The sequence below is a fragment of the Ammospiza caudacuta genome, chromosome 8 (genome assembly GCF_027887145.1).
Source record: "Ammospiza caudacuta isolate bAmmCau1 chromosome 8, bAmmCau1.pri, whole genome shotgun sequence".
NCBI classification, from domain to species: Eukaryota; Metazoa; Chordata; class Aves; order Passeriformes; family Passerellidae; genus Ammospiza; species Ammospiza caudacuta.
Window position 1 is genome coordinate 29874156 of NC_080600.1, and position 144179 is coordinate 30018334.

Genomic DNA, 144179 nt, shown 5'->3' on the forward strand with positions numbered 1-144179 from the left:
CAAAATCAGCACACCTGGCTCTGCTGCGTGCTTCAGATTCTGTTGTGTATTTCAAACTATTAACTTGTGAGTCCCTGACCTAGAATTTTTTCCCACAAGCCTCTTGTGGTGTTTTTCATGGTGCTTTGTTGGTTTTTTTGCTCTATCTTGTTTTGTGTTTATTTGAGTTGGTTGGTTGGTTTTTTTAAAGCATGAAAATAAGATACTTTTTCACTTCTGTAACAATAAACCTATAGGGTTACCTCCACTAAATATTCAGTACTACCTGGTAACCTTGCTGTGACATTTCTGTCTTTCTTCCCACACAATGCAACAGGAATTTCAGGCACCAGAGCAGATTCTCATTAAATTTAGTAGTGTTCAGCTAAAAGCAATACAAATGACAAGCTAAATTCAGTCCTAAAGAAAAGAAAAAAAAATCCCTTAAAGGTACCATTACTGCCCAAATACTTCAGACAATTTCAATCTTCTGTTCTAGTTTTGAAAGTCAGATGCCATTTATACCAGCTGGAAACGTTTCTGGGATTTCTGTTCTCATTTGAAAAAATAAAGATGGATGTACTGTCTTCTCATTAAGATCTTTTTTTGGGCCCCATCTCACAGAGCCATCTCTTCCAAAACTTTGCTTCTACAGTCACCATATATCACTGGTCACATCATGTCCAGCTGCAAACAGAAGAAACAGATTTGAAAGAAGCAGCACTGAAGTAATTTCCTATATGTGTTTAGTGCTAAGAAAACCAGGCAAATTTGGAAATCCTTATCATGTAACATAAATAGATTGCACAGAATTCAGTACTAATCTTCTATAAAGTCCAAAAACAAACTGAAAAATCTCATCTTCACATAATCATCTGTGCAATTTATAGATTTTTAAAAGTACAGTCCAAATGTAGAGATCTGTCTGTTACCTAAGCTTCTTTAAAACCATCTACACCATCAGCTGAAGCCTTGGAGACAGATTTGTAATGAGACAGCCTGTAAAAGATGGCTAAAATATTTATTAAAAAAACTGATATCCTTGAATTTCAGCAAGCCTATATAGAGAAATTTAATTCAAAAGATCAAAACATCTTTTTAAAAATGTTTGAGTTTTCAACCCACATAAATAGCAGTTCAAGATCTACAAACCTTTTAAAAAGCTATTATAGTAAATTATACCAATCCACTTTTAAATGAGTGCCTCACTGGCTCTTTTGAAGCATATTAGAGGACACATTTCACCCCTGTAAATACCTATGTTACTACATCACACAGTATTTGCCATCATGAAATTACACACCTGCCTAAGTCTTACAATAGCAAGTAAGTAATTTCATGTGGCTCTTCTGGTTCAATTCCTTAGGTGTTTTCTAAGCCATGCACTCTGATATCTACTGCTTTAAGAAGCATTTGGCTCTCTCATTGCACCTTTCACTTACAGCTTAATTCTGAAGCCACACCACATCTTTATAGTACTCACCAGATCATCAACATCACCACCTTCATCTGTAGGAGGCAGAGCTTCATTTTTCTGTTCCTTTGGAGCCAAGAACTAAAAAAAAAAAAAAAAAAAAAAAAAATTATGTGATACTGACAAAACTGAGAGCCTTCAATGTTACGTTAACAGAATGTCTCCTCTGAATATCAAAACAAAGCCAGCTGAAATTAAAAATCAGGAAGGAAGTGTTTCTGGTTTCCACCCTCCAAAACCATATTAAACTACAGAAAACTTTGTAAGACTTGCTTTTAAAGGATTTTATGGTGAAGTGTGTCAAAAACCAGACATAAGGACATGGTTCTTGAGACAACACATATAGAGGGCTGTAGAGAACCCTGTGATAAGGATGCTGCAAATATTATTTCCTAGACTCAGGGGGAGATAAGAAAGATGCATAGAAGAGAAATCATTTGAAGTCTACTAAGTCCACAGAAACAACTTCAGGCACAAGAAGTTTTTGAGACATCAGTGGCTGCAGTCTAGGACTGTACATTTTTTCTCTACCCATCCTTTTTTGTTCACTGTCAGATGGGATTCTGGATTAGATGGAAATTTTATCCATTTCAGTTTGACCAGGTTTATGTTCTTCAAAAATATTGTGTGTAGGTACAAAATGCTTAGGGATAACAAAATCCCTGACTCCCAATGATATGAGTACATACATGAGGGTGACCAATGGCTTCTTTGAGACATTTCCTACACATAGCATTCTAGTTTTGTGTTGAATTTTTAAGTGTCCCCATTTAATTCAATTAACATTTACCAAATGAACAAAGATATGAATAAAATAAAAAACCCTCTAACATGCAAGATGGTTAGAATGCCAGTCTTAAAAATGGAAAACCATTATGTAAAATTACATTGCTGTAGCTGCTGATACAACTCACCATATGCCCTTCACTTAAAGCATGACATTCATAAACAGAAGAGAAAGGTAAGTTGCTCAGATACTATAAAAACTGAAATCAAACATACAGACAATATCTGGAGTACAACCATCTCCAAAATTATTTCACAGATTTTTCTCTTAGCCTAAAAAAACCCAAAACATTAAAATGGTAGGGAAAAATGGCAATACTTAACTCTTACTTAAAAAAAGCATCCAGTTGTCTACAAATCCTAGTTACTACCTTTTTATCAATATCCTTAACATAAAATCTTTTTTTTTCTTATTATTAAAATGCACCAGAACAAGTATACAGAGCTAGAAACAACCCTGTCCCCCAAGAAAACATAGGCATGAAGCTATTGAGGAAAAGCCACATTCCCAGACTTGGAGTCCTGTCATCCTTAAGTCAGAAACAACTTCACTATAACTCCAGATGATGAAAGAGAACAGCTAAGTAGAAAATAGCCACATTAAACAGGCTATAAATACCTGCTTAGATAACTCTTTTGTGCTCCTAAAAGGGAGCTGCTGTTCAGCTGGGGACTTCAACTGTGTCAGCCAGAGAGGTTGTGTAAGAGGCCATGGGATCCCTATCAACATCACCAATCTCTGAGACCACACATTTCTAGTGTGAAAAGTTAAAACATTATTTTAATAAATAAAATATTCTGATCCTTCTCTAGAACCCCAGTGACCAAAGGTCAGAACTTTCCTACATCCTAAGCAGCAACATCCAAGAGAAACATAGAAATCTCACTCCACAGACAACATTCATGTTCTAACCTGCTGAGTTTAACTTATCAGAGATTCTGTAGCTGAAAAAAAAACGAAAGGCAGGGAATGTGACAGAAGGAATTAGAATTTCAGGATGGTGTACGTCTGTTTATCTTTTTTGTTGGAAGAGTTCTTAATCTAGTAGTAATATAAAGCACATACTATGAAACTAAAAGCTAATGACATTTGTCAGCTCTGAAAGGCTTTTTGTGCCAGATCAAATTTCCTTTTTTCACATTTAATTAAGAGTCAATTGGTATTTCTGGAAGTAGCACATTTTTTAAAAATTTTACAATCAGCTTTCTCGTGCTAAATTATGCAAAGGAAGCTAAAAGCCAGAGAAATGTACAATGAAGATTTGCAGTAAATTGAAATCTGAAGTTTCCATCAAATGCTGAACATCCAAAGCAGGGGTTTTTTTCTAAAAACCTGTTTTACATTTATGCAAAAGCAAATTACATATAATAGCTGTGCTGAAATCCATTATCTTCCCCAAAGCAACCAGAAAAAGCACTTGACATTTCTGCTCTTTTAACCTACCATCCTCATGCTCTAAAAAGAGTATCTCCACTATTACAGGAAAAAAAAAATTCTAGTGATAGGAAAATATGCATGCATAACCTACCTCAAGCAAAAGGAAAAAGGAAAGTTTGACCTGTCTAATAAGCAGCCTGGTAAGTCTTCCTTTTTCCTGCAGACAACAACCCTAAAAAACCTGTAATCTTACAGACAAAACAGTCTTGAAACTACTAGCAGCTAGTAAACAGCACACAAGAGAAAGGGCTTTTGTGACACAAAGGACAACACTGAGAGACAACCCCACGACCTACAGGCTTGCACATAACCTCTACAGAGGTGAAGAAAACTTGCATCTTACTCTGCTGGGAGGTATTTGAAAAAATCCAATATAACCCTTAAATGAAGGGTATCGCCTTCAGTACAAAAAATAAATGAACCACTTTTGCAATCTGCTGTAGACCTAGGAAAATGCTGGCTTTGTATCAGACAGGAAAATTGTGGCAGGGTTTAACTGGACCAAAGAGGACTAGATATTATACCAGCTCCACAACACCAAGATAAAATATTCTATCCCTGCAGATCTTACTCCAAGAATACACAGTCCTGCAGTTCCTTAATGAAAAAGTCATATGAGCCCTTAACAGCCAATGGGAATTAGAGTTCTGGGTTTGGATTTGGACAGTGTGTGGGGAGATGGTTATCTAGTGAGTATCTGGAATTGCCAACTGCTTAGCTAGCAAAGAGATGCAATCCAATTACTCTGGTAGTTAAGGTAACTGCCATCTTAGAGAACTCTGCTGCAAAACTGATTTCATGCAATATCTTGTATTCCTCCAATTTAATGGGAAAATACAGCTATTGTATGAGCTTCAATCAATCACAAAATGACCTTCAGTCACAAAATAGTTTCTGTATTGCAATATATGGTGATTGCAGGATGATGGTAAACAGAAATGTAAATTTGCAGTCAGCCTATAAATGCCTTCTCCAGCTTAGCCTGGCAGCTGTGAATCCAGTCCTTGATACTCTCTCATTTGTGCTGCATTCCCATGCAGGCACAGTATTTTTCAGCCACCACAAGCTCACAGGGAAGACAATGGTATGCTGCAAGGTCTTTGTGGTTAATAAAGATTTCCTTAAGGAACGGTGGCTATTTCACACAGCATTAGCACATTTTTTGAGCATCAGTGGTAGTTTCAGACTAGAAAGTACAGTTCTCAAGAACAATATTGTCTTAGGAAGTTTCCAAGTAATTTCATGGCACTTGATGTAGATAAAAAAGGCTGATACTCTTTAAAACCACCACTGGGGGAAAAGTTGCTCTATACCTTTATGTGTAATGATAAATAGCCAGTAGGTCCTTCATGTCTAGAAAAATCACCATACTCTGTCATTTGTATCCTGCACATGTGCTCAGCTTTCTGGACTTCTAGTTTGTTAGCTTTTAATTTTCATGACATTTCTGTGCCTTCTTCTCCTTGAGATAAATTGTTACAGATGAAAAAAGCAGTTTCTAAAATACAACCTTTTTCTACTCACTAACTAAATCATAGAGAACCTACTTCTACCCATTTCTGCCTATTGCTTATGGAAGGCCTGGAAGCTGCAAAAATCAATGTGGCATCTTCTATAAAAGCTACTTCTCTGCAAAACGGTGATTTTGGACACAGTGTCACCTTCAGGGGGGTCTGTGATACAAGGACCTATCTCCTAAACTAGCAGCCTGATACAAAAACATCCATCTTATCCTCTCCACACAAATATCATTTTTGACAGCAGCTCTGAATTTTGCTTCCCTTCAAAGAGAAGGCACCATTCTCCCTGTTACAATTCAGTCCTTTGTAACTGGGACATCCTTCTTTCATCACTGTAGTTACTAAAATGCTACATATCTGTAGAAATTATATCTGTAAATAGTCCAAAACTCCCATTTCCAAAGGATCTAATATGGTCACCAATAATACCCCTAGCATTATGTATAATGCCCACCCATCCACAAAAGCTACACAAAGGGAAAATATTGGTATCACTGCATGTATGGTGAAAATTAGCCACAACAACTTGAATTGCTGGAGTTCACAAAACCTTTTTAAAAAGTATCAGATTTTTGAACTTGTGCTACCAGTGAGAACATATTTCTTTCTGTGAAGTTCAAATAGTGATCTTATATATGTAAATAGCACTCTGCTGTTCCACTACACTGAGTTGCTGAAGTTCCTACTCTTTGTAGAGTATATTTTCAGATCATTTCAATACATGCTACTTTTTAAAGACCAATTACATTAAAACTTGTACATGCTAAAGTAATTTTGCTCTGAAATGCAGAAGTTTCAATTGTGTGGCAAATTAACATTCTTATTTCTTCATATGGATCTTATTTCATTCAGCTGAAGATTTATCCACATGAGAAACTCTTCAGTTCCAGAGCAAGAGCTCTATACAAACAGATGCTTATTAAAAAAATGATACCTTCTCAGCCTCTTCACCTGTCACCAAACTTCCTTCCGCTTCATCTTTAGTGATCAAAGAAATCCTTTCTGAAAAAAAACCAAAACATAAAATATCATTAGAAGGCTTCCCAAAAATTCACCTAATGTTAGAAGTGAAAAAAATGTTCCACATTTCGACTTCTGGATGTGTCATCATCACCAGCAAAAAAAAGAGTATCACTCAAAGGAAAATGTGACTTGCATAAATGAGTCAACTATGATACAAAATATGATATAAAAATAAATTAATGAGCATATTCATAAGCTTGTGGAAGTATCCATTTAGGAAACTGCTAATATTGTGACAATCAAACTAATGAGACACTGAAATCATAGTTCACAGACAAAATGCTGAAAATCTATTAGAAATTGCACTTTTAGTCATTCACAGCATGCTCTTAGGTCCCCAGAAAAAATTAACTCTTGGGATTCAGACACTTGTGCTGTGATTATCTAGTCTGACTACCAAAGTGCTGATCCTGCCCCACTTTGCTCCTTCGTTGTGCCAGCAGCACCACACTGTGCAGTGATGTCCCACCCCTCCAAACAAAAACCTTCCAAAAAAATCTCCATTTATTTTGACCCCAACAGTTTTCCCAGTCTAGTTCATCACTTGACCATACAAATGCTTGTGCCTGAATAAGCAGCTCTGGGTGTGAGAGCAAAGAATAGGAGATTCATAAAAATTTCAGCAGCAGTGTAAGTGTAGAATCACCTTCATGTGCCCACAGAACCACATGGCAGGGTTTCATGAACAAAGGAATTTGTCAAACAGCTCTGCCTTTCTTCTGAGCCACTAACTCATTAACTCACATCCACCTTCTTTTGGTGATGGCAGTCACTCATGACAAGACCCAATGCACACCACACTTGGTAGAAAAGGGGATGGGTCATGTGGCAAGAATAAGAGAAGACAGAACTCCTGCTCTTGTTAGCAGCAAGTAAAAAGCAATTTCAGCTGCCTACTGAGAGCAGCCAGATTATGCATTAAGCATCAAGATTTCATTTCACCATGTCCTCAAAGGAAGATAATCTACGCTGTATGAAAATATCATCTCTCTTTGTATTTGTTTGTTTGGTTGATTTTTTTCCTCAAAAACATACTTCAGTTTGTCAAAAACTCTGATTTATACTAACTAAAAGTTATTCATGGCTTTGAAAGATCCAAGTTTGCTACTTTCAAAGTTTATTGGTTTCTTTTTCCAAATTTATACAGAGAAGGTCCCCTACAGCACTACTGAATATAATGTTCTTGTCAGTGTTGTCCTGTGCTGTTTTTTTCACATTGCTAAGCAAATTCCCATCCTGTAATTCAAAACTGGACAAAGCAGACATTACAGCATGTCTGGAGTTCATCGCTTTGAATGGTACTACACAAAATCACATCACTGCATTTTATAGCATGCACCCTTAAGAGATACAGCTGGGCATTTAACAGATGTCCTTAGCATTGGTTCCAATTAAAAACAAGACTATGAGGTAAAAGATTTTTTTTTAGTCTGCTACATTTTCTATTTGTGAAAATGTTCCTTTATTTATCACTTGTGTAGTCTCTGAATGTCTTTTAGAATGGCACTGCCTTGTATCTCCCAGTTTAATCATAGGTAGATGTCATATTACCACATATTCTGTCCTTCAGGTTACTTAAATACAAAATGATCAGTGACACATTTCAATGCTATCTGTGACTTTTTGGAAGCTTAAACTGCAAGAATCTTTTTATAGCTGTACTGCATGAGTTTTTTCCATTTATTCTGAAATTCAGCTGAAATTGTGTCTTCTTCTCCTTACCCCATAACATTTAATTTGTCTCTTCTTCTACAATTAATTTACCATTTCAACAAGACTTGGCAATGCATTATGAATAATGCTGATATAAAACTATTAGTGCAGAAAAGGAAAGGAAGCTACAAAACATGAAAGTTTTTTTTTTTTTTAATAGCTGCAGGAATTAAGCATATCAAAATGCTGCAGTGGGGTTAGTTTAAGTGCCCCACTGCTAATGAAGTTTTCTTACTTAATGGATAAATGCAATACAGCTAGAAATTGCCTAGTTTTTTTTTTAATGCCATCCTACCTTGTACCATGATCTCCCAGAAATCAGATAAGGCTTTATCTTCCAACTTTGATTTCAGTGCCTGCAGAAAGTCATTAAAGCACTGCACCTTGGACAGCTGAAAAAAAAAATGTAACAGCAACTGTAAGCAAGAACTATTAAAGCAAGCTTAATTCTTCATTAAGTCATTTAACATGGTGAACACAAAAGTCTCTACAGAATTTGGGTTTTATATCTATTAAAACTGTGAGTTCTAAGGAATGGTGAGCCACAAAAAGCACCTCTCAGAAAACTAGAAAGACTTGCTTGTAACTAGCTTTGTTGAAGAAGAAAATTGTAGTACTGTACTTTTAACTAGCACGAGCATCAGGTCATAGGCCTTCAGTTCTATGTTTAAATAAAAACAAACAACAGCAAGTAATACCAGAGAGGCTAGTCCCCATTCCAGTAACAACAAAAAACCTCATAAAATGCAACTCTATTTCTAAAATTTGAAACATATTTAAAGTTAAATTCTCTTTGCTGCAGCAATACATTATCAAGCAAATAGGCCCATCATGCCTCTAATTTGAAAGAGGTAAGAGTATTCACACATTGACATTACCTTCACGGCCTCCTCTCTAAAAGCTCTGATACAGTCGATCCCTTTCATGTAGTACTGGGAACCTTTGTTTTCCAAGAACTGATCAATGCGGTTTTTCAACTGCTGACTCACTGGAAGACAAGGAGAAATAAAGTGATAAATAAACAAAAGAATGCACACTTTCAAGGAAAAAAATCCAACTTTTCTTTTACATCTCTCTTTTTCTACTCCACAGGCACCTAAGTAGTTAATCATACCCACAGTGCCTCAAGCTATGCAAGTTGATAATTGTTATATAAGCTAGTGACAATAATTTCAGCCTCTCTGGAAAAGCCAGATATACTAAGAAGAACCTCAAGCATGTCCAAGACATACTTTTCCCTGAAAGCCAAGAAAAAAAAGCAGAGGCATAACTTGTTTGATAAAAATTTGGAATCTTAAAGCTTAGGGAGGTTGATGTTCTACAATACAAGTGTATCCCCTCAACATCCTTTGCAATCAATGCATATTTCAATGAAAGCATTAAATTTATGAGAAAGGTGTAATAATGTCAAACCAACAGGTGTAGGGTGACTGCAGTTAAAAGACCTTGCTGTTATTGACATCAGGGTATGTCTTGCCTCTTGTACAGGCAGTTTAATAATTTTTCATCAGAGCAAAGAGGTTTATGATTACAGAGATTATAAACTGTGCATGCCTGACAGAAAGAAGCAGAGTTAAATAGTGAGACCTGTACCAACAAGAAGGGGAACACCAGTTTTACCCTTACTGTTGAGCTCCTAAATGTAGGTAGCTGTAAACCACTGCAAACAGACAAGAGAAATGCCACCCAAGAGCTCTGCTAATCCCAACTAATTTCTGCTAGTTTTTAGTCATTTACTTTCTCTTCATGTTTACTTACAGTTAAGGAACTGTCCAGTTTTACCCTCTGACAAAACACCTCAGCCAGGAAAAACACAAGCATGAGGAGAATACAACAGTGATCTATAAACTCAGAAGCATTGTGAAAAGAATGAATAGGGAGTTGATAGTGTCCTACCTCTCTCAAAACAAGAGTCAAGGCTTGAGTTAAGAACAAACAATAAAACAGGATCTTTTGAAACACACACCAGCAGTTAAATCAGCCTTTGGTAAAGGGGTTAAGTTTTAACAACTGAAAAAATGAACAAATTCTCAGAATTCTTAAAAGAGGATGTCTACCAAGGGAGATTACCAGTGTTGTTGCCATTGAGGAAGAAGATTCAGGAAAGCTTTCTGACCAAAGCAGAAAGCTTTCCAGCATCTGCCTGTCCTGTTCTTGTACTGTTAATGACCAGTCAGTGGATTAGCAGAACCTTTCCACTGATTTATAGCCTTTCCCAGCTCCAAATGTTATGGGCATAGACATCACTTCAAGAATCTCAGCTATGGAAGCATCAACAAAGAAAATCACCTGCCAGAGTGGTGGAAGAAACAAGAAGTAAGCACACTAAGAAGGAGACATTGTTTAAGTACTGTGTTCCTCTCTGCTCTTACGAGTATGCACAGCACCAGCTGTTACATAATTTTCTATAAAATGCCTAATTGAACTGAATCTGAAGGACAATATCTCTGCATAGTGTGAAACAAGGCATGTTTGATATTCTCCCACTAGGTTTTGACAGTTTCTAGAAAAGGAGGCAGATAATGGTTGTGCTCAACAGCAGTTACAGCACAAGAAAGTGTGCTGAAGTGCCTACTGTGCCAGAGGTAATCAGCTCACTCTCTATTTATTTCACCAGTAGCTGACAAACTAAATTGAAGTCTAACTACTTAAGCTTCCCAAGTTAAGTCAGTCCATTTTTTTCATGGTTAATGATTTTCTCATTAAATGTTCTAATTTCTTATGAATTGCACTAATAAAAGCAAGTCCTGCTGGTGTTTTCAGTGGTGGTGGTGTTTTTTTTAAACACTGCCTTCTCATTGATGTGTTAAATTAAAACCCCAGGCACTAAAAGGGTGCAATAAAAGTCTTCATTGTCAGAAAGATTCCAGCATACTGTTTGAAACTATCAGACACTCTACTACTTCTTTCGCATTTAATTTTTTTTAAATCCCTTTCCATTTGATTGCCCTGGCAGCCATCAGAAGAAAAGACTTTCTTGCTACTGACTATGAGATGCCTCCTTTTGAAATCTGTTGTAAGGAACCAAAGGAAACCTGCAATGTTTTACCAGGCACTGAGAGTCCATAATATAGGCAGCAAACAGGTTACATGGCAACAGAATTTAAAGTCACATTCCTCTAACATCCTGAAGTAGCTTGGCTAAAAACTTGATTTTGTCCATTGGGTTTCCCTTAAATGATAGGCCAATGAAGGGTGAATCTAAAACAGACAAAAAATCCTATGTTCTGATTAGATTACCAAATTATTTCAGGGGACCAAAAGTAATATTAAAGACAGAAGATAAGGATTATAGCAGGAAATTCTTGAAGTGGTTGCTGTTCCTTTAGACTTCTAATCTGAGAACTTCGTTGATTTCCTGCTGCCTTTTCATTAGTCTGAATCTTTGGGTCTGGATGCAGCAAAAATAGATGTCCCTGTTTTTGGAGCAAAGCGTGTTCTGCATAAAGCTATCTTTTTAACTAAGCCGTGATAAGCATTAACTCTGATGTGTCCCAGACAAATCTCAGGCATTGATGTTTTGTGGAGTAGTCCCTTGAGTTACGAACTGACAGCCCATTCATCCACTCCTGTGTAATTGTAACTTTTTTTTTCCTTCTCAATTTCCCTCACTCCACACACATTTAAGGAAGTGAACAAACAAGAGACTTCTACATTTCGCATTAACTGGAATTTCCAGCACTCCTAATAACCACCACATTCTGCAGAACATCCCAAGAAACTTTAATCTCCTCTTCCCTCTTTCTACTGTACCTCACTGGTTAGATAACAAATATAGTTATTAAGGGTTAGAGAACTGCAGGGGAAAAAAAAAATCCCAGAATAGATCTTTTAGTTCTAGCAGAATTTAATCCCTTCCCCTCTGGCATTCAGATACATTTGCTACTCCAAAATACATTCACTAGTGCTGTCATTTTTTGTGAAATATGCCATGAACAATTATATTCACTTGTTATCTCTGAACAGCTACAGTACAGAAGTGCAGTTAAATTTTCATGTTTGTTCAGTTCAGCTCTTGGTCTTGATTACTATACCAATCAAATTACACAATAATAATACCAAAACTGTCTATTATTACAGTCCAAGCTTGATTCCTTGGGGATTCCCCTCCCCCTGCCCCCCCAAAAAAGAAATCAGGTTAAAAAAAATTTCTTCCTTTAACAACAGGAGTCTTTTTTCTAATCTTCTGATTCATGTGCTGCTGGTGGTAATGATTTGTATTCATGGACAGTGCCTAAACTGACAAATCAGTGAAATCACCTGATAATTCATTTAAAAAATACTCTATAAAATCTTTCTAGAACTGAAAAGAAGAAAGAAATTCTGAACTGAAAACTGTACTAATTTTTAAGGACCCCCTTCATCTTTAAGCCAAGAAATAAGAATTTTAAGACCAAGAGCTGTTGGCTGTTGAATGAATCCAGTACCCTATGAGGTCCTGTTCAGTTTTGAAATGGTGTCTCTGAATGTCCTGTGAGTATGGGTCAGAATGATTGAGGCTGGACATCTGAAGGACATATGACCCAAATCCCTGCTAAAACCAGGGTGCACTGTGGAACAGGTGCCTCAGTGCTCCACAGACTTGAGTTCTGTGTAACTCCAAAGATGGAGAGTCTCCAAGTTCTCATGGGTCCCTCTTTCTATGTGAGCCCCATCATTGTGATCTTTATTATCTTTTTCCCCATAACATCTAATTCATATTCTGTTTGCTGCAGCTCAGAGCTCTGAATCTCACCCAATCGCTATGCCCTTCAAAGACAAACCTGGCTTCATCTTCTCTGTGAAGCAGATATACAGAAAACTTCAAAGTGATTCTATATACTCAAGTATTTGGTTTGCAAAAAGCCTTCTAATGACTGAATCATTTTCATCAAACCACTCATTGCATCTGCCCTGCCTAGCAGTAGAGCATGAATAGTCTCTGAAATATACAAAAACATCCAGTAAGATAAAAATGCAGACAAACTGCAAAAACCTGCCAGCAAATAATTGCATGAAGTATTAGCTTTTTAAAAAACTATCTTAGCTCCAGAAAGGTAATTACCTATACTTATTTCTACAGAAAATCTTGCAATAAAATATCATCCTTGTTCACATTCAGTTACTGATTCCTTCAGCTATATTTTTCTAGAAATGCCTAGGAAAAAAATATTAACTAATTTACTAAAATACAGAAATGAGAGCTTAGTGCAATTTGTCTCTGGACATGCAGATTTCTCTCCCAGCTGAAACTCAGCAAATAAAAAAAAGCTATTTTGACATCACATTCTCAGACAGGAGTACTGTAAGATGCAATGAAATGTGGCCTATAAACTCACACATTTACAAATTTACAAATTTTACAAATTTACAAATCAAAGAAAATACTGTGCATGTGTCAATACCTTTTTCTACTCCCCTGATTCTATCTGATACAGAAGCCTATGAAAATACAACACAACACATCAGACATGATCTGCTTTCCAGAGATGCAGACATGGATGGAAACCTTCAAACAGGAGGATGAACTGGCACTACATGGCTACTCCTTTGGTATTACAAAGATGGCAAGCACTGACATAATTTTCTGAAGCCTTCTCTGAAGCCACAGCAATGAAGAAACTCATTGTACACACTTGGGAGCAACAATTAGATTCTACTCAGGTAAACTAATCTATTTTATGTGCAGTCATTGACAAAAACGTCAGAAGCTGTTATCAGGGGACATCTCTTTGTGATGACTCTACACTTGTGACTTGCTCAAAATAAGACCTGCATAACATGACATTTCTCTGGCCATGAATGCAAATAAGAAAGGATGTCTAGAGGGGAACACAATTCTAGTTACATGAGCATCAGCATTAACCAGTAAGCTGAAACCATCAAACAAATCTCACCATGTAACCCTTAAGCAGCTCCCTACTAATAAGAGACACAGTTTTCAGGTAAATTCAAAGTTGATTATTGTTTCAGGAATTGAGCTGCCAGTCCAGAAAACCTGTCTCTAAGACCCTTACCAATCTGAAAATCTTTGATTTTCTGCAGATATTATTTAGGGATTAGTGGCAAAGATGTCACACAGCATCAGATACGGACTAGCTTCCACTTAAGACTTCTGCTATGAAAGGTACAAACCCTGATTAATGCATCCCAGTGAGGGCACTGCAGGAAATATACTGGTACCTATTTTCAGTGATAAATATACCATCAGGACTTCCTACAAGCTGTTTCAGAAGAAAAATAATCACATTGCCATCCTCTGGTACTGCTACCTTTATAATTTTGGTGTGGGTGCGCCATTAACCTGCAGCTGAATTAAAAAGCAACTGTAGTGTCACTATTTAAAGTACAACTCTTCCTACTGCTACAACTTCTCTATCTACTAAAAAACAACCCACCTCCAATCAAACAGTTGAAAGGTCTTTCTCCTCCCAATGAAAGGATTGCTGTTATTTTAAAAGTTGAATGTAAGCCCTATTCAGTTAGGAAGACTGTAGCAGATGTTTTTTAATACAAGAAAGAAAAGCAGAATGCAACTTAGCAGTTCTCCTGTCTGCATCCTGACACATAAAATGCTACCCTTTTTACAAATAAGTGTTTGAATCCCACAGATTATCCTTTTCTGCAAAGAAATTTTATGTTTCTTACGTTCTAGCAGAGGGAAAAAATTCATCATTAAATGACAAAATTATACCAAAAAATCCCTTAGAACCACTGAATAGTTTTAAGGCACAATTTACTATTTACATAACCAAGTGCAATATAGCAATCCATTAAAAACATGCCTGCAATGTTCAATGTGTTAAGCTACCTAAAAGGCTCTGAAGCACAAAAAGGATTACCTAAAAGAAAAAAGATAATATGCAAAGTATGTTTTTATTTATAGTGGCTTCTCTCTCTCCTTTAAATGGGTGACTGCACTGCATTCTGTTTAACTACACCTTATCATTACAGAGCAGATCACAAAGAATAAAAGCAAATTGCTCAAAATTTCAGAACCTTCCAACCATGTACTGCAGTTATCTCCAGCACAGCTACCAAGTGGATATATTTAAGCAGTCTTTCTAGTTAAACCATCTTCAAGGATAATCACTATAGTTATTTCTGCCTTAAAGCTTTCCTACATGAAATTTATCACCATAACAAAATAGTCAACTGTTCCACAGTTTCTGTATTCTAATGTATTGCACAACGCTTTTTTTTTTACTGCATATTAATATAGCTGAAATTTAAGAACACAACTCCAAATATTTTTTTCAATAAATAATTTCTTCTGGGTCTAATGAAAAAATACATGCAAAAAAGCAAACTAGCTGGCTTACAGGTCTGGAAATTCTGGAGAGAAATAGCTATGCAGGCTTTAACAGGCTGTATCACAACTCAATATACTGATAAACACACTCCTGAAACTACATCCAAAAGGACCAAAGGTCTTGTTGAAAGACCCAGTACCTCACTTAAGCACCTCTGCAAATCTTTCTCTGAAAAATGGAATGTGACATTAATGGCTATTTGGCAGATCAAGTTTACCCTGCCACAACCTTCAAATCACCCTTTATGAGATACAGGGCCCCATCCATCTTGTGCATTCTTCTTAAGACACCTTTGGATTACATATATCTCTGCATAGCTACTCCAGGAGGTAAATATCATACAAACCAATGATAATTTCATGGCATTTCAGACTTAGGCCATGCAAGACAATGTTTGACCTCTGCCTTGTGTTCTTCTTCATCTCTGAGATGAGCCAGTGCACACAGAGCCTTCTCGCAACAAATACTACCTGCTTATTCCACTCTGAATTCACCTGTGCTTTCTTTCACTCACAAGCAGTAAGAAATGACCTTTGCATGTGAAGGTTTAAGTCCCAGGCACAACAGTCTCTTTTTTTCTTCATGCAACATGAGACAGGTTTCTCACTCTGTGCACACCAACAGTTCTCCACTTCAGGCCAGAAAGACCCTGGGAATGAGAAGCTGAGGCTCATTCTGAATGAGGCAGTCAGTGAATACCAAGGGGTCTTCTGTTAGAAACACCTGAGGGGTTGCTCAGGTGCCTCAGTGTAGCTGTCTAGTGCCTTCTTACCCAGACACAGCTACCTGAGACTTTTAATTGGGGAAGGCAAGTATTAACATGGGAATTACAAACAACACCTTCCTTGGCTGAGTGGCACTACTAAGCTAACCTATAAATTCCAGAGGAACTCACATTGTACTAGAAACTTAAGTTTAGACAAATGGACTGCATTTATTGAACTCTGAAGTTGCTACTAATATAATTAATATAGACAAAAGTAATTTACCATCTTTGAAGTCAGCATTTTTCTTCCTCACCAGAATTCGGAAATCTTCTGCTGGGTTAACACTGCCTACCTACAAAAAGTACAAAACCAAATCAATTCTCTTCCAATATCCATCTCTCTCTTCTTGTCAGGCAACAAGAATCTTTACATTTCTTTTTATTTTCATATGAAAACAGAAACTGTGTACTTCTCTGCATTCAGACTCAAAAATGCAAGTCTTATAAAGTGTGTTAATGCATAGTACTCCTGGCAAAGGCTGGCTATGACATGAGCAAGATGAACTCACTCTGCTGCACTGTTACAAGCTGGCCACTTCTCTGCTGCTGGGAGGACAGAAGCACAACAATTCAGGTTATCTGCTAGTTCAGCTTTGAGATCTTGTGTAGCACAGCCCTCTTAGACCTCCCTAATCTCACCAGGTGCTTAGTGAGGAGTGTGAGCTCCCAGGCACGTGGGTACAGAATCAGTGGTGTGCCACTCCAATAGGACCTCAAAATTAAAGCTTGCACTTAAATCATCTAGGCTTTCTGGCAGAGTCTGACATCTTAAAGCCAAAGCTCTAAATGGGCATGTAAATGCAGAAATCTTTCAAAGGAACTAAAACCAGGTCAAATATAAATAAACACTGAAAAATGGATGCATTAACTTGAGGGGAAAAAAACCAACAACCCTACATTGCTTAAAATTTCCTATCAGCAATCATAATTCCCCTACTTTTTTTTATGCTTTGCTGCCAGAATAATTAATGGACTTTGCAATAAGTTTACTTGGCCTCACTGTATTTCTTTAAGATCTAGCAATGCCACTTTTCAGGAAATACCAGAAAATTGTATTAGAAGTGTAGAACACTGAAATCTTTTTAGATATCAAATATTTTTATAAGTATCAATAATGCTTTTTTTCAAAATTAACCTTAAAGAACAGCACATTTAAAAACAAGAGAAGTTAGCTCAATATTAACTATTTTTTTATAATAGGAAAACATCAAATAAAGGAAGGTGCACAGTTATGATATAGGTTTCATCTAAGCCATAATTTCTAAGTTAGATCTAGGGGCAAGATGAAACCAAATTTGTGATTTAGACCCCCAATTAATACAGAGAACAATGTCTAAAATCACAGCAATACTTTTGATTAAATACACAGAGGCAACTTCTATGTTGCAGAAGATATGAAACACAGCAAGAACAAAATTCAACCACTGAGCTCCAATTTTGTTTTCTTCAGATCCTCAGGCTTTTCTTTTAGATTTCTAAACACCAGGAGAGAATTTTGTCCTAAAATATCCACGACTGATGGAAACTTGTGTTAACACATGCCTAAGGGCAGAGAAAGTTGTCTTCACAATCTCTAGCAGAGTCTCAAATGTACAAGTAGACAGTATTTCTGTCATGTTTCAGCTAGAAACTCTCCTTTTATCAGGAATTCTGGATATTCACTACAATAGACTTAGAGAATTAATCTTCTCCTTTGATAATCACATTTGTAAAAACATGCTTACAGAGGTGATATTGCCTTCAGCAAGTTTCATAAGGCTAAAGCCCTCTTCCTCATCTTCAATTTTTGGTTTCTTAAGGCTGGGTTCATCTTCACTGCAAATGAGAAGGACAAAAATGAATATAAACACTTGAAGATGATTGTCCTGCCTTCCAACTAGCGAGTCAATAAATTAATGAAATATACACTGAACTAAACTTCATTACATAACTGTTCCAAAATCAACACTTTACCATGCCTTATTTGTCCCTTGGGCTGCACAAACCAGAGAGTATAAACAGAAATCAAACTTCATCTTCACATACAGCAAAGGCATCACTTGTTGAAGGTATGAGATTATTACTGCTTATTTTAGGGTGAATTTCCTTATACAGACCTTCTTCATCTTTCTAAATACAGAATATCTCCAAACACTATTTGGAATCTCTGTGTTGAGTTAGCCTTGATAATTTACAGTATGTAACATGACATTTGGTATTTTCACTAGATTTTTTTTCTAAACATGAAATGTCAGTGAAAATTTACCATTTTAGTAAGACATAAATTTACTGTTCAATCACTACCTGCTAGAGCTTGTCTTGGAATTTACAGCTAATACAAACCTCTTTACACAGTGGCTTTTGAGTTTAATGACCACTAATCTGTATCAGCACATGAGAGCTCTGTAAACTTCCACCTTGTATTTCTTAAAACCTGCTAGACAAACTCCAGTTAAGCAGATCAGAACTATCTTAGGACATTTTAAGCTACATCTCAAAATGCTTTCAAAAGACTATTTTTATTTTTAAAAGCTAATTGTGATTTTGGGCTACATTCTTGCTTTGTCCTTAGAGGTAACATAGAGGAAGGTATACATTCAAATTAGGAACTTAATTCTCACATGTAACATGCTACACTTTAGAGCATATCTCAGCAACAGAGGAAAATCCAGATAATCACAAAAGTGGAAGAAAATCAGATGCTGTCAGGCTACTGACACAGATGAATTGATTTCCATTTAAGAATGACTGAAAGCTACTGAGCAACCCAAAGAGCAGGATTTGTGTTCAAGGAATCCCAAAACAAACTAACAAGTTTTTCTGAAAAATTCTACTACTTTGAAAAGAGGAAACTGCTTGATGATGTAGGGACAAAGCCAGAGATCCTGGACTAGGAGCCACTTTTCATCGTGCAAGATTGGAACTGATTGTAAAAACTGCATTGCACGTTACAGAAGCAATCAACTATTACACAGAACTTGTGGAGTCTTCCTTTTTGCTTTCTATAGCACACTCCTCCCCTACTTTACAATCATTGTCTATCTCACTTTGTTTCAGCAATCTTCTCTGTCCTTAATTTTGTCACTACCAAAATGAAATCCCTTCTCCTCAGCAACTCCTGTCATTCAGCATAACATTACTTATCACTCTGGGAGAAATGATGACTTTAGCTATGCCTAAGGACAAGGATAGGATACCTTTGCTTCATTCTCAACTCTGCTGACTTTCTGACTAACCTTGAACAAGTTGCTTGATTGTTTTAAACATCCAGTGTGTCTCTCTGTAAAAGGAGAAACTGATGCTTATTTATAACAGAGAGTTTAGAAGCTCCACGGGAACCAAAAAATCTTGTATATTAACATGGTCTGATGAAAGGTGTAAAGAACAACAAAAATTCTCTTCTAGAATATTTTCCTCCAAAAGTTTATGGCAATCAATTTTCTTCTTTTTCTTCCTGCATTATTTTTACTGATTCAAAATGCTTTGGGATTGGAGGAAGGAGAAAAAAAATGATGATGCTGCATTTAACAGCCTTGGACCAAATCTACAGTTGTCATTAATCAGTGCAGCACAGCAGAAACTAATGAATCCATAGCCATTTATACCAGCCAAGGATCTGACATTTAGAATATGCACTGATTAGCAGTATTTTTAAACTGCAAAACGTGCAATTACTATTTGAGAAAAATTAATAAAATACAAGATTAATTTAAAACACCCACTTCTACATTAATATAGAAGCTTTTCACATCCTACAAAGCTGGATGAGACAACAGCCTCTCCACAGCCAACCTAAGAAGGAAAAAGTAAAATGTTTTCTATATTATTGGAATTTTTTTAAACTACACAGATCTAAAGCAAAAGTGATACAAATGAATACTGAAATCTCTATTAAGATATCATGCCTACAATTATGCTGCTTTAGTCCCATTAGACCTTAAAAATTAACAAACAAGAATCTGGTCAATATGATGACAGGAAATACAAATCAGTTTCAGAAAACAAAAATAATGGTCAAGACATCTTATAAACAACTTTTTCCAAATACTCAAGTGCAACCTACATCTTAGTTTTAATAAGTTGAATCTCACAGAGCCATAGCATTCAGAATCACAGAATGGTTTGGGTCAGAAGGAACCTTAAAGATCACCCACTTCCTACACCCCTGCCATGGGCAGGGACACCTCCCAGCAAACCAGGCTGCCCAAAGCCCCACCCAGCCTGGCCTTCACCACTGCCAGCAAGGGGCACCCACAGCCTCTCTGGGCAACCTGTGCAAGTGCCTCTGTTACTGAATATTTTCCTTAATCACTGTTGCAGAGATGTACTTTTCTTTATCCAGTGAATAAATTCTATCATCTCAGCTTTTCCCCAAACACAGAAGAAAAACACAGTTAAGACTGTTGTTGTAGCAATAATAAAATACTACCAGTCCCATTCATTACTGCAGCAATACCATTTTTCTGCAATTTAAAAAAAAATCTTAACTATAATTCATTCTTCTTTGCATAGTTGAGTCTGTATTCTTTCACTTCCTTTACAGCTTTTTAAGAAAAAAAATCATTTTAATGCCCAACATGAATTTCTATCTAAATTACTTTTACAGCTACTTTTATCACTCCTCTAAAGGAAACCAGTTTTTAAACAAAATAGATTTCCTTCTTGCTCATCAGATGCTTTTGGGAAGATATATTTTAAAGAACTAACAGTAATGGGTCACTGCTTTTTGTTTAAATTCTCTCTCTAGCTTGTTTGAGCCCAATTTTTTGCCTTTTATTTCTAAAATGGCTCTACCACTTTTTAAGATATACATATAAATGTACACATGTACATAAACCCAGAGAAACTGGGGCATGGAGTAAGGAAAAGAGAATTGAATCAGTATGAATTTAGAGACACACCAAGGCAACAGGTATATACTGAAATCAGCAATAACAACAAAAAAGCCCTGTGTTTCCCAGTCTGTAGAGAGGAATGTGGTCACTGGTCTCAAGCAGCAAAGTGAGGTGTCCTGGGTCACGTCCTCCCAAAGAGAAGATGCTGAGGAGGCTCCACCCAACCCAGAGGAAAGGACTGAGCTAAGCAAGAGCTCAACACCCCTCCAAGATGCCATTCCTAGTGCTGAAAGGACTAAACCAAAATGACAAAATAAAGAGAGAAGGAGCTAACTGAGAACACTCCAACATCTCAGGGACCCAACTAGTTATATTATAGATTTCAATAAATTAATTTCTCAGAAGCAGCTTTTGTTTATGCAAATTGATTTGGCTGGGGTGACAGTACAACTACAGTATCAATTTAGCATTTATTCTTCCTATCTGCAGCACAAATAAACTAAACACAGTATATTCAATAACAACAAAAATACCCTGTCTTAAAACTGTTCAAACAATAGCTGTTCCAGGAAGACTCTATATCAGCTTGCTTTTTTTTGGAGAAAACCACATTAATTGCACAGCAGATAATAATGAAACTGCTTTTCTTTTGATACTCAAAATGAAAGCTAGATAATTACCTAAATCAAGCATGCTGAGAAGGAAGGCTAAACTTTATGGCTAATTTAAAGACCCATGGCATTTATTCTGAGCTAAATTAGACCCCCTTTTAGTGTTATTTGAACTCTTTTATAACCACCTGTAGGACAAACTCCTGCCTGACCAGGAGACAAGAAGCAATGCAACAGGTTGCTCAGAAAGGATGAACAAACCCTGAAGGTTTTCAGCCAGACTGTATGAATCCCTCCTTAGATCTCACAGGTGGTTTTGAGCAACAGGTTGACCAAGAAGCCTCCAGTGGGGTCCATTCCAATCGGATGGATTTCGTAATTCTGTGACAGCAAATACAGACATGAGTAACTTACATGAGTAGGTACAGGTTCCCCAGACATGAGGAACTTACTGGTTCCTATTGCATCCTGAACTGCAACAGTATGACCACTACTATTCACAAGATACTTCAGACATTCTGTGGCACCACAATATTCTCTATCCATCAGCATTTTTTCCTGTGTGTAACTCATTGATTTTCTGTTCAAAAGATTCTGAGTCTGATTCATCCAGCAAAAACAACCTGAAGTGTAAAAAAAAAAGTTTCAAAAAATCCATAATACATTTCTAACATACTTGTCTTTGAAGATGTCTTGTGCAGTCTTCTCTTCTTTTTTCTTGCCAACTTCCTTCAGGGGGAAAAGTGCTTTTACTCTTTCCAGAGGAGCCTGACACCTTTCTCTTACCACACAAGGCATCTCTAGCATTTCTAAAAGATGCTGTTCTATTGGTGGCAGTGGCTTATCAGAGTGAAAAGCCTTGTGCTGCAAACACTGCAAGAAACAAAACAGTCTGAGCAAAGCAGAACTTTCAATTATATTAAAAACTTACCATATGGTAACTGCAAAATATCTTCCATATTAAACATACTATCTTTGTATTGCTGAAAAATATTCTGTCTCACAATGGACTGAAAGTTTATGATCAACTTTTTAAGGACATTATTAATGATATTAAACAAGAATTCTGATGCACATGAGTGTTCCCACACTCACTGGAATGAGTGCTATGAAAATTATTTTAAAAATTTCAAGAATGAAACAGTCATTTGCAATTGTTCATATTTTTAGCTTCACTCTACCTTTAAAAAGCAGTTCTCTTATAAAACAGTGCCATGGAAGAGATTTCTATACACTTCAACATTAAGTAAAAGAGATCTATCCCAACCACACATTCCAGTTATTGTAACACTTTAATGTCCCTCAAAGAAATAATTTCCTCTTGGTCAATTACACTCAGTATGCACACAGGAGGAATGTTCACAAGCTTAAGACAGAATGCAGATAGAAAGAGAGAATATTAAATATGCACAGGTGAGGCACAGAATATAAGCATGTTTGGAACGTAGCTTTGAAAGGAGTAGGGAATGAAGGGGCCTGACAGATGCACAAAGCTGGAACAGATGGTGAGAGCTACAGAGAAGGATTTTTCACCCAAGTGTAGAGTCAGTGCACACAGCCATGGAGTCAAGCAGACGGGGAGAGATGAGGTTAATGAGGCAGGCTATAGAAATTCCATGGAGGGTTTTGGAAACAAAGTAAATATCTTTACAATTTTGTGAAGTGTGAGATAGCAGTAGAGAGTTATGTACATTTACAAATACACACACAGATACCAGTGCATGCACACAAACACATCAAAATGTGATATACAAAGGAGACCTTTTTCCATGCCCATGGTACTAGGTGCATTAGACACCCATGTGAAGGTACTACTCAGTAAACTAGGAATACAGTAGAGATTTGCTCCCCTGTTGGCTGTCAGACATGACATTAATTTTAAAAACAAAGCAAATAAAAGCTCCTATTCATACTGGAAATCTGCCAATACAGAAAATCAAGACAATGTGACACATCAATACTGATGTGTTTTCAGGCTGCCATTAACATTCCAGTCCATATCAGAACATACTGCCAAAAGGAGGCAGTTGTACAAGGCTACTGATTTGGAAACACTTGTAATGATTTAAGGCACCATTATTTTGAAAGAGAAAAAATGTTGCTAGAAGCTGCAGTAATGGCTCTTGTGATAAAAAAAATAGGTAATTGAATTAAACTCACAAAGCAAAAAAACCTAAGTCCCCTGTTATGCCTGTGTGTTTCAGGCTTTTGTAACTGACATCTTAATGTGTGCAGCTGCAGGAGCTAAGCAGAATGAGAGGCCACAGCATCCACTTGTAACTCTTTTTAAAGTAGATGACTACATCTCAAACCTGAGATGGCAGGTACTGTCAAAACTCAGGTGCTAAATGGAGACTAAGTTAAACAGACAAGCTGGAGTTTCTAAACCAACACTGTCCCTCTTAACCTTGCTTCCCCCCTTCCTTCTGTGCCCAGCAAGAATCACTCTCACCCTCATAGCTAGAGGAAACCCACACTGCCACTGCCTTGCACACTCACTTTTATTCACATGTGCTGTCCCCAAGGCACTAGCTCCTCATTGCTCTTCCGAATTTCTTACATTTCCACTTCTAGAGACACAGCCAGCTTTCAGAACAGGGGTCACACCAAGATACTGGTCAATGGATGTAAAGAACTGGGCTTCACACCATTAATTCTGTGATAAGCCATGACATACATGCACCAACAGACCAACAGGTCCATCTCTCTACAGAACCACCATTGCTGAGCAATTTGCTTATTTGGCTAACAAATAAAATGCACTGCATTCCCTAAACGTCTTAAGTGATTCAAATCCCTGTATTTAAGATGGACAATTTAAACAATAATGTTGGAAGTCTACCATTACAAAAGCTACAGAAGTTCACCTAATTTTTTCTGGAAGCAAGGAATAAAAGTTGAAAGTGTGGATATAGGATAGTCCTCATCTTCCACTCCAGCAAGCATTAACAACTACTTCTCACCCACTCTGTCATTTCCTGATGCCTACCACTACTTCCAGAGATATAATTTGGCTTGATGTTTTTGTTTAAATTCTGGCTCTTGTCACTTATCATTCAAATATCTTCATGAGGTAACAAAGCAAGGAAATGAAGTAGGAGTTCATCCTTTTCTTCAGAGTTATTTTTCAAAACCATTTATAGGTTCTATTCAGCCCAATCCACTTACTGGCTATAGTCAAAAGATGATGCAGAATTTTTCTTCACTGTTCTTAAGGAACCAGCAGTGCCGTTTTGCCTAAGAGCAAAATACTAAGAATCTGGAATATCTTCACAGCAAAGGAGAGAATAATTTACACAGATTAATAGCAATTTTTTAATCATACAAACAAATGGGCCTGAGTGTGGCCAAAAGCACTAAGAGGACTGACAGTTTAGGGCTTTCTGAACAGCAAGGACAGAAATTGCATCCTACCCCATACATTCAGTCAGTAAATGCTTTTTCTACCAGTAGCACTCACCCTTACAAAATCCTATAATCCTCTAAGGAAATTGGCAAGTTACTCAGTTACCCTCTTCCAGCAGCAATTAACTCAAGTGCTGGAACACTACTATCACACTGTTTCAGAACACAAATAGCACACCTAACAAAAAATATCTTTCACCAATAAATGATATCCACTAAACTAAAAGAATGCAAAACTCTGTCTAGCAATATAACAGAGGAAATTCTACCCTACAAGTACTTAATTTACAAGCAATGCCCAAGTTTTGTAATATCCAAGCTCAACAACCCTTCCAAAAATAAGAGTTGTGAAGAGGTCAGCTCATTTTAAGTTCTTGCCCTGCAATAACCTCCAACTGATCATATCTTGCACTCAGTTACACAGTGTCTTGTCAATATGACTGGCAGAACTTGATGAGACCTCTGAGTTCTTCAGGTGTCAATCAGAATAGTGTTGAAGACAGTGGGCTTACATGTATTCCTGAAGCACACACTGACCTTCAGATCCTTTGGTTATTTTAAAAACACTGAGGAAGCAAGGCTTTGGGAAGCTAGGGTAAGTTTTCCTAATTTTAAAAAAATATCTTCTTCCTACTTGTAAACCGAAATAAAACATGTGGAATTGCTGAGATATGAACATGATTGCTATAATACCATTTTGGTCAATTTTCAGAGCAGAATCACACATTCAATATATCTCCATGGTTCTGCATACAGTACAATTCTGCAGTTGCTTAAATTGCAACATAATTTTCTTTATTTTTGAATTTGCTGCGTCATTTTTTAAACACTTGAATTCCAATGTATAATTAAGTCTCCCATCCTCACAGTTGCAATGAAAGTCTTCGTGATATGAAAGGAATGCAAATCAAAATGGAGACAGCTTGATATAATAACTGCAGGAAGAGTGAAGTGTTCTGCTGGCTCGTAAAGTGCATCAGCTTAGACGCCCCAACAGAACATTTAAAATGTCAACAATGTTAATAAACCATTTATTGCTTATCCAGTTCACCTCAGACTGACCTGGTTTGGAACACTGCTAGATGCAACACTGCACAGAAGAGTGATGGGACACAGAATGAGAAGCTGAAGATATCCCCAATTTTCAGCCAATTTTTCTCTTTGTCTAAAAGCCAAAGACTGAATCTATGTCCACAATACAGTATTGAGAGACAAGTTTTAACTTGCCTAGTCTATGTGCCTGTGAATATCACTGATGCTGTTGTGGACAACTCAGCACAGGTATAATTTCCCTTCCTTCCTGGAAACTAGAAATTTTAAAGATAAATCTATGTCAGAGACAACACAGAACTCACCGGTTACCACATACTTTATTGCCAGAGATTTATATCTGCATTTTCACAATGAAGATCTTTCCAACGTGAATCAAAGAAAGACAGAAGGCTGAAAAGTCTTAAGAAAGTAAGTTTTTAAAAAATACCATATAGTTCATCTCACCTGATATAATCTCTGAAAGTGAGGGTTTGGAATTTTGCTGGGCTTAAATAGATCCTCAAAAGTTTCTCCATCTTCATGAACCAAATTCATAGAATCAATCAGTGAGTCAACAGCAGATAACTGATCCACTAAGGCAGCAATTACATACAAAGGAAGATTAAATACACTTGCAGATGGATGCATTTCTTGAAACAATTTATAAATGAAGATTTGCTTCACAGTGTGATATTTTCACCCAGTCATTACATGCCACAGAACACACTGCAGCTATGGATGTGCCAATAAAGAATATGGATAATGGACACAATAATAGAGTCCTACTTTATTTAAAGATTACCATGTGAAGTCATAAAGACTTTTCCTTTTCCCCCAAGACCTCAATTATTGTTGCCTTTCTGCTTTAGCTTTTCTTATTTTTCAAGATGTTTTCATTTGCAACAGAAGGTTTATAGGCCACTTAGAAAATAAGGATAACAGTTGGTTTGCAAAACTAAATGGCATAATATAAATTTTTAAAGTTATGATTGCAAATTAACACAGTTCACAATAGCCAGCTACTGCTTTGGTAAGACAGGTTTTAGATTTGTTATCAAACTGCTAGTTACAGGCAAGAAAACAGAAACAGCTATAGAAACAAACCAGCATGCTAAATATACCCTGACGTGCAGGTGCCCATTCAATGCATCTCATAACAAATGAAAGAAGCAGGAGTGGATTTTAAATTACATCCACTTAAGACTCATTGCTGTGCAAAACTCTCAGAACAGCAAGTCAAGTTTTGTGTAGCTGCATGTTCTCCAAAGATGCCATCCATCTCAAGCTGGACACCAATAAGCACACAGTTTAATAACACTCCACAGAAAATACTGTCTTTGCCTTTGCACATTATATTAACAGGCCATACTGCAAATGGCTACAGGACCAGCTTTGCACCAACAGAGCAGCTGCCTCTGTTCTAATTCTAGCTAGCTAATCACACACTGCAGATCCCACAAGGTTTGGCCATTTACGCCCACAAATGAGTTCAAAGATCAAAGGATACAGAGGACTAATCACAGCTCTCTATCACAGGAGCCTGTGAGACTCACAAAGCTGTCATTTCACAGGACAGTTGAAACACTGCCTGCAAACTTAGGTCTGCTCAGCCTGCACCTGAAGTGCCAAAACTTTAATACACATTTACACTTCAAGATGACATCACCATAATGGATGCCCTAATACCTGGGTGCTTTCCTAAGAAAAATAACAACAGAACTTATGCTTTCATTGATGAGCCAAATATTGTGACTCTTTTAGAGCATCTTAGAAGACAACAAGCAGGTTACTTGACCAGCAAATATCTTACCTGTAGGAATGCATTTTTTACTGTTTTTCAAGGATGAAAATACATACTGTCTTACGTCTTCCATATAGGGTAGCTGCACATAGATGAGACACTGTGCAAGAGGAAAGAAAAAACAACAGAGCCTGAGGAAAAAAAAAATCTGTATCCACAGAGTGCCATATCAGGGCAATCTAAAACCTAAGAAAAATCTGAAGATGTAAAGTCTGTGCACATCAAAACACTTAAAATATGTACTGAGCAACACAATTTGAATCAGAGTAAATCACAGCATCTTATTTTATAACATAGTGATGGCTACACTCAATTTTTCTGCTCGTGGAATAAAGACCTCCCCACCCATCTGATCCCTTTTTCTCGTGCAGAGTTCCAATTATCCATGCTTTAAATATCCACTATATTGGCGCTTTGGGAGGTTTTATCACAGCTTACTGTATTCCAAAGTCAAAAGCTGGATTTGGTTTATTTAACATTTCTCTGCCTCATTTTTTCTTTATTCAATTACCTCCTCCAGTTCATACCACCCTAAATAATTCTTTTCCATCTTTTATGTTTATACCCTTCAAAAGTTTGAAGATTGTTGTGTCCGCCCCCACCTCCATCACTGCTCAACCATGCTACACATATTTAGCTCTTTCAATAGTCTCTCATAAAAAAGATCAGGGGAAACATATGCTGCAAAAGTTCTAACATACTGTGTTGCTTCTGGGTCTCTCTGCAGAAGGGTAAGAGAGAAGAATTACCTCATATGTATCCTTAATATATGGAAAAGCTACTCCAACTTGTGGATAGCATCTTCTATCATAAGCATAGCGCACTACAGCCACCACTTTCAACTCATCCAATGCACGAACAAGTGCAGAAAAAGCAACTGCTGCATTCTGGAGGGAAAAAAGAAGTCTAAAAAGTCATGCAAGTTCTTAATCTTGAAATACATCTTTCACAGGGAATTCAACAGCATTGATTTAGTCAATACTAGTTTCCATTTCAGCTATAACTTTAACAGCATTTTTTCATGTTCATAAATCAAAGAAGCAGAAAGGTCAAATCTCATCACGATAGTGGATCCATTCAAAGCTGAGCCAACTTTAGATTCAGCATATTCCACCTTTTTCACCAGGTGTGAAGAACTCTCAGAGGTTTTGCATGAGATAGCAAAAGGGAGGAAAGTCCCTTAAAGGAACATATTAGAGCTCCACAGTGAGCTTTTTACCTCCAGTTCTTTGAAGGTCTGTTCTAAATAACACAGTGACACAGGGCACACTGTTGCTCTGCCTGAGAATCAACTTCAGCAACAATTTCAGGTTCCTCACAACCTTACTCAAACATAGTATCTACCAGTTTTTCATTATTCATGAGATACTGTATTCATTTGGGGTTTAATCCAACTTCTTTTTATCCTAATGGGCAATGAAATTAGACATTTCTGTAAGCTGCATTAAAATTATTTGTTACACAGAAAGACAGGACAATCTCAAGCATCACTACTATTCTTTTTTGTTCTGCAGTAAAATACGTTCAAATTACACTTCAGTTTACCTTACCGCATCATCCTTTGCTGCAAAGACCTTCAGAGCTTGGTTGCCCATGTAGTAATGCCTCTGGATCTACAGATTCAAATGGTCAAGAGTTAGCCTGACCTAAAGAAAAGGTCACTAATACAAGTGGACCAATTAAATTATAAAACAACTAGCATTACTCAAGTCAGAAGTCGCCAAATTTAATTACAGTGCACAGAGGTTAAAGCCCTGTATTTGTCTCATATCTCCATTTATCGCTGAATATGAATATTCAGTCATATTGGATAGGATATTATCATAGCCTCCTAGTAATGGGAAGGAATGAAAGACAGTGCAACTGGCAGCTGTTACCAGTCTGAATTATACTTCAGTAATTCAAAAGCCATTGTGGAAAACTACAGTAGTTAATACAAGGCCTAAACCTAATGGTTACCATATCTATGCTATTAAATTTTTCTAGCAAAGATACATCAAAAAGAAGCCACAAAAAGTCTCATCCTTAATTAATAAAGCTACTTCAACACCAACCCAGAGTATATACAGCTGTGCTAGTAATAAAGCACTTCTGTTAGCAGAGTTTATTCTATTCATGAACATGGCTGAATCTAAAACAAAAAGGAAAAAGAGTTTCATCAAGGGGCATCACTGGAACAGCTGGAGCTACAGCAGCTCACACACACAGAAAGCCTGCAATCATAGGAGACCTGCCACAAAGATCACACACTACTATGGACACTGATTGAAATAACTTCTCTTTGTTAAAGAAAAAACTCTTTACATTACAGTCTCAGAACTAACATCATTATATCTTTGATTTTTCTTTCATTCATTTCACCTTTTTATTTTATCTTCTTTATTTAGCAAATTACCATAAGGCTGTTGAAGTCCGTGACAACCTGCACCAGAGCAGGTCTGTTCACTGTATTACAGCACAATTCTTCAGCTCAGATTATTCTACCTGCAATCTTTCTTTCCTGTTCTGTCTCTAAATGCTCAGGAAATTTTACATTCAGTATAGTATACATCACTAGATGTGTGTATCACTACACCGTTTTTTGTTTGCAAAAGAAATTGTCCCTTTGTAATAGTTTCAGGTATTTCTTGATTTACATGGCATGGCTTATAAATTAAAAATCAAAGCTTAAATGGCCTCTGATCTTCTTTCCTGAGGGATGGGAACAACTCAGGAAAAGAATATAAGGTGGTTCTATTCCTTATTTAATTATGTATTTGGAGCTGTTCCAGTTTTTCGAGTCAATAACGAATAATCTTTCCATCAAAGTTTCAAAAAACCAATTTAATATAAAACATATTTGAGTAGTGTCAGTTTTATCATTCCAAACAATAAAATTTAGGAGGCAAAACTTAAGATAACATATGGGTCTTGAAAATTCCAGCTGTAGTTAAATCTTCCTGATATCATTACCTATCCACTATAATTTTAATCCTGCAAGCACATCTGAATAATTTTATTCCACTGAGGGGATGTGCAGCTACTACTGTGCATAACTACTCATACTCCTGGCTACAGGACCAGAGTACACTTTAAGATATAATTTCTGTTTCTTATGAAATCCAGAGACAAGAGGAGTATATAATAAAAATTAATTAAAAGCGATCAGTATTTGGTACAATGAAAAATTTTAAAAACAACTTGTTAATTCTTTTATGCATATTTACATGACTCAAAAAGTATTCCTAAAATTAGCTGTAACCCTACAATTATTAACTATGTATTTGAAGGTATTACCACACTATCTGACCAACGGGAAAATAAAAATCCACATGAAATAACAGTTTGCTCAGAGAAACACTATGTTCCTCCTCTGCTTTCCTCTTAGTTTCCATTTTCAAATAAAGTCAGACTAAACTGAAACAGGAGGCCAACCTCCAGCTTAAGAAAACTCTGCACACAGCAAAATACATCTTGCAGAACTAAATGACAATAGTAAGACAGCTGGAGGCTAATAATGTATGAGGAGATCCAAGAAATTGTCTCATTGGAACACAGGATTCAGACACATTTCACTTATTATTAGATCCAGTTTCTGGTACAGGAGATAGCACTCCCTAGCACCTCTCTGGCCCTGGCCAATTTAGGGCACATAAGCTCAAGCATGAATGAGATGCTTCCTTGATCAATCACTTGCAGTGCACAGCTCCCACATCACTCAACAACTAAGTCTGAGAGTCCTCAGGGAGCAACCAGGTTACAGATTCCAGTTGGGCTGGCTTGTCCTTTCAGTAAACCACATAACTTCCTGGCTCCTCAGTGCTTATGTTTTGGAACACTGCACTGCAGTAGTCTAATGACACATCTAGCAACATGCACGAGGTCTCTGTGTCACTGTATTGCAAGGTAAGAAGATGTTTAGTTACATCCATTTGGGAGTAACTTCCCACAGATGCTTCCCAATTCATTAGCATATTTCCTTCACTGTAAAGGTGATGATGCCTTAGCTTTTATCAAGAGTTCTCTGTTCAGGCAGTGAGAGATTTCAAAGAGCAGGAGGGCTGGGAGCTCTCAGAAGTGAAGGTGTAGAACTGCCCTATGATTTCATTTCAGTTTTGACTGGTGAAGAGGACTGGGTGTAGGTAACTCCAAGATGACTAAAGTTTCTATCAGAAACCTTTTCAGAGAAAAAAGATGGGGAGCAGCTTAACATCCACAGCAATTACTTGGCACTCACATCTCTGACCTCTCTCTTCATGTGTCCTTCTACAATAACAGTTTTGTTAAGCCTTTGCCTAAGGCTTTGCTAATGCTTAAGTTCTGGATTTTCTGAAGGAAATCACCTTGTGCTGGGTAACTTTTATTAAAGTACTTGCTCAAAATAAGTTTCTTACAACTGTCAGGGACAACAAACAGCAAAGTCAATACCACAAGTAGAGATAAGTGCATTACAAACACTGAACATCTCACAGAAATATGGAGAGCTTTTGAATTATGCTACCTTTGTCTAAGAAGCCTTCACTACATTGAAGTTTTTTCACAATAGAAAGAAGAGACCAGTCATGGTTCACAAACTAATCCTTATGGAATTGAGAATGAATGGAGTCAGCTTCAGGCTTGCTTTAACACTACTTTAATGTTGAGGGAGAAGCTTCTGTTAAGAAGCAGCCATACCCTTGGCTGGACAAAGCCCAGAAAGGCTGCTGCCTGAGCTGAACAGAAGACAGACTATTAAAGTCTGAGAGATGAAATGAGACCACAATACCTCTGTCTCCTCTTTGCAGAGATCTGAGTTCAGTGGCTCTGACTTCACTTGAGAGACCAATGGCCACACTTATGAGCTTCTCTCCTCCACGAGACCACATATTGCTTACATGTACTAGAATCAGCAAATAAGTCACCCCTGCATACCTGAGTGGAGCTGTCCCGTTCCCAATACTGAAACCCAACACACCACCATGACTTTGCTGAATTCAAACCAAGATCAACTGTCTTGAATAACCCAGGAAGCTGAATAGGAAGACATTTAGTATCACACCTGTGAGGATCTAGTGAATCCCAAAACAGAAAAACACTTTGCTTCTGTTTTGTATTTCATTTGCTCTTCATCTTCCTTGGAAAAAGGAACTATATCACTCCCATACCGAAAACCTGGAGAACGAGAGAGGAGCATCTGGTAAGCATATGGGCCTACAATTTTAACACTGAAATTAGCTCTCTGAATATTTTAACAATGCATTCATGCCCCACAGCTACGTTCCACACATGCTCATCAAATAACTTTCCCTGTTAGCAAAAAAAACCCCAAACACCCATAGACACATTTTGTACTTTGCAAAGCACTCCTTGTACATCATTTTATGTAACACAAGTACTCTCAGAGAGCAGGAAAGAAAATAAGGGAACATCTTGCCTAACAAAGTTATGCTCACAGAATAGATTTAAGCAAATCAGAATAGATTTCAGCAAACAGATTGCAACACTCTCTGCAAACATAATACAAGCCACCTCAAACATACCACAAATCATATCACATGAGGTGACACCAGAAAAGATTCAGAAAATAAAATGTGCTAATAGTAGAAGCAAGGTACACAATGGAAAACCAAAACACTCTTGGTATGCAGAACTGGTCTTTTTATGTATTTCTGTATTTTACTTCCCATGCCATACATTACAGGTATATGTCCATAAAATAGGAAGCTGTAATTTCTCAGAGGTATCATCTGCTCCAACTGCTTCTTCTCCTATCTCAGCTTCCAATATCCTTCCTGTAATGCCATCAATTTATTATATTGCCACAGGCTAAGGATGATATCCTCAGGTGTGCAGAAAGCAGAAGGAACAGAGATAAATCCCTGGATGAAAAACCTATAAGCAGATACATTCTCCTACAAACTGAAAAGCAACACACAGAATGAAAGTAATTTCAGTACGGGTGCTGCAAATACAAAATATTGTCTAATTATGACATTTCTCAAAAGAGTCACTGAAGTCCAGGAAGCATCAGGAGCTCCTTTAGCATTAGAAATACCACACCACTGACAGGGAAATCTTTTATCTCTTTTGTTTACATTGAACTGCTCACCACTTCTTTTTACTAGTATCCCACAACTACTTACTAACTTAAGCAGTCAGAAGATTAGCTGAGAACAGTTGCAAATTCTCCAAAATGCATTCTCCGTAAGAAGTGGATTTTTTTCCACAGTTTTGAAGTTGTAAAATGTAACTAAACCATCTTTTAACCATCATTTTTGATTAAAGAAGGTCACATTGTCGTTGGGACTTTATCTGATACTGCTATGAAACACCTATAAATGCTAAAATTGAACCAGATTAAATTAAAAAATACAGCTTATTCTAATTTTCAATTTATGTTATTCATCTGACAGCACACTCTATACTGTTATCTGAATAGTTCTGCTCTTTATAGTTAATATACTTGCCCTACTTGTGTGGGATTGAAACAGGAAAGGAAAGAAACTAGTAGCAAAATATATCTATACAGTCACAAAAAATGAAACAGATTTGCTTAACTCAATTTTTAAAAGTAAGTACACTATTTCCTGCTGTTTCTGGGGCCTGTAGTCTTCTAAGGAAATTAATCTGCTCAGAAAGAAGCTGCAGGTCATAAAAGGTATGTTGCGTACCACTACTTCAGATTGATCCTGTTATAGTACAGCAAAGCTGCTACTCTTGAACACTAAACCCTCCTTTGATGGCTTCATCTTTCCAAGTGCAGAATAACTAGAGCAGTTGCTCATCTACAAAAAAGCAGCACTATGAAAGCATTCATGTTATCAGTACAAGTGAAGATCCAAAAATGGAATAGTGGCAGCAGAACTACTCACTACAGAACTGAGGTATGGCCTTCCACTGTGTGTAGTTCAGAAAGCTGTAGTGCCTTCTAAGCTCCATCTGTTGTTATTATTATTGTTGTTGTTGTTAGTTCTATGATTATTATTCCCATTGTCATTATTATTCCTATTATTATTAATCCTACTACTGGCAAAGTAAGATTTTTTTAAAATATGTGAAAACAAAGAGTCTCATATAACAGCCTCTGTTCCACCAGCCTACAGGACTCACATTCTAAGACCACAGCAAGGCTTCAACGTATAAAACTAAGAGGCCCTTAGGTGACCTAAGAGTCCAAGCCATTACCTTCCCTTTGTCTTCAGGGTGCACTTAAAGATGTCATACCTTGAATAGTATCATCTTTCTGAACCTCTGTCTCATCATCATCATTCAAGCAGTAAACAGTCTCTTTTTGCACATCCTCTCTTCTGAGGGTTTTAGCATCCACAATTGCCCAAAGTTTTTTCACCCTCTCTTCTGTGACCTTGGTATCAGAATTCAAAGAAAAGGAATGTTTAACACCTCAGTGGGATCCAGAGTACTAACCAGAACACACAAAAAATCCTTAGCCTGAGTGCTGCATTGTTTTGTCAACAAAAAACTAATAAAGACTGTCAAATAATGCATCTCTGACTGCTACCATGTGCTTTCAGTACTGCTTCATCTTTATGAGACCTAACACATGAACTGCACCATATTGACAGCATACTTGTCCTGGTTTTTCATTAAACCTGTAGGTTAAGCCATTTGTGGAAGTCTTTGAGGCACAGGATACCATGTAACTTGCTTGCTATGCAATTTACTACCTCCAAATGTATAAATACTTTTGCCAAAGCATTAAGAAATATGTTAAAGATACAGTAAGACTCAATGTTCACTCAGTTTGCATGGCCAAGTTTTCCATCAGACTTGCGACACCACAGGATGCCTTATATTACTGCAACTTCCCCAAAAGGCAAAAGGATCCCAGTTGCATTATAGGACTTGGGAGGGAAAGAAGGAATAAGTATTTACAATGAGTGAATGTTTCCCAACTACAGGGAAATAAAAGTGTTTTCTTTTCTTCTGCTTAAGTGAAATTGTATAGCTAGTACATGAGAAGAAAAATGTGGAGCTGAGCAGCAAACAGTAAAGGCAGAATAGATTATGTCAGTATGACTGCTGTATGACCTCAGGCCAGTCACTCAGTTCAAGTTGCTTATTCTCCCAAACTTACTTTATTTTGTGTGTAAACATCTCTGGGAGGGGACTCTGTCTATTTGCACCAGTCTGGCACAATAGCCTAATAAAAACATTTTTCGTAACTATAAATAGAAAGTTGATGTCTTTCAAGGCTAGAATACCCAGCTCTCAGACTTCAGATATATTTCATCAATACTGCCACACTACACAGTTACCTATTAACTATTCTACAGCTAGAAATTTGCACACTTGCTGCCTTTAAACACACTAACTTTTTCCTAGCACTGATTAAAGGAACCATATCAACCATAAGAAACAGACTGGGCCCAAGCTCTGCCAAACAGTACAAACAAGCTAAAAAACCAGACCTTTTATTCCAAGTCTGAAATAACAACAGATGTGATTTGAAACAATGGCTGGTAAAACATTTACACCCACCATTTTAGGCACACATGTTCTTCTCATGCCTAGGGCTTAAGAAATATATATAAAGTCTCACATATCACTGATGCTGAATGTAAATCTTCAGTCACAGCATTCTTAGTCAGGATCATCAACTCCAATACTACTAAATGCCAGAGTAGATAGCAATTACTCCTATTTCCGTACCTTATGAATTTTAGTTATTTAATGTGTATGGTGAAGTTAAAGTTGCTGTGGGAACCAGAATTTTAGATGTACTGGCTTCTAACCAAACAAAAATCACTATCATAATTATCTGGATGTTGTTTTATCTTTATTTTCTTAGCTCTAAGGAAAAAAACCCAACATGTAGTGGCACCTAACTTGCTGCCAAATTGCACTAGCACACACTTACTGATTTGTAGGCCACAATCCTTATAGACAAATTAGGACCAATAGTGAGCTGGCAGGGCCAAGGCATTGGCTTCCTTTCCATTTTCTTAAACATTGAAAGGCGTTCCAGGCTCTCTCTAAATGAAGGAATCAGGAAAACAGCAATGAACTCTGGTGAACTGTAATAAAGTATTATAGACAATACACTCTCCTTAAGGAAATGCAGGAATCCAAACTGTTCCAGCTTATATTGCACAAAGCAAATAAACTGGATCAATAATCTTACCATTACCTATTGTCAGAAAATAGAATGACAAAAAGAGGTGGTACAGCATATTATCCCCATCCTGAGCCTTTATGATGTGTGACACTAGGGCTTAAAGGCACTGGGTTAGGTCTAGTGATAAAACCACACAATTGCTCCTTAAGCATTTCCCATTTTTCTGTGCTCATCCAATTAGGGCATGTAGCAAGCTGAACAACACAAATTAGAAAAGGCTCTCTAAGTGGTAAAATGCTTTCTATAGGGAAGCTAAAGAAATAAAGAATCCAGTTTCAATTAACAGGATTTTGTTTGTGTAGAAATTAACTTTTGACACTTTTTTAATACAGTACTAGTCAACTCATTAATTTAAGGGCATTCTGTCATAGTGAAAGAAGTTACTTCAACTATTTCTAGCCTAAACAGCAGATATACAAGTTAAAAAACCACAAAAAAAGGAACTGTAATGAATTCATACTAAAAAGTGTTAACTTAATTGCACAACTTTTAGCAATGGAGTCCAAAATTAACAACTCACAGTAATTTATAATATATCATTGTGAATTCAAATAGGCTTGCCCCCCTAAATAGCTTTCAACTAATACAAATTGCATTGGTAATTTGACTGTAAAACTCCAGCACAAAAAGCTCTCAATTTTTTTTCTTTTATTGCATGATAAAGCAAAGATAAAACAAAGCTGAACTACTCCTTTTCATATTATGATAAAACCTGGAATCCACCACTCTCTTGATTAAAGCACTTGTCTGTCAGAAATCAAGCCTAAAATTATCAGTAGAGAATTCAGCTTGGCATTCTACTTTTCAGGCTTCCTAGTATGAACAGGGTTGGTTTTTTTTAAATTCTAAATGCACAATGAAAGGCAAAAACACACTGAGATTTTTATATGAGATAAACACTGAATTCCCTTTTTAGTTTTGGGGTTTTTTTTCCCTTAGGGAAAGGAAGATTTTTTTTGCTAGCAATAAAGACATCAATACAGGATTTTAAAAAAGAACATGGCACTACATCATTAGGAGTACTGCAACACATACATTCAGGGATGAGTACAAAAATCAAATATATGAGTGCCAAATGCCCAAAAATGTAATTTAAGCTCAATTTATTATCTCTATCTTTTAATTTCTTATATTTCCAGAAGAAAAATGCTACCTGTAACTAAAGATGACCCAGTCAATAAAATCTTGCAAACATACATTTCAGCCAGTATTTTATGAACACAACCTTTCTGCTCTGCTATCTCTTCCCTCAAGACCAGAAGCAGCAGAAGTATCTCCTGTCTAATAAGCCAAGTATCATAACAAAAAATCACAACAAAACCTCCTCACTCACTTCCCTGGCATGGCTAATTTATTTTTACAAGAGCTGAAATATTTTTACCAGCAGGAATAATTAATCTAGGAAAATGGAGAGTGCATCTGCGTTGGCCAATTATCATGACAGATTTGCAAAGCTGACTTCTCAAAGCTTGATAAGCAACTTAATTGCATCTAAAACCTCACATACTCTTAAACAACTTTTCCAACTAAAGCTTTAATCTACTAGCCAAATGCCTATTTATCCAGAGATTTTGGATTTCCCCTGAAAGAATGGCACAAAGACTGCTTGTAAAGTAGCAAGAGTCTGTGATAAAAAAAGTATAAAGAGGCCAAGCCACATGGCAGGTTCATGCATATGGATTACCCTAAAGGAAAAATGGGCCAGGAAAGATTCTGCTTTTCTGTGCAGTCTTTGAAGCAGTGACAAAGCCTGCTTTTTTCTAGAGACTCAGACTGCTCTGTTGACTAGTGCAGAACACAGACACAGTGACACGTGTCTCTTCACTAATGCACAGTAATGCTCAAGGAGCTTCTCTGGCTGCTGAGGTGCAAAGCTGACCAGCTGAGCTGGGGGAGGGAAGGAAATCCCACAAATGAACTGATGAATTACAGCATACAAACCTACAGGGACAGCCCTCATCTAAAAATTACCTTTGATAATGACATTACAGCTGAGGTCTGCTAAGCTTCCTGAAAATCACATTGTCTAAAAGATCACTTTTTATAATTGTAGAACAGAACTACTGAGACAGTAATATCAGACTATGATAAGGCACATAGGAGCATTTTGCCTGTTTCCCAACTAAGACAACACCTATGTAGAAAAGTCTTGGATGTATCATTAGCTACAGTTTTTCAGAGATACACAAACTTTTATTCTTTCCTTGGGAAAACAAGTGAAAAATCATCTTTCAATTCTTGCATTCCTAATGCAAGAAAAATGAAAAAAAAAAAAAGTTTATTGTTTGTCACAGCAGCACAGTAGACTGTGATTAAAGAGCAGGATTCAAAAAACAACATTTACTCAAAGAATTCACGGGAGTTTATCAAACTAGTGAGCTAAAAGTAGTCTGCAACCAAGGAACAAAGGCTACCATTAAATGCAGATATTCAAGCTGAACTATGCCACAAATTCCATTTCTTTCTAAAACATGTTTTTGAAATGACATTTACAGAAATGTTCCCTCCAAAATCCTCCAACACTAAAGATGGAAGTAAACTGATTTTTATATTAAAATACAGATATAGAAAATTCATTTTCCCCTGAAATCTCTAAGCTCTTTTACTTATTCTAAAGCCACTGAAGAAGCTGTATGAAGGGGACTGAGGGTACAGGAAGTCATAAAATTCAGTGACTTCAACTGATTAGTTAACTTCATCTTTTGGAGAAGAAATCAGGAAGCATATCTGTAGGACAATAACCAAATTTACCTGAAAGTATAAATTTCTTCCAGCCCTCCTTCTTCATCCAAAGTATACATGAGCTTCCTCACCACATCAACGCCTTGCTTTTGTTGTTCAGTTAAATCCTTTATTGGAAAAGAGTTTTTGTGCATATGAGCATGTACATTGGCACTTTTATCTCCACTTCCATCATCAACACTCACTGGGAATGGCAGACTAAGAACAAAAGAAGAAGCAGTTAGTTTGACTTTCTTCCTTATGAAAATAACCAAGCAAAACAAAACAAAAAATGTTCTTAGGATCAACGATTTCTATCTAGCTGCAGACAGATGTATAAAGAGCCACAGGACTTGCAAAATAAATAAAACAGTATTTCAAGTCTATTTGGCATTGGTAACATCTTGACCAGAGTGATGCACCAGTTCTGGGTATTGTGCATCAATAAAGACATCCACATACAGGAATAGATTAGACAGTAAAGTCAATGCTGATTAGAGAGCAAGATCCATTAAAAAAGATTGAACAAAATAAAGCCCATAGAGAAGGGAATTAGAGGGCAAGACAGCCTTAAATACAAAAAGCTGTTGCAGAGAAGAAGGAAACAATCAGTTCTTTGTATTCTGCCTGCACATCTATCGCATCATGGAGTCAGGTCAGATTGTCAAAAACCTGATAAAGGCATTTCAAACCATAATCTCTAAAACCAACTGCCTGAGGAGAGAGAAGAGTCTCCATCACTGCAAATCTTTATCAGAAGGTTAGACAAACACTGCTCAGCAATGACAGACATACACCTGACCCAGTCTGAAGCAGAGGATTGCTCCAGATGACTTGTTAAAGGCTGTTCCAGGCCTGTGATTCTGTATTGGCTCAAAATGCCAGCAAGCAGGACATTCTCTGCAGTGGAGCTATTAGGTATTTCTGGAACAAATGTTATTCTTTGAGATTTTAATAGCTTACAACACTGGGTGAATTTCTGACTGAAGATGACACATTTTTCTTGCACTTCATGATTCAGACTTTAAAATTTAGCCAGGGGTTATAGATAAAATGATTTTACTGTTCTTCAAAATATAGAAGAGTGTTAACTAAATACAACAAACACAGTAGCAAAACATGTGTAAGATCCTCAACTCTGTGCCCCAGAAAACACCTGCAGATTTTTCATCTGATCCTATTCTGAATGAACCACATGATGCCTTTTACCACATTTCTACAAAGTTAAATAATTTTAGCATTGTATTATGCTTTTTAAAAAGCAGCCTACACATCTCTACCATACTTCCACCTCATTAGTCCTCACTAAACTTATTCATGAAGCAACAGATAATAAACAGAGTTAACATTATGCACAACAGTGTCACATAGAGCCAAATTAAAGATCAAGCTTCAGCAAAGTGTTTGGTACCTTTTTAGGAAGCAGATTCCACTGACAAAATATAGAAACTGTATTTTTAAGCTGATGTGGCAATATCAAAAAGCTTCAAACCTCTGATAGGTAAAGTTAGGCTACATTCACTATACAATACCCAGAGACTACTGTGATGAGAAGTATGTAACACCCAACACTACACAGTGCTCAGCATGTGCTTGGCACCTGGAAGCAGGGAGGAGAACCAACTCTCTGCTGCAAGTGTCAACCTAGTCAATGATCAGGGCATAAGAGATGGAAGCATAGGTTATAACAAAAGGTTTAGCAAGACTTTTTTTTTAAACAAGCATTTTACATTTGTGCAGGTAAAAATCAAATAATCCTTTGCTCCTGTGGGTGCAAACCTGCAGCCAGTGCTGTAACAGCAATATTTCATTTCTGCTTCATAGACAAGGGAGAAGCACTTGAATACCAGGGCTCCAAAAGATGTACTCTGACTGACAGAGGTACTCAAATTGATGGTGATGCACCTCTACTGCCTCCAATACCAACAACAGCTCAAGTAAGCCAGGAGAGGCATGTCACACTGGAAGCAGAACTGCTTTTCCTGTGTAGACAGAACCTGATATTTTTGCATCCAGCCTCCCCTAATCAAAGTTTTTTTGTGAAGGATCAGATCATGATTTTCAGTCACATTTCCCTACCTAACCCCTCTTATCTTCCAGATGGGTTGGCAAATGGCTTAAATTAATTCATTACTAAGTTCACAACATTGCTCCTTACAGAATGCTAGATCATGGTCAGAAGTAAAACTAGAGCTTTAACTTTCTCCTGTGAAAGTATTTATTATCAACAGCCAGATAAAGTTTTGCTTTTAAATAAACTCCTCTAGAAGGCTAACAGCTTCCAATTGCCATCACATACAGACCTTAACACCACCATTGATGATCTGGATCAATGCCTATATCTACAGCATGACAATCAAGGGATTCCTGTTCTAACACAGAAGACATTGGTTCCATCTTCCAAGCCCATCATTGTGAATACAACCCTTCTCTTCAGACCTGCTCCTCTATTGACACCAGAATCAAGCTATTAATATCTGCAACACTCTCTCGTTATTTCTTCCCAGCCTAAAAGGATCTAGGCTGTTGCTGTGACAAAACTACTGTTTCTGAGGCTATTTTTGGCTTATTGTTTCCTAATTCTAATTCTCTGCTTATATTTTTCTTTTGTCTCCCATTTTACACTTCGGCTCTAAGCTATAAGCTTAAGTGGAGAAGAAGCCATCATCTTAACATTTATTTGCACATTATTTAACCAAGGGGACTTGGCTCATAAGTGGAATTCAAAGTACATATAACTGATAGAAGTACTTGCTATTTCAAGATAATAATTAAGAAAGAATAATTTCCCTTTAAAAGATGGCATAGGACATAGCAGCCATCTTCATACTTACAAAAACTGAATTGAAGTTCCTGTTTTCTTCAAGTTAGCAATGATAATTTCCAGCTGATCCTCACTGACAGGACTACTTAGGTCTGTAAACAATTCAATGTGTCTCTTCTCATATTTCTTTCCTCTTAAAATAGAGAAAAACATTTACATATATTGAAAATATTATAAGGCCATTTAAAAATAATTTCCTTACAAAATAATAACAAAACTAATATATTTGTAATTACTTTTACCAAAGAAATTTACTTGTAAAATGAAATAAAGCAAATAAACCTGTTTGGTAGAAGTTGTTCTATTGTAGCTTATACTGTTCATCCTAAGTGTTTACATGAGTTCCCTTTCTCCCTCCTACCTTAAAATTGAGGATTTTAGCCCTGTGACTGTATAAATCACTAACTACACCTAAATGAATGGAAGTCTGCCAATTTTCATCAATGTGGCTAAAATCCTAATATAATATGTTAGGCTGTTTATGGATTACATTGGTTATTTCCTTTGCAGCTGTAAGTCTGTTCTTGTGAAAATGCATTTTAAATGACTGTTGCTGGTGGGGGTTCCATTTTAGTAATCTAATTCAGTAGATTCATTGGAGAAGATGGACTTTCAAGACTACCTAATATACTAAGAATTAGTAACAGTACAGATCAGGAAGGTTGAATGACAGAACAAAAATCAGTTGAAGTGGATGAATTCAGTTTTGATCTGGATAATCAAACACGAGTGATTTTCTTGAATTTTTACCCTATAGTATTTTCTCAAATGAAGACAAACTCCATATCAAAGGGGTTGGTGCATACAAGCTACAACAAAACCCAGTGGTTCCATAGCTACTCAAGACTACAATGCCATAAATACAGTCATTTCCATTCACAACAGTTTTAATCACTAAATGGATACAGCCTTCCACACTGATTAGACTTTATTCATAAAAATATAAATTGTATCACCAAGTCCAGTCTTCTCCACTCACAATTAGATCATATAACCTTTTTAGAAACATGATCAAACCCTGGTTTGAGAGGAAGTGCAGTTACCTTGCTTCCCCTGCACCACTACTTCACAGAGTGTTAGAAACACCTTGCCAGCCTCAGTGCACTCACTGATAACTTTGTAACACTGATGTCAAGATTTTTTCTCAGCTTAAAGAGTGGTTTTTCCTATTGCACCTTTATTTCCACAGCCTGCATATTTACAAACAGCCACTTCAGCTCCAACAGTCTTTAAATTTCTAGGCTGAACAAATTCACCTTTCTAGTTTTGTTTTCCTTTTTTCTTTCTAAAATGTGCCATCACATTTAAATTCAGTAGCTCTTTCCTAAGCATTTCAACATCCAGATTAACAGTTTCTGAAAGCAGAACACAAGGAATGTGACAGAAAGGGAAGGTTTTGTGCCTTCTATAATGGTAACAATGCTCTCATGGCTCTACTACAGAGTTGCCAGTTGCCTCAGAAAGCTCTCCAATTGTCTGGACAAGTCAGATGTCTCATGAGGATTGTTTAGAGGCAAACTTCTGCAGTGTGCTGTTTATCTTTAATGTTTGCCTTTTTTTTTTTTCAGAAAGCACTTCCCACATTTATACATACAGTAAACATAAGAGTGACAAGAAAACATCAGTGCAAAGTCAGACTTTTGTATAAACCCTCAGGTTACATACTCACATTGTTTCTTTCTGAAGCAAGTCCATACACACAATAATAGCATCCAGAACTAGGCAAAATTAAGAAAAATCCCAGAATTTTAATCAAGTAATGAATAGTGTTTTTCATATAAAACAATTTTACATTTTCACTCTCTCTCAAAGACTGACAAACATGCATTTTAGTTAAGAAATATTCTTTCAAATAACTGATGTGCAAGAGGTTCCTACATAACTTGTGTGTATTGTGATCTTGTCTCTGCCCCACTTACCCAATGGAACACTAAAAACACTACTTCATATCCCAACCTCTCAACTGCCAATGAGAGGCTCAAGTCCATGAAGAGGCAATCTAACTTTTAGAATGTTACTCTGAATCCACCAACAAAATTTCAACATATATCATTTTCTCACAGAAGTTTTTCTTTGAACCACCTGCATCTGACAATCTCTTCCTGATCACAATGTCCACTGGGAATGTGTGAGCCAGCTGAGTGGCTGCACACTTCTGAAACAGCTCTGACTGCCTGGACAGAGCTCACAGCAACCATTTTATGGCCAGAGAGAGACAACACAGGAGACTGAACTGAATGTAAATGAAACACATGAAGGAATGCTATATAAATTACTCTTTAAAACTCTTCACCTTACATGTAACTAAGAGCAGAACACAGTCAAATATGAATGGCATTCAAACCAGGGAGTAACATTTGGCAATGTTTGAAATACTTTATAAATAAATCAATCTGATAAACTTCTATTCTGCTTTCTCTGGGTTAGAGATAGTTTTCTTCACGGGAGCTGACATGGGGCTGGGTCTTGAAACTGTGCTGGAAACAGTGATGATAATATAGGGATGTTGTGGCTGTTGGTGAGCAGTGCTTGCAAAGAGCCAAGGCCTTTTCTGATTCCTGTACCACCCTGCCAGTGAGGAAGCTGGGAGGGACACAAGACATGGAGAGGAGACACAGCAGGGACAGCTGGTCTCACCTGACCAATGGGATATCCCACACCTGGCATCACACTCAACATGTAAAGCTGGCAGGAAGAAAGAGGAGGGGGGGATATTCAGAGTTCTGGTGTTGGTCTTCCCAGGTAACTGTTAAGTCTGATGGAGCCCTGCTCTCCTGGAGATGACTGAACACCTGCCTGCCTGGAGAAGCAGTGAATAATTCCTTGTTTTGCTCTGCTTGTGTGCACAGCTTTTAACTTCCCTATTAACTTGTCTTTATGTCAACCCACGGGTTTTCTCCCTTTTACCCTTTCAGTTCTCTCCCATCCAACTGGTGGAGGAATGAGCAAGTAGCTGTGTGTGGCTGAGTTGCCAGCTGGGCTGAAACCAGGACAGTCTGGTTTCTGGAACTTCTGCTGACTTACTTCATAAACAACATTTTTATTAAAAAGCACAAACCAAGTTCTGTAATGCTATTTTTAAAATACATGCCTTATTTGAAGCCTAAAATTATATTACTATCTTTTTTCTCTTTAATTAACAGAACACTTCATAAAACCAATGATTCCTTTTAAGGCCAAGGCTACATCTGTTAGCCTAAAAGAACGTCAAAAAGCAGCTAAATCTGCTTTTGGACAAACTTACAACCACAAATTAGCTCAACTCTGATAGTAGTTAAAACTTGGGAGGCTGAGCCCAATTTCACAACACTGACTTCCTGTCTCCTACGTAGCTGAATCAGTTCAAGAAGTGCTCTTCAGCAAAAGGATACAGTCTGCTTGTGCAGAGCCTGCTTTAATCACATTTTGAATGTCTTCCAGCAGATCAAAATCTGGCAGCATTAGTGATCTATGTACAGTAATGTTTTGGTATTGATCCTCACTGGCAAGGCCATTTCTAGTGCCATTAGTGCCAAACAGAACTACAGCAACTTCATCTTTACTCTCAGCAAAAACCTGCAGGTACAGAGAACACAAAACAGGTATAAAAACACAGTAGATTCATACATAACTATGTTAGGCACATTACAGCAAACTGAACTAATTTTGAAACATCAATTACAATGAATTTACTGGTTTTTACTTATTCAGTGCTATCCTCTCAAAACATAAACTTACAGTGAGATCACAAAGTTAGATAAAATTGAACTAACAAATTTACAAGAGGCTATCTGGGATAAAACAAGTAAAATTGGTTGATTCAGTCCTCAAAATGGGTCTTCTGTGGGGCAATTAATAAGTATTGAAATATTTTAGAGAAAGAGAAAAGCAATTCTTTTCCCTAAAAGTTTCTACTGCCCTGAAGAAAAAATGGTGACCAATCCAACTATCACATCTCATGCACAAAAAATACAGCTGAAACAAAGAGCCCTGTCACTCCTGCATAAACACGGACTAATTCTCACTCATTCCTCATTTATTTCAATTATTAGTAAATGAGGAAAATGTTTCCCAGATGTTTTTAACATTTATGAAGTCACACACACCTGTCTCTGCACAAACTTTGTCATAATCTTCTTGGCTTGGTCAAGTGAAGACTCTTCACCAGGGGAAGAACTGCTCATTGTAAGGCCTACATCCAGGCACAGCACTACTGCCACCTGGAAAGGAGGAGTGAGAATAAAAAATAAAATACAAGCATAATTACTTACAAGGGTACATACAAAGCCCAAAAATCAAACTACATCACAAGTGGTTTCTTTTACACTAATTGTTAATAAGAGACAATGGTGGAAGACAGAACTGGCATAACTGCACTGAAAAGAAAATAATTTCATCCTGTACCATGTTCCAGACATTTCAGTGGAAAACACAAAAAAAATCCTATGTTACACAATAACCTGTAAAGGGCATGTAATTTCTGTACAATCCCATTAATATATTTGGGATCTAAGGGCTTCTCTGCACCAGGAAATTAAACAGATATTTTAGTTGACAATTGCAAGGATGAATTCCAATTTCAATTTAGGGGTTTAAATACCTCACATTAGTCTATATTTTTGCATTTCTGATCACCTCTTTAGCTGATCTATACAAAACACTGCCCAAGTCTGCCCATGAATTGATTTATACACTAGAAATAAATAAAATTGTTTCTTGCAATTTCTCATTTGACTCCAAGTTCCTCTAAAGTTCTTTCACAGACTCCCCTTATCTTGATTAATCATCCACATTAATGTAGTTGCAAGAGGAATTCAGCAAAATGAGGCCCTGCATGTCCAAGGCCAGCTCAAATTTATTCTCATGGATTAAACCAAAGTTCCCTAAATATGCATCAAAACCTTGATGAGCTGCCAGTAGATTAAATTATCCTGCCTGAAAAAAAATTGTTTGCCTGAACAGGAAAGTCAGGTATTACCTAGGCTGAAGCCAGCTGATTCATTTTAAAACACAAAATATATCCAGTTCCAGAAGAAATGAAGCTGACAAAAGGATGTGAGCAATAATCCTAAATCTGTCAAGTGACACAAGATGTAGAGTCTGCTTCTGCAAAGCCAAATGGATGAACAGCAAGATAAGGCATTGGTGTAAGCCCTGCAAGCCCAGCCTTGCAAGCAACTCCAAGCACCTGCTGAGAGCAGAGCTCCACAAGCTGCCCTGCAGGTTACACTCAGTCTTAGCACTCATCCTGCCTTCACCAGGCTTGCCTGGGAGCTGGGAACAAGCGCCTGAGCCAGCCAGGTCTGCAGAAGCTCAGAGTGGAGCAGAGGCAGCAAAGTGTTCTCACAAGAGCCCTGTCAGTGTCCACCACCAGCCTGGGGAATTACTGAATCTACCCACGGCAGCAGCTGCAGACCCTCCTTGGCTTGGTGCTGTGCTCCCTAAAAACGCTTCAAAGACGGCAGGGTGACAGCAGAGAAGCCACAGAAGCGCAGGAGTGCAGAGCTGCTGTTTGCTTACAAACACACCATCAATGTCAAGTGCAAACATGCTCTTCTGGAAGGCAGCAAACCCAAGCTGGGTGCTCGTTCAGGTATTTGGAATCCTCCTTCAGGAAGAGGGCACCTCCTCAATGTCTCTCTTCAGCTGTTACTAACCTGTTATTACCCTCTGGCCATGAGCACGCAGAGCTGCTGCTGGCAGTGCAGGCTCCTGAGCGACACTGGCCCGGAGCTTCGCACGTGTGACCGCAGGACAGCCCTGTCACACCTGAGCGACACCAACCCGCCCTGCTCAGTGCCGCTAAGGGCGATGTGGAACAAGCCTGCCTTTATCTCTGACCTCTCGGTGCTGAAGCAGCTATAATAAAGCAAAGACAGAGATGGCTACAGCAGCACAGATAAAGCTGCGCTTAACAGACACTAAACTGCTCCGTAACACAGGAGACCTGAACACAGCTTTCATCAATAAGCATCAGATATAGAAACTGCATTTTCAACAGAGCAAAACCAGTTCTAGCATTACTCCAGCAAGAGTAATGCCAGTCACTGCTGCGGGAGCTGCACTGTGCTCTAAAGCAGGAACACTGATTCCCTCTGAGCTAGTCAGCTTTGCACCGGCAGCGGCTCGGCGGCCAGCACGGGGAGGAGTTACAGGGCGCAAAGGATGGGTGCATGTGAGTGCCCGGAGTCAGAGATGGGTGCCCGTGGGTATCCGGTGCCAGGGATGGGTGCCCGTGGGTGCCCGGAGCCGGCGGTACCCCCGCCGGGCCCCCTGCCCTCACCTTGCCGCTGGGCGCCATGGCGCTGGTGCCGGGACGCGGTGCGTCGCGCTCAGCGCTCCGCCCGCCCCACGTCCCCCCGGGAACACGGCGGCGGCGCCTCGCGTTCCGCGGCGGGGACAGCGCCGCCTAGCGGCGGACGGGGACTCGGGCGGGGCCGCTGCCGGCGCTGCCGGTTCGGGACCGGCTGAGGGGAAAGCTCAGGTGGGCACGGCCGGGCTATGGGAGAGGGGAGATCTCCCTTCCCTCATCTTTTTCCTCCGGGCTTCTCGCAGCCCTCCCTCCAAGTGCCACATCTCGCAGGCGTGGCTGTCAGTTTAGCCGCAGTTCGGGCGGAGCGTAGCCCAGGACAAGCCCGAGGTAGGTGAATGGGGTCCCTGAGGAGAGGAGGGTCCAGGGCAGGTGTCAGGGGCCCTTCTGTCCTGCCCTACAGCACCTCCCGATGGGTTACATCCCATCCCTCGCCCATCCCGATGTAACCCCGGCTGGAGGTGGGCAAGCCCAGCCCCACAGGCACTCACTTGTCCCCCACCAGCAGCACTGGGGAGACAATAGGGAGGGTTAAAGCTGGAATACTCGTGGGTTGAAGTAACGACAGTATAATAAGAAAAACAAGAGCCATGCACACCAGCAAAGCAAACCAAGGCATTAATTCACTGCTTCCCCAGGACAGGCAGGGCTTCAGCCATCTCCAGGAGAGCAGGGCCGCAGCACGTGTAATGGTAGCTATGGCCAAATTTCCACACTCCAAACAGCCCCTCTTCTTCCTCCTCCTCCTCTCCCCTTTATATACTGTCATGTTATATGGTCTGGAATACCCCTTTGGTCAGCTGTCCCAGCTGCATCACTCCCAACTCTGTTGGAGCATGGCCATACAAAAAGCAGAACAGGCCTTGGCTCTATAAGCTCTGCTCAGCAATAACAAAAACACCTCTGCATTGTCAACCCTGTGTTGAGCACAAACCCAAAACACATCCCCAGACCCAGTGGTGTGAAGAACATTAGCTCTATCCCAGCCAAACCCAGCACATCACCCCAAAGGGGATGTCTCCAGGGCTCCCCAGCCTCCATGGCACCCCAGAATCCCGCAGGACACAGCCTGCTGGGGAGCAGCCATTCCCCTTCACCACTGGAACAGGGATTTCAGCTGCCCAAAGCATCCCAAAGGTACATTCTGCCTGTGTATCACCAGTGGGTCAGGATTGTTTCATTAAACACTGGCACAACACTAGCTTTGTCCCACCATTCACAACAGAGAGAATTTCTGAACCACATTGCATCCAGGCTGTTTGATCAAACTGGAACCCACTGATTTTAAGAATTCCTAGTAAAATAGATGCTATATCAGGTATATCTTGGTGTCCATTGGCTATGAAATCATTAGAGATATATGAGAATGGCAAGTATTTCATCACATGTATTTAGTACTTCTTGTTCTGCATTACCTTCCCTGTATCCTTTGAGGGTATCATTACCATTACCAGTGAAAGTGTTTTTCACTTCTAGGTATATCTCAAAACCCATATATTACCTATAATTATTCTCAAAACAGAGCTCCAAGTGGGGATACTAGTGTAGCTACAAAAGAGTAAATCTTACATGAACACTTCAAAAATCTTGTACCAGAAGACGACCCTACAAACACAAGTATTTCCTTTTTATACTGAGTGATGTCTGAAGACAAAAATCCCCTTTCCCTCCTTACTACATTGCCATGCTTTGGGAATACTGGTAATTGAGGGATTCTCTCTTCAAAGCACTTTGCATATCAAAGGAACAGAGCAGCTTGGCAATGTGACAAACATTTTAGGGAAAACCGGTAGACAAAAAATCCCAGTCAGCTACTGCCAGAGAAAATCTTGCATTGTCTTCCTAAATGTCTCTAAGGAGATTTCAGATTAATCAGCCAAGGAAATCAGGCTGCTTGCTATCATTATTATTATTCCTGATGTTATCTTAGTCCAAAAGCCCTCCCTTGGGCTCACAAGCAGGCAAACCCCACTCCAGCTGATTTCCAGCAGAGCTTGAATTCCAGGCACAAGACAGGAGATGTGCACACACAGAAGGGAAGAATAGAGAAACAAGAACTCATCAATTTAATCAGCAATAGCTTTTCACACACCAGCAGAAAAGCATTTTGCAAGGCATCGTGATCAATGAACATTTTATTTTTATGCTGGGGTTGGAAAGTAAAACCTCAGCCCTGACTGCTGGAACAGAATATTGACATAAACCCCTTCTCTCTGACTCCTAGATTTGACATGAAAGCTGAATCCCAGGCTTTGGTCCAAGCTCTTGCAGCTAGAGCTGTAATTGCAGACATTACTTAGGGAAACCCACCTTGGGCCAGAACTGGGAACCTCTGATTGCAGAAGGTTTGTATGGCCAGCCCTGGTACCAGTATCACATTTCCTTACAAAGTCTGAGTACAACTAAAGACAACCTGTAACCATGAAACTCAATCTGTGATATTCCTGTCCTTTAGCTCTCAATCTGACATAAATGGGGGCTTTTAGCTCTCTGGCAGAATACACAAACAACAAACCAAAACATTTCTACCTCACACCTTCACGCTGCCAAATTCTTCAGAGCTGTTTCCACCATTCAAAGGAAAACTGGCTAATCATTCCTGAAACAAACCTTAATCCACATTTCCTTTTCCCTTTGCAAGTCTGAACAGAGCTCCATCATTGGTAATCATCAAATCTGACTAATCAACTCCATCTGGGGCACCAGGGCTTTGTTAGCCTGGATGAAGATTTGAGAATCTTTGCTTGTGAAAGCATGAAAAAAAAAAAAAAAGCTGTGATTAATTGTTTATTTCTCTTGTACAGAATGCCAGTCTCTGGGTATAAATAATAAATATATGACATCTCAGAGGACTCAGGATCCAGAGTGATCAGCTGTAATCTCATTCACACCAAAGTGTGTCCCACCTCAGTGTCAGTGAGGTTTTCACTCATTGCTCTGCTCATTCCTTGTTTGGTTAATTCCCCCCCAGACCAAGCCTGGATGAAGTAAGCACACTCCTGGGACAGCAATGAATGGTTGCTTTGTGCTTAACTTCTCAATGCCTTTACAAGGCAGCAATGAAAATGGCTTCCCTGGTTTTTACAAGAGGGAATGTATTACCCAGAGAGTTACAGCTGAGACCCAGCTGCTTATGGCATCTCTGAGCAAATGTAAATGGTTTAAATGTAAAAGTAGCAAGATGACTTGGCCTTTCTCCCTCTTTACCCACAGGGTAAGACTTTGGACAAATGCCTGGTGGAAAGATGAATACCATAGCCATCTGGGATCTAGCCCAATAGCTTTATTGAAATGGATACATAAAGCAGAATTTTCTACAGAAAAATAGAATTAACTTTGCAATCATTACCTATTCTTTGCCTGGGATGATACATAAAAGTGGGTGCTAACTGCAAACTGAGGAATTATGAACTGAATTTTCCACATATAAACAAAGCAGGGCAAACACACTGTGACACCAATCAGCTTTGTATTTCCATCAGTACAAGCTGGGCAGCAGGCTGGAAGACAAAGTAGATGGGAAATTGGCACCCAAAACAAAGCAGAGCTTGGAAGCACATGTGTTAGCAGCCTCCTACACTGGGCTTTGTGAGGTGTGTTGTTGTCTTCTCCCAAGAGGTCTTTCCAAACACCTGCTTGAAAGCACATGCCAAAACTGTGGTGCAGACCAACACTAGTATTTATTGTGTCTGTTGGTGATTTCTGATGGTCCTTCCCAAGGGATGCCAACCTCACTCACAGTGTTTGCTTAGTTGCTTCTGTGGAATACACCTGCAGGGAAAAGATCCACTCTCTAAAGCAAAACTGGTCTTTGGCTTTGAGGTTCAGCTCCAAGTCCACAGGGCTTGTTCTCTGTCTGTGACTCAACAACATTTGGCACATTAAAAACTGTGCCTTTAATAAACTGGAAAATAGCTTCTAAAGAATCCTTTGAGGGATTTAACAGTTTTCATCTCTTGGTCTATCTGCTTTGTCCATTTTCATTTAAGTTCATGCAATGCAAAGAAATGAGCCTCTTAGGAAACAAAGACATTACTGCAGCAGGAAAATTAGCAAAATAGGAAAGATTATACCACACCATCCAACCTTGCATGAAAACACAAAAGAAAAACATAGGAAGGAGAGGCAATGAGTAAAGAGGGTATATTGACTCAGGGTTTGTCCTGCCAGGCACATTTCAGTACAGGGGCTACTGAATAGTGGCAAATGGATCACAGCTGATAAACTACTTCAAAGCAGCACACCCAGACCTCCTAATCCCATAGGACTGCAGAGGAGAAATGGCTCTTCAAATTCCTCAGCATGGAGCTGAGAGACAAAGGCTCCATGTTTGCAGTTCCTCTCCCACTGGGGTGTCACTGTTGCTTTCCCTTGTCACTGCCCCCTGCCCCAGCTGCTGAATTTACAGCTTTGTCTTTCCCTTCTCCAGATTATGCAGTAATTACACATTTCTCAGGCAGAAAAAAACCCCCTTCCACTGGCTGCTGTACACCAGCAGAGGCCTTATCAAGTACCACAGAGAGGGAAGGCATGAAATCACAGGCCAGCAGTTTACAGCCCATTTTCCCCCCATGTGGATTTTTACCTTTTCCTCACTGTCATGGAGTCACACTTGAGAATCACACTCTTCTGTAGCTTGCCTGTTCTGTCCTGCAGAATTGCTGCCCATCCAGTAGTTCTTCCACCTGCTGGTTTTTATTCCCAATGAATTAAATGGCATGGATGTCTCACTAGTTGAATCCTGGATTCTTTCCTCTTCCAATCCATTTATGAAATTGCAACAATAATTTTTTTTTTAGTTCTTATCTTCTTAGCCATGGTGCCCCTCATTCTGATGACACGTCCAGATTTCATAAGAACTGTTTTGTCTTCAGCCAGGTCATAAAAGGACACTGCACAACACAAGATGGCCAGTCCTGGGAATAACCACTGGGCACAGCTTAAAATATATCACTCTACCTGCTTTTGCAACTATTTTTTCAGGCACCAAAATGCACAACACTTCCCAGCCTGCTCAGGAGAATGTAATTTAAAACAGCATCCAAGCCTCACTAAATAAAATAAGGAAGGTGGGAGGATGATTTAACAACATTTGTCCTTAAATCCCCCTGGTTTTCCTTTTATTTATTATGCTCTGAGTATCTACTAAAGGTTTAATTATTTGCTACACTACTTGCCACTCTCTAGAACCCAGAGAGCCTCTAACTCCCTGACACCTTTGCCCTCTCTCATCCCTTTTTAAAGTAGATACTATATTTGTAATCTCATACATGACTTTCAAGGGAAATCATTAAAGCTTGCTTTGGCCAGTTTCATATTTGCCTTGGATGGAATTCACCTGGCTCAGCTGATTTGAAAACATCTCCACTGCAAAAGCTCTGACATTTCCTGTTTTATCTCTAATCACTTTTTGCTGCTGATGTTAATTGTGTTGCTGCCTGATTGCAGATGACCTTTGTAAATGGACAGTCTTCCACAGCTGTCAATTATTTAATTAGCTCAAAAGGCAGAAACATATGCTGTGGGTCCAAAGGTTTCATCCCAGCTGAATCTCATGTAACTGTCAGGAGGAGACTATTTAATGTAATTTCATTTTTTAAATTTATTTGTTTTTCTGTAAGAAGTAAAGAGAATATTAAAGTTGCAAAAGTCCAGCTCCAAAATAACAGGAAGTTCTGACATTAATGTTTCTTTTCCAACCTTAACCAAGTATTTCTCTAGGCTGTGATACAGATTCAACTACAGGACCGGGTACTTTTTGACAATGTCATAATCTATTTCAATATATATTGGGATAAAGTTAGGGCTATGTACTGAAGGAGTCATGAGAACTCTTGCCTCATTTGTTCCAAAAATTTGGAGGCAGAGAGTGAAAGAGGAAATTCTTATGATTATGGTAACTAAATGGCACTATAAGAAGTAAAGTCTGGTTTTGTTCAGCAGATTGGCAGTAATCTGATATAGGTATCACTTGAACCAAGTCCCTCACCAGTAACCACTGGTTGTGTGAATCACATTTTCTTAGTGCTCAGTTTGAGATATGTCAGATCTGCATAAATGTTGAGCACTCACAGGCATTTGTGAATGGAGCTTCACTTTCAAAACAGAAAATGTAGGGGGATAGAATATAAGGCAGTATAGAATATAATCTTATCCCCTAAACAGTTGCAGCTGGGTTAGTTATTAAAGATTAGGAGCAGGCTTAATTTTAACAGGCCACAGCTGTAGCCAACAAGAAGAGTGTTATAAAAGAGTGGATTGGTGGGTTGAGGGAACTGCAGTCAGATGGCTGCTGTGAGGGCAAGGAAGAGTCAGTGCCTAGAGGAGCTGCCTACAAGAAACATCAAGGAGGTATGAAACTCTACCAATATAGAACCCTTGTAATGTAATGATAACAATCTCTTGCACTATAATGAAAACAAGAAAGTGCCTCGTTATGTTAAATGTTCGAAAAAAATTATCTGCAAGGCGCAGCTCAGAGGAGCACTGAGCTTTTTTAGACTTTTGTATATTTTAAAATATTGTGCTTTTTGTTGTCGCATGTTATTGGAAAAACAAAAACCCAAAAGTATTTTTGAGAAGAATGTATACATTACAGTGGTATGTATTATTGAGAGATTGCTTTGTGCAATCTGTGAAAGTGGGGTTTGACCACACTCTCAAGCATAAGGACAAACTAAAATGCTGTATTTGCTTCTCACTAAACATTCTCCTATGGCCCACTGTATAAGCCTGGCATGCCAGAGAAAGAGTAGCATGCCATCCTGAGGATGAAGATGGTTCCAGATTGCAGACCTATGAGGAACAGGAAGGAAGGGTAGGATTTGTTTTGTATTCATATATTAAGAATTAGCATGACATAAGTTCTTAGTATTTCCATTGCAATTTCATCCAGACCTCTCTGGATGCATTTCTAAAGCAGAGAGAAGTACTGCAGTGGCCTTTTATCCCCATTTTTCAGTTCAGCCGCTGGAGGGCAACGTGATCCCAGACACCAGGCAGAGGCAGCTCTGTAGCCCGCCGAAGTAGGGAGCGTCACCCAGCAAGCACTGCCGCACTGGAGATGAATTTCTGCGCATTAATCTGGCAGAAATTAGGTAATAACAGCAGCAAGAAACCACGTGCTCTTGCATTTTACCTTTGGTTTAGGATTACTTCATGAGTTCTAAATCCGTGGATTAGCCAAAGGATTTCTGCAGGCAGTGATGCAAGAGCCACTCAGCCTGGTATCACAAGTGGCTAAGTATTTCCCACTGCTAGGTAACTGAAAAGCCCCAGACATGTGTCTGCAGTGGAAACAACTCTGGCAGACTTTTCTGGATTAGTTGTTAAATCTGTTATAACAAATTATTTGTTTATTATGTTTTGTAGGGCTATCTGCGTATGTAGGGTCTGGTTTTCTTTCAAACAAATAGAAATAGTTGGGCTCAACTGAACTCCAGAGCACCTGGGTTCCTGGAGAAGACCAGAGAGATCATGTCAGGTATATGTGCTTTGGGGAAAGCAACAGCCCAGCAAAAGTGCATCAAATAGTGTTTGGAAAAATGTTAAAGCCAGCGTCTTATTAAGAGGTGGTAAGTACCGAGTGGTTGCTGCTGTTTCAGCTGGGGTTGTGGCAGAAGCAGAATCTCATCCATCTCGTTCTCCCGGCGCCCTTTGTGTGGCAGCCTGTATCACACCGCTGCCTGTGCAGTGCCTTTGTTGGCAGCCATGAGCGCTGCAGCTGTGTTTGCCCGGGCTCTGCAAAGCGCTTTCATGCAGCAGATTGTTCAGGACAAGCGAGCTGGGATAACTCACTGCGTGAAGGATTTGCTTAGCAGATGCACACGGATAAGCCTTTAGTATCCTCCCCTTTAGTTTCATTCTGCCCTCACCAGCATCGTGCGTGTTTGCATGCACACACACACAGGGGCTGGCTAATAATCTAATTTAATCCTTGCAGCACAGGATTTTGTTCCTTATCCATTCAACTGTGGGAAGGGATTAGGAATCTTCAGCTGCCAAACAAGGCTCTTTCTGAGCTGAGAGGATCCCATTTTAAATTTCTATCTGTTTGCCTGCACCTGGAAGCAGATTGAATCAGACTGAAAGGATGAAATTTTGGATCTTTTGAAAAATATTTGCTTTAATTGCACTTTCAAAATGGAGCATTGCAGCATTGAGGAGGGGACGTCATGTTTTAATTCTTATGAGTTCCCTGTGCTTTGAGGGACAAAGCAGCCATGTGAAGGAGGGAGCTTATATTTGAGAGGAAAGAAGGGATTAGGTTTAGTTTCTGTTTGTGTAAATTGATGTTAACCCATTACACTAGCAGATATGTGACAGTGTAGAGGCAGGGGACGAATAATTTCAAGTTTTCCCTGTCAGTTATTTTATTGTTTCATAGAAATTCCTTGGAAGGAAGTCATCAAGATGACAATGAGTTCTGCAGGTTTCTTTTTGTAGTAGACATTCAAGACAGACCTTTAATTTTTTATAATGTTCTATTGAAATAAATGGCAAATTTAGCCAACAAAACAGACTTGGTTTTAGGGTGGAACTGGAGCCTCAGCGCAATCCTGCTGTAATCATGGGGCTGGCTGAAGTCACCACCATGATGTGAGACTTTTGCCTTGGAGCCTGTTTCAACATTAGAGTCCATTGCTCCAGCGGTGTTTAATCGCATTAGAGACAAGCCAGTGCTGTAATCACTGTGAGTCACTGAAGGCAGCTCCACCAACACACATTTAGGGAGAACTGAGCCACCATTGTCAGTGACACTGTGTGCCTTGGGATGATACTGCTCATTATAGTAAATATTTCACTTTTTTTCTTTACTACATGGAGATGCTACGAATTATTTCTGCTCCTTTCTTAGGTCACAGAGGAGCTCATTTGAATAAATTAATGAAGGTTAAAATTGCTTGTGTTTATTAATTCTGCATGCCATTTTTCTGTGGATAAAATGTTAAGGAAAATCGCCATTATCATGGAAGGATATTCTAGTAATTGCCTGTAATTATAAGGGCATCTCACTACAAATACATTTAAGTACATCATTAGAAACTGACACTTTGATACTTCAGGACAAGATTGTATTTTAGAAAGAAAGACTGAATAAAATGCATGCTCTCCTTAGGCTGACTACCCCAGGAGCTGTTGGATTCATGCCCAGCACTGGCACTATAAAAACCATTCCCTTTATTTATGATATTTGGGGTGTTCAGATCACAACTGCAGGTTATTCAGATAATCAGGCTAGAATAAATTAAACTATATTTGTGTTATATCCTAATGAGCTGGTTTGCTGGTGTTTTGTAGTAGAAATAATTGATTCTCTTACCTTATCACTGTAGGAGCAGAAAGAATTTGGCATATATATGAAGATAGTCTAAGGCACCTTCAAATATACTTGTCTTAATGTACATCAGTGCTGGAGGAACTTGTAATAAAACATGCTCTGGGGGAACATGTTGCCTGGGAAGTGGGGATTTATCCTATTTGCAGGCAGAATAGACTATCAAAATCAGTAGTTATTCTTTTTTATCTTGTAAAGCTAAGTGTGTACCTGGAAGAAATGGCTGGGACAAGGAGATCACATCTAAGATTTGTATCTGAAGGGGCCCCAGGTCAAATTTATCCATGGAATATCTAATTTCAGTGGATACAAACCACAATGGATTTTAGCTGCTGTACTCTGGGAATAAGGTTCTATGTTTTAGCATGCTAAAAGCAAGGGCATTTTTATAACATGGGAAAAATGCATTGTTGGGCTGACTCAGGCATTCTCTGTATTTTAATGCATTCTGACAGACTTCAGCTACTGTGTAATGACATGAGATTAGGAGAACTGCAAGTTAATGGAACTGGGTGAGCAGGGGGATACATGACAGACCCTCAAGCCTCATTTCTCTGGGCTGCTTGTTTGTATGCAATCACACTTCACCTGTTATGTGGAAGGATGCTTTGGGGATTTTTCTGCCCCCTGGTAATTTACCTGGACCTAACACACAACCACAAGCCCTCCCTCACCATTAACTGTCTGCCTGTTGTAAGAGAAATCATGCTTTAGTAGTTAAGACAAGCAAACACAATGTCTATTCTAATTCACCAAATAAATTGAGAAGTTGTGTTTCCAAGTGGATTAGCCCTTCCTGAATTTGATTCAAGCTTGCTTTTTTTTTTTTTTTTTTTTTTTTTTTTTGAGTTCCCTTTTCCATTCAGGGAATAAATGTGTGTGGACTAATCTAGGGATGAAAACACATTAACACAACTGCCTCACATTGCCAAATGCTTGGAAAGAAGAAGGGAGGGCACTGATCCCATAGATAATTCACTGCCTGGGACAAAAAGGGGCTGCATAAATGTTGAGCTGAATTGTGTCCATCACAGTGCAGAACTGTGCTCTGTGCATCCTTATTTTCTCACTGCAATGCTAGTGTAATTGCATGCTTCAGTGTTCAAGAGCACATTGGAGTGGCTGGTTTTAGCTAGTGGTTGCAGCTTCTGAAAGGTACCTGTGGGGGAGTGGTTATGAGGATCCATTGTGCAGCCTCTGCTGATAATCTCAATGAGGAATTGCAGGATCCTGACCTTAGGATTCAAAGCACAGGCTGGAGGGACTAGAAGGGTGAATTCGATGGACTTACAGTGGATAAAAGCACATTTATGCTGTTATTGTTTCAGTCCTCAGAGAAACTGAATGGGGTGGGTAAGTCAGCAGGCAGAATTAGCACCTCCTCTCCCCTGGTGAGATACATGGGGCAGTCACACAGGTGTGCTTTGCCCGATGCAAAGATCTTCCATAGGAGTCTCTCACTGATAACCATTATCTTATCAAATTATTACCTTGCACCTCAGAAGTGAGAACTGCAAAGGCTAAAGAGCTAATTCTCTGGGCCCATCTCACAGGAAGCTGAGTGTCCTTTGTTATGTTTTTCACTAGAGGTGGCAAGTCCCCAGCATACATCTGCCACATAAGGAATTCTGTTCCCTTGGCCATGTTTGCAGCAGGCATCAAACCAAAAGCACCTTCCTGCTATTTCAGCTGTTGCACTTCCAGTTTGAGGGAATTTCCTACAGGTAGCTTTTTGGCTCAAAGAGCTGTTTTACTGAAGCTGTGCTAGCCCTCAGCTAGGAATTTTGTTTGGGTTTTTTGAAGATTCATCTCTCCTTCTTAGAAGAAAGAAGATTTTAAATAAGTGTTTTCCCTGCACAAGCAGGAGGGTAGGGCTGTAATAAGACTATATGAGAGATCCAAAGGTGTCATTTAATATTTAGGCACCTTGAAGAACTCTGCTGGTGGATTCTCCTTTGACTTACCAGAGTCATGCCTGAAGTACCCAAGGGTTATAAGAAATCTTCCCAGCACAGCTTTAAGTAGCAGCTCTAAGTCACAGACACACAAACCATGTTTGAAGAGTTAAAAGTACTTCCTGTTTTGGTATGGAAGTGTGTCCCCTGCTATAGATCCTTGTGGCTAAAGCTAAACAGACACCCAATGCGTAAAATTAAATCAAAAGTTTTCATTTGTGAGCTATGAAGTAAAAATAAAGAACCCAGGCCCCAGAGATGTATGACAATTCTGGATAGGCACTGTTTAACAAGGGGTAGAACTTTGACCTGTTTCAGACACACTTTAAAGTGGATTTTCAAACACAAGGAATTCTAATCAATTATCAGCACAGAATGACTGTGTCCATTCCACACCACTGATTTTAACACAAAGTAAAACAGAAGCATGAGAGCAACACTCCTGTAAAGCCACATACATCTTTATTCTCCACCCAGGCCAGCAAGGATGGGAAAGAGGAATGCAATTAAAAATAGCAATCAGCAAACAGTATCTTTAATTAAAAAACATCCAGACTAGAGCAGCCAGAAACACACTCAACAATCAGAATAACTGGAATTCCCTGCACTCTGACAGTGGCACATAAGCAGATATTACTTGATTCTGAAAGCGGGGTTGGACAAGACAAAAACTTGTGCTTTTTTCTATTACAACAATTGATAATTATTATATATTTTGCAACAGGCAAACTGCTACAGAGGACAATGGGCAAGAGAGAAAGCTATCCAGCTGCTTAGAGAAAAGTCTGAATTAAACTTTTACAAATAGCACCAAAACCAACCCCAAGCACCAGAACTAACCCCAAGCTTAAATAGCCCCCACCAAAATCAATGACAGAATGCCTTGAATTTAGCAGAGCCAATGAAAGCTTAGTTAAGTGTAAAGAAGTAGAAAACACATGATGGATTGTCCCAGCATATCCCCCAAAATGTGACCTCCAAACCCAGAAGCACAGCTGCACTGCAGAGGGAGGGTACTATGACTCCTGTGATGCTCCTTTGTGTCTATGTAGCAGTAAGAGGCATAGATTTGGTTTTGTCTCCACTCCAGAGGGCTGTTAACAATCCTGAAAGCAAATCCTGCAGCTCAGCAGACATTTCACGTGGATGTATTCTGTAATGAGCTGGTATTTATCATTCGAGCCCTCTGTAAGCTGAAGGCTCTTTGTGCTACTGACCCCAGCCTTGAACAGCTGCTGTTTGGCAGTGACAGCTGAATTGGGTTTGTCCCTCTGCAGCAATGCACACTTGCCAGCCATCCATTCCCCAAACTTGTCTGCTGCATGTTGGGGCCAAGATACACAATCCACCCCTTTCATGCCAGCAGCGTCCCTTTAGGCAAAGCGTGAGAACACTTGCCAGTGAACCTTCCTTTTCCTTAATGCTTATTAAGCATCACTTATTCCCATGCTCCAGCCATGTGGGAACCTGCAATTTCCATGTGGAGAGTGGCTGCACTGGGTCACTACAGCCTGCCAGCACTGGCATGGCTTATCCTCAGCACCTCCATTAATTCAGAGGCATATCAGCCTGCCTGATTGGAACAGGCCTGTGAAAGGCATTCCACTGCTTGAACCAGTCCCAGGCATATGTCAGCCTCTTTGAATCCCACTAAACTACCTGATGTTGTCTCACAGATTGGGGTCTATTTTATTATTTTTTTTCTGGAAGTTGGTAATTGTTTTGAAAGACTTCACCAGTAAAAAATGATAGTAGGAAGCAAGAAACACAGCCTGGCTCTACCTGTGCCCAGGGAGCACCACTGCTTTCCCAAGTTTGGGGCCAAGACTGCTCTTGATATTTGGCTTGTGCATTATTTACTGTTGAGCCTTCAGCCAATGCTAAGAGGCTCCTTTGACCTCCCAGGGACCAAGGATACAGCAGGAACTACTTATTTCCCAGTGTCAGGACTAGAGGATCAGATGGAATTTGTTTATACATCACCAGTTCCCAGATGCTCTAACCAGGACAGTCAGTGTAGTCTTGAGCTCAACCTTAAAATGCAATACAAAGAATTAGTTTCTGTGAAATCCAGCTTCTGAATGGTTTCTTTTTACCATCCCAAAAGTAGAGCAGCAGTTCCCTCCCCCCGATAGGGAGACTGGGGAAATGAGACACTACAGAGACAGGAGTGACTGTGCAGCTGACAGACTGCATGTCACACTTACCTACCTACATGCAAGCAAATGGTGGGCTCCTCTGGCTTGGGCCTCACAGACTTTCCAGCAGCACCAGCAGTGGAACACTGAGAAAATTAACTATGTTTCAGATATGTTACTCAGTCCCCATTAGAATCTGCTACACTTTTATTTTGCTCATCTCCTTCTTAGGCCAAAACCCCAATAGATGATCGAGAATAAAGAACTTTTCTCGTAGTAATTTTTGTAAAAAACAATTAAAATTTCTCCAGCCTATGGTGGCCACCTCAGCCTGGTCAGGGAGCCTGCTATGATGCCATGAAAAATCCAAAAAGGAGGGAAACCCATTACAAAAATGAGACATGAGGGGAGGAGGACGTACGATGCATTGCTCTTCCACATAATTAAACAGGAAGGGGGATGGGGTGGGGAAGGCAACACAGATTTCCAGAGGCACGGATAGACGTGAACTTCTGGACTCCCCCATTCTGAAAGGGGAGATCCAACAGCTCTTCCATAAGAGCAACTTGAAAACCAGAATAACTTGTTTCAGAGCCCTTTGCATCCTAAGTGCCTTCAACTCCACCTCTAAATCCAGGTGCTGCAAGTCCACACCTGCATTGCAGTGAGATGTAAATGGATTGTCCCCTCCTTAGGAGCAGGCACCTCCTTAGAGCAGGTGTTTCCTCCCTATAATACACCTGTTTGCACTGCACACAGTGCAGTGCACAATGACTCCTGTAGATCATTCCTCCCTAGCAGTACACATAACAAGAGATCCAGTGCAGAGGTGTTCCAAGCACCTATCTGAGCACCTGCAGCCACTTGAGGGTTCTTGGTGACAGCCTCATCAGGTCCCCCCACACCACATTACAAAGCAAGCTCTGCTATTCCATTGTGGGATGGGACTGTTTCAGGTCAGTGCAGAACTCACTTGATTTGTTAGCAGCTATGCTGTCCTCGCCTGCCTAAGTTAGCTGCTCTTGTTGGAAGGACTGGGAAAGGAACCTTTCTAAGAAAACTGCAGGAACATCACACATTTTGCTATTTAGCCGTCACCTCTGAATGGGTTCCTATCTCTTGAAGTTCATCCCCCGAGCAGAGACTTCTTTTCACTGTGTCGTAGGTCACTACTATTTCCTATTGCTGAAAAGTAAAGTCCACCTTGACAGAAGTGGACTTTTCATAATGTCTCTGCTACTCCACAAACAGCCAGAGCCCTGCAGACCTGGATTTTCTTACAACTCCCAGAAGCTGTAAATAGCTACAACACATGACAAATCCTTGGAAAGCCATGCACCTCCCCACCCAGAGCATGTGAAGCTAGCATTCTTGCATTCTGTGACATTTAAAGAGGACTCTCAGCCCAATATTTTATTCATTAAGTTTGTGTTTAAATATGTATGTATATTTTTTAAAAAAATCAGTGTGTTATTTTCTAGGTGAGAACACTGGTTTATGACCAAAATAGTCACCCAGGACAAAGGCTCAGACTGCTGAGGTGTCAACCCCCTGTGCAGAGCTCTTGCCAGAGAGACTACCTGAGATATTGTCAGAATCAAGTAGCTCAACAATGCTGTATGGAGAACAATCTTCCAAGCCCAGCTTGCTGCAGAGCCAGCCACAGAATCCTTTCTCCATATCCCTGACAGCGTGCCACCAGTACCCAAAGGACCATGCTACCTGGGCTACAGCTGAATACAGGCCTAGGGAGAAAGAAATAACCATAATTATAATTGGGTAGGAGATAATCAAAAAGGGACAAAAGGTGATTTTGTGCCAGAAGGTCCTCTCTTCATTATACACCAAGAAGATGTTGTACCATGTAATGGTTCCATAGTAGAATGAAACCACAAAGGACACTACAAAAATGATGGGGAGGCAGATGATGGTCCAGAGGACAATGTGAGGTCCTCTGTCTAGCCCAACATCACATTTCTTCTTCTTGTCAGGTACATCTTCTTTAGGAAGTTCCTTTGACTTAGCCAGTTCCTGCAGCTCTTTATCTGTTAGGGTGACGTGGATGTCCACCATCTGACCCTTCTTCTTTCCCCTGGTGATTGTTCCAGTCAAGGTGACGTAGCGGCTGTCTAAAGGCATGTTCCAGACACCTACAACACAGATAAACTCATCTACATCAGATTTATTTGCTGTACAAAGTATTTTGTGTAAATCTTCAAAGACCCCAAAGACAATTAGATAGTACATATGGAGTTGTATTTAGAATCAGATTTTAAAAGATGGAAGACAAGAAGCAATGCAGTATGAAGAAAATTACCACAAAAGAAAACGGAAGAAGAGCTAATGAGGAAAATGACAGGAATTCCAAATGATAGAAATCACAAGGGAGAAAACTCTAGTATCTCCACTAGGGAAAATACGTGAAGGGAAAGTGCTGCAAGAGTATAGGAGAATGAGAGAGAATGAGACAGAGTAACTCAGTTGAAAATGGTATACATATTTTCTTTGTTCATGGATTTATTCCTGAACAGCATGGACACTTGGGATTAATTAGATAAATATCACTGAGACTCTTGTTTTGGAATAAGCACATCCACACATGGAATTATACCTGAATAGCTAATATTTCACTTTACATTTGCATTGTAGCTCAATCCAAATTAATTTTTGAAGTTTAGAAAAACTTAACAAACTATCATAAAATTATTTTTGCATTTTAAGAGATCAGTAGAGGCACCAAACTGGACAGTGCTGGTGTATGTGTTAAAGCTACAAAGGGTCTGCTTTAGCTTTCAAGTGACATTGGTATAGGATGGGCCATGCAGTAGTACTGGCCATAAACTCCTCTTTGGGGCTACAGCATATTTCCTCCTGGTCTTAATTCTGACTAGCTTGGAAGAAGGTCTTCAGAAACTCTTAAAAAGAGGCTGAGCAGCTTGAAGGGCTGCAAAAAAGTAGGAAGGCAGCAGGCAAGTAATGATAGGTCTGGGATCATGGGGGCACCTGGTGTAGCTGGTGGCCCAGGAGCATTTGAGCCCCTCTCAGCCTGCACTGCTGTCTCACTGGAGTATTTAGCCACAGGACCTGTCTTCCACACTTCTTCCTGCAAGGGCACCCAGGACAGATAGCAGAAGTGAAAGTGACTCGAAGATGCCCCGTGATGACCTTGTCAAATAATCAACCTTCAAGAGGAAGCTGTGCTGAGCGCATGCAAACAGAAGGCAACAGCAAATCCTAGATAATGAGTTAAATTCCCTATCAAAGGTAGAGCCACTAACTCCATCTGCTTCCATCCTTTCACTTTACAGGCAGTTGTTCAGGCATGGACAGCAGCTTGATCACGGCTTAGAAGGACATCATTGGCTTAATGCATGCATAGCACTGCAACCAGCACATCAACCCCAACCAGCACATACATTTAAAACTAAGACTGTAACAATAACCAAAGTTTGCAAAGAACTGCAGGTGACATCCCAAATCAGCCTGGAATGCTTTCTGTTTCAGAGCATTTTAATATATGAACTCAAGCTCTCCTTGCCTGCAGTCTTGGAGAGGGTTGGGCCCACAGTCACTTCCATTTGACCTTAGAGCATGATGGCATCAAAAACCTTATGTGAAGTGAGTGTTCTCAGGACTACATACCATCTGTCATAGACTGACCCAGGAACTTGGAGCCTTCCTCAGAGCTCTTCTCCCCTCCTTCTTCATCTGCCTGTTCTTCCTCCACCTTATTGTCATGCTCGGACCGATACACGATTATTGACTCGGGCCGGGACTCTTTCTTCTTCTTTTTCCTGCGGTCCATAGTGGCTTCCCCATCAAAGGTCACAGTGGTTGCCACAGCCCTTCTCATTGTGCCACAGCGAGGGCTCTGGCCTCCACACTTGCTGTCTTTCTGCACAGTCTCCTCCATCCCGCTGCTGCTCTCAGTCACCTCACCTGGCATCTTGTAGCACCTGTTTCCAATCCAACAGCACCAATCCTGCACTTAGAAGTCACTGATTAACAATGGTCCCATGGATGCTTTGTTCTGGTAAGATGTCCCACTGCTGGTATCCAAACTATGCACTCCATTTCCAGCCTAAAATGAGAGAGAAAGCTGAAAAAGTGTCTTTGTCTTACCAAGTAGAAAAGATTGGCAGAATTATCCTCAAAAGAGTTACTTCCAACTGGTTTAAATGTCATCTGAAGATCTCTATTACTGTCCTGAAAATCAATTCTCTTACATGCCTACATGTTTTGTGGTTTCTAATCTATCTTGATTCTTAGGGTCCAGTTTTCACTAGAACAAACCAAAGCTACTGGAAAGAGTATTAACCTTTATAAGAAGGGATTAAACATAGCCAGCTTACTGGATGAATTTAACATTCCTCTGCAATGCTGGAAACAAACAGAAGACAATAGTTTTGGCCCAAAGGCATCAGAATAAAGGACTGAAAACATAGATGAAAAAGAAGTTGACCGATTTAAGGGACTGGCCTAGAGACAACTGCAACATGAACACTGTGCTTGTCCAGCATTACAACAGCTATATTGGTGCTAGCCTTTCTCATTTTGAGCTTCTAATGATTTACTCCCCTCTGCAAAGACATTACAAAAATTAATCAAATTATGTCAAAATGAGTGATGTTTCAAACTTTAACAATTTAGCAATATGTAGTGTTGCCATACTTTAAAAATACAGAATATACAGTGGATTTAAAGCAAAATTATGATTAAGATGACTTTGGTGGAGAGGGAATTGGGAACCACAGCAAATTCTTCTGCTTGTGCAGAGAAAACAACACAAGTGTTCACAAATCTTTTTAGCAAAAATCAATTTTTGCTCCTCATTCAAGCAAAGTTAACAGTGATATCAAGTGAAACTGTCATCCATGGGAAAGCTGCCTAAGTAAAAACATAATTAAACATGCATTGAAGCAGGCAAATCCTGTTCCATGAATATGGAAAAAGGATTAATGGTTCTCAGATTTCATAACATTTAAGGAAAGTGACTGTGCCAAGTATTCATGAAGCATTTAGGTACAAATCTGAATACAATGAATAACATTTTAACAACTCTGAAGAGCTCTGTTGAACATTTATGTGAACATGTGTATTTAAAAAAATGCAACTGACCAGTAGTTAAGCTTCTACCTAGTAACTGAGTCTTTCCTTTAACAGGAAACTAAGAAACACAAGTATCACAGTTTACAGCCTACATAATGTTGGGAAATAGTTTTACTTGAAAGGATGACAGAAAAAAGTTAAGCATTTTTAAATTTGGCAGTATGGTCCTGGTCTTCCCACAGATCTAAGATTTTGCTGGTCTGTTTTGAAATTTTGTGCAGAACTTTAGATCAACTATTTATGCCTGGTATGCTCACACTTAAACACACCACACCCACACAAAACTTGTAATTGTATCACTTTAACACCTAAGACTGTGCCCATTTGGCTCTATGGAGCTTCAAAGAATTCAACAATTCAGATTATTTTTGTGCATTAGAGAAAATAAATCTTCCCTGGTGATCAGAAGACACATAAAATGGACTTAAAAACCCCCTCAAGATTCAGTGTACCCTAGAAGTCAGACTACTTCTAAATTACTGGGCAGACAGTACTTTTAGCTCTGCAGCATGGCTGGAAGGAGTCTGTTGCCATCACACCTGCCATAAAATATGCATGTCTAAATTAGCAGACACACTGGAAAACTAATTCATGTAAGCTTTTGTTTGTTGACTTTTTTGTTTGCTTGGTTTTTGTTTTGTTTTTGTTTTAATGCCTTTAGGGATAAATGGAATTATTTTATGCAATGGAATAAACTCACTCTTTGTAGTAAATTCATTCAGGAAGTACAATAGACTCTAATATTTTTCTCTGAAAATCAGCTGTAAAACTTCATGTTTTGCATCTATAAACCCTTGAAATTAGGTGATTGAACCTAATGAGCCCCTGTGAGATTCTGCTTCCAAAAGTGAGGAAAACAGGCCTGGAAACAGAGAAACCAAAAGCATCACTTTTGGAATAATCTACTAGAAGTCTGGAGACACAGTAGTTGATTAGATTCCCAGAGTTCCTGGCTGTAGTTCCATGTTCAGTCCCTACTGACTTGAGAAGGGGATCACTTACAAGTAACATTTAAAAATAACACAAAAGCTACAGGCAAATATTTGTAGTTGGGGTTTTTTTTCCTTCCTTAAAGTTGATCCAGCTGTGGCCTTGCTTAAACTCACAGTGGATGATAAGCTAATGTCAGTTCTCAGTGTGATGCCAAAGCCCACAGGACTATGTCAGCCTTGACTGTGAAGGTGATATCCCTCCTGAATCTCTCCTAGACAGGCACTGGCAATCTGTGTCCTGTTCTTGTGCTCACCACACAGGCAGACCCTGATTAATGACCAGAAGATGCCCATGATCCCCAAGTTATCTTGCTGTGTCTGATGTTCCCACCCCACTATGGCAGCCACTGCCTCTGTGAGTTACCACCAGGACAAGAAACACCTCCACAGCAGGGTAATCTGAGAGTGGCAGCTCAATTTCTTCTCCTGCAGAGAAAAGGAGAGGGAATGGGCAATGGGGGACAAGCCCCTAAGAAGCACTGCTGCTGTGGCTGCGGCAAAACCCTTGGGATAAGGAAGTGAAGGAGCTCAGACTATTCTGTTTAAGGCACAAGAAGGTAACATCTGATGTCAGTCTGCCTACATCAAAACCAAAAGTATGTAGGAGATCCTTATGACCCAGCAGAGGAGGATATAGCAAGATAAAAAGCTGAAAGATGCAAAAAGGCAGATGTTAGGTAGGTGTTTTAACAAAGTGGGTAGGTGTCCCTTGGTATATCACTGGGTGATAAACTGTCGGGAAACTTCCAAATCTGGACTGGGTGTCTTGGCAGAATTTTGGTCACCTATACTTGACTAGAAGAGGGAAAGTCCTCTGGTTTGCATTAGGGAGCAGTCAGATTGAAGATCAAAAAGACCCCTCCTGATCTTGAGCCTGTTCTCACAGTACATGTTTATTTTTGTCTCATCGGTTTCCCAATGAAGCAGCTAGAATATCCCCTGCCAGCTGGTCCAGAACTTCTGAACACAGCACTTCAAAATACCACCATCAGCCCTACATCCCACAGCTGAGTTGTGCTAAGTTGAACAGGTTCAAGCCTCAGTCCCATTTTTCCTGGAAATATTTTCTCTGTAGCTGCAAACAAGAAATGGGCTCTTGTAGAAATCACAGTAGTGTACAGAGCTTCATTTTCCTCTCTTCCTTTTCTTTACCACTTCTAAGAATAAGGCCAGCCCTCAGCACTACACAGCTGTCCACAGCACCAGTTCCTTCAGCCACACACCAAAATCTTCACCCTTTAAAAGCTGAAATGGAGCTGAAACATTAACAATTGCTGTGCATCTCATACTAGTGATGCCCCCCACGTGGGTGCACAGGGGCAGGCAGGAATCTAATAACTGTCCATGGGAGGGAAGGAAAAGAAATGGTCACATTTCAGAGATAGCAAGGAGCAGGTTATTAGCCAAACAATTTGTTATTAATCTCCATATGAAAACAGATGGAGAACCCTGGGGAGGCTGCTCTGCAAAAGCACTTTGTAGAGTAATTTTTAGAAGCACAGTCTTCTGTTACTATGCAGGAAAGCTACGGCTGCTTATGCTTCCTGTGACAGTAATAGTCTTTGACACACAAAACAGGAGCCTAAAAGCTTGGCCTTGCACCATTTAGGTCAAAGGAAGCTTCTTCCATTGGTTTTCAGGGTTTGATCCTTCTGCTAACAGAATAGAAATTATCTGGTTTGAATGCAGACAGGGAGGAAGAGCCTTCCTGCAAGCTAATAAAATCTTTGATCTTAAATCCCAGCTAGAGCACAAGTAACCTTTTTATGACTGCTCAGAGCAGACATGAGAGGAAAAAATGTAGACAGTAAGCAGCAAGGAGCATAAATTTTTATTTTTATAGTCACATAAAATGTACAACACATAAGAAGAACTGGCACAGCATCTTCACTCACATCATGCAGGGGTTGTCTGCAGAAACAAAAAAACAACCTGTGCTTTAGAAGCACTGTGATTTATGGAGGATGGGGAAGAGATTAAGGGAAATCTACCCCAGAGACACCTTGAGAGAACTTCCCAGCCACAGATCTTCCTTTGCTTGCTGCTTTTACTCCATAACCTCTGCATCCCCATCCCATCTCCGCTAACCCGCACCTCTGATTTTGTGCATGTGCATGTGTGTGGTTTTGAGCACGCATGTTACCCAGAGGATCTTTTCCAATCCCTAGTATTTTTAAAGGGGTTATCTGCTGTAACTGCAGGGGCAAACTGTGAAAAATAGGTGGTATTAGATGCATCCAGCTGTTCAGGACAGATCTGTCTGCCACCAACCAATCGTGTTATGATGAAATGCATTGGTCTAACGCAGAACATGCAGCCCCGAGGCCCTAGAAAAACACGTGACAAGACATATATAAGAAAGCAAATTTAATTCACACTTTATGTGGGAAAAGGGCCAAATGGTAGGGCATCCTCCACAGCTTTGGATCTGTTTTAAATACCTAAATGACTCCACATTATCTTTCACATATGCATTCTCACCTGCTAAAACAGAGGATGTCTGTTTCCTCTTTATTTCATGTTGAAATAGATCAAACTAGATTGCACAGTTACTTGAAACTAGCAAATACTCAAGGCTGTGATGAATGACATATTAGACAGTGAGGCAAGAACAGCTCCTCTCTATCAGTACCAGGGTCTGTGCAGCTTGTGGTGAGCTTGACAGGGGATTTATCTCACTGAAAACACTAAAATGTTATTTTTAGCCATACAGATTCTTCACCAAGCAGCTCCTTCTACAGGAAGGAATGTCAAAGGAAGGAGGGAAAAAACTACCCCTCCTAGCAGTAGCTGATTTCAGACTGCATTGTGTCTGTATAACAGCAAGAAACACAAAGGAAGTCATCTGCCTCTGCCACCCCAACAAGGTAAAAGAAAGGAAACACCAAAATTCAAAGTTCACACCCTCCCTGCTTAATCCATTAATCCACAGGCTTCCAAGCACTTTCATTTCTTGGAAAGAGAAACAAGAGAAATGACCATGCTCTGGGCGTGCTTCCAAGCAGGAGCAGACTTCAAGCTGGACTGCCACAAGCAGAGGACAGCACTGAGCACCTGGGCAGAGGGAATAACACAGTAGATGATCCAAGTCACCAAAACCTTTACAGTGTTTGCTAGTGGAGCCGCCCATGCTCCGTGCCTTCCCCTCAGGAGCAGAGGGTGCTGAAAGCTCAAGCTAAAGGCAAAGGGAGGCACAGGAAAGCAACATCATTTCTGGGGGCAAGCACTGCCAGACCCAAGTTTGCCCAGTCCCTCCAGTTTACCACAGGCACACAGCTCCTGCCTGTTGGCAGGTGCCATTAGGGGAGCCCTGCACCACACCATGAGCCAAACCTGCTGTGGCCAGCTCAGCTGTTGACCATCACTGGAGCTGCAGCAAGACTGGACTTGCTTGGGTGTGGATTAAGGGCTTCCTGGCTCCTGGGGCCATGCTGGGTGCCTCAGGACCTTTGCTCTCCGTTCCATTCTTCCACAAGACACCAAATGCTCACTGACAGCATTCTACAGATACAGACAAAACACCAAAACAAAAAGTAGTAGAGAGATACATTCCATAGTATCACTATTGTTTCTGAATGACATTTTTAAAAAAGGATATTTTTAAAAGTCAAGGACATTTTGCAGAGTATCTATTTTATGAATCAGTTCTTTTTACTTTCCTTTGCCGTTCCATAACTTTTCCAAATGTGACAGAACAATAACTGCTGTGCAGATCATTTATTACTGAAGACTGGAAGACAGCATACAAGAATAGCTGAGCATTTTTATTTTTTATTAAATGCAATGTCCAATCAATTTTCTTGCATACCTACTTTTAAAAAATCCCCCAACTGTACTAGTCTACCTTTTTTGGAGCAAAAGCCTGAAATGCTATCTTGCCCTCATCTTCCCACTTTTTTGATCAGACTGCTAGAAGAAAGAGAAATTGTGATAAAAGACATAAAGCTTCTCACTACCTCCACATGGATGATATCTGTTTCTTTATGTTTATTATACAATGCTAAAAATGTCAAGGAATGGCATGGGCACATAGCCTTTAAAGAGAGCCAAGGTTTTAAAAAGAGCCTGATTTGGAAATGGAAGGTTTGAAATCTTGAAAGCAAACCAAGCTTTTAGATATGCGTCTTGAATAAACTCAACCAAAGACTCTAAATTTTTAAGAAAAATTAGATTTCAACTGTAGAGGCATGCTTTCTCTGCTGCCCTGCTCTACCCCTCACTTCTGGACTTGCCAAAACAGGCCATCCTGCACCTCAAAACAACATGTGCTCATTGCAATCCCTACCCCATCTCCCAGGTCACTGCTGGATCACACTGTGCCATAGGAACATCTGAACAAAGTCAATCCCACCAACTTTAGTAACACATTCTGCCTCCACAGCAGTGCCTTCAGTCTGGGATCAAGTGCAGCATCTATTTTTATTTGTAGAAGACCCAACTTGTCCTTCACTGGTTTGGAAGATGCACTAGAACTTGCTGCATACACAAACCAGAGTGCAGAGAAAACACCTTCTGCATAGCATATACACACACATGGGGAAGTAAGAAGTACTGGGAGCTGCTCCAAAGCCATGAAACACTGGTGGTGGGTGTGAAGCACCTGTGCTAACACAGAACTTACTAACCAGTGCTAGCACAGGACTTCTGCTACAAACCTGACTGCAGGGAATGCCAGCGAAGAGCTCCGAGACCTCCATCACACCGTGCTCTCAAGAGAAGGTTCCAATGCATGCTGGAATCTTTTCTGACCTTTACAATAACTAGAAGCAAGGACCCTGGTTAACACCTCAGGCTTTTTTTCCTTCCTTCCTACTCAGAAGATCCCTGACAGTCTCAGTCCCCTTTCCCACCCTGCTCTGTGCTGGCAAGATCAAGCACCCCAGTCAGTGCTTTGCTCTGACAAAATGAGGAGAAACCACACATTGAAATACCTGCAATTAGAGAGGAAGCACTTGCAGCCATACAGCCTAATGGAAAATACAGTCAATTGTGAATCCAGTCTGGACAGCATTATCTGAAAATACCAACAACAAGCTGCATACACACATCCTGTGGTTCTTCTTTAGACAAGATATTTGGGGGCTTCAAATCAGAGCTTTCTCTGAGTAACACCTGGCTGCAGCCCAGGAGCTGCTGAAGAGCACAACTGCACAGACAGTAAACTAGAATATTCCCCTGGGAGTGATTCAGGATTGTTTAATGCATTGCACAGTAAATACAATCTAGGATATTTAGACAGTATCTCCAGCAGCAGGAATTACTTGGCTCAGGGGAGTTGTGATTGGATACAAGTGCAGATAGAGACCTGTGATGCCAGGATATTAAAAATGCAGCATTTTGAACTGCAGACAAGTGAATGCTTTAGTATCATTAGTATGGTATTAGCAGGGTGTGTATTTGTTTAGAAAATCTTTCTACAAACCTGTTTCGAACTGTTTGATGCTGATATTCTATATCTTGCACCACTGTGAACTCAGCTTTGAGTGGGATGTCTGTTTGGTATGTCCTTTTTTTTTTTTTAATCACTGGAATGAAATTGCTAGGGATAGTGATAAAATCCTGATAATCTTCTAATTAGACTGAAATCCCCCAAGACATAGCTGAGAGTAAAGTGCCTTTCCTCCCTAAAAAGATTAATTGACCAGAAAGGCTGAACATCAGCTGGGGCTGACCAGGAGGCTGTTCTGATAAGGAAACCAGAAGCCACAAAACAGAAAGGCTCTCCCTTGCTGTTAAGAGATGATGGAAGGAAAAGCAGCCTCAAGAGAGAATGTACAGACAGGAGAAGAAAGTAGCAGGAATTTCCAAAGAAGAATTGCATAATCCCATAGAAAGGTCTAGAGAGATAAGGATACAAACTCACACCAGCTTTCCTTTTGTTTTGGCTCAATCTAAGCATTTCTTGTAATGGGAGAACAGACATTATTGTTGTTATATTTTGTGTGGTTTTTGCTGTCCCAGAAGAAGAAAAATATGAGCCTGGGGCACCAACAAGAGTGGGGTCTGTGACAGCAGATGCTACTGGAGTGCAAGCCTGCATTTTTCTGAAGGCTAACTAGCAGAAATCCTCTATGAGAAGCTGTCTCTAGCCTTAAAATTTTATTTCTGGCACTAAGATGCTTTCCATTAAATCTCCTCTGCCCTCACCTCCTTGTGAGACTGCTGACCCCAGGCATACCTCTCACAGGGTTTGGATCCTGTGGAGGTTTCTCTCCTGTTTGAAGCCACTTCTTCTCTCAGGTTGGTACTTAACTGCTCTTGAGACCTTTCCCCTTGCCAAGGTGGATTCTGAGCTATAGGAGGGCACAGACACCCTGAGGGACAGCATGCCATAAGGAATTCTCAAGGGAGTACATATGAGTGCCAGGATTTTTAAAGCATGGCAGCAGACTGGACTGGCAGGTGTCATCAGCTGAATAGCTGAGCCATAGGCTGGCAAAGCACAATGACAGCTTTGGACAAAAGGAGCCTTTTCTGAAAATGCAGAGTTTCCTATTCATCTCAATAAATTGAACTACTTCATTCAAAGCCAAGACACAATCTGGGAGCTAGGAAATCTGAAAAAACAGGAAATCTACTTTTTTCTCTTCAATATGTAAATAAAAAAGTAAATGTTCAAGAATGACATATGCTAATCCTACAACTCCAAATGAGCTGACAACTGGAAAAAACTACTGAATTCTTTTTTTTTGTCATTTTGACTTTTGAATGGTTGATGTTTCAAGCAATAGTTATACCAAGGCAAAAAAAGTCAGATGGTTAACTTCAAAAAACAAAAATTAAGACTCCAAGGCTTTAAATGCAGATTTATTTTCTTTCAAATTCAAGCTGATATATACTGGGAAAAAAAAGCTATCTAATCAGACATTATTTTCTAACACATAAAGATTCAAAATCTTAACATTAAGTTTATAGAGTAACATCAATATGCAAAAGCCTTATGCTTACTGAATGTACCACTGTCTGTGTGGAGTGATAGACGGACATGTTTTAATGCTCTCTATCAATAAAAGAAAAGTAACATTCCTTTGTGATTTAGAAAATACAAGCATATGAGAACATTAAAATTGATTTTAGTTAATAAGATTTTCTTCCTTTCAGCTTAAATAATTTTTAATTTCAATGACTGGGGTCAAATCCATTCACACAAAGGTACATGTGAATTCTTAGTTGAAAGGCAACACACACAACAGTGAACAGAAGCCACTGCTTTGCTGAAAATGTCTGTGAGCATTGGTTATCCCAGCTCTATTTTTTGTGAATACATTTCGTACCAGAAGGGGCTACCCTCCACTGAATGCCAAGGAATGGATGTTTCTTTTTCCCTCCTCCTTCCTCTACAGTCTTGATGCCTTTCCCCTTTCTCCTCCCATCCATCACTCACAGAACCCTTACTTGTGTTCAGCCCCTTATTTACGGCATTTCCGTGGCTATGGGGAAATTCCAGAAACCAAGCAATATATCCTGATAGGGAAGAAAAATTCCTTGATAGTGCTCTCTAGGAAGAACACTGAAGTCAAGGCGGTCACATGAGTAGAAAAGCCCACTGGATTTTCCTTGGAGCCATGCAGCTCAGTTGGGATGGCAGGCAGGCTGGAATATGAAGATCTAATTCACTAGCACAGATGAGTGCTTCTCCCTGGGATTAATTAATGATTGCTCTGATACGGCCTGCCCAAGATATGTAGGGCAGCCAGAGACAGTTAATGGGAATCTGTGAAGTCTCAGATTGTGAAAGATAATTAAAGGGAAGAAAAAAAATTTTTTGCAGTGTCACTCACAGTGCTTCACGTTTTGCCCCCAGAAAGTGGAATGCTTTCAACACCGATGTACTCTTCAAACACTGACCCACCCAAAAAGGGCAATTTTGTCTAACAGTTGCCTTATTGGCCTAAGTCACCATGCAGAAATGCACCCCTGTCTTGTCACCTTTCATTGCAGGTGAATGAATCTGGACACCCGGTTAACTTCTCCATGCCTCCCCTCCCATACACTTAAAAGGAGGGTCTACTGCTTCCATTAAAACACACTGAACTACAGGATAAACACATTATGCTAACATTGTCCCCGATTTAAAGTATTAAACCTTAAAACATGCTTTTGGAAAGTAAATACATTTGTTTCACAAATGAAAATCCCAAAACAGACTCAATGATTTTCCCACTTTACTTATACGTCTTAAAAAAAACCCCAAAACCTCACTCTCTTCTCACATTAGCCAACTCTCCTAAGGCAAAAATAACAAGACAAAATTGAGACATACTTTCAAACATCTCTTCTATTGAAAAGGACAGAGGAGATGCCTGGAAAGACACTGAACATGCACACACATGCTGCTGGGCACATCAGCGCCGGTTACAATCACCTGACACGGACAAAGATGCTCTGTCACTTCACTGTGGGACAGAAAAGAAAATAAAGCTGCCTGTCCTCTGAGCAGTTAACACCGAGCTCAGTTAGGGCCAGACACCACCACCACAAAGGCAATTGAGCCCAAAATGACTCTAGTGGGGACATGCTGAACGCTGTCACCTCAGCCTTCGCGGCCTCTTCCCTGCACAGTCCATGCCCGGAGAGAGGACTGCCCGCCCGTGGGTCCGTGGCAGGCGCACACCAGCACCTTCTCCTGTCCGTGACAGCCTCCGGGCTTCCCCCCGGCTGCTCCCGGCGCGGCTCCGCTCCCGGGGCTCCTCAGGGTGCCTGCCCGCGTCCAGGGGAAGGTGACCCGAAGCAGAACAGAACACCACGGCGACCCCGTCCCTTGCAAGCGGACGAGCCCGCGGCTGCGGGCAGGTGGGCGCTCACTACAGCGGCGACCCCGCGGCGCCACCGGAGGCACCGACCCCTCCCGGGCGCCGAGCGGTGTCTGTCCGCGGGGCGGGACCCGGCGATACCGACAGCGGACAGCCGCCCCCCTTGCCTTACCTGCCGCCCGCGGCGCCGTGCCGCCCCGCAGGACCCGGGCACCGCCGGACCCGGGCACCGCCACCGCCGCCGGCACCGCTCCGACGTCCCCGGCGCCGAGCCCCGGGCGGGCGGGGCCGCGCGTCAGTCGGCGGGCGCGGCTGAGGCGGGCAGGAGGGGAGGGAAGGAGGGGGAAGATGGCGGCGGCGGGGCGCGGGCTGCTGGCGGCGGGGCTGTTCCGCGGGCGGGTCGCCATTGTCACCGGCGGCGGTACCGGCATCGGCAAGGCCATCGCCGCCGACCTGCTGGCGCTAGGTGGGCGCAGGCCGGGCTCCGCAGGAAGCCCCGGTGGGGCAGTGGGGCCGGGCGGGTGGTGGGAGGGCGGATGGAGTTCGAGGAGCCGTCAGGAAGTGCCCCCGGGCTCTGCTGCCTTTCGGGGGCTGACGGTGCCAGGAGCCCGTGGGTGGGACTTTGGGACAGGGTCAGCAAGGGGCACGAAGTGAGGTTGGTGTGGGGCTGTGCCTTTTGTCCCGCAAAACACTCGCTGTTTAAACACAGAGGTCAGCGAGGTTATGTTAAACCGGGACCCTTTCTCTCCGACTCTCCCTTCAATGAGTTCTTGTCTTGCTTTAACTTACGAGGGCTTACGAGGTTGTTGAACATTGATTCTTACAGAGCAGTATCCTTAAACTGCTGCCCGCACAGTAACTTCTTAGAGACGTGGTGCTTCTCCCAGTGTCTGCGGTTTCAGGAATGTCCTGAAATTGAAGAACATCTTCATGATGCACAGCGTAGCTTTTCTTTCCACTCTGAATACAGAGAAGTGGTAAAACCTAGAGCGAAAGGCAGTCCCTGACTGTCTGATATGAGACCAGGAGAGGTAGGAATGACTCCTACATCCACCTTGCAACACCTTTCCTGCAGATTTCAGCTCTGCTAGGGATCATCGGCGTCAGCCTGGGTTTGGGTATTCATTGTCACGATTAGATTCAGCGCTCAGAATGCCAGCGCTGGTGTTACAGCTCTCGGTGTCACACTCCCGTGGTTTGCATTATTGGAATGTGCACCTCTGCACTGCATAGTAAGGAGCTTTCTTTGTTAAGGCTCTGCTGGGAGACAGCTCTCCCTCTCCTGGCCTTTGTGCCGCAGCTTTCCACTTGCTTTGTACAGCTGAATGGAAGATTAGTTCTGTTACCTTTGTATTACTGGGGAAATTAGTATTTTTTTTCAGGTGTCCTTACATGCTGCTTTAAAGAGGTACTTTTTAAGCATCACCACAATATTGGTTGGTGATGTTACCCAGTTACCTTAAAATTGTGATTAATTTGATTTTTGCTGTTTTTCTCAAGAAAAATACAATAACAAAAGTGTGTCCGTAACAGCCTAAATAGAACACAATAGAAAAGAAATCTATGCAAAGCACGTGAGAAAAAATTAAGAAAGAGCTATACAGAGCTTAAGAGTGACTGAATAACCTTCATTACCTGTAGACCTTCTGGTTACTCCTGACAAGATAATGATTAGGAAATATTTCCATGTATACCCTGCACTTCAGGTAAGGGGGACTGGTTCTTACAGGCATAGGAGCACTGACACATAATGCTAGTTGTTATATACATTGTTTATATAACCAGTCTCCTTTGAGGCCTTCTGGACAAATTTAAACCTTTTATCTGGAAACTTGTGCCCTTTTCCCTGACCCTATCAGGAAATGGTCCAGTCATTCTTTGTGAAGAAAGTTATGTTGTCAGCTTGCACAGCATGTACCAAATGTTCTCCAGTGATTAGAATCTCTCCCTCTCCCAATTAGTACATTTAGCTAAAATATAGTCTCTTACTAAACCTTATTCTATATCAATGTGTGTATTAATAAGCACTTAAGTTGATAGATACAACTGGGCTACTGTGATTCAGTATTTTGTGTTAATTGGTAATTGTGTGTGGCATTTTATGAACTTTGCTTTAGTTAGGTGGTTGTGCAAGGGACTGGAGTTCTTAATTAAAAAAAAAAAATCAGGAGACCTCAGAGACTACTGTCTTTATATAATGTGTTGTTTTAAGATAGCCACTAATTAAAGGTGAAGCTCCTATTCCTAAGGATATGTAGTTGTAAAGCTTCCCCCCTGGAAGAATTAAACTCCTCTATTTTTAATATTTATTTTAATATATAGTTTCACAAGACTGTCTGAGTCAGATGAACAGCTTGCTGCTGTTTCCTCCCCCTAGTTATTTTGATTTGATTCTGGTGTTTGCTTGATCACATGAGAGGCCAAATTCCACTCTGCAGCAGAGGTGGGGGGAAAAAACCCCACGCCTGGCAAGATATTAACTTTTTCCCTTTTTTTTGGTTGGTTGAGTATGGTTTATATTAAAGTATTAAAGCAGATGAGCAGCAGACCTGATATGAAGAAGAGATTACTTCTGCTGAAATGCTAAGATGATGGAAGGAGCAAGCTGGCAGCAAGACCTCCTTGCTTGCTTGGCTAGTAATTTGCTTATCCATTTGCTTATCATTACATGAAACTGCTTGCTGGATTTGCACTAGGAATTAATTTGGTGTCCTTTGGTTTAGTCTGTGTAGTAGCAATTGCTGTAGCCTGAAAGCTGTCCTGAGTCCACTGGTGTCTCAGAAGAAATTAGACTGGTTGTAGTGTGAGTGCTTGACTTAAATTTGGCCCCTGCATTGTTTTTTCTCTGTAGAATGAATCCTTCTGCCTCCAAATGCTGAAAAAAAGGAGCACTTGAGCTCCTGCCTGATTTTTTTTTTTCTCTCCTTTCTGCAGCTAGGATTCTGCAGAGCCACAGGGAGGGCTCTGTTCCCACTGCCTGTAGACTGCAGATAGGGATTAATCTTGTGAGGCTATTATCCTTTCCTTCAGTCTCTGTAGAGTTAAAAACCAGACCATTACATTTACTCACTGCTACTCAAAATTACAACCAGTTGTACAAGAAGATTATTTTTGTGGTTCTAAGAGCAAGCATTTTTTGTAATCAAGACCTGCTGAAACATCTTTAAATCACTTAATTGATAAATGAGGCAGCTGTGTGCAGAAGCAGCAGAAGTGATGTCTGAAAGCTGCTTTGCTGACTCTGCAACTCACAGGTTATCTTCTCTTCTGCAGGAAGGAGAGGAAATCTTGTGGCCTTTTTTTTTTAATTGCTCTTTTTCTGGCACAGAGGGATCTTGTTGCTAAGAAGCATTTGACATCAGTATTTCTCTCTCTTGCAAGAGCTTCAACACTGTATTTTCTAGTCAGTGACTAATAAATGCACATCCTACAAGATATCTCCATGATGTTACTAAAAATATAGCAATATTGTGTTAGCTGAATGATGTTTCATTTTGTCTCCACACACAGGCTGCAGTGTTGTCATTGCCTCTCGTAAATTTGACCGATTAAAAGCTGCAGCAGAAGAGCTGAATAACAGATTTGCCTCTGTGAGTCCTGCCCAAGTGACCCCCATGCAGTGCAATATCCGCAAAGAAGAAGAGGTAAAGATTACTGACCTTGTTCTGGGGCTTAACATATCAAAAGCATTTTGTGTATATAAGTTCTCAGATCTCTAAAGATTTCTGGTCTTTTCAAAAGTGTGCTTCCCCAGGGAAGATATTTGTTAGCCACCTAAGCAAAAAAGCATGTGTAAATATTGGCAAATATATTTCTGACCATGCTTGTATGTTTCAGATATTTCTGGGAGATGCAGGCCTTGGAACTGGCATGTTCTACAGGCAGGCAGAGCCCACTTAGCATGATTCTTTGTCACATTGCTGTGACAGAAGTGAGGGGGTGTAAACTTGTGAAGATGGAGACCTCAGAATAGTTCCTTCAAACAGGAAGGCATAGCATGAATCTGAATGCTTGTGACTTGCCACAAGTGCCCTGCGTTGTCAGTTTGGCTTGTAGTAAGCCAAAAACCCCATAGATATATAATATTTTAGCCATGTCAGAAATTTTAGTTGCAGTTTGAGGTGTGCCTCATTGTAAGCTTTGTTACTATTCAAGCTGATTTTTAAATTTTTTCTTCATATTACAAAAAAATGGAAGATCTGCTACTATTCAAGTTGATTTTTGAATTTTTTCTTCATATTGCAAAAAATGGAAGATCAAGAGCAAAAGTACATAATCCAGGTTATTCAGAAGTCTGCATGCACCTCCTAATTTTTTTTATCTCTGTAATTAAATATTTAAAAGTCCAACTTCAGGTTGGATTTTTAAGTTTTTGAAGACAGCTAGAAAATCCTCCAGTAACCACTGATTGCTACGTTTTTTTAAACCTCTCAAAGTCTCTCTTAACCTAAATATTAATGAACTTCAGTAGCTATAAGGATTCTGGAAATATCCTACAATATAGCCATAAAACAAATAAAAATTGAAATTCTTCCCTTGTGGAACAGTTCGTGCCATAAAATATTTATAGTGCTCTACTCAGATTTTCTCTCCTGAAGGAGATGAACCCTGGGGCTGTGCTGTATGTCACTTCACCTACCAGTGAATTTTAGGTGTGTATTTACTGGCATCAGCAGTGCAACATAATAGGTTATGGCAGATGTCAGAGGGCAACTTGCATGATTAAAGCTATAGGAAAGCAAAGAGGTAAAGAGGAAAAAAGGGAAAAAAGCTTTCTTCAGGTCTCTTTCTTGGAGAGAGCACTCTGGCATGCTTAATAACCTTCTGCAGGTGAATCTTATTTCTACATCAGTCTGAAATTGATCAGTGAGAACTACAGTGTTCTGTGAGATGGTTTGGGGTTTGCTTGGATGGTGAAATGAGGTAAGATGGTTTGGGGTTTGCTTGGATGGTGAAATGAGGTAATCTCCACTAAACTGCCATTCCTTCTTTGTTTCTTAAGTGTGCTAAATGCCTCTTTGACAAAACAGGCTTAAGTGGCTTTGGAAGTTTTTGAAGGTGCTTTTCAAGCCTTCTTTATAATGCTGTGTAAAGAGTTCTGTGTATGGGTAGCCATACTGATACTTGAAGAAACTTCTGTCTTTGCTATTGCCTTGCAGTTTTATCATAAAATTGTCCTGTTTCCAATTTAAACTTTACCCATTTACAGGCACACCAGAACTTTCCTAGAACTTTTCATATGATATTTGTGAAGCTTCTATTGGATGTCTCCTATCAGTGGAAGTTCTCTTCAACCATTGTCATTTCATGTCTGTTTCTATTGAAGACTGGCTTCAGAGGAAAAAGGCAGATTAAACTCATGTCTTGAACTTTTCAGTCATTGATTTAGTCTTATAGTTTGACTCACTTCAGTTCTGCAACTGCTCTTATTTCTGTTGAAGTCCTATTTAGAAAAAAAATACTAAGAAAATTTCATAAGCCTTTTGCTGACGATCTGAACAAGGGATGCAGTTTCTGTTGCATGTTAACATAAGAATTTGTGTACCTGGTAAATATTTCTCCATTCCAGATGTCCATCTACAAGACCAGATATTTTATTGGTTGGAGACATCCTGACATTCTTGTTCTTCAGTTTGTGCCTCTCTGTCTCTGTTCTCTTCTGGTAATGCTGAAATTCTCAAAGACTGCTAAATCCTGACCAGGTGTTACCTAATTTCTAAATTTACTGTTGGACCAGAAATTTATGTTTTCAGCTCTCAAATTTGTAGTGAGGATAGTGCTTCCTTACAGTGAGGTACTTTGGTTTGTAAGTTGTAACTAGATAAACTCCAATTAACAATTGTTAACTTACTCTGCTGAAAACTCAGTCCGAACTGAGGTGTATGGCAGATTTTCCACATCCCACTGCTTACTGTTGCTTATTTATTATGTCTCCTAGAGCAGCAGTGGTGAAAAGTACTTTTTTTTTCTAATTTGCACTTGCTTGCCTTGTGGAAACTAGAGGAAAAGTACCTTTAGGCTTTTACTTTGATTCAAAGAGTGTTGTACATTCATGTTCCAAACCTACTCCATTCTTAACTTAAAATTTAGTGCCTGGGACTTGGAGTCATAGGAATCAGTAGAAGATGTTGTTAAGGATTTTTCTAGCCTAAGAGGCAAATATTGAGTAGAGGTAACACAGTAGTATAACTCACTTCAGTATTTTCACAAATACAGGAAGAGCTTCCTGTTGCAGTGGAAGAGGGGATGGAAGGGCATGTCAGCTTTTGGTTTCCCTCATGAAAGAAGTGGGACTAGTTACAACTGTGTTGGCTCTGTGTGCTACTCATTAGCAACATTACAACTCATTGTTTGCTTTCAGCTTAGTGTGAGTGAAGAGTATTTACTTCAGAAATCCCAGGAGCACATTGTTAGGTAGAGAGGAACAGCCTCCTCAAGAATTCCCTGTGAGTCACAACATCCTCCTTCTTAGCTCTTATACCAGGTACCAAAGAACATGTGCAGGAGAAAAACATTATAAATGTTTCAACAAGAAAAAAAAAAACAACTTTGGAGTTCAAGCTCCCTTAGATGTCAGAAGTGATCTATCACAAGCTTCAAAGCCCAGGAAGTTTCCTGAAGAAGTACATAATTCATTTAATATATCATTATCTCTGACATCTCACTGAAGTCTTTTAAAGAGTAAGTCTTTGTTTCAAAGGAAGCCACCCTCATCACCTATAGGATCAAGCCATTTCTTTTTACTACAAAATGCCATTTTTTTATCCCTTCTTCTTCATCAATTGTTCTGCATTTCTCTAAAGGCCTCTATACATTTTGTCCTGGTTTGAATTTTATAAATTGGAGGGAGGGAATTTGAATAGGGAAAATTTAAGAAAGATAAAGGTGCTTTCAAATTGCCAGAAGATTATTTTTTGCCTGCTTTTGCAAATCTTAAAGTAACTGACCTGCTTTGAAGATGACACGGTTCATGCCTCTGGTTTGGATCTGTGAAATTCAAGCATTAGAAGGTTGATCCCTCATCATGTAGTCCAGGATGGTTGTTAGAGCTCTTTCTGGCCTAGGAAGAGGCAAAGAAGGTGCAGTGAATTAATTATTGCAGAAGCTTGATGGCAAATATCATGGGAATAGCTTAATGAATTCACATTTTTAAGTATCTAAATCTTCATCCTCAGAAGCCCTTTTGCTTTCTAGCAAAGCTTACTTTTTGTTTAATGTGCAAGAAATAATCATGCTTGATGGAGGATTTTGAACCACTGCATAACCTGTCAGGCTTATTTTTGTCATGAGTTTGCTGCTGCTTTAACTAGTTTTCCATTGAGTGTCTGTAAAGAATTTAAAAAACCTGTTTTATTTTTAAAAATGGCAGAGTGGAAGGTTCTGGGATAAGAGGACCAGAGGTTTCTCTATTCTGTCATCAGAATATATTTCTATATTGTGTCATGGGGCTTTATCCTGGAGCAGTGGTTGTGCACCTGTTCTCTTTTCCTGTGGTTTGCAGTGTATATAGTGATAGAAATTGCTTCTTAGTGATTATGAAACTGAAATGATTTTCATTGTTTGCATATTTCCTGGCCTCATAATGTGTTGAGAGCAGATCAGTTTGCTCTTGCTGAGATGCAAACCAGACAGTTCTGTGTGCACATGTATCTTTATTTATCTCTTTTTGTGTCTTGAATTTTGAGCCACAGCAAAATCTGTTGACAGGGACAAGACATGAGGAATGAATGTCTGAATTAAGGGGAGGGAGAGAGACTGAGAGAGACAGAGACTGAGCAGATGATGGTCCCAAGCCATGGATGCAGCAGTGTCCTGTCAGTCTTCTGCGGGTACCACCTTCACACTGGCCAAGCTTCAAGTACCCATGGGGTGGTCACAGGTGCCATTCCCATAACTTGGGGTGATGTGTATGAGCAGTTGCTTCCTTTCCCACAGTTTGCCACAGTGGGCACTTTTGTCCAGATGCATTAACCAAGATGTTCTGACCTGATCTTACCTCTGCTAGGCCTGGAATTAATGCTTTCCTGTTGCAAATTCCTCCCTTCTGTGCTTCTCTCAAGTTCTTGCTTTGGTGGCTTATCATCTTATGGTAAGTTCCTTCTGTGGCCTTGACAGTGTTTTGAGACAGGCAGCAATACTCTTTAAATCCTTACACTTGTGAAGCCTTTTTGCTATACTCTGTGGACAAACATTCCTTTAACTGGCACCTGGATAAGTAGAAGCTTACATGTCTAGCTAAGAGGAAGATAAATCCTTGTACTTCTTGTAGGCCATGGCTGTTCTTGAAATCAGCAATTCAGAATTCTGTTCATGGTGTCACCTTTCCATACTTGAGCTCCAGCAGCAGAACCTGCTGCTGGACCAGACCCTGAGGGTAAAATCTGTCAGTTGGACATCAACAAAACTTCAGACAGCCTCAGTAGTGCTACTTAGCACATACCTTGTGTCTGAGCTCTCTAGTAGCTTTTCTTTTCCAATAAACTTTATAGATTAGCACAGGCTTAGTTGGTTTATAAATACTTAATGCCTGTCTGTGTGAAGCCTGTCGTGAAAGGCTGTGGCTTGGTGGGGAGTTGTGGATAAGAGATTCCTGTTGTTGTACTTTTAAATAACACAGCAGTAACACAGTAAAAATACCTGTTACCACTGTGCCAGAATGCCTTTTAGTTCTAGCCACCAAATCACAAACCTCTAAAACTCTGTAGTGGGTTGTTTGCCTGTGTGTTTTACTGACCCAGGGTGACCTGTAAATGCATGTGGACATTTGTCCCTTTTCTCTGAGTCAGTGACTGCTCTCATCTCAATTGTCTGTAAGTATGGGCTACTGCCTAATATATTTAACTTGCAGTCACACACAAAAGTTCCTTATTGCAGTGTTCCAATCTTCTGGTTATGTCTGAAGTGCCTGATTTTGTTCTTTTCTGTCTTTATCAGAAGAATATCTTAAACTAGTAGCTCTACCTCATGCAGCTTTGCTTTGCTTCCACAGAGAGTTTTTAATAGTTTTTATAAGTTCCTTCCAAGTGGATATTTTAATTACAGCAATAAAAAAGAATCTTCTTTAGTAGTCACTGTGATTTAAATGTGTTGTACCAGACTTTCCTTCTCCCTGTGCTTCTGGCTGCAGTTACACCACAGTGTAACTGGGAGAAGCACTGCAGTGATACTTTCCTGCAGCACAGAAGACTTTGTGAAGATTGCTACAGTTGGAGCCATCTGAGCTGTCACGGGAGAGCCTTCTGGCCTTTCCTGGCTTTCAGAAAGCAGAACTGATGTGTGTTTGTTGTTGTTGGGTTTGTTTTTTTTTCCTGAGAATATGGTGCAACATGTAGGAACAACAGTTCCTTAAATGCACCATATGAATAATTTTGAATTGGTATGCTATAACATATAACATACATTTTGTCCAGCTGTTGAAAAGTTGCTTGAATGTCTCTTCTCAGTGGATTTTTCTTGTTAATTTGTTTTCAGTCTTTTCTTTTTTTCATTCTTAGTATTTTTCCTTCTCTCTCTCTCTCTCTCTCTCTCATCTCTCCACAGTCTGAATAGCCTTAGTCTGTTCAAATCTTCTTTGTACTGAAACCATTTGTGTTCCATAAATGAGCCCATATTTCAGTGACTTACAGAAAATAATATTCAAAGTAAGATTCTCAGACTGACAGGGAGAAGAGTTTGATATTGCTGAGCAAAGCATAACTTTTGCTGCCTAGCCAGACATGACTTTCCTTTGCTCACAACAAGAGAGAAGTAAAGGCCAGAATGTCCTTGTGGCATGGCTGTTCTTGCAAGCTATGAGTTTGGAACTACTGTCACAGATGTTTTGGTTTTCTGCATTTTTTCCTCACATCCCACAACCTGCAGTGACTAATAAGTGAGGAATAAGATGACATTCAGAATTTGAAGAATGGGTTTAGGTATTGAAGGCATTTTTTCTCAGCAGGCACTAGTTTTTCAGTCATTATTTGCTTGCTTAGAGTTTTTTTCTTTCGAGAGATGCATCCTTACAGGATCCGTACTATCCTGTAAAACCATTCTGTGCTGTTAGAAATAAAAGATTAGTAAGTAAATAGTAAGGCAGCCTTTTTGAGACTGGGTTGGTAACACTCATTGTGAGATACAGATAATGCATTGCTTGCACTTTTTTCTGTTTCTGATGTTCTGTTGTAACTCAATACAGAGAATGGGCTGGGGAAGGATATCAACCAGCCTATCTGTTTGAGTGGCAGCATTGCTCCACCTGTCTTTTGGGGATTTTTTTTTCTGTGCTTTTCTCTGACCACAGATGCTAGGTTATCTTTTTATATATGCTTGAGTAGGAATAACTGATGCATGGTCTCTAGTTATGATTGATGATATGAGCAGGAAACAATCATTTTGTCCCATTTCCTGTTTCTTGAGATAAATATTAAGTTGTTGCTATGGAGTTCTTATTACTATCTTGCAATAATAGTTTTGCTAAAGAAAGCAACTTATATTTCCAGCATTTTTTAGACTTCATGTTCTGTAGGGTAATTAACCTTCTTGCTCTGTGTAAGAAGACTGGCTATTGCCAACTCATGTGTCAGAGCTGTAGTGAATATATTAAACTTCTAGATAAGGATGATAAAACTCCAGATGAGTTATGTTTTCTGTTTAAAATGGTTAGGTATATGGTCAGATAAAAATAACAGTAGCTACATTATATGGAACTCTGCAGGTCTCATGTGAACACGCCCACTCTTTTGAAGAACATCAGGAGATTCTTAGTAGGTTGTGTGTAGTGGGCTTTTGTGTCTGTTTGATTTCACAAATCTTTGGCAGCTTAAATCCCCTTCTTTTTTGGGTGCTTTTATTTTATGCAGCACCTGCATTATACCAGCAAAATTTCCTAAGTAAACATGGATACAGCCCAGTCCTTCTTGGCTGGCTGATCCTGTCATACCAATCTCACAGCCTCTCTGAAGGCTAGACCTCCTCTTTTTCTGTGAAAAGGGCATGAGGGAGAAAATACTGTCTGAGAAGAAAACTGGGTGTAGACCTTGATCAGCATACCTCACTAACAAATACTGTTTCAGGTAGAAGCTTTGGTGAAGTCTACACTGAGTCTGCATGGCAAGATTGACTTCCTGGTGAATAATGGAGGGGGCCAGTTTGCAAGTCCTTCTGAAGCCATCCGTGCAAAAGGCTGGAATGCTGTGATAGACACCAATCTGACAGGGACCTTCTATTGTTGCAAAGCAGGTAAGGTCTGAACATTAAGCTTTTTATGTTTATTTGGTTTTGCTTTTTACAGAAATACCAGAAGATAAGAAATGTCAAGTTTCCCTAGCTGCTTCTTTTCATGCACTTACCTGACAGTGGGTAGTTGTTTTCCTGAATCTCATCCAAAGATTTGCATTAAATGGTATATTACATTTGTTCATAAATACAAACATACATTTAAGGCAAGTATGATCTTCTAGTTAAGGCCAGGTTTGGGAAGTCAATTGACTTGGATACTCATTTAAAGGACTATAGGAAAACCACTTAACTTTCATGGCCTGTATTCACTGTGTATAACATAGGAAAATACTTTTTTCAGGGATATAAATTTAGGCTTAAATTTAAGTATGGTGTGTCATTCTCAAACAGCATTTGGAATGTGGAAATTAAAGTAATTTACATGTAAATATGAAATTAATTTCCATCAAGTGCTTCTTTACAATCCTTGAGCCTTACCTGGACTGTGCCTGTTGCCTCATGGCCTCACCTCTGGATTGGCAAGGCTGTGCTACAAACAGCAGATTGTTCTTCTAAAATGTGTAGTGTGATTGCAGTTAAAACTCCAAGTTTGGTTTCCAGTTGGCAAGTTCATTTCTATGCATTTCTTCTGATATTTATAGGTTATCTTCCTCCTTCATACAGTGTACAATGCCTGGATGCAGGAACATGGAGGAGCCATTGTCAACATTACTGCTGCCGTGAGAAATGGCTTCCCTGGAATGTCGTAATATATATTTTCTTTTCATACTTTCCTATATTTTTCCCCCAGAAATACTAACTGTTCCTAAACCCTTCAGAGAGGTGTGTACTGGGTAGCAGCAGAGTAGAGAAATACAGTAGTTAGGTCAAGAGAGAGCAAGAGTATCACTTGGCAGTATGTCTGGGGATCTCTTATTAATCCAGTAGATGGCATCTCTGGTCTCTCTCCACTTGTTTGTAAGAAACTATGAAGCAAGACTTGTCAGTGAAGCTTTAGTTGGTAATAGCTCCCTTTGCTGTCTGTTTTTTTTTTTTTTTTTTTTTTTTTTTTTTTTTTTTTTTTTTTTTTTTTACTTGGAAATTGAGTTTCTGTTGAAATATAAAAATATATTTTGAGCAAGTGTTGCATTATCTATCTTTGTCCTCATTCAGGGTTGAATGCTTTCAAAACCAACATTTTTAAGGAACAGCAGCATATTTTCTTGCTAGCTTGTTCTTCACAGTACAGAATAAATATAGAGATCCACACGGTGGTGCTGAAGCTACAGTTATTTCGGTATCTGTGGTGTCTGGTTCAGCTATCATGGCAAATAGGATGAAGATGTTTCAGTTTGAGTTGAAGTAAGAGGAAAAACAAGCTCATTCTGAATAACGGTGAAAACATTTTCCTAAGCAACCCTTGCATGTAGATGGATAGACAAAACGACTTCCAAATTTAACTGATTGGAACTTCTTGTAGAAGTGTACTGTTGAAAAAGATATGCCTTTACAAGTCCAGCCATAACTCATGCCTAAAGTTATTAATATTAATTTTGAATATAAAAGTTGTCCTGTTTTCTCAGAGTGTGCCTGGAGGTTATCTATTTCTGGCCTAAACATATGAATAAGTTATCTTAGGTTTTTCTTAAGTTTTTCTTATTCTTTCCCTGTATCTGAGAAGCTATTGTATCTGTCTCCTCTTAGTCTATTTTGCTAGGCTAAAGCAGCTAAATTTATTCATTTTCTCTGACTAAAACTCTCTACAATTCATTGCTGCAGTAATTCTGTTTGCACTTGTTCAAGCTTGTAATCATTTCAGACTGGTTACCTACAGCAGCAAGGCGTAGGAGTTCACTCTGACTCTCATGTCTCTATCTCCATCCACCCACAGTAATTTTTGAATAGTGATTTACTTTAATCATGATTGTCAGAAGATTTAAACAATCTTCCAGACCGCTGTTCTTCCAAGTGTTGCTTTACCTGTGCAAGCTACAGGTACTTTTACACAGTTTGAACTTCAGTTGTTTCTCTTTTTATAAGCCTCCTACTGCAGTAGAGTGTAGCTGACCCCATGTTGCATTGGGGAAGAGATTTTAAATATTTCTAGCAATGACAGAAAATCACAGCATGGCTTTTTAAACAGCGAAGCTATGGTCAAACTTGGAAACTAGGGAGTCTCTCTCTTCCAGATGGTTGGTCCAGCCACAGAAAACCACTCTGAATTCCCTAATGAGGCTGCAGTAGAATTACCACTGGAGACTCCTAGCTAAGGGAACAGATGCTTCCTTTGCTTTCTTTTCTCCATAGGCACACAGGAGCTGCAAGAGCTGCAGTGGATAACCTAACCAAGACTTTAGCTTTAGAATGGGCTCACAGTGGAGTGAGAATCAACAGTGTTGCTCCTGTAAGTAATGGCAAATGGTCTGACTAAAATCAGCTATTACACATGTTCATAGTTAGAGCTTTTGGACCAAAGCAGATTTTTAAATTTATTACCAGTAACTGTTTGTGGATTATTTATATATTTGTTTATTTATAATTCCCTTAGTGTGTTCTTTGGACCATTTGACAGTGTTTTGTACTTTTGGATGATGAGTCAGAGGATGTGGGATAAAATTGCTTCTGCTTTCTGCCTTGACTTGGCATGCTAGGTTTTTAGTTTTTTTATAGCTAAATGAAATAATACTGGTAGGAGTTGGTGACCTGTCTTACAAAGCCTTGACATAAAATTACTGAATGCTCTGTGTTTCAGTAATGGATACATTACTTCTGAGTTCAGGAAACCTTTTCTGTTTGAGGTTCAGGTATGCTGACGGTTTCCACCTATGTTCACAAACTTAGTTTGAAAATCTCTGAATGTCTCACATAATGCCTTTTACTTTGTCTCCTACATGTTAAGTTAGTTTAGCTTTAGGCATATAAAGAGTCTGTAGTGGGAGTGTACCATCTCTCAGAGAAATCATATGTAAATATGTATGTTTTGGTTTTTTTTTGTAACAAATTGATGCAGACAGGAAACCACTATACGGGTCAGCTAAAATATGCCTGCCAATTTCTGAGGAAGTAGACAGCAGGTAGAGTTGTTTTAAATAACTGTATAGAAAGAGCAGCTATGTTTTGTAGTGCTGCAAATACAAAAGTTATGTAGAAGCTCTAGCTTTGACATTTGAGAATGTGTGATTGGTTGTCATTTTCTCTTATCCACAATTTATTTTGCACATTTACTCCCTTGAAATTAAAAGAGGAAACATAAACTTTGTCCAGCTACTTCTACAGTCAGAATTTAGCTTATCTCACAGTGAGTGTCATAAGTGAAGTGTCATGTTTGTTTAAGTGATCCTTAGGAAGATCTTGCTACTGTTTTTGTAGAATGTCTGTGTATTCTTTTTGCCTCTTATTGTAAAACATCTGGCTTGCTTTGTTTGGCATAGCATAGAATGCTTAATGGCAGATGTTTGTTAATCATTCAGGTAAAGGCTTTTATGTAACCTTTGTGAGACCAAATTCATCTGGAGACATGTTAAATGTTAAGATGCACTGACTTGTATTTCCTGTTTATCTGCTTTTTCTGATTTATCAAGTCTTGGGGAAGTAAGTAATTAAGACAGCATTATTATGTGAATATACTTTTCAGGCATGCTAATTACCTAATGAATCATGCTGATTAGATATTATAGCACATGTCAGAAGATGTTTTTGACAAGCAAACACTTCAAGGCTTTGGGTCTTTTAGAAGTATTTGCTAGCTTTGTTACAATGCTGGTAACAAAAGTCCCTGTTGTAGTTACAATAATACTTCTGTCACCTTTGTGGACCCATCAGGTCTGTGGTAACAATACAAAATTGTTACTGCTTTATGGGAGGAGAGTAACCTGTAGGGAATGGATACATAGAGAGGGAAATGTGCATTCTGAATACAAGTTTCACATACGTTATACAGGTATCTTCAACATCTTAGTATGTGCTTCATGGGTGAAATCAAATGTTGCTATTTTACCTTAACTTGACTCCCAAAAGTTCTCTCCTAACTGGTGGATGTAACTCTGTGTTCACATTGCTATCTTCCTTCTCAAAACTTCCTTCTCACCAGTCACTCTGGTGACTGTGTGGTCACCAGAGCAAACACAGTCATCTTTTTCTGCTTCTGGAGCAACTAAGTAGGGAGAGTCAGAATTCTGACTGAAATCTGCTTCTGTAATTCACAATAAATCGGTCTAGTGCTCCTACAAATGACAAGAAACTTTTGAGAACTTGTTCTTGTGGCTTTGTAGTTTCCTGCTGTAATTTAACATGAAATGCTTGTAATTTCAAAGCAGCGGCTGAGTTTTTTATGCTCCAATTTTTTGTTATTGAAGTGACAGCAGAGATTTAGAATAATCAGAATTATTGTGCTTGAACGGAGATGTGGCTAGCAGCCAAATTACCTTCTTGTATAAATGATACTGTGCCATTACATTCAAAAACATGTATTCAAGTGCTCTTTAGATAGTTCAGTCCCACAGAAAATCAGTAATGACAACTTCAAATTTTAGAATGATCAGTTTAAATGTATGCAAGAGAACTTAAGTGTCACTGTGCTGTTTTAAATAGGGACTGGTATTTTCAGAAACTGCTGTTGCAAACTATGGAGAACAAGGTGTAATGATGTGGTTAAAGAGCATACCAAAGATTCCTGCCAAGAGGTCAGCTGTTCCTGAGGAGGTAATGTATTTCAGAATGCTTCTGATATGCCTACTTCTCTGTCTCATTTTGAAGCCACTTTATTATATGGAGAACAAAAAAGATTTAATTTTGCGCTGTGATGGAATATTTAAAAAGAAGAAAGCTTGTACCAATGTGTGGTTGTGCCAAGTAAGAGACTTAACCAGTAGTCACTGTTGTACAGAAGATTTAATTCACCTGCCTCTTACAGCTGAAGTGTTTTGATAGCAGACATTATTTCTTGAAAAAGTTAACTTCAGCAGGAAGGGCTGAAAGAATGAATATTAAGGGGGGAAAAGTGTATCTTAAAAGCACTTAGCTCTCTTCCACCAAGAATGTGCATCTTTGATAAACTGATCAACATTTTTGTTGTTTTTTGGTATCTGATTCTGCTGTGTGACAGCATACTAGTTTTCCTCTGTTAAATGCTTGATGTTTGTGGCTGGAAGGATGGCTTTAAGGCTGTTACAGTTTTTGTTACTAAGTAGAAAATGTTACTAGATCTTGCTTGTAAAAGTTTTCACAAGCTTCTTTGACATGAACAATTCCTAGCAGTTTAAGAAAGATTAAAATTTGAGATTTTGAAATTAAGATTTTAAAATGCCATTCTTTTGTTAGATCTCTCCTGCAGTGTGTTTCCTGCTGTCTCCAGCTGCATCATTCATAACTGGGATAACCATGGTTGTGGATGGTGGCCAGAGTTTGTACGGCCATGGCCTGGAAATACCTGGTAAGAGATGGGCTACAAAATAATGCCCTTCAAGTGGTCAAAGTTGTGCAGTGGGAGGACACAAAAGTAAAATGTCTAGTTTCTCAATCAACTAAGTAAATTCTTTTATTTGTTTTCCTCAGATCATGACAGATGGCCCTCCCCACCAGAAGGAAAAAATTCTGAAATGCTGAAAAAGCTTGTTTCTGGCAAGTTCAAACCAAAGCTGTAAAAGAAAGAGATTTTACCCTTGCTGATAATATCACTTTGTGATTTGACCTTATTATTCTCAGTAATAATTTATTTTGCTCATATGTAACTACATTAAGTGCCTTGATTTTTGTTGGTTTATATTTAAAACTTTTGAAAGGCTTTACATTGTACATCTCTTCTCTGAAAACACTCACCCTGAAAACATTCAGTTTTTTAGGAAGGGAAAAGATATAGAAGACAAATTATCCATTTGCACAGGCATTAATTAATGAAGAATCCCAGCCAGAAGTGAATAAAAAGAATACTTATTTTGCAATGAAGATAGCCAAGAGGGAATGTTTAGGAATCCTTCTGTCCTTGATGAATTTACACAGAAGGTAATTTAAATCTTTTACTGTTAGTTGCATCAGTAACCCTTGGGTCAGTGTTAGCTCTACACTGTTTCTGTTCAGCCACATTGTTGAGTGTTCAACTATTGTTAAGTGTTCAACAATAGTTTTAAAGACCAAGTAGAGTAAGTATTTCTCTGAAAATAAATAAAAATGAGATGGAATACTCTTATTAATGTTTCAAACTAATATGGCATATATTTTGAATGTTTTGAATTGTTTGCAGATATAATGACATTAATGGAGTTAAGCTGGCTGCAACTTAAATTTGGTAACAAAATAAGAAGATACTAAGTACAGTGATGGAGAGCAGTATAGATTCAACAATTTAACATGCAAAATCCATGGTGTATGTTGCAGTGCTTTCTGCAGTATGCTACACTAGTAAAGACAAAATTTGGAATTGTTAATTTGTCAGCTAAAACACCTCTCATCCATACTTGTCTTACAATGTTAACAGAATTTTGTTTGTTACTGTCTTCAGGTGTGGTTTTTGTGAACAATGCAGAGATGCCATTTAAAAACCAGAAATCCTGTAATACATGACTTGAAGAGACTATATTTGTAAATTTTTTATTCACTTTAAGACAAATGTTCCCATGTCTGCTCACTCTAGTGAAAATATAAAAAATATGTAATGACTGTGTTTGTTTGCTCTAAAAACTGAAATTCCTGGAATCAAGTTGCTGCTATAGAAGGGAACTTTTAATACTTCATTTTGGACTGAATGTAAGAGTCTGATGGTTGTTTGTTCTCTGCAAAGATATTTGACTTTTGTGTCTTTCAGTAAAATATGTGTTCTTCTATAGGTACATGTAGATTGTTCTTTCATGAAAATGAAATAAATACCAATGTTGGGTGGGGGAGGAGTTTGAGCCATCATGTGTGTTCTTTCTGCTTTATCCTCTTAGTAACTGGACAGTTATTTATGTGACTGTGAGAAACTGGTACAGAGATAAAGCCAGCTTTTTTCAAATCTCTTGTCCAAGGTATAATTTAGTTATTGCAAATCTTAGTTAGATAACTAACTCTAGAAGTCTAGCCCATTGCATTCAAGTGAAATTATTTAGGTTCTTAACACATTGTTTCAACATCCTTAACATCATTCTGGAAAAGAAGGTTAAGTATGAATAAGCTTGAGACTTGTGGAACTTACTTTATGTTTGACTGTGAGTTTCTATGGTACATGTGCACTGTGGCTTTTAAGTGAAATGGAAGTGAATTGATTACTTTTATTATATCCCAGAAAAGTTCACTGAAATATTTGAGTACAAACTTGGAAATCATCAATTTTTAATCTTGCAAATTTCCTCTTTAACTATGCTATAGTGTGAATATTCATAAAGAGGGGAAGTTTATATTTAATGATGGTGAAATTAATCATTCACCTCAGGAAATCATGAAAACATTAGAAAAGTGAGCATTCTCCTGTGTGGGAGACAGGTTCAGTCTGCAGTTAATAAATTCCTTCACAAGTAAAACTATAACAAACCTTTCTGCTTGTGCTGAATACAATTTGACCTTGCCTTCTTCAGCCTTCAGCAAAGCAATGGATGTACTAAGATGATGTATATTAGTTCTTTAGAAGAGGCTGTGTGTGCTTTTTCTTTTTAACTGGCAAGAAGTTGAAATGGCAGCATTTCTGCAGCTATAACGTGCTCAGCTTAGTGCAATAGGAGAATATAGTCAGAATACTCTAAGGGAAAATCTAGTTTAAAAATATAGAAACTACATCCTTGGAAGGAGAAGGGGACTCATCACTGTTGTCTGCTTTTCTTTGCCTTTTTTTTTTCCCCAGTAATAATACTAAGGTTACCTCATGAGCTGAGGCTTACTGTGCATAATAGTAACATTTTTATCACAATTGTTTATGTATTAGGATAGTAACTCCCTTGGTGCAATGGTTTTGCAGTAATCACAACCTTTCCTTTATTGTTTGGGGTTTTTTTGTTTTGTTTTTATTTGTATTTTTTGGGGGGGTTACTTTGTTTTTGTGGTTTTCGTCTTGCACCGTGGATTACATGAATTCTCTAATTCTCAGAACAGAGGTTTTATTTTGTTCTTGCCTCTTTGGCCCATTTTTATGTAGGTTAAAATTATTTGAAAAGTTTTGCAGCACCTTGCAGAAACCCAGTGTTGTGTCAGCTGGCATCAATACTGTTTCAGGTTTCTGCTGTAGTGCTGCAGATAATATCAACTGTAGCAATGCTCTTCCTATGCCAACAGCCCTTGATCAAAGGGCATTGAGAGGTTAAAAGAAATGGGTGTGGTAGCAAAAACATCCTTGACCTTAAGATTGGGGTATCTGGAGTTCAGAGAACAGGACTTTGATTTGATTTATTTTACTAGGGAGGTGAAAGCAACTGTGAGAAAAGGGCTAAGGAACCTCAGGAAGAATCAAGATTTACTGACCAAACACTGAAATGTAGACATTTGCTGCACTGTATAATTGTAATAAGCAAAGAGAAGAACGTTAGAATGACAGGTACATTTACCGTTCTGTTAGAAATCTCTTTTTGGTTGCTTTAGTATTTACCTCTGGCTAAGCCTCTGCCCATTCTGCCTATCCCTTATCAGATATTCAATTGATGGATTAATAGGTGCTTACCAATGGCTACAATACACCACTGTCTGGTGTTATATCTGAATATGTGTCATAGAACTTCACATTTGTGACAGCAGTGTAATTCAGGGAAGGGGAACTTCTGTCAGTTTCTGTCAACTGCACTTGCCTTACCTTTTACAGGTACTCTTTCTCTCTGTACTCTTAAGCAGAATATTGTTCATTCATATTTATTTAGCATAAAGTGAAGTCTGATTATTCTGTGGGTTTACTTAGTGTAAAATGAAGTCTGTGTTGTAAAATCTTCGTTCTTTAAAGATTAACAGTTGTCATGTTTGCTAAAGGGAGATCAGTCTGTGCAGTGTCATTCTGCAGTAAGGTCCCTTGTCTGCTTTAAGGTGTAAATAAACAAATATGAGGCAACCATTGCTTGTTTCAAGCATTTATGGCTGTGTTTAGTCTTCTGAACAGTCACACAGAATATCCCCTAAATCTTTAAGAAAGTGTGCTCTTGCAAGATAGTGTAATTTAATATACTTCTAATCAGCATCTCCCAGTTTCTCCTTGCCATCTCAAATAGCAGCCTTGTGTTAAATGGCTGAGTGCTGCAGATGTTAGGGGAATTGTGCTATTAGTAAAGTCAACAGTGTCTGCATTCTGGGTTACTGAATATGGCTGAGTCCTAAAGGTAAATGGGTTGCTTCATAAACTTCAGTGATGGGGTTGGAGCAGACAGACCTATCAGTACTGCTGCCCAAGATCTCTTTGTGTATATTACATTTTTACAAATCTTCCAGCAGTGGTTTAGGACTGTCCTCCCCAAGATATTTGCTCTTCCTTTCTTTTCTCATCAGCCCTACAGTGATGGTGCATTTGGATTGGGTGCAAGCACTGAGATGCAGGCACTTGTTTCCTTCTGTCATGGGAAGGCAGAGGATCATAGCACACATGACTAGCAAAGGTTTGAAATAATACTGCTGTTTCCTCAATGCATGTGAGCTGGATTTAAGCTTATAAACAGATTGTTGGCCCTCCTGCTGGTGAGGAAAGACTCTGGCTCATGTTATAACATCCTGGCATCTCAAGCTTTACCCTACTGCAGTTCCCAGAAGAAGCCATTTTGACTTCTGTTATCTGCTCTGTCTCCAGCAGCTTGTTCCTTTGTCAGTTAACCCCTCATTTGATTAAATATATATTAAATTAATCACTAAATTATCCTTTTCTAGATGCCATTCAAAATATGGTAACACGGTGCCATCTATAGGAAGGAGTGGTGGGGAGGCCAAGAAACATGGGAGAAAAAGGAGAATGATAGTATACCTCTGAAAAGGGGATGGTTTGTTCCTTTTTAACGTGTTTAGAAGCTGTGGCTTCAGTGTCAACTAATATAGGCACTTGTTAGCCTGAAGCAGTATATGTAGGAGGTGAGAACCTCTCATTGCAATGAGTATTGATTCTGGAATTCAGGGAGAGCCATTCTGCCAGATTTCAGTCAATTGCTTGAGTACACTATCCTGAGATGTGCTTACTCTATGATTTCCACCCCCACACCTCCCAACTTCTGTCACCTGTACAGGGTTTGAACTGAATGGATAAAAATAACTGATATACTTTATTTCAACTCCCGTCAGCTATTTTTTACTGTTATTTTCCATATCAACAACTGTTCCTGTAAGGTTTATTTTGCATGGCACATGATCCCAGAACCATGCCCCTGGGTTTGGGCTGAGTTCAGTGTGAGCCAGTGTCATAAGTGCTGGTCCTTGGTGCTGATAGGTATTTTTTATCTCAGAGTTTTTATTTAGTTGTTTATGCTGTTCCTGGTACTGAAGGTGCTCTGATTTCAGGATTATGGCATGGTCACACTGGTGCCTGTCAGGATGTACATCACCTCTGCCAGGCACTCTCGGGATGCTGCTCTGTGCTGAGCAGGCTTTGTGCAGCAATACAGAGCATCACAGGGCAGAGCAATGTGGGATGATCTTCCACAATCCCTGCTGGCTTCTTCTGTAGTGAAAGAACTTTGACTTCAAAACCTACCATTTGCTAAGCCCTCCTCCATCAGTTAAATCCAGTTACAAGATGCTAAAGGTGACAAATGGCAATGAAATGGAACATTAAAGCAAGGGAAACACTGGATGTGTTTTCAAAGCTGTGTAAGCAGCTGTGGCTCATTGATTTTGCTCGATGGTGCAGGAGCATCACACATCAGCATTTTCTTGGCTGTTTCCCCATCATTTGGCAGAAAAGGTCACCTTTTTAACTTCCTCATTAAAGACTCTTGATCATGACAAGTGTCTTGTGAACACCACTGACAATTTCCCCAAGTCTGAGCAAAGTGTCTTAGCTTTGAGATGACTATGTCTCCTGTATGATGGAATCAGTGAGTCAGTGCCTTGTGCCTTTCTTGGATGTGCTTCATCAGATGCTCTTTAGCACTGTCTTCTTCAGTGCCCTTTAAAAAATATGATGGTATATTATTTTATCATTCTCTGCAGCCTATTTTGGATCTAATCAATCCGATTATGGATCTTAATGGGCAATTACTTAGTTTCATATGTTGTTCCCACTGGAAATTTACATGTAATACTTGAACAGACGTTTAAGATTTATTTCAGAGGTTTGTTAAGGGTGACCCCAAAGTAGCCCCCCAACCCTTGTTTTGGGTAGATTTTGAGAGGTTGTCAGGATTTGCATGTCTTACACATTAAATACCTCTTAGGCCATGCCCAGAAAGCCGCATGTGAGCAGCAGCAGCAGAGTCAGGTGCCCAGCACAGGTCACTGCTGGCTCTGTGTGAACACACCGCGCCTGGCAGTGTCTCAAAGGGCGCCGCTAAACACGCACAGGTCATTTGTGCATCTCACACACAATGGTTCATGCCTCTGAGGTTACTGTTAAATCTGTACAAAACTAATTACAGTGCCCTGCTATTATTTACAGTCATCGGTTACTTAAGACCGCAAGGGTAGCTGTAATAGCTGCCCTGCTACGTATCAGGGACTGCTTCCTCGCTGATTAACTGAGGGTAGCATCCTTCTTCCCTGCATGCACGGACTTCCTGCGGGAAGCAGGTGCCTCCTGCGGAGCGCGGGGAGCAATGGGCGCACGGAAGGCGGCACAGCGCCCTTCTAAGTTGTGCTAAAAGCGCGCACAGCCCCGTGAGAGGCAAGTCACGGCAGCGCGGGCTGCGCTCGGGGCCCAGAGGCGGGGGATTTGTTGCAGCGAGCAATGGCAATGGCTGTACCGCGCTGCACCTTCCCGTCCTGCCCCCGCTCGGCGCCGATCCCGCAGCTGCGGACCGGCACTGGGCCGGGCTTCTCTCAGGCTCGCCCGTCCGGGAGCGGCAGGAGCCGCACGGCGCCGGTGCCCTCAGCCCGCGGAGGGTCCCGGGCGGGATTCGAACCCGGGTCCGTCCCTGCGCGCACGCGCCCCCGCAGCCCCCGGGCGCGCGCCGCCCCCTCGCCGTGACGCCGCCGCGCGGTGACGCCTCGCGCTCCCTGCCCGTCACGGGGCCCGGCGCGCGCGGGGCGGAGCTCGCGGGCGGCAGCAGCGGCAGCCGCGGCGCCTCACGCCCGACGGGACCCCCGGCCCGGCCCGGCCCGGCCCCGCCGCGGCCGCAGCGCCCCGAGGCACCTGCCCCGCTCCTCTCCGCCGCCGAGTCGCGTCGCTCCTTCCGCGCCGGCCTCGGCGCCGCCTGTCACCGTCCCCGCCGTGCTCCGGCGCGGGCAGGCCCCGGGCCCCTTCCCCCCCGCCCCCGGGGGGGTGGGCTCCGCTCCGGAATCCTGGCCGCTCCCTCCGCGCCGCCCGCCCAGCCGGGGCTGCTCCCGCCGCCGCCGGGAAGCGCGGGGGGTCCCCGGCGGCCGCCCGGCCTCCGCCGTGACATAGGTCGGTGCGCGGGGAGGGGGCGGGCGGGGGGCGGCCCCAGTGCGGGGAACCCCGGGGCGGGTTTGCCCGGGCGCCTGGCGGGGCCGCGGGGCGGGCCCGGCGTCCCGGAGGTGCCCGGGCCGGGGGCAGCGCGGAGCCGGCCCGGCGCAGGTGGAGCTGCGCGGCGGTGTGGTTGTTTGCGGTGCCGGGAGACGCACGCTAGTGTCGCTGGCTTACATTACCGCTGCAGTGTCTTAAGTGTTTTATGTGCCTGCCGAGTATTTCTGTGTCACCCTGAACCTTGCTGTGATTGCTCGCTGATGCCGCTGTGGTTTCTCGTCTTTGAATTGCTCTGCAGTGGTAGTGCTGTGAATTGGGTATGTAGGTCAAATTCTGCGAGATGTTTTTGTCAGGGGAAAAAGTGAATGTTGGATTATTTATTCCCGTGTTGCTTTTGAAGTGCATTGCAGCACCCACGAGGTTGGGAGGGTTTTTTGCCCTTTTTTTTTTTCACCCTTGGTTGTTCTTGCTTCATAAATCTCCTTTTAGTTTTTGGCTGTGGCATTACTGAAGATCAAAGCGCGAAAACAGCTGAGAGCTTCTAAGCTGCATTGTATCATGCAGTGTCCTCTAAGAGGGTGGTAAAAGATAATAGAAGCCTGCCTTGAAATAAGGGGGATTTCTAGTCCGCGCAGCAAATGTCTCTCAACTACAGCGTTTCTTTTCTTTAAACAATGCAGCACGTTGCAGAGCGTTGGAGGCCTAAGGAATTGTATTGCTGTGTATATGGCAGAGACGTAGCAGAGTGAATGGCTACAGGCTTGTCATGCACAGCATCTTGGGTTCTCTCCTGGCACAGCACTCACTAACGAAATAGCCTAGAAAGTATTCTTTCCTGTGGAATTCCCTCTGGATATTTTTAAGGGAAGAGACATTGATGAGCTTTTTTTGCTATTTTTCCTGCTTTCACCTATACCTTTCCTTACAGTGACTCTGTAAATAAGTGATTTCCTCAGCAATCTATTTTAAAATCAGAACTTGTTATAATTCCTGTTTCCTTTACACTGTGTGTTCTATCGTGACTGCCACCAATACGTATTGAACCCAGATTTGATTGAGGTAGCAAAGCTGTATATAATTAATTTTTTCCCCCAAGGTTTTAGTGTATATTGATAAAGCAGAACAGGAAGATAACATTTATCAGATTGGCTCATTCCTTGAGAAGAAAAATCTGTGTAGAGTTTGCCTTGATGAGCTCTGTGTTGGTGTTTGAACAGGTGGTTTACCTGGCAGTAATAGACGAGTAAGGTGAAGAAAACAGAAGTTTTTGCATTGCTTGCCTTGGCTTGCTGAGATTTCTGAACTGTCAGAGGAATCTTTTTTTCCCAAGATAGCTTGGTAATCTTAGGAGTTTTGTAGTAAATGTTATTAGGCAGAGAGCTGTGACAGAATTTAGTCGTTGGGTAAAATGAGCATTATGTTTTTGTTCAATATCAGTAGGCAAGCTTTTTTGTGTTGTTTGTGCTTTATGTTGATAAAACTAATTTATGGTAAAAATGAGTAAACATTCAAATTTTTTTTCAGTGGTTCTTTGCTATGTATGTTGGGAAAGCCAGTCAGTGCACAGGCTTGTGGAATTTAAAGCCCAGTGATTCTAAATGCAGGAGAGATTGTTTTATTATAGTTTGCTCTGGAGAAATCAAGCACAAGTTGGTCAAGCTGTAACTTTAATCCACAGTTACAGTTTTTACTTCACATTTTTTCCTGATCATTTCCTAGAAGTTGTTCATATTAGGTACAAATCAGAATGACTGGTTTTAAAAACCTTGTCATTAATAATAAGTATTTGTAGGGAACTATGAAGAAAAAAGCTTTGAAATCTCAGCAATCTAAAGTTGTATATTTTTTTCTTTCATATTAAAGGTAGGCTGACTTTTTACCTCAGCAAACTAAGTGAGAAGTAATGAGTATTCTGGTTTGTGAGAAGTTGTTAGTGGCTCTCTAACTGGGCATCCTCTGAACTTAAAAGTAATGTTTTCTTATAAAATGCAGCCTGAGAATGATAATAGATTGATTTCCTTCATTTGTCCCCCCTCTTCCACAGCACACAGCCAGTGGTGTTCTGATCTGTGGAGAGGTACCCGTTTAGTTTGGAGTAATGAACATACTTTCTACTAATATCTTCTTAGATGTTTTGTTCTGCTAACAATATCCTTTGTTTAGACTTTTGGGACAAAAAGAAATGAGTGATGAAAATTTGACTGATTGATGTATTTAAGTAGATCTTCAATACATTTGCAGAAAATGTCGTGTGTTTTCATGTACATGCAGGCTAATGTAAATATGTATATTGCTTAGTGACTCTAGGTTTATCTAATTAGGCAAACTGTTACATTTGCTGTCCTGAAAGTTCAATATCTAAATGCAAGCTTTTAAAATTCTCAAGTAGAACTGACAGAGTATTAAACTGACAAAAGAAAAAAATCCATAAATTCTGTTAAACACACTGATTTTTCTGTGAGAAGAAAGAAAAATCTCTTTAGGCAGAAATGCTTCTTTTGCTATTTTAATATTTTGTGTTTTGTAGTGCTAAGGTCAAAATAGATCATGCATGCTATAATTGCACACAGCTTGTAGAATAACATTGGAAACATGGGAATGTGTTCAGAATTCAGCATGTTATGTGTGATTCACTCCTCACTTCTGGATCTTGGCATGACATCTTGATTTAATAGTATGACAAATGAAGTTTATGGCTCTATGTGAACCCATTTTCTTAGACTAACCATGCTTATTTGCAGGGTTTTCTGGGATGTTTTAGTATATGCATCTGAAATGTAATCTTTTAAACACAACAGGAAGATTGGTGACAATTAGAAAATGAAAGATGGAGTTCTGTATGTGATATTGCAGGGATTCTCCTGGGAAATGGGAACCCCTGCTCTGGAGATACTTGACCCACAAATACACGTGGCACAGTTTATTTCCCATCTCGATGAGGTTATTTGAAGTTGGACTTACTTGAGCAGGACCAAAGCTGAAGTATCTACATGTTCCTTTAAAAACTGGCATTTGGGAATTGGGGGAGTCCTGTAGAGATGTGTCTTTGTCCCATCTGTGAAGTCTTATGTGTACTTCTCTGTCTCCAATTATTGCATATTTCTTAAGATATACCAGCATACTTTAACTCAGTTTTTCATGTGAGAGGAAAATAGTTTTCTTTAGGCTAAAGTATTTTTTCTTTGCTGAAGTATTTTTTCTTTGCTGTAATTTTGTTTTCAGCCATTTTTTTCTTTGAATCCTTCACAATATCTTTCTCACTTGCTTCTCTTCCTGTATTTCCAGTCATCATTTGTGGATTATCTGCAGCAGTAAAAGATGCTGCTTTTTGTTTTCCTGAGATGATTTGTGCCAAGCACATGAGCAATCTGACAACAGCAATGCAATAAAATTCATGTGCTTCTGATGTTTGTATTGGAAAGACTGTACTTGTGAAGCTCAAGTATGATAACACTGATGAACATTTCTGATTTGGCTGATGGATGTGTAAGAAAGGAAGGGATTTCATGAGGTCAGCCCCCACCAGAGGCAGAAGGAAATATGCTGAAATCATGTGTGACAGACATTTGTCTGATCTTCTCTTGAAGAACTCAGAAGAGGGGAATACCACACCTCTTCGCTGGTCTATTTATAGCTGGTACATATGACTATTACTGTTGTTAGGAGGCTTTTCTTAACACTTAACTCTGTCTTGGTGCTAGTTAAGCCATTTAATTCTCATCCAACTCTTACCGCTCGTGCAGGATAATGGTTTCTGTGCTCTTTTCACCAAGTCTTCATACCTGAAGACTCTTCTTCTATCTCCTTTTATTTTAGACTTCTCTTTTCTAAACTGCCCAAACAGGATGTTTGTTCTTCAGTCTCACTGTGCACTGATTTGTCTGTATCTTTTTCAAAGTTCTACAGACAGTTTTTGAGCAACAGAGTAATTAAGTTACTCTGCAAGTAGCAGAAGTAACCTGGTGGCCTTATTAAAATGTCATTCTAGGGTGTGTGCATGCAGGTATGGCTGGGTTTTGTTTTTGTTTTGTTGTTGGGGCTTTTTTCTTTTCTTGCCAACAGCATCAGGTTCCTGGCTCCTGCATTTGCTAACACAGGAGCTCATACTAGTGTTTGTTGTATCAGCTATCTCTTTCTTCAGTATAACTCCAATATATGAATTGGAGTTGTCTTTTCAAGGAATATAACTGTATTGAATTCAGTCTTTATTTTGGGTTAGTTTTCTTCTGTTTAGCATTTTTAGACTTAGCAGAGTATGCACTTGCTGCTCTTCCATCTCTCTTTCCCAGCACGTGCAATCCCTGTGGCTTTTGAGCATAAGCTGCTCTACAACAGGAAATTTGGATTGAGGACAAGTTCTCCTAGGGTTAGATGCATTTTCCACAAAACAGACCTCACTGGTCTGTTTTGTACATGTGCTGTCTTTTGGAGTAAATGATATTGCTGAGGTAATGTCTGTTAGTGCAACTGTACCTGAACAAGCCTTTTGCCATCTTGAGCTGTCATATGGTCCAGTGATGTAGCAGAAGAAATTTTAATCCTATAGGCATGTTTTATTGGAAGAATTGCAGAGTCAGCTATGGGACAGATGTGTTCAGCATGTTCCCTGGTTTTACTCCATTTTATCAGACTTATGTAAATGCTGTTATCCATAATTTTTGAGGCTAGATCACAGATGGGACAAATTTTGCAATTCTTTCAACAGTGTGTTCTTCACAAAAATTTAAATGGACACCAATAATGATGACTAGAGAAGTCCCTTTTTAGTTTCTTGCAGGAAGAAGTATTCAAGCAGTCAATGTTGATTGCATCTCACCTGTCCTTAAAATTATTTTAAAATAATTTAGATAAGAGGTCTGTAAATGTTAACAGTTTAAATGCCATGTCACTGGAAGTACACGTAGTCTCATCTTTGAACAAACATTTGAAAACTGGAAAAATCTGGATCAAGCTGTTTGAATTTATAATAGTTTTTAAAAAGATAACAGAGAGCTAAAACACTGACACAAGCAGAAGTTAAACTTCTAAAGAAAAACTAAAATAAATACAACATTCTATTGAAGAGCATGAGATTTGTCACCCTGAATATCTTATTAATGCAGCAGCTGAAAACTGGTAAAGTTCAACCTGTATTTAATTGTTGTTTTGTCACACTGACTTGTGTGTTTTTAGCAGTGCCACAATTTTTGTAACTCCAGCGTAAGACTTTGTTTTAAAAGTAAAATTCAATTTGAATAGCAAATCTCCATGGGAATTGTGGAGTTTTTTTCCATAATGGCTTGATGATAACTGTCTTGGTGTAAAGTTGGGTTTAGAAAAGCATTTTTTTTGTCCTGCTGGTAGCTGTAAGCACAGTAACTACAGGCAGGGATGACGTGGATAATGTAATGACTTCTTAATGACTGCCTTAATGAATGCCTTGCTGCAGCAAGTTCCTTCATGGAATATCTATTATGCTTCTGTGTTTGTGATACTGGCACTGTCATGAATACTGAGTGAGATTTTTAAAAATAAATTTATATGTTATTGGTGAACTGTCTGGCGAGTTTTAGGTAAAATCTTAATCTGTCATAGAATCAAACAAAAGAAAATTCAGTATTCATCCCTCAATGAAGAGCATAAATGAATGCTTATGGAAGAGTGAGAACATTGTAAGCATTCTTAGCTTGAATATTCTTTCAATCCCTAATTATTTTTAGTAAAGTTTGATTCTAAATCTGGAGTAGTTTTTGTGTAGCTAGTAATGTTTGGATTTTTTTCTCAGACTTTTTTTGCATGCAGCTAAATAAATGTCTGGCATCCAAATATCCTTTTGTAAGAAATTCTATAGGAATGTTAGTGGTTCTAGTAAAAACTACTCTTTTTAAAAACTTTTAAAACATTTTACTGAATTCCTTTGGTGCCACCTTTCTTTGGGAGAAGAGTGGACATTCTCTGTGTGTTATAACAATACATTTCTCTGTTCATTGTACAATTTTGTAGCCCTTTATCACTTTCTCTCCACACCCAAATGTTATTGAAACCAGAATCCTAATTTGCCTATTTCTTTCCCCCTGTAGAACAAAAGCATTCTATGCTTTTGATTGTACCTTCTCCTACTTTGCTACGTCCTCTTCTGGAGTTGAAGGTCTCAGGAATGCGAATGGTGCTCAAAATGTAAAGTCAGTGATGTGTTTCACACTTTTTGTTCACAATTCTTAACAGTGGCTTTATTCCTGAGTGCTGGCAGTATTCAGTGCAGAGCCCATTGGTTTCTCATGTACAGAGTTGGAACCATTGCTCTCCTTCTTCCTCCCTTCCACTCAACTTGGACCAGCACCAGTGCTGGTAATTACTGCTTATTGCTCAGTCCTCGCTCTGATAAAGACCACCACCTCTACTGTTGTCAGTCCTCTCCTTGCTCTCCCAAATAATAGGAGTTTCAGAAAGCTCCTGTTTCTTGGGTATTCTAGAATATATTGAACAACACACACAGTTGTGGAGGCCCACTGGTATCCTCCTTCCTTGTGAAAACAACTGTCTGTCCTTTGTCTTCTATATTTTAACCATTTATTCATGCAAGGGTAGATCTTCGTTCTCATGCTATGACTGCAAGAGGGCCTTTGGCAAGACTTCTCCAGCACCATAAATCCAAGTAGACCATGATACTGAGTGAGATCAGTTCTTCATACATGTACACAGAGTGCTCAAAGATTTAAAAGTGAAGATCTCTTTTTGGAGAGCCATATCTGCTCCTCCCTGCTCTATCACAATTATGCATATGTCCGTTATTTGTAGTTTGTTATATGTCACACTTAATATTGTGTAACTTCAATCCCTGCATTATGCATGTCATCCTTTTTAAAAGATCCAGATCTGTGCAGTGGAGGGTTGACTCCATCCTGAGTTCTTGCTCTAGTCTTTGTGCTGGCATTGATTCTGTAGAAATGTGAAACCAGTTAGATAGGCCGATTATTAATTAAAATGTAAAATCTTTTCAGCTGGATCATCTGTTGGCTCCAGATCTCCTGCTGTAATTAAGGCTCAGCTGGACAGCAGCAGTTAGTGTAGACAAGCAGCACTACTCTCTTGACACAAATGCAACCTTAGCAGTGGAACAGTTTTCTTAAAGCAGATAGATAGAAGTGGGCACAGGCATAGTAATCCTTTCTTTAGAACTGTAGTTAGTTTTCCTTATTAGCTCTATTTATGAAGGTTTTTACATTTTTATCACTTGAGGGAAAAGTACAATAATGAAGCATCGTAGTCCTCATCATTTGGTACCCACTGCTAAGGGCTGTGCTGGTGCAGGTGCGAGAAGGAAACCTTATGATAATATGTTGTCTTTGTGCTTTGCATTTCATTCTGGAGTGTTTTGGCAAACCTAGGTTTCTATTTTTACATTTTGGTTTAAGTGTTATTATGAGGGTTTGGGTTGAGTTATGTTTTTTGTTTTTTTTTTTTTGATTCACAGGGAGCTAAAGATCAAAGTGTAAAGTGATGAGGAGTTTGTGCACTTGACCACTTAGCACTCTTAGTGTTTTAGCCTCTGTGATTCATCCAGTTTAAAACACAGTGCCTACTGCATGTGGGTAAAAACTTATAAATTTGTCCATTTAGACCTGTGCAGTGACACCTGCTTGCTACAAAAATGCTGCAGAGTCATGTAAAAGAATGCTTGGATTTTGCATACGATGTGTTAGCTGTGCATGTGCACATGGTTTTTACAGTTTCCATTAGTGTATAATCATTGCACACTTACCTGTCTTCTTGGTGGTGTCACTGAGCTCTCTGTACAGTTACAAGTGTGAGGGGTCTGAGTCTGTCTGTACCTGGGGCACCCTGGTTCAATTCATTGCTATTTGTTGTTGCATGTTTTATTCTTGAATTGGGGATGGATTCAGGGGTGGTTTTTTTATGCTGTGTTGAAAATCTGTATGGCTCATCAATGTCTTATCTACTTAAATATTCCATGCTAGCATATTATGAGGGGTTTTTTGCATTTTATAGTTGTTGTGAGGATAGAAAAAAATGAAGGAACAGTCTGATTGAATGTACAAAGCTAATTTGAATTACGATGAGAAGAGCACGTGGGGTACTTAATGAGGAAGAATTGAGTATGAGCCAGGAAATGCATTTTAGGCAGAAGCTCCAGGTGCTGGTGCGTCATTGGAGTGGGAAAACATTTCAGCAAGGCAGCACAAGATGAGAAAAATCATAGTTGTATTACTGTACTCTGGATTTCCTCAATGTTTCACTGCCTTGAGTAGTGAGCAGGAAGAACTGTGCTTTGAGGAACAACTGTGCTTTGAGGAATGAGTAAGTGTATAACAAAGACTGTTCACTGAGGGCAATTTCTCCTTTATGTCTTGAAAAATTTGAAGATGGAGAGTAATTGAGACTGAGCTGTCTTCATGCTGGAGACACAGAAATGTCCTTGGAGACTTAAATTCTGTTCTTCCTGGCGTCACAGCAAAATGCCAGGTGGATCATATTGATCAAAAAGGCTCATATGTATCCTTGTGTTAATTTTTTTTGGTACTTGATTTGAAATGGTGATGTGATTTGCAGCCATGATTTAAACTCTCAACTGCTGCAAATTTGAAATAGTTGAGTTTTGCTCTGAATGGAGGATTCTGTCCTCCATTCTGTCCTCCAAATATGACTGTTAGACTGAAGAAAAACAAAGCTTTGCAGTTTCAGTACTTGAAGGTAGGTATTAAAACTAGGTGTAGAAATGGAGAGTGGGGTTATTTGTCTGGCTTATTTCCCAAAATGTTTGTATTTCAACCCATCACAGTCACAAAAGTGGAAGGTTAAGTGAAAAGGATAGAACTAGTTACTGGAGTTTAAGGAGGTGCTTTTTTCTGTATGTCCTCAAAAGCCATATCTGACTGAAGATTTGTGTGCAATCGCTCTTGTACGTTAAATTGTTTGCAATATTCAGTAACTGCTGGAAGACTGCATTTTTTTCTAATGTACTTTATTTTTGCTCATAGAATATTGCTGATACAAGTGGTGTGTGATAGGTTTACTCTTTTAGTGAGTGATTACTCTTAAAATCCATTTATTTGTTGCTGGTTGTAGCATGGTCTTCCATTCTTAGACTAGTGATGGTTGCAGGAATCATCAGTGCTGGTAGGATTATGTTTGTACTGTGTACATTTAGTTCTTTGGCTGAACTGGTGATCTTGAATGCTGTCACAAGGATGAGAGCTAACCTGTATTCTTTTAGGGTGTGTGCTGTTAATACTCTGGACAAAACCCCCTCCAAACAGTTGTCTTCCTGTAGGACCTTGGATAGAGCAAAAGCAGTTACATTTGTAGTGAGGGATGGTTTTCGTTGTAACACCTGTACCCCTTCTTTACAGGGATTTTGACTTGTTAGTCTAAAGTTTGAAGAAAAACAAATATTGGTGCCCTTCATGACAGCTTCAGCATAAGGGCTCCAAATGGCAGTGATAAGTGCCTGAACCAGGAGCACCACTTGAGATTTTTGGAAGGAGACGCAGAAGCACCTAAATCTACGTAATATTCACTCACTGTAGTGCATGTTTCATGGCATTCTAGAGTCTAAAAATTTCATACACCTATTTTTTTGAGACACCTTCTATGCAGCTACTCAGTTAATGTAAGACAGTAAATTAGGATAAATTTACTAGCATCACAGAAGTGTTTTATTGTGTGTGTGTTTGTCGACACTCCAATGTTATCTTAATATATTGAGTTAGCCTTAATACAGTAATACAGCTATGATTTTATGATGTGAATAGCCCAGCTAATGGTAAGGAATGTTTGTGTTGTGGTGCTGGGGCTCTCCGCCATGGTGATTGTGATAAATTTCCAAGATGTCAGAGTGCTCTGGTGGCAGTGATGCAGTTATGTGTAGCCCAGTGAACTGTGCCTGTTGCTTTTTGACACATCTTTGTGAGAAAGTCTGGTCCTGGATAAGAGAAGAGAATGAGCTGTCAATTTGCAGCCAGTACGTTCTGTTGCAAAATTGGTAGCACTAACATATTTATATTTTGCAAGGTGTCGCTGTGGTGCCTGTCTGCAAGTTTCAGCTGCTGTGACCCTTCCTCAATTTAACATTTTTAAGTTTAAAAATCATGAACAGATCTTAAGAAAGCATCATCACTTTCAAGGAAGATTTGCTTGATGTATCAGCAAAGTAATTGTTCAGTTAGGTTGAGGAATGAGCTGTCAAGTGCTTTGGCTGCTGCCCAGGCAATGACAGATACAGGAAATAGAGAAGTTCTGTAAAACTCGAATTAGGTGAGGAAAGAGATCTTGTTGAGGAAAGTAGATGTTTTCCTGTTTGAGGCCAATTACAGTCTTATCTTTTTCGTGTACTTGAAATGGAATAGGCCTACGAAAGGTTAGCTAATAGAGGCTCTTGATACTACTTGGAAAGAAGAGGTTCATTCAAAGCAGGAAACTTGCATTTGAGTGTCTTGAAACTCTCTAAATATGCTTATCTCTCCCTGTCAACTGTAAAGGAAGTGTAGAGAGATTAGCTTTCGTAGACTCTGGTTATTCTTTGTGAATATTGCTGTAAGTGTTAAGATATTTATCTCAAAAGCCTAATTTCGGTATAAACTCATCTTGAACTGCTGCTTTCCATTTTTTATGAGAACAGTCTTTAAAAACTCTGTCCTTACGTTCTCAAACCTTCCAGCACATTGTAAGTTTTTCAAGTCAACATCATAGTTCATCAAGCTGATAAATGTTACATTACTCTGTCAAATTACAGTTTATTGAACAGCAGGAACTATGAATGAAATTTTGCTGTTGTCACTGGGCACATTGGATCCTTCAGTTAATTCTGAAATCTGATTCCCTAGGTAATTTGAGTGAGAGCTGCATTTAAGGTGCCTGAACTGACAGCACTGATTTTTGAGGTTTTATTCTTCCTGGAACTGGGAGGGCACCATCCATAGATATTGATTTTTGCAAGTCTTCTGGTCTGTTTTATTGGTTTGGAGATTTTTGTTACTTTTTTTTGTTTGTGTATTAAATTGAACTCAAAAAGGAGTACAGCTAGTAACCATTCTTTTCATAAAATAGATACCAAATCGTGTCTGAATCTGTATAGATGAGGTAAGTCTGCATGCTCCTGTGGGCTCAGTGAGCATGAAACTCACTTTTCTTTTGCTTGCCAGGAAGATTTTTAAAATCTTCAGTGTAAGAAATCACAAGTCTGCTGATTGTAGAGACACCTGATAGCTCTGTGCCAGCCACAGAGATTGTGATGCTTCAGCCATCCCACACGCGCAGTGTGCACAGAGCACTGTGCCTGCAGGTTGTGTGCAGAAGCAAGATGGCTCCTGCATTCACTGCATTTTTATACACACAAGGATTTCACTATGCCACTTTAATGTGTATTGCACCTATGTTAGGTAATTACATTGTGATTTAATAATTCTTCTCAATCGTTTCTTGGTAAAACTGTCCAGTCTTGTGGCTGCAACCATTTTTCCAATTGCCTAAATGATTGTCTTTATGCATTCAAATGCAAAAACATTACTGAGTAAATGTAATAAACAACAGTATTTAGACTTGCATGGAATACAGCTTCTAATTGTGGGTGGTGCTCTCCTGGTTGCAGGGAGTATGGAAGTTCAGAAAGCAGTCCTGTGAATTTTAGTATCATAAACACAGTTCATCTCAGTTTTAAAGTGTTTAGTATTATTTTTAATGAATAATAAATGGAGAGTAACCATGGTAAATTATTATATGTATTTAAAACACTTAATGGTATTTAAATACATTTTGCTGGACTGCAACTGTTTTCAGACATGATTTAGGTAATTTCCTTAAACCTTAACTTTTCTATTTCATTGTGCCTGCCTGATCATTGTTGGTCTCCAGGGGCCTGCAGTGGGAATCATGTTCGTTGGAGTTTTCTGCTAAGTAGGAATATGGATTTCTTTTATTTTAGTCCATCAGCTGGGTTTCCTGTTAATTAATTGACGTTTTAAAGCAAATAAGTATGTGATATTTAGCCAAATATGTTGAAAAAACCTAAGTAGGGTGATTGCTGCAGGTAGTTCTGTTAACTAATCTGTAATTATTTTAAGAAGGCATATTTTGCTTGGCAGTAAACCTTGAAATCAAGGCATTTGCTATGTTTTACATAATTTATTATTATGGTTTTGTTTTCCAAATGTTACCTTAATTTAGCATTGTATCATTGGCTTTTGATTTGGATTAGTTTAATCTTTTTCTCCCTTATCTGCTTTCCCTGTGAATGTGTTTTTAATGTATTATTACAATATGTTAAAGATCCAAGTTTTTCTAAAGCTGATCTCACATCTGATGTGTTACTGTTCAGCTTTTTCTCATTACTGTTCTTCATTTTTTCTGTCATTTGTGATTTTGTGCTACTGCTGCTGCTTTCATATTCTTTGAAAAGGCTGGCTTTTTGTCCAGTGTTCATTTGTGTGTATGTCCATATACAATCCTCTTTTTTATGTTCATTTCTGTGGAGTTACCTTTTGATATCTTGTAACAATACTGACTTCTATGCTCACCACCCCATGTAGTGTTGTTATTGTTATTTATGCCAGCAGTTGCTTTGAGTTATGAAAAATGCTACAGAAATTCAGATTTAGGTATTACTCTTTGTCTTGTTCACAGATACTGTGTTTATTTTTTTTAAATAAAAACCTTCACAAGCAGTGCTGCACATTATTTTGGTGAAAGGTTAAGTCGGTGTATTTGACTAGGTGATCACTTGAGGTTTTGTCAGCCTTGCTTGCTGTGATTTATAGAACGTTGGTTGTGTGAGACCAAGCATTTGATTGTTTAAGAATAACATTTTTAGAGTAAAACCATTTTATCTGGCTCATTCTTCTTGCTATAAAATAAAATTTTATAGTCTTACTTGATATTCCGGTTGTCCATTCTACAGTCTGAAAAATCACCTGTGAATGCTCACTCTTCATTTTTACTTGGCTCTTTTTGCTTCATGTGTTATAGGCAGATGTCTCTCTGAATAGCAGTGCAAGCAGATACTGGTTTTCTATTGTCTTGGTTTAACTTGCTTGTGTCTAATACAGTGTAAGTCAGATTTAATCTTTAGCTGTGATTGAAATAATCACAGTGCATCTTTCGTATCTTGAGTTCACATTATGTCATTTGGCTTTGCTGTAAGGGTTGGAAAACATTTATCTTTGCACTCATTTATTTTGGTGGAGGGAATTGATATCCTTGAGATTGTTGCCCCACTATTGCAACAGGTTTGGACTCTGAAAGTGTAAAGCACCTTTCTATGTAGGTAGTCTTGCTGTGTAAGTCTGAATTCCTTACTAAAACAGGCTAAACTAGATTGCTTGCTTCACTGGGTTTTTTTCTTCTTGATTTAGTAACTGAGAGGCACCTTGTCTGGTTATTATAGAAGTGTGTGAGAATGGGCAATTAGCTCAGGGTGTCTGAAACAGCTGCATCATCAGCACGGCTTACTTGTCCTCAGGCTTTGTTTCATTTGCATTGACAAGGCCACCGAGGAAAGAAAATATCCAGGTGATTCTTGGAAATTGTTTTTAGCTTTCTCAGATTTTGAAAGACTTCCAGACTTTGGAAGGTGGCTGGTGGGAAGTGAATCATGAATATGAATCAGCATCTCTCCACCCTTATATACACAATGCTGTTGCTAGGATATTCTTCTTTGATGATGTGATAAGAGTGTAGCAAACACCTTTTTGAAATTCACTCTGTCATCCCTTCTTTAATTGCATTCAAATTCAGGCTGCTTGTGTCTCTCTGCAAGACCTTGACATAATTTTATTCTACCTTTGCATCTGCTCTTTGTGTTTGCAGCCTTTGCTTCTCCCGAGTCTTTCTCTGAGTTTCAATTTTTTGTTTTTGCTTCCTTTTTTTTTTGTCTTGGAATGTAATCTACTCTTGTGTGTGTGCTATGCTTGTGCTGCTTTGCAGCTTGGGATTAGGGTATGCTTTTTACCTTTTTACTGAATTTATATAGACTTGTTTGAAAAATGTTGAATTTTGTTATCTTATTTTTAGTCACTCTCCACAACCACCCTGTTGTTATAATCATTGTGAAAATGATCAGTTAAAAACAGAAGTCTTTTTCCATTTCACAAGGCAAATTCATAGAGGTCTTAATAAAATTGTGTCTGAGTCATGTTTCTAATTGAAATTTTAATGTTGTTAGCTTATTTTTAAAGTAACATTAAATGCTAACACAAAGGTTGTTAAGGTGACTGATTATACTTCATATTTGAACTGAGAATTTTGGTTAAAAGGGGCGATAAAATAAGAAACAAGTTATTCAGAGAAATTTAATTTTCTTAAGTTTTTTTTTTTTCTTTAAGTAATAAAGAAGTGATGGGGAAAATAAATGGATGCTTACTTATTAGCTTATGTTCTAATGAGACATATCACAAATCAAGGCTAAAGAATGAATTGTTGTAGCTGGAGGAACTTGAAGGAAGTGTTTTTTTCTTAGCCCTATGTGAGCCCTTAAGCTCAAATATCTTCAGCTTCCAAGTTTGGTTTTTTTCAGCTAGGTTGAGGAAGAACATCTGGGGTGTTTTTGTTTGGAGATATAAGTTGGCCTTCAGGTGTGGTAGAAGATTTAAAATGCCTCACAGAACTACTGTATTTCTTTGAAACACTTACAAAGAAATATTACAGAAATGGTTCATCTAAAATCATGGAATACATTGTTATGTTTAATGTATTGACAGCTAATTAAAACAGACATTTTAATGAAAATTACATTAGCTCTCATTTTAAGACAGTTTGATCAAATACAGAATTAAAAAGATGTTTAATAAGCACTTAAGTGAATAATTTTTTGGAAGATTCTCCAGGGCAACTGCTGATACAAAAAACACAGCATAGGAAATAATTTAATATATGTTCTGCTTTTTTGGACTCTTGGGGATGCAAAAGCTGTTTTCTCCACATATAATATGTGCCTTATGCAAGCTTATTTGTAGTTTATCTGTGAGTTTGCTATGTAGAATCTTGGAAAAACTGACTATAAACAATGAAAAGTTGACCATTTTATATGGCTTTGACAACTTTAGTAATTGTGGGGTTTTGGTTTTGCTTTTTAGGAAATAAAATAATGCTAATGAAGCAACCATTTCTCTGAAGTTTGAGTTTTCAGACTCACTGCCATAATGGGTAAGTTTTCTGTGTAACTTACACAAAAATTTACTACGATTCCTGGAAAACATGCTTGGGCTGTTTGGATGTTACATAATGTAACATCTATATATGAAAGTCAATGTTCAGCAGCTTCACTAGTGTTGAAAATATTCCTTTTGTGGTTTTTTGTGGTTTTTTTGTTTGTTTGGTTGGTTTTTCCCCTTCCTTATAATGTAGTACTTTTCCCTCATTTTTTTTATTATAAAACCGCAGTGCTGAGGGCAAACAAAACAAAAAGTCATAAACACGACATCAGATTCAGCTCCATATTCACAGTTCTTGTATGTGAAATAAAAGGTGTTTGTCTTCAGCTGTACTTACAGATTCAAATTTAGGAAATTTACATTCATGGTATTAGAGTATTGAGCAATACTTACTGTGCTCTTAGTGGTGATGGGTGTTAGAATCAAACTCAAAACATAAAATCTACATATTAGAGTTTTATCTTAATCCCTTGTGTCATGACACTGCCAAACCACCTCTGTGCAGATGGTTGGACTTGTTCTACTTATGTGGCACATTTGTATTACTTTAAATTGTATGTCAATTTTTCAAGCTGTATGTTTTTAGTGAGTTCACTATGTTGTTATTGTAATAATTTCTTGGTGCTCCCTCTCCAGAAAATCCCAACAAGCCAACCACACCACACGCATTTTCGTATTGCCTTTGTTTATCTACTAATGTCTTGTCAATTTTTCCTAACCTTATGCTTAATAATAAAAGTTGCTCAATCTAGGAATACAGCACTCTTCAGATTTCTGACATTTTGTGTGAGAAATGATTGTTGAGTCATACTGGATATTTAGTAACTTTAGATGCTTTGCCACAGTACTTTGGTTTCCATTGTATAAAATATCCAATCCAGTAACCACTGGAAACTCCAACGAACTGCTAAAGCATTATTTTCTCTTTTGCATTGCTGAGCACTGGAATAGGCCATAACACAATAAAATAGTTCAGCTGTTTTAATTGTGGCAAATTTTGAAGTGTGTTTTAGTGTGAGAAATCAATAGCTGAGCTGCAAGAACACCTTTAGTTTTGCTATTAAATATTGCTGGTAAAACTTGCTGTTGTAGATTTGCATATCTTAATAGAGTTATGAATAATGACAGCATGAGTGATGATCAAAGTTACTCATTTTCAGACCAGCCTTCCATTCTATAAGGAATCTTCTAAATTAGAGCACTTAAATTTTTTATATGATAAATATATTTGGTTATATTTTAATAGAATGAAGGAATTCTCGTTGTTGCTGAATATTTGGGATGCTTGCTTGCTGCTTTTAATGCTGAGCTTTTCTCAGGTCCATATTTGAGAAATCCAATTGTAAATGTATGCTTTGTAAATCATAGCATTTAGCAATGAATTCTTCAACAAGCATATCCATTGTGAAGGAGCATGAAGGCACACAGTCAACAGCTCTGGAGATGAATTTTGTTCAGTGTTCTAGATACATGCTGAATGCACTACTATTGCTGTAGTAAGGAATTAATATAAAATATTAGAAATAAATTACTCTTAGTAATGGATGTACAGACTTCTGAGCTCCGAAGCACTTTCCTGTCTAAAGGAACATCCCAGTTCTGCGGCAGATTTTGTCTGTCATGACATCAGGACATCACAGCTGCAGCAGATTGTCAGGATTTAGGATTTTTTTGTCAACTTGAAGCCTAATTTATGTAGCATTCCTGCCCCTAAATTATAGCCTGGGTTCAAAGCTTCTGATTCTCCATGTGAATTCTTCCTTTAAGCCATAAAGTCCTCTGTATTTTCAGTCCTGGAAAAGTTCTGTGGTGTTTTATTTTTTGTTTGTTTATTGTTTTTTTGTTGTGTAGATGTTTTTGTTTTGGATTTTTATAATGCTCCATGGGCTATCAGCAGATGCTATCAGGCAGTTGAGGTGTTCATGTGGGAGTTTGTGTATGCCTCTCATGGGCATGATCATACCTGTTCAGGACAGAGGAGAAATAGTTGAAAAGAACTTGCTTTTTATTCTTTATTTTATGGAAAGGAGTTGGAAGTGAACGTCTCATCTATGGATATTGTTTGAATTGAAATAGGCGAGGCTTTCTCCTGCATCCCCTTTCTCTTATTAATACAGCCTGCAGCTGTTTAAACTTTAATCTTTGTTATGACTTCAGTTTTTTTAAACTTGTTATTGAATTGAGGTTACTGATTAAGCTATTTCCTTAAGCACTGTTAATGATAAATAAAATAAAAATGTTTACAATGTGGCAACAATTTTTTTAATTGGTATTTATGTATTGAAGTGTAATGCAGACTCTTAGATTTTAGACTAATGCCTGCCTAATTGTGAAATGAGAGCGTAATGCCTTCAAAAGTAACAGCCTTTTACACTTGTCTGGTCTTTTTCTCTGAGCAGATGAGCAGCAAGCTTTGAATTCAATCATGCAGGATTTGGCTGTGCTTCATAAGGCCAGTCGTCCTGTATTGCCCCAGCAAGAAACAGGAAAACCAAAGTCATCTTCCCCTAAAAAGCAGGTAATCTTCAATATCCTCACCAATGTACTGAACATGGAGTGTCCTGCTGGGACTTCTGTAATTATTTTGCTTGCCAGACCAGTGAGCATACCAGAATGAGCTATTAGTCTCCCACGTGTGCTGCCATTTTCTTTGTTCATATTCTTATATTAACAGCAAAATGAAATGGTGGCATTTCAGAACAGATCATGGTGTGTGCTTAAGTAAGTAAATTAAAGATTATAGAGGTATTTACACCATATGTAACGTGATTTTACATTTGTTGTTATTATTATATTGGAACTATACTATTTTAAAATACCATGGGATAATTTTATAGGTTTAGTGGATTACCCAAATGTCACCTATATCATACCAAGAAAGAATGTCAGTTCAGCAGCAGAAATATGCCTAAAGTCTTTCACTGCATCTTTTGCCTCAATTTCTGGTTCATGCAGCTGGAAATAAGAGTTCTTTTCAGCTGCAGTTTTTTCTGTAGATACTGAACACAAATGGACAGGTAGTAAATATTTAATTGATAGGTTTGAACTACTATATGGAGAGATTAGGAGAGGATGTAGACTTCTACCTAAATTGAGTTAACTGTATGTTTATTTGATTTGATCCTTAATTTACAGTTCAATAAACTTCAGTTTGTGTTAATTTAACCTTTTAAAAATGAAAATTTTTGGGTAGATTTGGCTCTTAAACTGTCAAAGCCACATGTCTACATAATTTTAATTCTGTGCTTTAAAAGTTGTTAGAGTTCAGTCTGTAACACAGTGGTGCTTTTCTACTGTCTTGAAACTCACATCTGAGCTGTGACTTTAGATGTTGTGGTAACATGCACATATGATCCAAAATAATTTGAGTATAATCTGTGTTTAGAAAGTTAGAAGAAATGTTTATCACTGTTTCAGTTTGTGGATTTTGAAAGTAATCATTTGAAAATCAGTTCTTTTGGAAGATGAAACACTGTTACTTAGATAAACTTTGTGGTTGAATGCATTATTGTTTTTCCTGCAGTAGTTGCTAATACAATTTGATTCCTAAAATTATGATTTTGCAAAGCAATGTTATTTTTTTTTTAAACTGCAAGTATATACAGAGATGGTTATTGGGAGATGTATTGCATGACTTCTGGCTTAATTGTATGCCTGGGTTTCTATGGTAATGCTTATGCAACAAGATATGTTTCTTAGGCCTGGAACTCTCAGCTGCAAAGTGCACTCACAAACATGTTATTGGTAGATAAATCCATCTGCCTATTCAGGATACAGAATTATTTGGTAACCACATCCACATTAAATTTGAAGTCATAAATATGTTGTAATATTAACATGTATTTATAGAAAATAATGTGTTTATTTACAAAAGCATTCATTGCGCTTCCAAATAAGTTTTTGTACTTTAACACTATAAGTTATTTTTAACATTTTTTGGTTTTGAACTCTTTAAGCCTCTGTCATGTACCTCAGCAGATGTAGCTTATTAAAATACTTGATGTATTGGAAAGGACAGAAAATTAATGTGGAATTTAGTTCTAGTGTAGGACTATTGGAGTTCATTGACTTCATCAAAAGAGGTAATACCAAACTCATAGTGGTTCCTTTATCTCTTTTCTTACAGAATGATGTTAGAGTCAAATTTGAGCATCGAGGTGAAAAAAGGTAAAGAAACAGTCTTGTCTCTTTGTTTATGGTTTTGTTATGCTCCTGTCATAAAGTATCAGATTAACAGTTTGAAGTGTTTCAGATCTATAAGATTTTTTGTTTGAGCTTAAATTTAATTTTTTATGAACACAATTTAGAGAGAATTTACTGTTTAAAATGTTTCAAATATGGCTTCTAATTATGCAAACTCCTAAATATCATACTGTGACTATGTCCAATGTAGTATCCTCCATTTGGTTATACTTCAGATAGATGTTTATAGTCTTGTATAATTACTTAAGTCTTTAAAATAGATCTCAAGTTTGAGTAGACCAGAAAATACATTTTTGTCCTTCATTGTGTGTGTAATAAATGTGTGATAATTTATTGTTACTGTAATACCCAGAGGAGGAGGTTGGATTTTACTTCAGGGGTGCCAGTATGACAACTGTAAGAGGAAAATTTATTAGACTCAAATTGTTTTCATTTAATCAGTTAAAATTTATTTACATTTTGTTTATGAGAGGTGAATGATGCACCTGCTAAAGTATACAAACATCTGTCTCTATATCATCTCTTCTCTGGTGTGTGCTCAAAAGCTTTTACAGAATTGGATGTATAATTCCATCCAGAGCTGGTTTGTTGACAATTCATTTTGCCTGTCTCTGAAAGTATCAAATTTCATTCTACTGATAGACAAATTATGATAGAATAAGATCTTTGAAAATACTTACACAAAAAAGGAAGTAATATCCTGGGCATGCTATTTCTCAAGAGAAATATTAAATTCTTTTTAAATAATTAGCTTCAATAAACCCTATACTAGTTCTGGGCAGCCCTTAGTGTGACTCTCTGGACATCGCATGTAGAGGTGCATCAGTAATGATTGAGTTCTCTATATAATTTGGAGGGAATATGTTTTTTTGAAAGTTTTGAGAATTGAGGTCTCATCTACCTAACAGTTTCTAGTGAAATAAGAGGAAGCATGAATTTAAAAACAGAAAAATGTTTACATGCTGCTGGTCTGCACAGATGGTGCATTTTGCTAATCATCATATTTCAGTTTCACAATGGACTAAGTTAACCAGTTCAATATTAATACAAGCATAAAGTAAGTGCATGGAAAGATCCCTTTCCCAGGTTTTTATGCTCATTAACCCAGGTCTGTGATGAAGTGTCCCAGGTGACTTCAGCCTACTTGCCCAGGGGCTCTGGGCAGCCTAGGCTTATTGCTCAGCATGAGTTACAATACATGAGTTTGCCGAGGCATGTAACTCTAGTGATCAAGGGAAGAAATCATGCAGGGAAAAAAAATTATGCAATGGCTTTCTCACTAGTTTTTAAGAAAGGAAGTGAAAAAGAGAAGTGATTCCAGACTTGCTTTCAGTGGTGAATGTGGCACTTTGTTCAAAAGAGTATGTAGTGTGATGGGTAGAGTTGCAGGCTTGCTGCCCAAAGTGTTAACTACAGTGAGAATTGGTGTTTGTTAGGTTTTAGGGGGGTGGTTTGTTTGCTTTTTTAGGGTATTTTTTAAGATTTTATTTTTTAAAAATAATTTTTAATTGAAATTGGCCTGGTTTTTAGCCTCATTTCAGTGAGAAAAAATGTCCCCCAAACCACCATACTACTAACTGAACTACTGATGAAAGGGACAGGTACCCTGTGCTAACTTTTCTACTTCACAGAATTTGAGTGCTCTTTCTTTTTTGAATGTGAATTGAATGTACCTCAATAGCTTAGTCCCTATTAAAAGCTCTTTTTTGTTTAATGGTGTTGTATCTCAAAAATGAAATGGTTTTCTATAGTAAAAGGTTAGTTATACACAGTTTGGGCTGATGAGTTTGATGGGACATTGAGTTAAAAAAAAAATCTTAAGTTGTTGACCTACAACTGCACCATTCTTCCAGGAGCACACTTGAAGCACAGTTAGTGATGGACTGGGCAGTTTGAGTGTGTAGTTCATTATGGTAAAGATGGTGACATTTAGTTACCTTCCTCAGGTAAGATAGTCTTTCAGATTTCCAAAAAATGGGTACTGCAGGAGTAATTCCTTTCTATGCTTATGCTTGTCAGCCTATGGCACTCCATTGTCGTAGTTTTCTAAAGTGGAAAAATGTAGAAGTTTCTAAGAATTTCCCTCAGAAATGAAGGCTTGCCCAGCATTAAGCAAGTAAAATAGTTACAATGAAATCTAATTCTGTATCTGTTTATCCCTTTTAGATTTTTCACTGCTTTTCTTTCTTTTTTAAAAGTCTCAAAATATGGAGGACACAAAATAAAGTATAGCCTCTTACAGTCTTTTTAGTAGTAAATTTAGTTCTGAGATAGTTCTTAAGTAACGAGTTGCCAGATTTTCATAAGTAATGGACAGAAATTCTTTATAACTTAAATTGTGTTTCAGGATCCTGCAATTACCAAGGCCTGTTAAACTTGAAGATCTTGCAGCTAAAGCTAAAGTTGCTTTTGGACAGACTATGGATTTACATTACAGCAATAATGAGGTAATATTCTGTGTCCTCAAAATTCTTGCCTTGGCCATTGATCATTTTAAGGCTGAAATTTGCACTTGTAAGAAGTGGGAACCACCTCTTTTGTCCTGTGACAAAACCCCAGATTTCTAATGTGTGTTTTCTCAAACATGTAAGTCTTGTCCGAATTAGGATAGGCAGGAAATGCATGAAATGTTTCATGAGTAGTGTTATATCATAATGGTGTCTCTGACTTGTTGAAGAGTGGAAAAATTATCTTCCTGATCTTCCGCAGTCCTGTTGTGTGATCATGGGAAATTTACTTCTTTGAGCTTTGGCATGTTTGTAAATTTGAAACAGCTCTTATCCTTCCTTGTAGGTAATTTTCTTTAAGGATTATTCTTGTTAGGTAATTGCTGGAATGCTGCATTTAGATAATGTGTAGATTGGAGAACTGGGCTTAACTGTTGCTTCTCTGAAGTGTCTGGTTGCCAAAGATTTCTTGGTAACAGGGCCAGCGCTGTCAAGCCACTTTTGCCTGATCAATATTACTTCTGGCTTTCCTTTAGAAGTAGGGATAGAATTATTAATAGCAAATGTATTTACAGATGCAGGATCCGTTCTTAGGGGTTACATCTGGCTTTTGCCTTGAGTCAGCAAAGTGCATGGAGGCTTATTCATCTGCTTGCTTAAGCTCAGTTTAACTGCTGTGTGTACCCTGCATCTCTGCAGAAGAAAATGCCAGTGATTGCTCTTTGTTAGTTACTCATTGCATTACCAGACACTTCTGTGAAACTGATCCTCAAAATGAAGAATTCCAACAGAAGGTTTTTGGATGTTAGGAAGGTCAGGTGAAATGGCCCTTCATAATGCTTTGGCCTCAGGTCCTTCCACCAGTAGATTTTTAGGCATTTGCATAGGTTTTCTGCTTCTTACCTTCTGCTCTAGTTAGCAAGTCATCCCATCACCTTTCAGAAATGTGATGGTAATAATGTGTCACTAGTATTGAAAATGGAATTTAACAAATAAGCATACTTTTTCATTTTATCAAGATCTTCCCCTTCAATTCCATCTCTTTTTATGTAAAAGTACTGTATTTAAACATCATTGACTGAGGCTGTTTAAAAGTAGAATAGATTTAAAAATCTGTATTGTTTTTCCTTTGTTACTTTGTTACAGCCAAAGCTGTAATTTACACTCCTGAAACACAAGCCAAATTTTCATTGTTACAGAATTCAGATCTCAACTGCATGTTAATGGCATAATTTTCTGTTCTAAAGATACCTGTCTGCCAAGTTAATTCTAGTTAATTAGATCCAAGTAGGATTCTAGTGAGGACTAGAGTTGTTGCACATGAATCATATCTTCTTAACAAATGCTGGTTTTCAGTGGACAAATTCTTTTAGTGATGAAACTTTAAACAAGTGTATTAGTAACATTTGAGATAGAAAAATCTGCTTTATACTCTATGAAATAGGACTTATATTTATCTTACAGACTTTTGTTCATTTAGGCATTGACCCACTTGTACCTGTTTTGGTGAAACTTCTGGATATTTAAGTTCTATATATGCAGAATGGTTGCTTCTTGTGAAGACTTGTTCTGCTTAGTAGAGGAATCTGAAGGAAGAGTTAAGGTTGAGTTTTTAATACTTAAGGGATCATTTAATAAGGTTTATTTTCAAGTTGTTTGTTATGAAAGGAAACATTCTGTTTGTTTCTCTGCACTTGAATTCATAATTTCTTTCTTGTGTACTGTTTAAGACATTTTTTCTCCCTGCCCCTTGTTTTGTAGCTTGTAATTCCATTAACCACACAGGATGACCTGGACAAAGCTGTTGAACTACTTGACCGTAGTGTACATATGAAGAGTCTCAAGATACTGCTTGTAATACATGGAAATACACAGGTATGAGCAGATGTGCTAAAGGCCTTTTTCCTCAGTTTTCATAATGAAATATAATTTGTATCTTTTCTTAAATATGGCATTTTCCCAATTGAATATAATACTAATTGCTTCTTCATTTCACTTTAAGCATTTTATACTGACTCAGTTTTAAGTCTTTCCTAGATCTTGTTCCTGTCTTTTTGTTTGCCAACCCTACAGGTGTAGAAAAGTGAACCTTAGTAGAATGATACAAAACAAACAGAGAGAATTTAAGTAATGGTAGTTATTTGAAACTGTTCTTTAAGTCATATGTGGGAAATTCAATATTTGTTGTAGCAAAGACTAGTAGTCTATAGACTAAATGCTGAGATATTTTGGTATTATCTAACAAATCATGGCATTGATATTCATAGGATTTGTATACTGGCACATATTGAAAATGAATTTTAAAGACTGTGAATGAGCTACAAAAAGAGATGAATTGTGATGTAAATTGGCAAGCTGCTTTTTTGACTGCTTAAAAAATGGAATGTACTGCACAAAGGCTGTAACGCTTAAAAAGTATTTTCATTGTCAGGAATGTAAAGTAATAACTGCAGGTTGTAATACTTATGCATTTTCAGTCACCCAGTGTAAATAATGTGGAACCCTTGCCCTCACTGGAAGATTTAGATAATACAGTGTTTGGTGTGACAGACAGAAAAAGGCGACTCTCTGTAATAGGTAAGCTGCACATTTCAATACCTTTAATTGTAAAAACGTCTTTTGTCTTTTACTCTTCATGAAAATTTTGCTCTCAACAAAGACTGTCTCTTCTACTCATCAATGACTACTACAGAATTTGCCTTTGGGGGAGTAGATTTTGAATATTAAGACAAAAGGGTTTTTAATATATATAATACAGAATGTTATCAAAAAAACCCCACAAGTAAGTGTATATAGAGTTATTTCAGGGTAACTTAAAAAACTGATGTTTTTGATAGAGGAATGAGCTACTGAAAAATCTGCTTATATGACGATGTATTTGCTTGCTTAGGACCCCCATAGTATTTTACTGTGTGAGCATTTGTTGAACATACTGATTTTGGGATTGATGTAACCTCTTCACTTATTCATATTTGAAAGTTGGGTGATGTTAACTTCCAAATTTAATTATGAAACTAGAGAGCTTAATTAATTATTTTCCAGACAATTTATTTATATTATTATGCATTTGTTATGAATGTATGTATTTATGTTCTTACAGACTTAATATTCAACAAAGAAAAACTGAAATTCTCAAGAGCTGGAAAGGATTAGGTGACATGGGTAGATGGTTTGGATTTTGGTTTTGGTCAAAACAAGGAATTTACTCAGCTAGGTGTATGGGCAAATTACATTTCTGTTCCTGTATAACGAAAATTCTCTTTAATGTCATTGCGGCAACTCTGCCCCAAATTTTTCGTAATTTCTGGATTGTAGATTTTAAATGCTGTTCTTAAGTCTTGTGTTGCACAGGCATTTGGGGGATTCCTAAAGCAAGAAGTGATGCAGGCAGGTTCAGTGCCTATGAAGCATTTCAGTAAAGCCTTGAATTCTGGATTAGTGGAGATTCTGACTGGCCCTATTCTTTCAAAAGGTTCTAATACTCGTGACAGGAGTTCACCTCCCCCAGGATACATTCCAGATGAGCTGCATCAGGTGGCTCGAAATGGATCCTTCACCAGTATCAACAGTGAGGGTGAATTCATTCCAGAAAGTATGGATCAGGTATGTTCTGTGAATATTGAAATTAAAGTTTCTTGCTAAGTTTATTTATGAAATGCTGTTGTTCAAGAAGGATATGGAATTTTTAGAAGGAACAGCAAAAAATTGATGATAACTCGGTAAAATTTGATTGGTTTCAACCTTGACATAAGGTTGTTTATGTCAAGGTAGTGCTGTTTAGTCTTGCAGAACCTGGTTATTTTTTTTTACTCTGTCTCTTCAATTTTTAAAATATGCTGTTACAAGGAGAAAGATAATGTTCTTAATTGCCATGATAGTTGAGTTAGATAGTGGTAGATGCAAGTAACAGCAGAGATGCCAGCGGAAAACATTAGAAAACACAAGCCCCTTTATTTTACTGAGAGTGATACGTAAGCAGGACCAGCTTTACAACTTTTCCAGGTAATTAAAAGGAGATTTTGAGAAAGGGTTTGTCAGAATTATTTGGACTCAGTTGATACTTAAGAGTTGGACTCAATGATCCTTGTGGGCTCTTTCCAACTCAGGATATTCTGTGTGGTAGGTACTGTGTTGGGATAGAGGCAAGGGGATGGCTGTAGGCCTGGCATAAATAAGCTGTGAAAGACTTCCCAAATTCACTTTTTTGGTGTGTAAAGATCACAAATGTATTTTGGTTTTTTTCCTTCTTACTCACCTGCATTGATGTCGGATGTCGGCACAGTTAGCAAAATAAAAATCCTGCTCTCTACTCAGTATAAAAAATTGCCTTTCAAAACAGCAGGAAAAGGAGCAGGAATGTAACTGCTCACAGAATTGGCAATGGAGAAAGAGATATTTCAAGGAGGAAAGAAAAATAATGCTGCATACACAAATCAGTTCAAGTTGTTGTTGACATTGGCAGTGTATTTACAAAAGGCAAGAGGCAACAGTTTTTATGAGCTGACTAAATGAGAGACAGATAATAGAATAAAGGCAAGGGGATAGTGCAATTTGTTGCACAATTTTAATGACCGAGCTGAGAATAGGGACTGCATCTCCTACTTTCCAGACCAGGGCTATTCATTATCATAGCCATGTGGTCAGATCCAGCCCAAGTCTGGGCTCATTCCAGGGAAATAGTTACTTTTCGTGGGGGTAAAGTAATTTCTGGTCACTGTCTGGTCAGACAGACAGATGGTCCCTGAAGCCTGGGATGTCCATTCACTCCTAATTATTCCAGAAATATATAACCTGTCATAGAGGTATTGCTGTGTGAGCTGTCAGCAGGTTTAAATCAATGAATTTTACTTTCATAAGAAGCCAGGTTAGTTCAACCTAAGCAGCCTCAAGGGCCAGTTTGGTGTGGTGGGCTAACAAATTCTGTTTGCTCCCCCCACCTACATTGCCACATCACCTTGGCAAGTGTTGGCCATGCTGCCCTTATCTGTCACAGTCTGCCCAACAAAGACAAGAAGGGAATTAGGGAATGGAGGGTTTTGCTCTGCTCTGCTGTTGATCTGCCTGAGCACAGCTATTGGCACTCTGACAGCAGACCCCACACTTTCTGTAAGAGATGAGGGGTTGGATAGAGAGGTATTCAATATTGTTCTGCATGAGATAAGAGGAATAAAAATGCTGAACCTGTGGTAAGTGTTGTCCTTCCCAGTACAGAGTTCATTTAAGAGTTTGCACTCTGCAAACTCACTTTCGGGACACTGTTTCTTTAATAAGTCCTTAATTGGTGTATGGCAAAGTAGGTACCCAGGACCTTTAAGATGCAGCACAGACCATAAAAATTGGAGGGGTAACTGCTTAATTTACAGCAAAGGACTGCTGTCCAATTAATGGAAAACAATAGATGTTATACAATATATCAAAACAAACTTCATTTTAGGAAGGAGCTCATTTCAAGTCAACAGATGAGCTTTCCATTCTGTTTTTACCAGTTCATATATGATTTTGATTTGTTTCTTATTAGCTGTATTATAGCAACCCCCTTAGCTATTTAGAAAAATAATGTGGAAAAAAACCTTGAACTTCATTGATCTTCCTCTGTTTATTTTTTATTAGATGCTGGATCCATTGTCTTTGAGCAGTCCTGAAAACTCTGGCTCAGGAAGCTGTCCCTCACTTGACAGCCCATTAGATGGGTAAAAATTATTTACATTAATTATTTAATTATTTATCTTTATTAGATTGCATAATGTCTCAGTTGTAAAATACAACTCCTTTCAAGTGACAGTGCTTCTTCCAGAAATTCCCTTGTAAGTTATAGAATGTTTATAAAAGCTTATTGAAACTTAATTGCTTACTAATACATGGAAAATACTGTGGTGCTTTTTTCTTTTTTTCAATAATTTAAACCACAAAAATTTAGATTTAAGGTCCTATGAAAATATACTGAAGATTTTTACTAAATGTTGCTAGGTCTTTCACATGGGTGGTGTATATACCCTGGCAGTGAGCCACTGCATTAAATTTACAGTTCTTAGGCACTGCCATATGAAGTAGGCTTTTCTTTGCTAAAGCAGGGGGTACCCAGTTCAGGAAGATGGTAGAGTCATTTACTGGCTGCAACAGAGAGTCCCTTCCTTTCCTTTGCACTTACTGCCTGTTCCTCTCCCTTTGTTCCTCTTGCCAACTTTCAGCTGATTTTTCTTTGTTAACGCCCACCAGTCAGCAAGAGGCAGTGTGTGCTGTGGGGGGTCTTTTTGGATTGATCTCTGAGAAGACCCCTGTGTTTGGAGGGGTCACTGTCCACCAGCCAAGTCAAGTAAAACAAATTCCTGTTTGGTTTATGGTGGTCAGGCAAATAACCTTGGGTTTAATGTGCAGATTTGCTCTTTTTTTATTTCAAGCTGCAAAAGTAATAAAACTGCTAATAAAATTTTTTATTTAACTGGTGGAAAGGTGAAGAGTTGGAGGTCACTGCCTGTGGCAGTTAATCAGAGCTGTATTATTCAGTAGTACTATTTCATTTGAGAATATGTGGTTTGAAGACACAAGTAGATTTGGTCTAACAAATACAATTTTGTGTTTAATAAGTCTGCATTTCACAAGGAAGACAGTAGACATGAAAGATATTTTGTGTTTTAGTGTGGTAGGTTGTACGTACACAGCCCCATAGAAAAGAAATTTTATCTAATTGCCAAATTTAAGGGGTTTGTGGAGTAGGAGTGAGTGAAAGAAGGGGAAACAAAGCAAACTTAAAGCAACTAATTTCTTCTTCAAAACTCTTTTTGGTTGTTTTTATTTACTTAATTTGTCACCTCTACTTAGTTTGTTTTCCTTTTTTTTTTTTTTTTCATTTAAATATTTCCTACAAAGATGTAGGTTTTGTGTCTCCATTTAGCTTCTGTTACCCATTAGAGAAATTCTTACCAGAAAAAGGAGGACACTGTTTTGGTATGTTTATGGAAATAAACTGTTATCGATTGCTCTGACTGGCAATCCCATCCATTCCTTTTTGTGGCTGGGAGTTACATACCAACTGTAGGTAAGAAACAATGTGATCATGTAAGAACCAAAAAATTCTTCATCATTCTGTAACTCAATAAAATCACTCTCTTAATCCTATGACTTTCATGGAGAGAAGAGGAAATGTTTTTTCTCATTAAAAGGTTCTACATTTCTTTGGTTAAATTTCCTCAAGAGTTTTTGTAGACTGTATAACCCATTTTGCCAGTCTGTAAACCTTTGTGTTTAGTCATAAAGGTGTTAAACATAACAGTGTTCCTTTGTGGCTGTACTTGTGATAATTCATGTTTTTACTAATATCATTGCTCATTAACAGAGTCTGTTGCTTTCTTACCTACATTGAGCTCAGTGAGCAAGCCTTCTCCATTGTTGCTGATCCTTAACTGTTACAGTTGCCTACTAGAATTGAGTTTCAGAATTGAGTTCCATTCTGCAGCAATCTGTATAGCAGTGGCTTTTCATCAGTAAGAGGACAGTAAGCTTAAGTGTGGTTTAACAGCAGATTTTAGATTCTGTGTATTTTTACACTTCCAGGGACAACTATCCCAAGTCTCGGATGCCAAGAGCACAGAGCTATCCAGATAATCATCAGGAATTCTCAGGTAGGCAAAAATCACGGGAGACACACTAGCTTTCCAGAACTGCTCCTCTTGCAAATAGTAGGACTTAGAAGGGATGTTCACACTGGAGAAGTATTGTATTACACAAACAATATGGTAGAAGAAAGCAAAGCAACACCAAATGCACACAGTGAAAGATACTTTGAAAATACAAGAAATTTCATGTTTCTTCTAGATTATTGTGTGTGATATCACTCCTAGTGGGTGTAGTATAACTATCTGCTTCTGTAAGAAGAGCACATATGCAGTGCATAGGGGCATGCACACTTAGTTAAATTGGACTGTAATATCTATCTCTAAGTTTTTATTGGGATTTGTTGGGATTTTCCCCATTCCATGTTTTAGTATGTTAATAGTGGGATAGACAGCAATCATTAATTCCATATTCAATATTTATTTTCATGATTTGAAGTGTAACAGAAGCAGAAAAAAATGTCAATCTGGTATAGTCTTTCCTCCTGCCACCACCAGTACTGGGCTTCTGCAGAGGGGTGTGTAATGTTCCTCTCTCAGAATATATTCCTAGTCATGTGTTGCTCAAGGGTTCTGTAAATGCAAGATGTTCTGTGATTTGATAGATTTTCTTTTTCCTTCCACAAATTTTTCTTGTCCCTATTTCAAGTTATATAAACTTTCTCAGCATCAGCTGTAGGTTGCAACAGAAAGTTGTGCGATTTATTGTGTTTCTGAAGAAGTATGTGCTTTGTAACTTTTTTTAAGGCTTGGTTTTTTGTTTTTTTTTTTTTTTTGTTTTTTTCCTGTTACTGTTTTTCCAGTGGATTTTTTTTTTGTTTGGTTTGGTTTTTTGATGGATCTCTTTGCTCCCTTTGAGCTTTTGCTTTTCTAGTATATAGGGACCTACATTCCTTATGGAGGAACAGTTTGTATCTTTGATCATCTCTGTACTTCTGAATATTTTCCAGTTTTACTAAAATCTTTGAAATTAAGTGGACCAAAACTTTGTTCAGTATATCTTACAGCATTTAATTTTCTTCTTAGCTAATAAAAAGAGTTCTGGTGCTGCTTTTTTGGAAGTCTGTATCACAAACCTTTACAGAAGCCTACACTGAATTTCATCTGCAGCTTTATTATCCAGTCACGTAGCCTCTTAAAGACTTTCTCTAATTATTCTCTTGGTTTTATTTCTCAAAGTGATTTTGTCACCTCCCTGTTCCTTGTTCTGTACAGAGAATTCATGGATAATTAAACTGCATGAGTTTTAGATTCTTATGGACTATTGACTGTTTCCCCCTTTCTTATGTACTTGCCATGTAACCAATTATTTATGCACTGAGGGACTTTTCCCCTTACCTTATACTTTTCCCCCTCAATAACTTTTAAAAGAGGATCTTTTGGATGTGTTTTAGTAATTCAAGCTGTGTTGACTCATTCACCAGTTTTTCATATTTATACAACTTTAAATTATATTCTTTGGAATAGTTTCTCCTCTATAAAGTATTTTTAAAACTGGAGTAATCAGGCATACTGCAGTCCTCCAACATTCTTTTAAGCAAGAGGTTACAAACCACTTGAGCTGTTGAATTCTTGATCCTTTGGGACTTTTGACTGAAGTCCTGTTAGTACTTGTGACTTGTGTAATTTTGTTCTATAACTCTTTTTCCTCTGATGCTTCTGCCCTTCATATCCTCTGATCTGCTTGCCCATTTTAAGTTTGTATTACCAAAGTGAATAATTTAACATGCTTTTGTCACATTTTAAATTTTGAAATGAATAATTTTATTTTCTAGTAGAGTATGATATCCCAATATTTGAGAAATTTGGAAAAGGGGGGACTTATCCCAGAAGATACCATATTTCATATCATCAACAAGACTACAACGATGGTAAGCACTGCAACAGTTTTATTAATCTGTTTTTCTCATTGGAAAACATGATAAAATTTTAAGATCTTAATGAAATTAAATGGAAACACTGATGAAATTGAAAGCCTAAATTTCTTCCCCAAACTCACTTGCTAAGCTTCTAATGATTGATAGAACCTCTGAGCAGTTTTATCTCTGGTAAAGTTATGGATTACAGAATTTCTAAGTCATATGCACAACTGTGGAAACGTTTGCTATCTTTGGCCACCCACAAGTCATACAGTATAAGTTTTTGACCTTTGTGACCCTTTTCTAGCTAAAGTAGGTATGTCTGTTTATAATGTCTGGTTTTGCTTTAAGAAATCTCAAGTACAGTGGAGTTCCTGTTAACATTTTCTTAGATTAAAAGAGTAAATAAAATTTAAGAGCAGTGATGTAAACTGAGAATTAGTTGGTGAAATAAATTGTTGGAATGCAAGGCAGCACCTGCTGATGTGTCCACAAAACTGGTTAGGACAGTAATACCATTGATATAAATTTAACATGTGTTAAATTTCTAAAGGAAGTAGAGAGGAGCAGCTGAAGGATTTTCCTACTTCAGGGTGTGTTGAGCACTAGTTGAGAAGAGTTACAAAGAAATGTGTCCCAAGACCAGATGGCTTCACTTCGGTGTGGAATGTGCAGAGCAATAAATGGAATTATGTTACAGAAATCACAGAAATATCAAACTTGGCCACTGCAAAGTCCAGTTCCTTGCTCTAGAGCAAGATTTAAGGAGGCAATGATCTGTCACACTGACTTTCAAGTAAACTCTAAATTGACTTGAACAGAAGACATGCATTTCCTTTATGTTATCAACTTCCAAGATAGCTTATCTTATAACTTAACTTTCTCTGTCTCCCAAGACATTTTTCCTGCAAATGGAAGTAGAACTAGTTAGTCTATTTTATCACAGTGAAGAATTAGTCATTGCCCTTATATATCCCTACATCACACGCACACACGCACACACACACACACACACACGCACACACGCCTGGTTTCTCGCCTTTGTTTTCTTCTTCTGCCCGAGCTGAGGCTTTTCTCGTGGCCACTTTATGTATAACACAGAATATAAGCAGAACTTGGTATGTAGCAGTCACATTAATTTGTTGCAGAATGACCCTACTTTCTGGTCACCACTCTGACTGCTCTTCAGTCTTGGGTTACATTTTTCTATATTATATCATTTTCTTCATGACGTCCAATTGCTTTACATTTTGTAGTTTCTGCATTAGGTTTCTCTTTAAGTATGCATATTGTGCTTCCTTACTGAATTTCATCTTGATTTTTGAATCATCTCTAACGTCTAATTCCACTGTGAATTTTTATTTTTGTCTCTAAATGGACTTACAGCCACACTTAACATGATGTCATCTGCAATATTTCAGTGTGTTGAATTCCATCATATGTACATGATGAATTAAAATAGTGCATGGCAATGAACTGAAGATAATTTAAGTGGACATCCCCAGCAGTTTATCTTCCCCTTTGATGAAAAATCACTGATAACTGCTCTGAATCTGTCTTGAGTATAATCTGCATAGTAAGATGGTCTGCAACACTTCATAAGTTAGCTTGTGAGAATGTCCCATTGAAATGGGAAAATAGGATTAGCTAGATGAGACAAACCAATTATGACTGGTTTATCACATTTTTATCTTTTCAATGGTGAATAAAACTGCTTAATAACTTGTTTGCATATCTTTCTTGGAATTTAAATTGTCCAGACTAGTATATAAGGCTAAGTCTACTATTTCAGAGATATTTTATCTACTTTCTTTAGTCCTCTGAGAACTCCTCCTCTGGTGTAGTACCTAATGAATCAGAGACTCATTCAGTTATTGCTGAGTTCTCTAGAATGAAACTTAATCAAGAGATGCTATTCTAAAAATAGTTGTGTTATCTAAATAGATTAACATAAATTGTATTAGTCATCTGGTTGTAATTAACATGTTGAAGATCAATGCTCTGTTTTTTCATTCTGATGCTGTAGCTATCTCCAAATTTTGCATTGCTTGTGTTTTGATTTTTAAAATACTTTTGTGGTCTTCCTGTTTGATTCCAGGTGTCAGTCTTTCTCTGAATTAAGTACTTTCTAGTTTACAAAAGGAAGCGGCTGGCTTGGCCCTACAGCATTGTAAATGTGTATTTTATTCTCCTAAATATCAGAAAATTGGTATTTGCACATTTAATAGAGCAATAAAAGCAGAGGCGTGGCGTTTTCATTCCTCCTCTTATAGGTCTCCAGATTTTCCAAGCATGTTGATTATATTTCAAAAACTTCCAGAATTTGGTCCCAATTTTAATCTCTTAAACACAAGATTTTGATTCTGTCTAGTCCTTAGATACATCTGTGATGAATGTTTGTTTCCTTCCAGGTGGAAAGTTCATGATGATTGTAGTCCAGTAAACTTCGTGATGATTGTGGCTATCCTCTGCTGTGGCAGATCTGAATGAGGCGATGTAGAGCTCATAAAATATTTGCATGCAGACATTTCTTTCCAGTATCTTTTTGTACTGTAACTTTTGTGTTCTGTGTTTGTCATTGAAGGTCGTAAAACTTTTCCAAGAGCCAGAAGGACTCAGGGCAACAGCTTCCGATCCCCGGTCAGTTTCAGCCCCACTGATCACTCACTGAGCACCAGCAGTGGGAGCAGCGTCTTCACCCCGGAGTACGAGGATAACCGCATGAGGAGGAGGGGCAGTGACATTGACAATCCCACCTTGTCAGTCATGGACATCAGCCCACCCAGCCGCTGTAAGTTCTGCCATTTGGTGAACCCTACTGTAAAACTCTTACTTTTCAGGTATATCATGTCAAAACCTAGCATGCCATCCAAACACATGCCATTAAATAATATGTTTTTGTCTCTCTAATAAGCGAAGGTCAGGACTATGCTCATCAGTATTTTCATTGCTTACCTTACCAACCTCCATGTAGACTTTCAATTGGAATTTACATCTGTGATAACAAAACATTGTAAAAGTGATTTCTTAGACTTTAGGACCTGAGAAGGATTTTGTAGGTTGCAATTACTATTTATTTTTGCAGATCTTGGTCATGTTTTCAGTTAAACTGTAAATTTTTAGTGGTACTGCTTCAGACTTGTGGTAGAATTTCAGGTGCAAATATACTTTGTGATGACTTCAGTAGCTCATACCTTGTAATTATGCCTCTCTCTTTTTTTTAAAAAGAAAGCTGTTTGTTTAACATTCTTTTTCTGTTTTTCATATTAGCTATTGCTAGTTGTTTTAAGGATGTCTAGTTCTACCACAACTTATTTTGTGAATAAGTTTAAGTAGCTCATGTTTTCCATCTTACAGGGAGTTTTATTGATCTTGGTAATTTAGATAGTGAGGTTTAGGATGCACAGTCTCTGTTGTTGAAAGAGTAGTCTTTTAAAAAATAATTTTCTGTGTATTCCAGTTTTTCTCGATCAGCTGAATAACAAGCTCATTTGAAAACCAAAACATACTTATATTTTCAGCACCACGAGCTCCAACTAACTGGAGACTTGGTAAACTGCTGGGTCAAGGTGCCTTTGGCAGAGTGTATCTGTGTTATGATGCTGACACTGGACGAGAACTGGCTGTTAAACAAGTTCAGTTTGATCCCGATAGCCCCGAAACCAGCAAGGTAAGTGACACCAAAGAGACACCTTGGAAAAGGCTCCTGCTGAAGTGGTGGGTTCTAGACCAGGCTCACTTTCTTTTCCTTGAACAGGATGAACATGTTTTAAACCATGTTGTGATAGGAAACAATGTCCTTGTTAGGAATTCTGTTTTGTTTGTACTATAGAAAATTAGTCTGCTTACCTGATTTTAATATTGCATCACATTTAAATTTTCAGACAGATCCTTATGCTGTGAAGATGCATAATTTGATTTGGTGTCGCCTCGGTCTCTAAAATCAATCTATTATGAAGTGTACTCTGAAATAGATAATTAGTTATATTAATAGGAATTGGAAGAAGTTACATTTATAAGCAGAAAAAGCTGTACTAATATAAGTGTTCCCAAAAACAATTTGCCAAAAAGAAATTTGGTTTGGCTATGAAGACAGTTTGAGATTCTTACCTACTTCCTGTTTGCAAAATTTCTAGTATTTTGGATGGCTCCAGAGAAAGCACCAGCTGTTAGTGGTGCATTTCATTATTACAATATCAAGTGCTAATCAAAGGCATTTTTAATTTATAGTCTATTATCCTGGAAAAGTTAAGAATTAATGCTAATTATTCCACCACAAAGATTAAAATGTGGGGTGGTTTTCTGTGCTTTGTTATTTGGTTTTTTACCCAAGTGGAAGTGTATGGCATGTTGCATAATAATCACCGACCTCATCAGCATACTGATATCTGCTGTGCTCTGAAACAAATATAGCTTTTAAGAAAAGAGAAACAATGAAAAACTAGCAAAACTTTCCCAAAGATAATGCATAGAAAAGCCATAATTTTGCTTGTTTTTAATTACCTCAGTTTAACGTTGATATTTTCTTGTTATAAAATGCAAAAACTTTACATTAGCTGTAGGCGTATTTTGTTACTTAGTTTGCATAACACTTTGATATGTACACACTGCTCTGCTTGAAAAAATTCAAATCCAAAATCTTAGTTTTACTACATCAAGCATGGTTAATCTGTCCTGTTTTGTCCTTTCAGGAAGTAAATGCACTTGAGTGTGAGATTCAGTTGCTGAAAAATCTGCTGCATGAAAGAATTGTTCAATATTATGGCTTCTTGAGAGATGCACCTGAAAGGACACTCTCAATATTCATGGAGTACATGCCTGGGGTAAGAAAGAAAGCTCATCCACTTCAGCCATCCATAGTGTGCAGTGTGATGAGCACCCAAGCATTCAGCTTTGCATAAATGCACACAGATATTTCAAACTGCCAAATCAAAACCACCAAAGATGGGTACTGACAACTGCTTGCAACCTCCTGTCTTCTCCATTGGTTGCTTGAGTTCTCAGAATTACAGTGGTTTGTACAAAAGCTCTTTGTGTTTGGTTTTGGTGTAAGTGGTGCCTGGCAATGTCTTTGAAAAGGCAATATTATCATTAGTAAACTCTTAAATCTCCCTGAATTTTATTGTTTTGTTTTGCCACACTTCAAGTATTTCTGGAATACAAAGATTAGCTGAGATGGGGGTGAGAAGAAGTGCATTCAGAAAATAATTTTGGGGCTTGCTTCTTGTGTGGCACCTAGTACATGCTGAACTGCTGTTCTTCTTCTTTGTTAGGAAATATTATAAGGTCAGAAAACTGTAGAGTTTCATTTTCTCACCAAGTGGTGTCAGCAGAGCTAAACAAAATGTGCTCCTATAAAAACAGAGGCTCTATATTTCTGGAGTATCTCTGTATTTCTGAATAGTTACAGCAGTCTACTTACTATGAGACCCTAGAGAGGAAAAGCAGTGTCTGGGCCTTGGTTTCTAAGTGGTGGTGGGGGTTTTTTTGCTTCTTCATTTCTTTGAGTTCTTGGTCTTGTTTTGTGGGATGTCTTGAATTCTTCTGACATTTGGAGAAGTGACAGAAGTAATCTTAGCAGTTTGTAACTTCATGTGACAAAGACAGGTTATACAAAAATAGTTGCAAAACTATTTTTGAAGAAGTTTTGATTTAATCTTATTTTAAGCTAAGATTTGCTTACCTATTATTTTTTACCACCCTGTAGGACATGGTGGTTATTTTCTTGACAATGTTTGTTTCTGAGTATAAGCTAACCCAAAGGGCATGTGTTATGTTCATCCTGAGTGTCACCCATCAAAAACTTCAGGAGGCTGTTTAGGGGGCTGTTCTCTTTCTGTACATTGTAGTGGAACTATTCAGCTGCTTGCAAGTTTTAAGGTTAAATCAAGAAGAATTGTAATTTTAAATGTCTGTGTTTCAAGCATAAATGTAATTGAATTTCAGTTGAATTCTAGAAGTGTTAGTGCTTTATGCTTCTGTGCCATAGGGTTCCATCAAAGACCAACTGAAATCATACGGAGCGCTCACAGAGAACGTGACTCGTAAATACACACGGCAGATTCTGGAAGGAGTTCACTATTTGCACAGTAATATGATTGTCCATCGAGATATTAAAGGTAATGAGAGTTCTGTGCACAGCTCAGTGCTCTTTATTACTGATCCTTTTCCAATCTTATGTGAAGCACTAAAATGCAATTATGTTTGAAATACCAAAATACTGACTTAAAATCAGTGTGATTGCTTTCTATCTTTTAGTCTAGTCACTGTTGTAACCTGGGGAAGGAAAAATAAGCAACTTTATGATGTCCTAGCAGAGTTCTGGCAATGTTTCTTCAGTCTTCGTCTGTAAAACAAGCAGGATAAATTCCTTTGATTTTATTTTACTATTTTGCTATTAATTGATTAATAGCATTAAATATATTGGAGGATTATGTCATCAGAAATAGACTGTGCAGAGAAAAGTGTCATGACTTCAGAGTTTAAATTTACAGAGTTTGGTTTCATCAATTATATAGAAATTAACCAGCACTTCACTGGTACAAGAAGTGACCGACAGAGATCACCTGCCTGATCAGACGTATTCCATTTTACTGCTAGGAAGCCTGGTGTAACATCTACTTTTTGCAGACAGGTGCAGGTGACTTGCAAGTGTTGCATAAGCAAGTTGTGAATATGTAGGGAGATGGTGATGTGCAGAATAGGTGTGTTGAACACAATGCTCTTGTATTCCATAATACTTTTACCATTTTTCTGTTGCTTTGTATCAACAATGCTTTGTTCCAAAGCAGGTTGAGATATCACAGTCAATTTGTACATCTTGTGCAGATAACTGTTTTGAATAAATCTATAACACAGTTTGAGGTTTTGCTTTACAATAGTATGGGAGACATTTTCAGTTGTGTGGAAATTGTTTCCCCATTTCTTTTAATTTGCCATGTGTAGCACATTCCTTATTTTGTCAGGAGGGCTTTACAAAGGGACTGCCCCTTCCTGGAAAAGGCCTGGATGCAAACCAGTGTGAGCAATTCATTATTTTCTGAACTCCAGAAGACTAGTAGGAATGAGCAGAGAAAGTAAATTCTCTGGCTTGAAATCCTAGGTTGATGTTGAATTGTACCACTGTATCCAAACTTCTTTTACTGTTTACCACACCAAAACCTTGAGTCTTTTGTGAAGGTAATGCTGTGTTCCCTTCCCTCCAGGAGCAAATATTCTGCGGGACTCAGCAGGCAATGTGAAGCTTGGTGACTTCGGTGCCAGCAAACGGCTGCAGACCATCTGTCTGTCTGGTACAGGAATGAAGTCTGTCACAGGGACTCCCTACTGGATGAGTCCTGAAGTTATTAGTGGAGAAGGGTACGGCAGAAAAGCAGACATCTGGTATGTTAAACCCCTTCTCCACTGAAAAGTGTCATTTCATTTTCAATAGAGAGTAGGTGTTTGTTATCTGAAGCTGCTGCAGTGTTTCATCCTGGGATTTAAGCTGAAGAAGGTGGCAAATATGAACACTGACAGTCATTTTTGGAGAGTCTTAACACTGAAATTTAATTTTTCACATGGCAGTTTCTCAGCCCATCAGTTTAAACATCATAAGAGAATCCTTTCAACTGACCTTGCATGAAGTTAGGATTACCAAACTGTTTGTTAGTTCTGGAGAGGTACTGACTGAAAGCAATGTGTGAAGCTTTGAAACATCAGTTCAATGTGTTGTAATGAAACTTCAACACCAAAATACCTTTGATGCAAGGCATAAAATAAAATGCTACTCCTCTAGAAATTGAACACTTCAGAGTGAATTTGCCAGATTTAAAAGGGAGTATAAAAAAAAGATTTGGTTTAAGTTATTATTAAATACATAAGAACTAAGGAGGAAAGGTAATTTGCAAAAATGAAGGTTAGTGAAACATTGTATATGCCACGGTCTAACATGGCTCCTGCCCAGTGGACTGATGACTTTGGCAATGAGACCCCTTGCACTGCAGGTGATCTGTCAATACACAGTAATGGGCCGGCAGCAGCAGACAGGCTGGAGTAGTAACACTGTGTGTTTAAAAAGGAACTACATTGTATCCAAACAAAGGCAGTACTTTCAATTTCAGGGAAATTACTTTAGGCTACTTCAGATTATTTGGTGGTTACTCTGATATAAGTGAAAAATAGGTCCACCTTATAATATCAAGCAGTTCGTTTGTTCAAATTTCAAATATTGGTATGAAGGTTATTGTGTATTTCTTGGTGAAAACTTAATAAAAACTACCAAAGTTAGACAGCTGTCAGTCAGTTAATCCTTATTGTGCAACATACATCTATTTAAGTACAAAGCTTCTTGCAAACATCTTGAAGAACATTCAAACTTTCGAAAAATTGGAAAATTATTCCAGCCTATCCATTTTGCAGTATTGTTCACTTGTTATTGAAAGATGCTGATCTTTAAGGACTTCTGGAGCAAAGTTTCTCTGGCCCTATATATGCCCTTTTGCCTTCCTAAATTCTTTAAAATTGTTCCTGAACAAAGATTGTTTAGAAACTTAAAATTTTGTTTGTCCATCTAAATATATTTTTAATATCCTTAACTAAAAGAGAAGATACCTTGAAAGTAGGGCTTTTGTTCTTCAGCTGCCATATTATGTTTCACACAATTCACTGGTGATAACTTGTGTATTTCTAATGAGCTGTCACCACACGTGACATGCATGGAGCTTTCCTGATGCTTTGCATTTCTGTTCAGCCTCAAGGAGCAGGAAAGCTTCCAAGTGCAATGCTGAGTGAGTGGCCTGCTGAGCACTGGGTGCTGGCAGTGCCCTATGACAGTTAGTATTGCCTGGATAAATATGTAATTATCCCTTCATTGAGGTAGTAGCTTTCAGCCCAGGGAAGTGATGAAGTGGAGACATTTGTGTAACTCTGAGGTAAAGGTATAGCAGTACATGCTGGTGTGTCCCAATGCCTGTTTCATGCTGAAGTTACCCTGTAGTATTATGTGGACCCTGCTTATATGTGATATTTTAGTCCCTCTTTGCTGTTTCCTGTTTTCCTGGGAGGCCATGACTCTGTTGTAACCTGCTGTTTCGCTTCTGCCTCTGTTTCAGGAGCGTAGGTTGCACAGTGGTAGAAATGCTCACTGAGAAGCCCCCGTGGGCAGAGTTTGAAGCCATGGCTGCCATCTTTAAAATTGCCACTCAGCCAACCAACCCCCAGCTCCCTCCTCACGTCTCCGACCACGCTCGGGATTTCTTGAAACGGATTTTTATCGAGGCCAAGCTGCGACCGTTTGCAGATGAACTGCTGAGACACACGTTTGCACACTATCACTAACACCTGCCTCAACTCAGCTTGCATCTACTGCATTTATTTTCTATTTGACTGCACTTTTATTTTTTATTTTTTACAAAGAAAAAGGAGAAAAAAAGACAAGAGAGAGAATATTCTCTTGAATCTTTGTTTCATTTAGATTGTAAACAATCTAAAATTTGTATCTAAAATGAGAATCTTCTCTTCCCCCCTCCCACCAGGACTAGAACTTTTTGTTTCTATAATGTACTGATGTGGTTGATGTAGATAAAGCACTTTAGTACATATTTGTTCCTTATTTAAAGAGGAAAAAAAATTACAAATGCTTGGACAGTCAGGAACTGTGTGACTTTTTCTGACACCACTGACTGACTCAGGGTGCAGGGAAAAATAGACATGCAGCTAATGGACAAGAAGGTTACTTCTATGTGATTCTTATCTATATTGTAGGTACTTGCAGCAGAGAGTTCTAAGTTCTTACTGTATTTTAGCATTTAATCAGCTTCTGGAATGTACAGTTTAAGCAGGAACATGTGGTTCTGAGAGTTAATTGATGAAGCTGGAAGAACTTAGAACTCTTTGTGCAGCAGCATGTCTAGCTGGTACTTCTATGTGACCAAAAGAAAATAACAAAAACGAGCTCAAAACTGATGTACTAGTTAGAGGTTTTGGTGTAGAATTATTGTATTATCTTAATATGAAAATAATTACAGGTGAACAGATTATGGGCCCAGACTTCTAGAAACTACTATACTGCAAAGGGGAAATTTTCCATGCTAGACAAGGGTCAGCTATTGGATGTAAATAGTTAGGAGAATGCCTCCTGCTCTATCTGCCAAAGAGAACCTCTGTTGCATAAGCTTTGAGGGAGACAGTTATCTTAGCTGATAAAAAATACTGATGTTGAGGGTCAATTCTCCTCCACAGTCCCATGAATGGCTGCAAGGGAAAGGGAATGACTAATCCTTGTGCAGTATATGAGTTACTGGATTCAGAATGAGCTATAAGAAATATTTGTAAAGCTGTTGAGAGGCGCTAGGATGGAATGTATGTCAACATCAAGTGCCTGAATAATATAAAATTCTTCCCATTCTGCACTAAAAAAAATTGGTTTAGTAATGCAGGTCAGTCTAGGATGCATTGCAAATTCCTGAAATAAAGTCAAACATCTCTTAACATCAGGAAAGAGTCACTGAGAAAGCGAAGATTCCAGTTACATTTTTAATAAGGTTGCACTGATGAATCCTATGAAGAAGGAGGCACAGCACAGAAAATTGTACAAAGAACAGGCCAAAAGTACAGAGAGCCAGCAATTAAATAACATGAGTGTGAATATTCCAGCCTGATAATCCAGATTGGTATTTGTCAGATTTCCAGCTGTCATAAAGTGTACGTGAATTACTTTTTATATTTCTGAAAGAGCATAATAAAAGAATTAAAAATCTGAAATAATGCTTCTCAGCTGAGAAGCCCAGGTACTGATCAGGTGTAGTGAATAACTGTCTTTTCACAATAGAAAAATCAGACTCTCATATTTTTGTAGAAGAACAGAACATAGATAATTTAAAGGGGCATTTGGAAATAAACTATTGGACAACAGAACTGAAATAATGTTTACTGTTTTGGATGATTCATTGCTTGCTTTTGTTGTTTTTTAAAGGCAGAGCAGGCTGGTACTGTTACCCTTGTCCAGTCTGACAAGGCTCTACCTGTTCTGCATCTTTAGAGGACTATCAGGTTTACAAAATGCATGGGGACAGAACCATAAGCTTACCCATTCCCACAGTCACTCACATATGAGATTTCTGAATTTATTCTGCTGAATTCCATATGTTTTACCAGAGCATAAGCAGGAGTAAGGATCTATCCTAACCACTTTACCTGTAGGTGGAGTAAGAAAGACTTTTTTGTGGCCATCTCTCCAGAAACTGAGAGTGGTGATTTCTTCAGCTTATGTGAGTATTTTACCCAACTTAAAATTTTCTTGGTCAGGGTACACAACTGTGCAAAGTTTCCTGAGCACAGGAGGAACTTCATACCAGGAAGAGTGTTAAAGGCTGAAAGCAAAGGCAGCTTGTACTGACTTTTTTTTTTCTCTGTCACTAGATAAAAGCTATGAAGCAGCCTTTAAGAAGAATTGGTATGTACTCTGCTGTAAGGGGCCTTTGCTTTATAAGCAAATTTTAGTGACAGTAGGAATGGGAAGTTTAATGCAGAACCTAATAGTTTATGTAGGTAATTTTCAAGATCATGTAATTGAAATTATTAATTTCAGACTAATAAGGTACCAAAACCAAGGTGAAAATGTATATAAAAATCCATAGTGGTCAGTGATTCCTGAAAAGGTAAGGAAATTTTATATTACCAAAAAAGGACATTAAAGGGAAAATGTAACCAGGTTTATCTGTAGCATTCATAACATTTAAATATACTATTCTGAAGAGAAACTGCACTCTCTGAAGCTTGAAAATTTTCAGAATCTAGTTTTCTTATAATGTGACCTTTCTGTGAGACAGTGCTGGATCATGTATATTGCAATATCACTTCCTTGTTGTGATTTTTAATTACTGAACAATCAAGTTTGCTGCTTTTGTGCCTTTTCTAAAAAAAAAAATGGCATTCAGTCATGACAACGGTCAGCATTTTGGAGCCAGGAAAAAAAGCAACTTTCAGAATGCATTTTTCATCATGTCTTTAGCATGTCAGAAAGCTGTCAATGTAAAGACTGTGCTTCTTAAATGAAGTTGACATTTTCCAGTTTGAGTGATTCTAGTAAAATTTTATAAATTTAACCAAGGTTAGGCTTGAGCTAGTTTTTGCACCCTAAAGATAATTTCTCTATTGACTTAAATAACTTACAGTAAATCAGATGGTTATTAACACAAATATTTTAAGCTAGAACTAATTATGAAGCTAAATCAGACTTTTACCAAGAGGTTGGCTATTACTTACCTCTAGTGGGGTAATGTAGTAAAACAACCTATATACAGGGTTTGTTAAACACTTACAGGGGATTGTGGGGTCATGGTGAATGACCCCTCATTCTAGAATTTGTG

General features: G+C 38.8%; 4 protein-coding genes across 5 annotated transcripts in view; 2 read left to right on the plus strand and 2 right to left on the minus strand.

The window, feature by feature from the left end:
* Positions 1–334: 334 nt before the first annotated feature.
* Positions 335–48573, minus strand: XRCC5 (X-ray repair cross complementing 5). The gene is made up of 21 exons (XM_058809733.1): positions 48556–48573; positions 46379–46492; positions 45665–45848; positions 43963–44011; positions 42304–42426; positions 39500–39688; positions 36491–36605; positions 34837–34975; positions 32672–32784; positions 29205–29267; positions 28404–28541; positions 27664–27754; positions 26319–26446; positions 22093–22289; positions 17716–17806; positions 16215–16284; positions 8812–8921; positions 8229–8325; positions 6132–6199; positions 1463–1534; positions 335–666 (listed from the first exon to the last, which is right to left on the minus strand). The coding sequence occupies exons 1-21, from the start codon at positions 48571–48573 to the stop codon at positions 652–654; spliced, it is 2184 nt and encodes a 727-aa protein (XP_058665716.1). The 3' UTR covers positions 335–651.
* A 6304-nt stretch (positions 48574–54877) lies between these two features.
* Positions 54878–94946, plus strand: PECR (peroxisomal trans-2-enoyl-CoA reductase). 2 transcript variants are annotated; one of them, XM_058809367.1, is made up of 8 exons: positions 54878–54933; positions 80377–80510; positions 87921–88086; positions 88750–88831; positions 90373–90469; positions 92656–92766; positions 93385–93496; positions 93619–94946. In XM_058809367.1, the coding sequence occupies exons 2-8, from the start codon at positions 80481–80483 to the stop codon at positions 93705–93707; spliced, it is 687 nt and encodes a 228-aa protein (XP_058665350.1). In that variant the 5' UTR covers positions 54878–54933; positions 80377–80480; the 3' UTR covers positions 93708–94946. The 2 variants fall into 2 exon arrangements, with proteins under 2 accessions (XP_058665350.1, XP_058665349.1); XM_058809366.1 differs by lacking the exon at positions 54878–54933 and adding an exon at positions 77215–77332.
* TMEM169 (transmembrane protein 169) lies at positions 60364–77115 on the minus strand. Its single transcript, XM_058809365.1, has 3 exons — positions 77039–77115; positions 65655–66093; positions 60364–64162 (listed from the first exon to the last, which is right to left on the minus strand). Exons 2-3 carry the CDS (start codon positions 65956–65958, stop codon positions 63540–63542), a joined length of 927 nt encoding a protein of 308 aa, XP_058665348.1. The 5' UTR covers positions 65959–66093; positions 77039–77115; the 3' UTR covers positions 60364–63539.
* Positions 94947–100360: 5414 nt separating the features above from the next.
* The window catches only part of MAP3K2 (mitogen-activated protein kinase kinase kinase 2), a 47347-nt gene continuing 3528 nt past the window's right edge, over positions 100361–144179 (plus strand). Inside the window, exons 1-17 of the mRNA XM_058809176.1 lie at positions 100361–100528; positions 115633–115702; positions 118110–118228; positions 119837–119877; positions 122261–122360; positions 124122–124235; positions 124838–124937; positions 125833–125963; positions 127971–128050; positions 129912–129979; positions 131746–131841; positions 134414–134620; positions 135351–135499; positions 136521–136652; positions 137819–137948; positions 139035–139212; positions 140922–144179. The exon at positions 140922–144179 is cut by the window's right edge and continues 3528 nt beyond it. Of these exons, the coding sequence (XP_058665159.1) occupies positions 115699–115702; positions 118110–118228; positions 119837–119877; positions 122261–122360; positions 124122–124235; positions 124838–124937; positions 125833–125963; positions 127971–128050; positions 129912–129979; positions 131746–131841; positions 134414–134620; positions 135351–135499; positions 136521–136652; positions 137819–137948; positions 139035–139212; positions 140922–141147 (1875 nt within the window). The 5' untranslated portion in view covers positions 100361–100528; positions 115633–115698 and the 3' untranslated portion in view covers positions 141148–144179. The remainder of the gene's footprint in view (positions 100529–115632; positions 115703–118109; positions 118229–119836; positions 119878–122260; positions 122361–124121; positions 124236–124837; positions 124938–125832; positions 125964–127970; positions 128051–129911; positions 129980–131745; positions 131842–134413; positions 134621–135350; positions 135500–136520; positions 136653–137818; positions 137949–139034; positions 139213–140921) is intronic.

Excerpts from the sequence above, each read along its gene's own strand:
- PECR (XM_058809366.1), top strand. The coding sequence starts at position 77,215 with ATGGCGGCGGCGGGGCGCGGGCTGCTGGCGGCGGGGCTGTTCCGCGGG. Across the intron at positions 77,333-80,376 it reads CGCCGACCTGCTGGCGCTAG|GCTGCAGTGTTGTCATTGCC; the intron begins GTGGGCGCAGGC and ends CTCCACACACAG. Across the intron at positions 93,497-93,618 it reads CCATGGCCTGGAAATACCTG|ATCATGACAGATGGCCCTCC; the intron begins GTAAGAGATGGG and ends TGTTTTCCTCAG.
- TMEM169 (XM_058809365.1), bottom strand. The coding sequence starts at position 65,958 with ATGCCAGGTGAGGTGACTGAGAGCAGCAGCGGGATGGAGGAGACTGTG. Across the intron at positions 64,163-65,654 it reads GGGTCAGTCTATGACAGATG|GTGTCTGGAACATGCCTTTA; the intron begins GTATGTAGTCCT and ends TCTGTGTTGTAG.
- XRCC5 (XM_058809733.1), bottom strand. Across the intron at positions 39,689-42,303 it reads GGAACTTCAATTCAGTTTTT|TCTGCCATTCCCAGTGAGTG; the intron begins GTAAGTATGAAG and ends TTTTGTTCTTAG. Across the intron at positions 34,976-36,490 it reads GGATTGTGGCCTACAAATCA|GTCACAGAAGAGAGGGTGAA; the intron begins GTAAGTGTGTGC and ends TCTGATACCAAG.